At 43.0% G+C, this 144,179-nt stretch overlaps 5 protein-coding genes across 8 annotated transcripts; 3 read left to right on the top strand and 2 right to left on the bottom strand.

Annotated features, from left to right (window-relative positions):
* Positions 1–63,430: 63,430 nt before the first annotated feature.
* On the bottom strand, positions 63,431–64,695 carry marveld1 (MARVEL domain containing 1). Its single transcript, XM_038990617.1, has one exon. It carries the CDS (start codon positions 64,447–64,449, stop codon positions 63,961–63,963), a length of 489 nt encoding a protein of 162 aa, XP_038846545.1. The 5' UTR covers positions 64,450–64,695; the 3' UTR covers positions 63,431–63,960.
* Positions 64,696–75,613: 10,918 nt separating this feature from the next.
* Positions 75,614–81,947, top strand: LOC120045678 (arginine vasopressin-induced protein 1-like). The gene is made up of 4 exons (XM_038990616.1): positions 75,614–75,777; positions 79,075–79,246; positions 79,430–79,638; positions 80,028–81,947. Exons 2-4 carry the CDS (start codon positions 79,130–79,132, stop codon positions 80,287–80,289), a joined length of 588 nt encoding a protein of 195 aa, XP_038846544.1. The 5' UTR covers positions 75,614–75,777; positions 79,075–79,129; the 3' UTR covers positions 80,290–81,947.
* An 8,335-nt stretch (positions 81,948–90,282) lies between these two features.
* Positions 90,283–100,980, bottom strand: LOC120045677 (phosphatidylinositol 4-kinase type 2-alpha-like). 2 transcript variants are annotated; one of them, XM_038990614.1, is made up of 9 exons: positions 100,540–100,980; positions 92,894–93,094; positions 92,331–92,462; positions 91,681–91,834; positions 91,449–91,510; positions 91,220–91,319; positions 90,993–91,126; positions 90,730–90,789; positions 90,283–90,534 (listed from the first exon to the last, which is right to left on the bottom strand). In XM_038990614.1, the coding sequence occupies exons 1-9, from the start codon at positions 100,861–100,863 to the stop codon at positions 90,373–90,375; spliced, it is 1,329 nt and encodes a 442-aa protein (XP_038846542.1). In that variant the 5' UTR covers positions 100,864–100,980; the 3' UTR covers positions 90,283–90,372. The 2 variants fall into 2 exon arrangements, with proteins under 2 accessions (XP_038846542.1, XP_038846543.1); XM_038990615.1 differs by having other exon boundaries at positions 92,894–93,091.
* A 9,541-nt stretch (positions 100,981–110,521) lies between these two features.
* Positions 110,522–117,609, top strand: LOC120046699 (phosphoglycerate mutase 1-like). The gene is made up of 4 exons (XM_038992122.1): positions 110,522–110,788; positions 112,227–112,501; positions 115,469–115,649; positions 116,055–117,609. The coding sequence occupies exons 1-4, from the start codon at positions 110,650–110,652 to the stop codon at positions 116,222–116,224; spliced, it is 765 nt and encodes a 254-aa protein (XP_038848050.1). The 5' UTR covers positions 110,522–110,649; the 3' UTR covers positions 116,225–117,609.
* Positions 117,610–120,437: 2,828 nt separating this feature from the next.
* Positions 120,438–138,438, top strand: LOC120046698 (SMC5-SMC6 complex localization factor protein 2-like). Of its 3 annotated transcripts, none has more exons than XM_038992121.1 (16): positions 120,438–120,596; positions 121,845–121,882; positions 124,236–124,537; positions 125,940–125,997; positions 126,505–126,667; positions 129,638–130,382; positions 130,768–130,847; positions 131,122–131,244; positions 131,427–131,594; positions 131,714–131,816; positions 132,028–132,257; positions 132,340–132,604; positions 134,010–134,333; positions 134,572–134,736; positions 134,926–134,994; positions 136,631–138,438. In XM_038992121.1, the coding sequence occupies exons 1-16, from the start codon at positions 120,544–120,546 to the stop codon at positions 137,261–137,263; spliced, it is 3,519 nt and encodes a 1,172-aa protein (XP_038848049.1). In that variant the 5' UTR covers positions 120,438–120,543; the 3' UTR covers positions 137,264–138,438. The 3 variants fall into 3 exon arrangements, with proteins under 3 accessions (XP_038848049.1, XP_038848047.1, XP_038848048.1); XM_038992119.1 differs by having other exon boundaries at positions 128,780–130,382; XM_038992120.1 differs by lacking the exons at positions 120,438–120,596; positions 121,845–121,882; positions 124,236–124,537 and adding an exon at positions 124,562–124,786 and having other exon boundaries at positions 128,780–130,382.
* Positions 138,439–144,179: the final 5,741 nt, after the last annotated feature.

The raw sequence follows: 144,179 nt of genomic DNA, 5'->3' as shown, positions 1-144,179 counted from the left end.
AACAATGATACTATATCAGAGCCAGCCTCCAAGTATGTTGTTTTCTACATTAAGCCATTTGTGTCCAAACTTCCCTCTTTCCTTCAAAACACCACTCACAGTCTTAACAAGCTACCTGAGCTTAAAGATTGTGGATCTTCCTATTTGGTAAGAATAGATGTTGAATCTCTTTACAACGATATTGTACACAATGAAGGTCTGGAGGCTTTAAAGCATTATCTTCAATTTAGGCCAGAGGAAAGTATGCCCCTGCTGACTTTCTCCTTCATTAAACAAAAATGTTTTCCTTTTCCAGGATAAGCTTTTCAGACAACAGAAGGGGACTGCTAAGGGGGCTTGCTTTGCTCCAAACTACGCAAACTTATTTTGGGGATTTTGGGAAGAGAACTTAATTCTCTGTTCTGCTAACCCTTTTTTTGCTAAAATTGTGTGGTTTGGCAGATACATTGATGACATTATTTTAGTGTTCTCCGGATGAGAAAATGAACTGTTAGAATTCAACAACTATGTGAATTCTCTCAATGAGAATTTTATACTGAGTTTAGAATACAGTCAAACAGAAATGTATTTTCTTAACTCAGGATGGTTCACTCCACACCTCCATTTACAGGAAAAGCACGGACCGCAATACTATCCTCAGGGCGGACAGTTGTTACCCCGCTAATTTGATTCCCTTTGGACAATTTCAAAGGCTGCGCTGTATTTGTGACAGGGTGGATGATTTTGAGGAAAAAGATGTCAAAATGCATTCTAGGTTTCAGCAACTAGGATACAAACCGAGCTAAACCTCTGAAAAGAGAAAGTCTTCTCAAACACACCCACAAGCCTCAATAACCCAAACCAATCTACTTTCTGACCCGACATAGCCAGGAGATAGCCAGGGTTAAGGACATCATTAAATGCAACTGGAGCCAAATTGAAAGGTTGGCCATGGCAGCCCAAACTCTCTGAAAGCCATGGCCATTGAAGTGGTTCCCAGTTCTCGCACGGGGGCAATCATCTCAAACGCCTCCTACAACGTGAAACATTCTGGATCTTTTAAAACTAAGTGCCACTGTATTGCCAGGCCTAAATAAGATTAATAACCTGGACAATAACCTAAAACATGAGGGCAAATTGCTTACCAAGAAGACAGTGCATGTTCCTGAGTGGCCGAGTTACAGCTTTGACTTAAATCTACTTGAAAATATATTCTGAATACCTGAAAATGGTTGTCTAGCAATGATCAACAACCAATTTGACAGAGCTTGAAGAATTTTGAAAAGCATAATGAGAAAATATTGCACAATCCAGGTGTGGAAAGCTCTTAGAGAGTTACCCAGAAAATCTCACAGTTGTAATCACTGCCAAAGTTGCTTCTACAAAGTATTGACTCAGGGGTGTGAATACTTACGTAAAGGAGATATTTCTGTATTTAATTTTCAACAAATTAGCAAAAATGTCTAAAAACATGTTTTCACTTTGTCATTATGAGGTGTTGTGTGTAGGTGGGTGAGAATAAATATCAATTTAATCAATTTTAATTCAGTCTGTAACACAACAATTACAGATGCCCAATAGCTCCACGTTGACACGAAAATGATTCTCAGTGTCAGATGTGACCAGTTCACAAGAAAGCAAGAACAGCTTTGACCCATGTCTTCTATTTCAAAACAAGCTCCATGAACCAACTATTTCATTCCCTACACACGAAGAGAGACTGGAGTCACTTGTATCTTCAGAGCTGAGGATTCGTCTTGACCCAGTGACAGACGGCAGTTGCCAGTTTGCTGCCATGGCTGACCAGCTGGCCACAATTGGAATTTTCAGTTCTGTGATACAGTTTTGCAGCTCTAACATCTCAACAATACACAACAGATGGGATGCCACTGTCGAGGTTTGTGGGAGAGACATGGAGTACATACCCACAAAGTATGGCATAACATGGGACCTATGGAGATCATATGACTCTTCAGAGAGCCTCACAAATGTATAATGTGCAGATCCTCGTTGTGTCGACTCTAGGGATTAACCTCTGTCATCACACCCTCGACCGGTTTATGTGACAGCTTTGAGAGGCTTTGCTGGTTTGAGGTCCAGGCAGTTAAATGGCAGCGCCCTCCAATAAGGTGACTGTAGTAAAATATTTATTGTTTATGTAAATGCAGTGGTTAACTGTTGTTTGTCACAGTTTTTGGTCATCTTGTGAACTTGGTCAACTGAATCTCTAAAAGCACTGTTGTATTTCAGAAAGCTCCCTTGTGGAAGTGACAATTCATATCAGATGAAATTGTATTTGTCACATACACGTGTTTAGAAGATGTTATTGCGGGTGTAGCGAAATGCTTCTGTTCCTAGCTCCAACAGTGCAGTAATATCTAACAAGTAATATCTAACAATTTCACAACAATACCCACAATACACACAAATCTAAAGTAAAGAAATGGAATTAAGAATATATAAATATTTGGATGAGCAATGTCAGAGCGGCATAGACTAAGATACATTAGAATAGGATAGAATACAGTATATACATATGAGATGAGTAATGCAAAGTATGTAAACATTATTAAAGTGACTAGTGTTCCATTATTAAAGTGGCCAGTGATTTCAAGTCTATGTACTTATATAGGGCAGCAGCCACTAATGTGCAAGTGATGGCTATTTAACAGTCTGATGGCCTTGCGATAGAAGCTGTTTTTCGGTCTCAGCTTTGATGCACCTGTAGTTTGCCTCCGGTGATGCGTTGGGCAGACTGCACCACTCTCTGGAGAGCCCTGCGGTTGTGGGCGGAGCAGTTGCCGTACCAGGTGGTGATACAGCCCGTCAGGATGCTCTCAATTGTGCATCTGTAAAAGTTTGTGAGGGTTTTAGGTGCCAAGCTAAGTTTCTTCATCCTCCTGAGGTTGAAGAGGCGCGGTTGCGCCTTCTTTACCACACTGTCTGTATGGGTGGACCATTTCAGTTTGTCAGTGATGTGTAAGCCGAGGAACTTGAAGCTTTCCACCTTCTCCACTGGGGTCCCATCGATTTGGATAGGGGGGTGCAAACTCTGCTGTTTTCTGAAGTCCACGATCAGTTTCTTTGTTTTGTTGACAGATCTAAGAAGTATTTTTGGTGTACTCTTGTTAATGTGTGTTATTTATCTGTGTGGAACATGCAAACCTAATCTTCTAAGCTTTAATAAACTTTGCGGGTTCTTTATATCTGCCTCTGTACTGTTTCCCTTTAAAACCTGTTTGGGCTGCAGCCCGACACCGGTACACTTATGACAACATCCAGCTCAAGTGCAGGGCGCGAAATTCAAAATATATATTTTTTAAATATTTAACTTTCACACATTAACAAGTCCAAGACACCAGATGAAAGGTACACATCTTGTGAATCAAGCCAACATGTCCGATTTTTAAAATGTTTTACAGGGAAGACACAATATGTAAATCTATTAGCTAACCACGTTAGCAAAAGACACCACTATTCTTACTCCATCAGTTTATTACTCCATCAGTAGCTATCACAAATTCGACCAAATTCGACCAGCCACTAACCAAGAAACAACTTCATCAGATGACAGTCTGATAACATATTTATTGTATAGCATATGTTTTGTTCGAAAAATTTGCATATTTCAGGTATAAATCATAGTTTACATTTCAGCTACAATCAGAAATTGCACCGAAAGCAGCCATAATATTTACAGACACCAACGTCAAATACCTAATTACTCATCATAAAACATTTCTGAAAAATACATAGTGTACAGCAATTGAAAGACAGGCATCTTGTGATTCCAGACAATATTTCCGATTTATTAAATGTTTTACAGCGAAAACAAAATGTAGCGCTATATTAGCGTAGCCACAATAGCCAGAAACACTTGGGCGCCCACGACCAGTTCACATGCACGACAGATATTAGAAATAGCATCATAAAATGTTTCTTACTTTTGGTGATCTTCCGTCAGAATGTTGGACAAGGTGTCCTTTGTCCAGAACAGTCGTTGTTTTGATCTGGAACGGCAAATATCCCTCTTCATTTAGCATGGGCACTTGCCAAGTGGTACGGATCTCTCCAACGTAAACAAAGTCAGAGAACGGAACACGGCAAAACTCCCGAAAAAATTTCAATAATCTGATTAAACTATATTGAAAAAACATACGTTACTATGATATGGTCACATGTATCAAATAAAATCTAAGACGGAGATGTTAGTCGTTCATAACGACAGCTAAACAGAAGGCAATCCCACTGTCCAAGTCGCGCGCTTCAGAGTACCGGAAGTGGACGGTCACGTCAAAGAAATAGCTTTTATTCCACCTCAGACCAAGATAAACACAAAATTTCTTCTCTCACAGCCTCTTGACACCCAGAGGAAGGCGTATGAAGTGTACGTAGACTCTTACGTATCATGACCATGTATAGGCAGGAAGTTGAACAGAGCATATATTTCTGACATTCCACTTCCTGGTCAGGAAAAGTGCTGCAGAATGAGTTCTGTTTCACTCAGAGAAATAATTCAAACGGTTTTAGAAACTAGAGAGTGTTTTCTATCCAATAGTAATAATAATATGCATATTGTACGAGCAAGAATTGAGTACGAGGCCGTTTGAAATGGGCATCTTTTATCTGGCTACTCAATACTTTCCCTTGCAGCCATAACAGGTTTTAATGGGCCTAGAATCTTTGTCTAATGTTTAGATGTTACAATTGTAATAAACTTTATATTTTTGCTAAGGTGTTGTCTGGTCCATTGCATTGCTCAGAGCTGTTGACCCATCTCAATAGGTGGCCTGTCACAAGTCTGTCTTATGTTATGGTGTTCCCCTCATTAAACAGTAACTGGCATAGCCATTTTAGCTAACCCAAGTTGACAGGTGTTACTACACTATAAAATACAGTCATGTCTGCAAAAACATTATAGTAAATACTCCAGAATACTAGTCATGTCTGAAGAAACACTACAGATATTTATTTATTTTATTTAACCTTAATTTAACTCGGCAAGTCAGTTAATAACAAATTCTTACAATGATGGCCTACCCCGGCCAAACCCTCCGCTAACCTTTTATTTTATTTTTTATTTCACCTTTATTTGACCAGGTAGGCTAGTTGAGAACAAGTTCTCATTTACAACTGCGACCTGGCCAAGATAAAGCAAAGCAGTGCGACACAAACAACAACACAGAGTTACACATGTAATAAACAAGCGTACAGTAAATAACACAATAGAAAAAAAGAAAGTCTATATACAGTGTGTGCAAATGGCGTGAGGAAGTAAGGCAATAAATAGGCCATAGTAGCGAAGTAATTCAAATTTAGCAAATTAACACTAGAGTGATAGATGTCCAGATGAGGATGTGCAAGCAGAAATACTGGTGGGCAAAAGAGCAGAAAAGTAAATAAAAACAATATGGGGATGAGGGTGGTAGATTGGATGGGCTATTTACAGACGGGCTATGTACAGCTGCAGCGATCGGTTAGCTGCTCAGATAGCTGATGTGTAAGTTAGCGAGGGAAATATAAGTCTCCAGCTTCAGCAATTTTTGCAATTCCTTCCAGTCACTGGCAGCAAAGAACTGGAAGGAAAGGTGGCCAAAGGAGGTGTTGGCTTTGGGGATAACCAGTGAGATATACCTGCTGGAGCGCGTGCTGCGGGTGGGTGTTGTTATCGTGACCAGTGAGCTGAGATAAGGCGGAGCTTTACCTAGCATAGACTTATAGATGACCTGGAGCCAGTGGGTCTGGCGACGAATAGGTAGCGAGAGCCAGCCGACTAGAGCATACAGGTCGTACTGGGGGGTGGTATATGGGGCTTTGGTGACAAAACGGATGGCACTGTGATAGACTGCATCCAGTTTGCTGAGTAGAGTGTTGGAGGCTATTTTGTAAATGACATTGCTGAAGTCGAGGATCGGTAGGATAGTCAGTTTTACGAGGGTATGTTTAGCGGCGTGAGTAAAGGAGGCTTTGTTGCGAAATAGGAAGCTGATTCTAGATTACATTGTGGATTGGAGATGTTTAATATGAGTCTGGAAGGAGAGTTTACAGTCTACCCAGACACCTAGATATTTGTAGTTGTCCACATATTCTAGGTCAGAACCGTCCAGAGTAGTGATGCTAGTCGGGCGGGCAGGTGCGGGCAGCGAACGGTTGAAAAGCATGCATTTAGTTTTACTAGCGTTTAAAAGCAGTTGGAGGCCACGGAAGGAGTGTTGTATGGCATTGAAGCTCATTTGGAGGTTTGTTAACACAGTGTCCAAAGAAGGGCCAGAAGTATACAGAATGGTGTCGTCTGCGTAGAGGTGGAACAGGGAATCACCCGCAGCAAGAGTGAAATCGTTGATATATACAGAGAAAAGAGTCGGCGCGAGAATTGAACCCTGTGGTACCCCCATAGAGACTGCCAGAGGTCCGGACAACAGGCCCTCTGATTTGACACACTGAACTCTGTCTGAGAAGTAGTTGGTGAACCAGGTGAGGCAGTCATTTGAGAAACCAAGGCTGTTGAGTCTGCCGTTAAGAATACAATGATTGACAGAGTCTAAAGCCTTTTTCCAGGTCGATGACGACAGCTGCACAGTACTGTCTTTTATCGATGGCGGTTATGATATCGTTTAGCACATTGATCGTGGCTGAGGTGCACCCGTGACCAGCTCGGAAACAGGATTGCACAGCGGAGAACGTACGATGGGATTCAAAATAGTCAGTGATCTGTTTATTAACTTGGCTTTCGAAGACTTTAGAAAGGCAGGGCAGGATGGATATAGGTCTATAACAGTTTGGGTCTAGAGTGTCACCCCCTTTTGAAGAGGGGGATGACCGCGGCAGCTTTCCAATCTTTAGGGATCTCAGACGATACGAAAGAGAGGTAAACAAGACTGGTAATAGAGGTTGCAACAATGGCGGCGGATCATTATATAAAAGAGAGGGTCCAGGTTGTCTAGCCCAGCTGATGTGTACGGGTCCAGGTTTTGCAGCTCTTTCAGAACATCTGCTATCTGGATTTGGGTGAAGGAGAAGCTGGGGAGGCTTGGGCAAGTAGCTGCGGGGGGTACGGAGCTGTTGCCCGGGGTTGGTGTAGCCAGGAGGAAAGCATGTCCAGCCGTAGAAAAATGCTTATTGAAATTCTCGCGTATCGTGGATTTATCGGTGGTGACAGTGTTACCTAGCCTCAGTGCAGTGGGCAGCTCGGAGGAGGTACTCTTATTCTCCATGGACTTTACAGTGTCCCAAAACTTTTTGGAGTTAGAGCTACAGGATGCAAATTTCTGTTTGAAAAAGCTAGCCTTTGCTTTCCTGACTGACTGTGTGTATTGGTTCCTGACTTCCCTGACAAGTTGCATTTCGCGGGGACTATTCGATGCTAGTGCAGTCCGCCACAGGATGATTTTGTGCTGGTCGAGGGCCATCAGGTCTGGAGTGAACCAAGGGCTATATCTGTTCTTAGTTCTACATTATTTGAAAGGGGCATGCTTATTTTAGATGGTGAGGAAATTACTTTTAAAGAACAACCAGGCATCCTCGACTGACGGGATGAGGTCAATATCCTTCCAGGATACCCGGGCCAGGTCGATTAGAAAGGTCTGCTCACAGAAGTGTTTTAGGGAGCGTTTGACAGTGATGAGGGGTGGTCGTTTGACTGCGGACCCATAGCGGATGCAGGCAATGAGGCAGTGATTGCTGAGATCCTGATTGAAAACAGCAGAGGTGTATTTGGAGGGCAAGTTGGTCAGGATAATATTTTTAAAATTAGAAGCTCGAACTGTTTAGGCATAGATCTGGAAAGTATGACAAAACTTTGCAGGCTATCTCTGCAGTAGATTGCAACCCCTCCCCCTTTGGCAGTTCTATCTTGACGGAAAATGTTGTAGTTGGGGATGGAAATCTCAGAATTTTTGGTGACCTTCCTAAACCAGGATGCAGACACGGCAAGGACATCAGGGTTGGCGGAGTGTACTAAAGCAGTGAGTAAAACAAACTTAGGGAGGAGGCTTCTGATGTAAACATGCATGAAACCAAGGCTTTTTTGGTTACAGAAGTCAACAAATGAGAGTACCTGGGGACATGCAGGGCCTGGGTTAACCTCCACATCACCCGAGGAACAGAGGAGGACTAGGATGAGGGTACGGCTAAAGGCTATCAAAACTGGTCGTCTAGTGCATTGGGGACAGAGAGTAAAAGGAGCAGATTTCTGGGCGTGGTAGAATAGATTCAGGGCATAATGTACAGACAGGGGTATGGTGGGGTGCAGGTACAGTGGAGGTAAACCCAGGCATTGAGTGATGATAAGAGAGGTTGAATCTCTGGACGCACTAGTCGTGCTGGCTGAGGTCACCGCATGTGTAGGAGGTGGGACAAAGGAGGTATCGGAGGCATGTTGAGTGGTACAAGGGGCTCCGCAGTAAACTAAAACAATGATAACTATCCTAAACAACAGTATACAAGGCATATTGACATTTGAGAGGGACATAAAGCGAGGCATAAAGCAATCACAGGTGTTGATTGGGAAAGCTAGCTAAGACAACAATGGGTAAAACAACAAAAGCTAATCAGCTAGACAACAACAACAGGTAAAATGGTGATGAATGGGCAGAGAGGGTCATTTAACTACACACAGGGCCTGAGTTCGAGTCTGGGGCTGACAGATAAAAAATATTTTAAAAAATGGACGCTTGGCCAATTGTGTGCCGCCCTATGGGACTCTCGGTCACGTCCGATTGTGACACAGCCTGGGAACGAGCCATGGTCTCTAGTGACGCCTCTAGCACTGCAATGCAGTGCCTTAGACCGCTGCGCCACACGGGAGGCAAAAACACTAGAATGAATACTATAGTACACTACAGTCATGTCCTCAAAAACACTACAGTGAATACTACAGTAAAGTTAGCAAAAACACTACAGTATACTAGTCATGCCCCCAAAAACACTACAGTGAATACTACAGTATGCTACAGTCATGTCCGCAAAAATACTACAGTGAATACTACAGCAAAGTCAGCAAAAACACTACAGTGAACACTATAGTATATAAATATAGTAATACCATAGTATTTAGACCATAGTATACTATAGTATGTTTTCATGTGGGTTAGCTGTAAATGTTTAACATGTTTGATGTTTAAACTAGGAGCCCAATGGAAATACACTGCTCAAAAAAATAAAGGGAACACTTAAACAACACAATGTAACTCCAAGTCAATCACACTTCTGTGAAATCAAACTGTCCACTTAGGAAGCAACACTGATTGACAATAAATTTCACATACTGTTGTGCAAATGGAATAGACAAAAGGTGGAAATTATAGGCAATTAGCAAGACACCCCCAAAAAAGGAGTGATTCTGCAGGTGGTGACCACAGACCAATTCTCAGTTCCTATGCTTCCTGGCTGATGTTTTGGTCACTTTTGAATGCTGGCGGTGCTCTCACTCTAGTGGTAGCATGAGACGGAGTCTACAACCCACACAAGTGGCTCAGGTAGTGCAGTTCATCCAGGATGGCACATCAATGCGAGCTGTGGCAAAAAGGTTTGCTGTGTCTGTCAGCGTAGTGTCCAGAGCATGGAGGCGCTACCAGGAGACAGGCCAGTACATCAGGAGACGTGGAGGAGGCCGTAGGAGGGCAACAACCCAGCAGCAGGACCGCTACCTCCGCCTTTGTGCAAGGAGGTGCACTGCCAGCGCCCTGCAAAATGACCTCCAGCAGCATTTGTGGCCTGCTGGAGGTCATTTTGCAGGGCTCTGGCAGTGCACCTCCTTGCACAAAGGCGGAGGTAGCGGTCCTGCTGCTGGGTTGTTGCCCTCCTACGGCCTCCTCCACGTCTCCTGATGTACTGGCCTGTCTCCTGGTAGCGCCTCCATGCTCTGGACACTACGCTGACAGACACAGCAAACCTTTTTGCCACAGCTCGCATTGATGTGCCATCCTGGATGAACTGCACTACCTGAGCCACTTGTGTGGGTTGTAGACTCCGTCTCATGCTACCACTAGAGTGAGAGCACCGCCAGCATTCAAAAGTGACCAAAACATCAGCCAGGAAGCATAGGAACTGAGAAGTGGTCTGTGGTCACCACCTGCAGAATCACTCCTTTTTTGGGGGTGTCTTGCTAATTGCCTATAATTTCCACCTTTTGTCTATTCCATTTGCACAACAGCATGTGAAATTTATTGTCAATCAGTGTTACTTCCTAAGTGGACAGTTTGATTTCACAGAAGTGTGATTGACTTGGACTTACATTGTGTTGTTTAAGTGTTCCCTTTATTTTTTTGAGCAGTGTATATTTCCAACTTTTTTGTATTATTCTCAACATTTGTGTTTGTATTGTGTTTTTAAATAGTGAAATAAAATAAATCAATCAATCACGGGGTACTACACTGTGGAGTATAGTATTCTACAGTATACCACAAACTTCTATAGTAAGCACTACACGATCGAGGGGGAACCTCAGAGCAAATCCCTGGCATGAGCATGAGCTCCCCAAGGACAGCACGTTCAAATCAAAACAGCATCGACAAAACTAGCAGTAATGCTAGCTAGCAGACCAATCGATGCAAAAATTCAAAAGTAACATTACGTGATCAAGGGATACTACATACAGTGCGTAGTATAGTATTCTACACAGTATACTACAGCATTCTAAAGTAAGCACTGCATGATCAAGGGATACTACAGTGTGTAGTATAGTATTTCACAGTATACTGCAACATTTTATAGTAAGCACTACATGTTCGAGGAGATACCACAGTGTGCAGTATAGTATTCTCCGGTATTCTACAAAATTCTATATGAAGCGCAACACGATTGAAGGATAGTACAGTGTGGAGTATAGGACTCTATACTACAGTTCAGTATAGAATTCTATAGAGTTTTATAGTAAGTACTATTGTATTCTATGGTAAACTGTAGTATTTTTTTATTGTGGGCTAGTAAAACACGTAGTTAGATATAACTGTGCATGTAAGTTTATCGGGATTGACAGGGCATTGACATGTTCCCACTTCGGATTTCCCACATCAAGCCCAAATATATCTTACTTTGACTAAAACGATGACTTATTGACTTAAATCGTTGTACAACATCATGGGTAAACTCTGGACATCATCTTCCAGCTGGAAAAAATGGATTTGTGTGACTGTGTGCCTTTAAGAGTGAAAGTGGTTAATAGAGAATGAAAGACAGTTTAATATTATGAAGTAGAAGGAGGTGATTATATGCTCCATATCAGTAGACAGTTCTGTGTGTGTGTGTGGGGAGGGGGGGGGGGGGGGGGGTGATGGCAGAATTATCCGGTTTGAAAGGTAATCTGAATAGAAAGTGATGGAGAGAGAAAACGTTTTAGGTTAGGCTTTTATCTATGGCACACGTTCTGGAGGAGAGGAACACTAGCAAAAACATAAACACAGGGGCCTGTTGTATCTGAGTTTAGCAAATCTAGGAGAGGAAAATCCACACATAATAAAAAGAAAGAGAATACATCTTCACAATATTTAATTGGACATCTCATATCGCAAATGACAGAAAAATGAATTTTCATAATCTCGCTCCCCTGCCTAGCTTGTTGTGAAGAAATAAAGTTTTTCCCAGCTAACTTTCAATCAAATCAAATCAAATCAAGTTTATTTTATATAGCCCTTCGTACATCAGCTAATATCTCGAAGTGCTGTACAGAAACCCAGCCTAAAACCCCAAACAGCAAGCAATGCAGGTGTAGAAGCACGGCGGCTAGGAAAAACTCCCTAGAAAGGCCAAAACCTAGGAAGAAACCTAGAGAGGAACCAGGCTATGAGGGGTGGCCAGTCCTCTTCTGACTGTGCCGGTTGGAGATTATAACAGAACATGGCCAAGATGTTCAAATGTTCATAAATGACCAGCATGGTCAAATAATAATCAGGAGTAAATGTCAGTTGGCTTTTCATAGCCGATCATTAAGAGTATCTCTACCGCTCCTGCGGTCTCTAGAGAGTTGAAAACAGCAGGTCTGGGACAGGTAGCACGTCCGGTGGACAGGTCAGGGTTCCATAGCCGCAGGCAGAATAGTTGAAACTGGAACAGCAGCAAGGCCAGGTGGACTGGGGACTGCAAGGAATCATCATGCCCGGTAGTCCTGAGGCATGGTCCTAGGGCTCAGGTCCTCCGAGAGAGAGAAAGAAAGAGAGAAGGAGAGAATTAGAGAGAGCATACTTAAATTCACACAGGACACCGGATAAGACAGGAGAAGTACTCCAGATATAACCAACTGACCCTCCTAGCCCCCCGACACATAAACTACTGCAGTATAAATACTGGAGGCTGAGACAGGAGGGGTCAGGAGACACTGTGGCCCCATCCGATGATACCCCCGGACAGGGCCAAACAGGAAGGATATAACCCCACCCACTTCGCCAAAGCACAGCCCCCACACCACTAGAGGGATATCTTCAACCACCAACTTACCATCCTGAGACAAGGCCGAGTATAGCCCACAAGGATCTCCACCACAGCACAAACCAAGGGGGGGCGCCAACCCAGACAGGAAGATCACGTCAGTAACTCAACCCACTCAAGTGACGCACCCCTCCTAGGCACGGCATGAAAGAGCACCAGTAAGTCAGTGACTCAGCCCCTGTAATAGGGTTAGAGGCAGAGAATCCCAGTGGAGAGAGGGGAACCGGCCAGGCAGAGACAGCAAGGGCGGTTCGTTGCTCCAGAGCCTTTCCGTTCACCTTCACACTCCTGGGCCAGACTACACTCAATCATATGACCTACTGAAGAGATAAGTCTTCAGTAAATACTTAAAGGTTGAGACCGAGTCTACGTCTCTCACATGGGTAGGCAGACTATTCCATAAAAATGGAGATCTATAGGAGAAAGCCCTGCCTCCAGCTGTTTGCTTAGAAATTCTAGGGACAATTAGGAGGCCTGCGTCTTGTGACTGTAGTGTACGTGTAGGTATGTAAGGCAGGACCAACTCGGAAAAATAGGTAGGAGCAAGCCCATGTAACGCTTTATAGGTTAACAGTAAAACTTTGAAATCAGCCCTTGCCTTAACAGGAAGCCAGTGTAGGGAGACTAGCACTGGAGTAATATGATCAAATTTCTTGGTTCTAGTCAGGATTCTAGCAGCCGTATTTAGCACTAACTGAAGTTTATTTAGTGCTTTATCCGGGTAGCCGGAAAATAGAGCATTGCAGTAGTCTAACCTAGAAGTAACAAAAGCATGGATTAATTTTTCTGCATCATTTTTGGACAGAAAGTTTCTGATTTTTGCAATGTTACGTAGATGGAAAAAAGCTGTCCTTGAAACAGTCTTGATATGTTCGTCAAAAGAGAGATCAGGGTCCAGAGTAACGCCGAGGTCCTTCACAGTTTTATTTGAGATGACTTTACAACCATCAAGATTAATTGTCAGATTTAACAGAATATCTCTTTGTTTCTTGGGACCTAGAACAAGCATCTCTGTTTTGTCCGAGTTTAAAAGTAGAAAGTTTTCAGCCATCCACTTCCTTATGTCTGAAACACAGGCTTCTAGCGAGGGCAATTTTGGGGCTTCACCATGTTTCATTGAAATGTACAGCTGTGTGTCATCCGCATAGCAGTGAAAGTTAACATTATGTTTTCGAATGACATCCCCAAGAGGTAAAATATATAGTGAAAACAATAGTGGTCCTAAAACGGAACCTTGAGGAACACCGAAATGTACAGTTGATTTGTCAGAGGACAAACCATTCACAGAGACAAACGGATATCTTTCCGACAGATAAGATCTAAACCAGGCCAGAACTTGTCCGTGTAGACCAATTTGGGTTTCCAGTCTCTCCAAAAGAATGTGGTGATCGATGATATCAAAGGCAGCACTAAGGTCTAGTAGCACGAGGACAGATGCAGAGCCTCGGTCTGACGCCATTAAAAGGTCATTTACCACCTTCACAAGTGCAGTCTCAGTGCTATGATGGAGTCTAAAACCAGACTGAAGCATTTCATATACATTGTTTGTCTTCAGGAAGGCAATGAGTTGCTGCGCAACAGCTTTTTCTAAAATATTTGAGAGGAATGGAAGATTCGATATAGGCCGATAGTTTTTTATATTTTGGCTTTTTCAAGAGAGGCTTTATTACTGCCACTTTTAGTGAGTTTGGTACACATCCGGTGGATAGAGAGCCGTTTATTATGTTCAACATAGGAGGGCCAAGCACATGAAGCAGCTCTTTCAGTAGTTTAGTTGGGATAGGATCCAGTATGCAGCTTGAAGGTTTAGAGGCCATGATTATTTTCATCATTGTGTCAAGAGATATAGTACTAAAACACTTAAGTGTCTCTCTTGATCCTAGGTCCTGGCAGAGTTGTGCAGACTCAGGACAGCTAAGCTTTGGAGGAATACGCAGATTTAAAGAGGAGTCCGTAATTTGCTTTCTAATGATCATGATCTTTTCCTCAAAGAAGTTCATGAATTTATTACTGCTGAAGTGAAAGCCATCCTCACTTGGGGAATGCTGCTTTTTAGTTAGCTTTGCAACAGTATCAAAAAGAAATTTTGGATTGTTCTTATTTTCCTCAATTAAGTTGGAAAAGTAGGATGATCGAGCAGCAGTGAGGGCTCTTCGATACTGCACGGTACTGTCTTTCCAAGCTAGTCGGAAGACTTCCAGTTTGGTGTGGCGCCATTTCCGTTCCAATTTTCTGGAAGCTTGCTTCAGAGCTCGGGTATTTTCTGTATACCAGGGAGCTAGTTAGGTGGTTAACCAATTTTTGTCCTCTGACGTCCTTGGGTAGGCAAAAGGAGTCTGGAAGGGCATCAAGAAATCTTTGTGTTGTCTGAGAATTTATAGCACGACTTTTGATACTCCTTGGTTGGGGTCTGAGCAGATTATTTGTTACGATTGCAAACGTAATAAAATGCTGGTCCGATAGTCCAGGATTATGAGGAAAAACAGTAAGATCCACAACATTTATTCCATGGGACAAAACTAGGTCCAGAGTATGACTGTGGCAGTGAGTAGGTCCAGAGACATGTTGGACAAAACCCACTGAGTCGATGATGGCTCCGAAAGCCTTTTGGAGTGGGTCACCAAAAATCACCAAAAATTAGAATATTATCTGCTATGACTACAAGGTCCGATAGGAATTCAGGGAACTCAGTGAGGAACGCTGTATATGGCCCAGGAGGCCTGTAAACAGTAGCTAAAAAAAGTGATTGAGTAGGCTGCATAGATTTCATGACTAGAAGCTCAAAAGACGAAAACGTCATTTTTTTTTTTGTAAATTGAAATTTGTTATCGTAAATGTTAGCAACACCTCCGCCTTTGCGGGATGCATGGGGGATATGGTCACTAGTGTAACCAGGAGGTGAGGCCTCATTTAACACAGTAAATTCATCAGGCTTAAGCCATGTTTCAGTCAGGCCAATCACATCAAGATTATGATCAGTGATTAGTTCATTGACTATAACTGCCTTTGAAGTGAGGGATCTAACATTAAGTAGCCCTATTTTGAGATGTGAGGTATCACGATCTCTTTCAATAATGGCAGGAATGGAGAAGGTCTTTATCCTAGTGAGATTGCTAAGGCGAACACCGCCATGTTTAGTTTTGCCCAACCTAGGTCGAGGCACAGACACAGTCTCAATGGGGATAGCTGAGCTGACTACACTGACTATGCTAGTGGCAAACTCCACTAAACTGGCAGGTTGGCTAACAGCCTGCTGCCTGGCCTGCACCCTACTTCATTGTGGAGCTAGAGGAGTTAGAGCCCTTTCTATGTTGGTAGATAAGATGAGAGCATCCCTCCAGCTAGGATGGAGTCCGTCACTCCTCAGCAGGCCAGGCTTGGTCCTGTTTGTGGGTGAGTCCCAGAAAGAGGGCCAATTATCTAAAAATTCTATCTTTTGGGAGGGGCAGAAAACAGTTTTCAACCAGCGATTGAGTTGTGAGACTCTGCTGTAGAGCTCATCACTCCCCCTAACTGGGAGGGGGCCAGAGACAATTACTCGATGCCGACACATCTTTCTAGCTGATTTACACGCTGAAGCTATGTTGCGCTTGGTGACCTCTGACTGTTTCATCCTAACATCGTTGGTGCCGACGTGGATAACAATATCTCTATACTCTCTACACTCGCCAGTTTTAGCTTTAGCCAGCACCATCTTCAGATTAGCCTTAACGTCGGTAGCCCTGCCCCCTGGTAAACAGTGTATGATCGCTGGGTGATTCGTTTTAAGTCTAATACTGCGGGTAATGGAGTCGCCAATGACTAGGGTTTTCAATTCCAGAGAAGGCTCAGCCTCTGACTCCGACTCGCTACTTAATGGGGAAACCGGTTGAACATTTCTGTCGGCTGAATGAGCGACACCAGTTGAGCATTCCTACAGCATTTCCCTCCAGAAACCATGAGAAAGTTGTCCAGCTGCGGGGACTGTGCGGGGGGATTTATACTACTATCTGTACTTACTGGTGGCACAGACGCTGTTTCATCCTTTCCTACACTGAAATTACCCTTGCCTAACGATTGCGTCTGAAGCTGGGCTTGCAGCACAGCTATCCTCGCCGTAAGGCGATCGTTCTCCTGTATATTATAAGTACAGCGACTTCAATTAGAAGGCATCATGTTAATGTTACTACTTAGCTTCGGCTGTTGAAGGTGCTGACGAACCATGTCCAGATAAAGCGTCCGGAGTGAAAAAGTTGAATGAGGGAAAAAAGTTGTGAGGGAAAAACGAAAAATATAAACGGTAATTAAAAAGTAAAAAGTAAAAACCGTAAAGTTGTCAGCTAGCAAAGTAAGGTTGGCAACAAAACGCACAGCAACACGTCTGCAAGTTCACGAGGAAGTGACGTAGCAGACTCAGGAAGCAATCAGCAATCATCAGTATGATTACATTGCAGTAATATACGAGGACATTGAGAAACTACAACTAATCCTATTTGGGGGAGAAGGTCAGTAGGGGGAAATTGGAACTAAGTGATTCAGGAACTAAGAAAGAGGTGGAGAGCAAACTTGGGACATCACATGATTGCAAAATGTGACACGTTCCCTATAAAACAGGTATTCCCAAACTGGGGTACTCACAATGCCGCCGGTGGTATGCCAAATCAAAATGTGATTTACATATTTATTTTTTTATAATACAATAATATAATTTTTTGTAATAGTTTTTTTTTTATTTTTTTTTATTCACATTTTCAAACAGTCCATTTATATTTTCCAACGGGGCTATACGTTTGGGTGTTTTTTTTTCTTGCATGAGTAGCCTCGTTTCACAGCCCAAAATAAAATTAAACCATCTAGTGTTCAGCGAAATAACAACACAATGCCAAATACAGGTAGCCCAGTTAAATAATTAACATCCAATCATATTAACCGTTACTCTCTCGTGGGATTTCCACTAATGGTCCGTATGTAGCCAAACGTAGCTGTTGCTCTTGTTGGTATCTGTACTGATAGTGCAAACGCCATGACAGGGAGACATAGTGGAGTGGTAACGCCCGTGCAAGCAGTTGCTCCCGACGTCACTTGGGTACACCGCAGAATCAACTGAGAGGCTCTTGCTGCCAAGGGAATGAATGACAGCTTGAAAGACGTTTTGGACACTACAGTGAAAATGGTTAACTTTGTTAAAGCAAGGCCTGAGAACTCTTGTGTATTTTCTGCATTATGCAATGATATCGGCAGCGACCATGTAACGCTTTTACAACATAAAGAAGTGTGCTAGTTATCAAGGGGCAAAGTATTGACACAGTTTTTTGAATTGAGAGACGAGCTTAAAGTTTTCTTTACTGACCATAATTTTCACTTGTTTGACAACACACAGGTCTTTCCATAATATTTAAATGTTTTGTGTGCAAATGAACTCAAGCTTACGGACAACGTCAAATGTGATATAGCAAAGCACCTGAGTGAGCTGGGTGTGCAATTACGCAGTTACTTTCCAGAAACGGATGACACAAACAACTGGATTCGCTATCCCTTTCCTTCTCTGCCTACAGTCCACTATCTGAACAAGAGAGCCTCATCGAAATTGCAACAAGCGGTTCTGTGAAAATTGAATTTAATCAGAAGCAATTGCCAGATTTCTGGATTGGGCTGCGCTCAGAGTATCCTGCCTTGGCAAATTGCGCTGATAAGACACTGATGCCCTTTGCAACCACGTACCTATGTGAGAGTGGATTCTCGGCCCTCACTAGTATGAAAACTAAATACAGGCACAGATTGTGTGGGAAATGATTTAAGACTGAGACTCTCTCCAATACAACCCAACATTGCAGAGTTATACGCATCCTTTTAAGCACATCCTTCTCATTAACCTGTGGTGAGTTATTCACAATCTTCGATGAACAAATAAGGTTTTATATGTAAGATGGTTAAATAAAGAGCAAAATTATTGATTATTATTATTTGTGCCCTGGTCCTATAAGAGCTTATTGTCACTTCCCATGAGCCGGGTTGTGACAACTCATACTCATTCTTATGTTTAATAAATGTATCGTATAGTGTATGTGTGGCAGGCTTACAATGACGGCAAAAAACAACATTTGAGAGTGCGCTGACCCTGGTGCTAGAGGGGGTACGCATCTGGAGGTTGAATGTTTGAAGGGGTACAGGACTATAAAACGTTTGGGAACCACTGCTATAAAACATATGAGATTATGAAAATATTTTCTTAAACAATAAACTTTGCCGGTATCTGGCGTAGTGGTTAGCCCTCCCAACTCCGGACCACATATACAGTGTCTTCAGAAAGTATTCAGACCCTTGACTTTTTCCACATTTTATTATATTACAAACTTATTCTAAAATGGATCAAATAAAATAAAATCCTCAGCAATCTACACACAATACCCCAAAATGACAAAGCGAAAACAGTTTTTTATAAATTTTGACAGTGCATTTTTAATTTTTAATAAATGTGCAAAGATTTCTAACAACCTGTTTTTGCTTTGTCATTAAGGGGTTATGTGTGTAGATTGATGAGGGAAAAAAATATTTAATCGATTTGAGAATAAGGCTGTAACCTAACAACATGTGGAAAAAGACAAGGGGTCTGAATACTTTCCGAAGTCACTGTACTCTACCCATGGCGACAAAATGTCTGAGCCAGTGTCCTCAAATTGTCACTTTTTTCAGGTGAATACACAGTGAGAAAAGAAGAAGATGTGATCGACTTGGTTGGGACCCAGGGCTCCTGCATGCCACAAGACCATGTTAGGTCATTGAGCTAAAACCTAGGCATTACGTCAGGGAGTTAACACAAGTCTTGGAGTCTGATGCAAGGTCACACACGTGCACACACACACACATACACACGCACACTTGGGAGGCTCCAGGGTTCCTTTCTATTGTCTGCTGTGGCTAACTTCAAAGGTGCTGCTGGTAATGGTATTAACAGGGTTCTGTGCATGGTGCAAGCATCCTGTCTGTCAAACACACACACACACACACACACACACACACACACACACACACACACACACACACACACACACACACACACACACACACACACACACACACACACACACACACACACACACACACAAACACGCACACACAGACACGGAGAGTTTGGCTTATGAAGCAGGCATGCAGCTATAATGTGCCTTAGCTGATTAATTCTCTCCACCTTCCATGATCTCCCTTTCATCTGAGCCTGTTTCCCTATGGTGTGAAATACACTGGCCAGCCACAAACAGGCCTGAAACACACAATCACACACACACACACACACACACACACACACACACACACACACACACACACACACACACACACACACACACACACACACACACACACACACACACACACACACACACACACACACACACAATCTTCACATATACACATACATGTGATATAGCATTGCTCTGACACTGTCAGGCCAAACCTTTCTAATACAGGCATTCCTCATACTTAGCAGTGTGAAGAAGGGTGCGTGCTTGGCCCTACGCTGTTTGGTATAATTTTCTCACTCCTTTCTCACAAATATTCTGCACCCCAAATGGCACCCAAACATACTCAATGGGTGAGATGACTGGTGAGTGTGCAGGCCATGAAAGAACTGGGACATTTTCCCAGTTGGCGTATAGTAGAGAAATGGACATTCAATTCTCTGGCAACAGCTCTGGAAAACATTGTTTATTTATACAACTTAGTTTTTTATCACTGTGGTTCATCTAATAGCAAAACCAAATGACCTGGAATGCAGTTGAGAATTAATTAAAAGTACATAGTACATGTGATCAATGCTGTTCAAGATTCTGCACAGATTATCATAGCAATGGTGAAGATTTCCAGAGATGTGCAACTTTTGCATGCTATCTTGAACATGCCCTCTTTCTAAGATTACATAAGAAAGAATTTATTACGGTAGGCTACCCTCAAAATGTGTCAATGGATGTATTACTCATTTTAAGGTTGAATAAATGCTCTTACATGAAATTGTAGTATAGCCTTAACTTTAGGCTATTTACTGTATTACAAAATTATTATTGAATTGTGTTTGGTTGACAACGCAACTAAACATCAACATTTTAAGAAGATGTACTGTATCTTTTGTGCCACTGACTTAGTCTGGCATTAATTCCAGTTTGTCTATAAATTAAATATTGATATGTTGGATTCATGTCTCCATCTCAACCAAGAATCAAAGTTAAAGAATATGACTAAATCAAGTCAAATTTGATTTAAAGTGCATTTAAAGTCTAATTTGATTTAATCCTATTCCTTAACTTAGATTTTTGGTGAATCCAACATATCAATTATTAATTTGTAGAGAAATTTTAAATCAACCAAAGCTTGAAACCCTAGGCCTATATGTGTCTTTTTTTGTTGAATCATGGGTTGAATTGAAACAATAGCTGTTGATGACTTTGCAAATATTATAAAGGCCTAAATAATACAAGTCAGTATTCGATGACCATCCATGTCTGAGGACATCTGGAAATAATGTGGAAACTGGCCACTGGGGCAACAGTGAGAGCCTTTACCTTCAATTAGGTTTCGGTTTTGCTAGGGCGTTATGGACGGGGATGGTGAATGGGCGTAAGCATCTACCTTTGATTCCAAAGGTTGCAATTTGGAATCCAGTTGTCAGGTATGCTCCCGCTCACCCTAGCGCTTGAGGGCTGCCCTGCATCACGCACTCCTATCATCCATTACGCACACCTACCTTCCCTCGTCATGCGCATCAGCGATGTTGGACTCACCTGGACTCACTCATCACCTGTTATTACCGCCCCTATATTTGTCAGTTCCCCAGCTCTGCTCCCCGCTTCTGCATTAATTGTTTTTTGGTTTGTGTTACCTGTTTGCTGACAAATCAAATTGTATTTGTCACATACACATGGTTAGCAAATGTTAATGCGAGTGTAGCGATGTCCATTATATGTCCATTATATATTAAATGTTTTACTCCCCGTACCTGCTTCGTCTCTCCAGCGTCAATTCCATGTGACACCAGTGATAGAAAGTTGTTTTTGATATTTTTGTTTAAAGCCTATCCCAAACATTAACCCTTAACCATTCGGAGTTAATGCCTAACCTTATTCATTTGGAGTTAATGCCTGAACTTAACCCTAACATAAAAATGTGGAGTTAATGGCTAAAAACTTAACCTTAAACACTTTTACATTTGATGTTTGGAACCAAATAGAAATTTGACGTTTGAGAAGAGAGTCTTATTTTGACGTGAGACTGTGAGAACTGGTAGAGGAATCTCCCTCCCAACATTGGAAATCCTGGATCTCAGCTACAATAGTATCAATAATCTAGACTGCTCAGATTTGGCCAATACATGTACATATTACCTCAATTACCTCGACTAACCGGTTCCCCCGCACATTGACTCTGTACCGGTACCCTGTCTATATAGCCTCGCTATTGATATTTTACTGCTAATCTTTAACGATTTTTACTTTTATTTTTTATTTATCTATACTCAATACTTAACACTTATTTTTCTTAAAAATGCATTGTTGGTTACGGGCTTGTAAGTAAGCATTTCACCTGTTGTATTCGGCGCATGTGACAAATAATTTGATTTGATTAAATATCCTAAAACTGTGAGGAAATGGCATCCTGATTAAAGATATCCTTTTAAATTTGAATGGTGCTTTCAAAAACTCCTTTGGGAAAGAACTTTAAAAGATAAGTCACTATTTGGATTTAGTTGACAATCAAATGACCAGTATGGAAGATGGGGCCATTGAGGGATTGGTCAACCTTACAAGCATCACTCTGGCTGAAAGAAAATCCCTTCAGGAGCAAACTTAAGTGTTCAGAGGGCTAACAAACTTAAGAACCCTAGACATTTTTTCCAACCGTCTGTATCACATATCAAAATGATATTAAACCAAACCCTTTACCCTTCATTTAATTGTCATCTCTCGAATATCTGAACATTTACAGCCAGCGTCCAGATGGAATCTATGCTGAACAAAAACATAAAAGCAACATGTGAAGTGTTGGTCCCATGTTTCATGAGCTGAAATAAAAGATCCCTGAAATTTTCCGTACGCACAAAAACCTTGGTTCGCTCAAATTTTGTGCACAAATGTGTTTACATCCCTGTTAGTGAGCATTTCTCCTTTGCCAAGATAATCCATCCACCTGACAGGTGTGGCATATCAAGAAGCTGATTAAACAGCATGATCATTACACAGGTGTACTTTGTGCTGGGGACAATAAAAGCCCACTCTAAAATGTGCAGTTTTGTCACACAACACAATGCCACAGATGTCTCAAGTTTTGAGGGAGCGTGCAATTGGCATGCTGACTGCAGGAATGTCCACCAGAGCTGTTATCAGTGAATTTAATGTTCATTTCTCTACCATAAGCTGCCTCCAACGTCATTTTAGAGAATTTGGCAGTACGTCCAATCGATCTCACAACCGCAGACCACGTGTAACCACACCAGCCCAGGACCTCCACATCTGGCTTCTTCACCTGCGGGATTGTCTGAGACACACATACACTATAATCTACACACACACACACAAACAAATGTGTGCATTCAATAAATTAGGTTTCTACTGTCTGTAAAATATGTATAATTACCTAAGGGAAGGTGTGTGTGCTTGTTTTTGTAGCAGATGGGGATCTGTGAAACTCAAGCCTCCCCCTTAAAGTGTCACTCTAGTCTCCTTTTCACTTCATTTAACAACTGATTTACAAAAGGCACATCTCAATAAGTGGTGCAGGTAAGTCATGACATAGCACAAGTGTGTGGGGGGGGGCTTTCCTCTTTTGTTCTCTATTGTCACGAATACTACCTCTCCAGCCTCTAGGTCATCATGCTGCTGATTATCCTGCACCCCTGTCACCATCGTCTCGCGCACCTGCGCCTCATGACACTAACCTGGACTCCATCACCTCCTTGATTATCTTCCCTATATCTGTCACTCCCCTTGGTTCTTTCCTCTGGTGTTATTGACTCTGTTTTCATGTTGGTGCGTTGTTGGTGTTTCGTGTTCATTGTTTATTTATTAAAACCCTCCCTGAACTTGCTTCCTGACTCTCAGCGCACTCGTTACATCTATTGCTTCTGTATTGTTCCTCAGGGGGGAGGCCGGTGACATCACAGATTTCCATCAGACCAACTCCTTGAATGCACTACTCCTTGAAGTTTGCATTTGTGTCTAAAAAACACTATATTGCTCAAAACCAATTTGTTTACCCTTTAGTGCACGTGTCAAACTCATTCCACAGAGGGCCGAGTGTCTGTGGGTCTCCGTTCCTACCTTGGACTTCGTTGATCAAATCAAATCAAACTTTATTTGCCAGAGCGCCGAATAGAACAAGTGTAGACTTTACTGTAAAATGCTTACTTACAAACCCTTAACCAACAGTGCAATTCAAGAAGAAGAAAATATTTACCAAGTAGGCTAAAATAAAAAGTAATAATAAAAAGTAACACAATAAGAATAACAATAACAAGGCTATATACAGGGGGCACCGGTACCGAGTCAGTGTGCAGGGGTACAGGCTAGTTGAGGTAATCTGTACATGTAGGTGGGGCGAAGTAACTATGCATAGGTAACAAACAAACAGCGAGTAGCAGCAGTGTACAAGAGGGGAGGGGTTGTCAATGTAAATTGCCCGGTGGCGATTTTTATGAATTGTTCAGCAGTCTACCATTATAATCCACACACAATCCACACAGCTTGGGGGTAGAAGCTGTTGAGGAGCATTTTGGTCCTAGACTTGGCGCTCCGGTACCGCTTGCCGTGCGGTAGCAGAGAAAACAGTCTATAACTTGGGTGACTGGAGTATCTGACAATTTTATGGGCTTTCCTCTGACACCGCCTATTATATAGGTCCTGGGTGGCAGGAAGCTTGGCCCCAGTAATATACTGGGCCGTTCGCACTATCCTCTGTAGTGCCTTACGGTCAGATGCTGAGCAGTTGCCATACCAGGTGGTGATGCAACCGGTCAGGATGCTCTCGATGGTGCAGCTGTAGAACCTTTTGAGGATCTGGGGGCCCATGCCAAATCTTTTCAGTCTCCTGAGGGGGAAAAGGTTTTGTTGTGCCCTCTTCATGACTGTCTTGGTGTGTTTGGACCATGATAGATCGTTGGTGATGTGGAACCCAAGGAACTTGAAACTCTCGACCTGGTCCGTTACAGCCCCATCAATGTTAATGGGGGCCTGTTCGGCCCGCCTTTTCCTGTAGTCTACGATCAGCTCCTTTGTCTTGCTCATATTGAGGGAGAGGTTGTTGATGAATTAAGGTCAGTGATTAGTAAGGAACTCCCCTCACCTAGTTTTCTAGGTCTTAATTGAAAGGAAAAACAACAACCAGCAGACACTAGGCCCTCCGTTGAATAAATCAAATCAAATCAAATCAAATGTATTTATATAGCCCTTCGTACATCAGCTGATATCTCAAAGTGCTGTACAGAAACCCAGCCTAAAACCCCAAACAGCAAGCAATGCAGGTGTAGAAGCACGGTGGCTAGGAAAAACTCCCTAGAAAGGCCAAAACCTAGAGAGGAACCAGGCTATGAGGGGTGGCCAGTCCTCTTCTGGCTGTGCCGGGTGGAGATTATAACAGAACATGGCCAAGATGTTCAAATGTTCATAAATGACCAGCATGGTCAAATAATAATAATGACAGTAGTTGTCGAGGGTGCAGCAAGTCAGCACCTCAGCATGTCAGTTGGATTTTCATAGCCGATCATTAAGAGTATCTCAACAGCTCCTGCGGTCTCTAGAGAGTTGAAAACAGCAGGTCTGGGACAGGTAGCACGTCCGGTGAACAGGTCAGGGTTCCATAGCAGAAGGCAGAACAGTTGAAACTGGAGCAGCAGCACGGCCAGGTGGACTGGGGACAGCAAGGAGTCATCATGCCAGGTAATACTGATGCCAGGTAGTCCTCATAAATACTGGAGGCTGAGACAGGAGGGGTCAGGAGACACTGTGGCCCCATCCGATGATACCCCCGGACAGGGCCAAACAGGAAGGATATAACCCCACCCACTTTGCCAAAGCACAGCCCCCACACCACTAGAGGGAAATCTTCAACCACCAACTTACCATCCTGAGACAAGGCCGAGTATAGCCCACAAAGATCTCCGCCACGGCACAACCCAAGGGGGGGCGCCAACCCAGACAGGAAGATCACGTCAGTGACTCAACCCACTCAAGTGACGCACCCCTCCTAGGGATGGCATGGAAGAGCACCAGTACGCCAGTGTCTCAGCCCCTGTAATAGGGTTAGAGGCAGAGAATCCCAGTGGAGAGAGGGGGGAACCGGCCAGGCAGAGACAGCAAGGGCGGTTCGTTTCTCCAGAGCCTTTCCGTTCACCTTCACACTCCTGGGCCAGACTACACTCAATCATATGACCCACTGAAGAGATGAGTCTTCAGTAAAGACTTAAAAGTTGAGACCGAGTCTGCGTCTCTCACATGGGTAGGCAGACCATTCCATAAAAATGGAGCTCTATAGGAGAAAACCCTGCCTCCAGCTGTTTGCTTAGAAATTCTTGGGACAATTAGGAGGCCTGCGTCTTGTGACCGTAGCGTACGTGTAGGTATGTACGGCAGGACCAAATCGGAAAAGATAGGTAGGAGCAAGCCCATGTAATGCTTTGTAGGTTAGCAGTAAAACCTTGAAATCAGCCCTTGCCTTAACAGGAAGCCAGTGTAGGGAGACTAGCACTGGAGTAATATGATCCAATTTTTTGGTTCTAGTCAGGATTCTAGCAGCCGTATTTAGCACTAACTGAAGTTTATTTAGTGCTTTATCCGGGTAACCGGAAAGTAGAGAAATGCAGTAGTCTAACCTAGAAGTAACAAAAGCATGGACACATTTTTCTGCATCATTTTTGGACAGAAAGTTTCTGATTTTTGCAATGTTACGTAGATGGAAAAAAGCTGTCCTTGAAACAGTCTTGATATGTTCGTCAAAAGAGAGATCAGGGTCCAGAGTAACGCCGAGGTCCTTCACAGTTTTATTTGAGACGACTTTACAACCATCAAGATTAATTGTCAGATTCAACAGAAGATCTCTTTGTTTCTTGGGACCTAGAACAAGCAGCTCTGTTTTGTCCGAGTTTAACTTCTTATGGCTGCAGCCCGACACCGGTACACTTATGACAACAGCCAGCTCAAAGTGCAGGGCGCGAAATTCAAAAGATATTTTTTTTTAATATTTAACTTTCACACATTAACAAGTCCAATACAGCATATGAAAGGTACACATCTTGTGAATCCAGCCAACATGTCCGATTTTTAAAATGTTTTACAGGGAAGACACAATATGTAAATCTATTAGCTAACCACGTTAGCAAAAGACACCACTTTTTTTTACTCCACCAGTTTTTTACTCCATCAGTAGCTATCACAAATTCGTCCAAATAAAGATATAAATAGCCACTAACCAAGAAACAACTTCATCAGATGACAGTCTGATAACATATTTATTGTATAGCATATGTTTTGTTAGAAAAATGTGCATATTTCAGGTATAAATCATAGTTTACATTGCAGCTACAATCAGAAATTGCACCGAAAGCAGACAGAATAATTACAGACACCAACGCCAAATAACTAAATACTCATCATAAAACATTTCTGAAAAATACATAGTGTACAGCAATTGAAAGACAGGCATCTTGTGATTCCAGACAATATTTCCGATTTATCAAGTGTTTTACAGCGAAAACACAATAGAGCGTTATATTAGCTTACCACAATAGCCAAAAACACAAGCAATTTCCCAGTAGCAAAAGTTAGCGATCGTAACAAACAAGCAAAATATATATAATTTTTGACTAACCTTGATTTTCTTCATCAGATGACAGTCCTATAACATCAGGTTATACATACACTTATGTTTTGTTCGAAAATGTGCATATTTAGAGCTGAAATCAGTGGTTACACATTGTGCTAACGTAGCATCTTTTTCCCACAACGTCTAAACAGCAACGATATTTTTCTGACACGTTTTCTGACACACATATTCTGACCAAATAGCTATTCATAAACATAAGTAAAAAATACATGTTGTATAGGAAATGATAGATCCATTAGTTCTTAATGAAATCGCAGTGTTAGAATTCTAAAAAATAACTTCATTACGACATCCAGCTTCGGTATAGCTGAGTACCCCAAAGTTGGGCGCCCACGACTAATTCACATGCACGACAGATATATGAATTAGCATCATAAAATGTTTCTTACTTTTGGTGATCTTCCATCAGAATGTTGTAGAAGGTGTCCTTTGTCAAGAACAGTCATTGTTTGGATTTAGAACGTTCATTTTCCCTCTCGATTTAGCACGCGCACTTGCCAAGTGGCACAAAGCTCTCCAAGTCAACAAACGGAAGAGAACGGAACACGGCAAAACTCCCGAAAAATGTTCAATAATCTGATGAAACTATATTGAAAAAACATACTTTACGATGATATGGTCACATGTATCAAATAAAATCATAGCCGGAGATATTAGTCGTCCATAACGACAGCTAAACAGAAGGCAAATCCATGTCCCCTTTCGCGCGCTCCAGAAAACAGAAAATGGACGGTCACGTCATACAAAGAGCTTTTATTCCACCTCAGACCAAGATAAACACGAAATTTCTTCTCTCACCGCCTCTTGACATCCAGGGGAAGGTGTATGAAGTGCACGTAGACTCTTACGTATCATGCCCATGTATAGGCAGGAGGTAGAACAGAGCATCGATTTCAGTCTTTCCACTTCCTGGTCAGGAAATGTGCTGCAGAATGAGTTCTGTTTCACTCAGAGAAATAATTCAAACGGTTTTAGAAACTAGATAGTGTTTTCTATCCAATAGTAATAATAATATGCATATTGTACGAGCAAGAATTGAGTACGAGGCCGTTTGAAATGGGCACCTTTTATCTGGCTACTCAATACTCCCCCTGCAGCCCAAACAGGTTAAAAGTAGAAAGTTTTCAGCCATCCACTTCCTTATGTCTGAAACACAGGCTTCTAGCGAGGGCAATTTTGGGGCTTCACCATGTTTCATTGAAATGTACAGCTGTGTGTCATCCGCATAGCAGTGAAAGTTAACATTATGTTTTCGAATGACATGCCCAAGAGGTAAAATATATAGTGAAAACAATAGAGGTCCTAAAACGGAACCTTGAGGAACACCGAAATGTACAGTTGATTTGTCAGAGGACAAACCATTCACAGAGACAAACTGATATCTTTCCAACAGATAAGATCTAAACCAGGCCAGAACTTGTCCGTGTAGACCAATTTGGGTTTCCAATCTCTCCAAAAGAATGTGGTGATCGATGGTATCAAAGGCAGCACGAAGGTCTAGGAGCACGAGGACAGATGCAGAGCCTCGGTCTGACGCCATTAAAAGGTAATTTACCACCTTCACAAGTGCAGTCTCAGTGCTATGATGGGGTCTTAAACCAGACTGAAGCATTTCCTATGCATTGATTGTCTTCAGGAAGGCAGTGAGTTGCTGCGCAACAGCTTTTTCAAAAAAAATTGAGAGGAATGGAAGATTCGATATAGGCCAATAGTTTTTTATATTTTCTGGGTCAAGGTTTGGCTTTTTCAAGAGAGGCTTTATTACTGCCACTTTTTGTGAGTTTGGTACACATCCGGTGGATAGAGAGCCGTTTATTATGTTCAACATAAGAGGGCCAAGCACAGGAAGCAGCTCTTTCAGTAGTTTAGTTGGAATAGGGTCCAGTATGCAGCTTGAAGGTTTAGAGGCCATGATTATTTTCATCATTGTGTCAAGAGATATAGTACTAAAACACTTGAGTGTCTCCCTTGATCCTAGGTCCTGGCAGAGTTGTACAGACTCAGGACAGCTGAGCTTTGGCGGAATACGCAGATTTAAAGAGGAGTCCGTAATTTGCTTTCTAATGATCATGATATTTTCCTCAAAGAAGTTTATGACTTTATTACTGCTGAAGTGAAAGCCATCCTCACTTGGGGAATGCTGATTTTAAGTTAGCTTTGTGACAGTATCAAAAATAAATTTCGGATTGTTCTTATTTTCCTCAATTAAGTTGGAAAAATAGGATGATCGAGCAGCAGTGAGGGCTCTTCGATACTGCACGGTACTGTCTTTCCAAGCTAGTCGGAAGACTTCCAGTTTGGTGTGGCGCCATTTCCGTTCCAATTTTCTGGAAACTTGCTTCAGAGCTCGGGTATTTTCTGTATACCAGGGAGCTAGTTTCTTATGACAAATGTTTTTAGTTTTTAGGGGTGCAACTGCATCTAGGGTATTGCGCAAGGTTAACCTGTTTGGGGTGCAGCCCGACACCGGTACACTTATGACAACATCCAGCTCAAGTGCAGGGCGCGAAATTCAAAATATATATTTTTTTAAATATTTAACTTTCACACATTAACAAGTCCAAGACACCAGATGAAAGGTACACATCTTGTGAATCAAGCCAACATGTCCGATTTTTAAAATGTTTTACAGGGAAGACACAATATGTAAATCTATTAGCTAACCACGTTAGCAAAAGACACCACTATTCTTACTCCATCAGTTTTTTACTCCATCAGTAGCTATCACAAATTCGACCAAATAAAGATATAAATAGCCACTAACCAAGAAACAACTTCATCAGATGACAGTCTGATAACATATTTATTGTATAGCATATGTTTTGTTCGAAAAATTTGCATATTTCAGGTATAAATCATAGTTTACATTTCAGCTACAATCAGAAATTGCACCGAAAGCAGCCATAATATTTACAGACACCAACGTCAAATACCTAATTACTCATCATAAAACATTTCTGAAAAATACATAGTGTACAGCAATTGAAAGACAGGCATCTTGTGATTCCAGACAATATTTCCGATTTATTAAATGTTTTACAGCGAAAACAAAATGTAGCGTTATATTAGCGTAGCCACAATAGCCAGAAACACTTGGGCGCCCACGACCAGTTCACATGCACGACAGATATTAGAAATAGCATCATAAAATGTTTCTTACTTTTGGTGATCTTCCGTCAGAATGTTGGACAAGGTGTCCTTTGTCCAGAACAGTCGTTGTTTTGATCTGGAACGGCAAATATCCCTCTTCCTTTAGCATGGGCACTTGCCAAGTGGCACGGATCACTCCAACGTCAACAAAGTCAGAGAACGGAACACGGCAAAACTCCCGAAAAAATTTCAATAATCTGATTAAACTATATTGAAAAAACATACGTTACGATGATATGGTCACATGTATCAAATAAAATCTAAGACGGAGATGTTAGTCGTCCATAACGAGAGCAAAACAGAAGGCAAATCCGTGTCCTCTTTCGCGCGCTCCAGAAACAGGAAATGGACGGTCACGTCATACAAAGAGCTTTAATTCCACCTCAGACCAAGATAAACACGAAATTTTTTCTCTCACCGCCTCTTGACAACCAGGGGAAGGTGTATGAAGTGTATGTAGACTCTTACGTATCACGCCCATGTATAGGCATGAAGTTGAACAGAGCATTGATTTCTGACATTCCACTTCCTGGTCAGGAAGTGTGCTGCAGAATGACTTCTGTTTCACTCAGAGAAATAATTCAAACTGTTTTAGAAACTAGAGAGTGTTTTCTATCCAATAGTAATAATAATATGCATATTGTACGAGCAAGAATTGAGTACGAGGCCGTTTGAAATGGGCACGATTTAACTGGCTACTCAATACTGCCCCTTGCAGCCATAAGAAGTTAAACTATATTGAAAAAACATACTTTACGATGATATGGTCACATGTATCAAATAAAATCTAAACCGGAGATGTTAGTCGTCCATAACGACAGCTAAACAGAAGGCAAATCCATGTCCCTTTTCGCGCGCTTCAGAAACAGGAAATGGACGGTCACGTCATACAAAGAGCTTTAATTCCACCTCAGACCAAGATAAACACGAAATTTCTTCTCTCACCGCCTCTTGACAACCAGGGGAAGGTGTATGAAGTGTACGTAGACTCTTACGTGTCATGCCCATGTATAGGCAGGAAGTTGAACAGAGCATCGATTTCTGACATTCCACTTCCTGGTCAGGAAATGTGCTGCAGAATGAGTTCTGTTTCACTCAGAGAAATAATTCAAACGGTTTTAGAAACTAGAGAGTGTTTTCTATCCAATAGTAATAATAATATGCATATTGTACGAGCAAGAATTGAGTACGAGGCCGTTTATAATGGGCACGATTTAACTGGCTACTCAATACTGCCCCTTGCAGCCATAAGAAGTTAAATTGAGTTCCTCGGTTATGTGGTTAACTGATTTTTGTCCTCTGATGTCCTTGGGTAGGCAGAGGGAGTCTGGAAGGGCATCAAGGAATCTTTGTGTTGTCTGAGAATTTATAGCACGACTTTTGATGCTCCTTGGTTGGGGTCTGAGCAGATTATTTGTTGCGATTGCAAACGTAATAAAATGCTGGTCCGATAGTCCAGGATTATGAGGAAAAACATTAAGATCTACAACATTTATTCCATGTGACAAAACTAGGTCCAGAGTATGACTGTGGCAGTGAGTAGGTCCAGAGACATGTTGGACAAAACCCACTGAGTCGATGATGTCTCCAAAAGCCTTTTGGAGTGGGTCTGTGGACTTTCCATGTGAATATTAAAATCACCAAAAATTAGAATATTATCTGCTATGACTACAAGGTCCGATAGGAATTCAGGGAACTCGGTGAGGAACGCTGTATATGGCCCAGGAGGCCTGTAAACAGTAGCTATAAAAAGTGATTGAGTAGGTTGCATAGATTTCATGACTAGAAGCTCAAAAGACGAAAACGTCATTTTTGGGGGGGTAAATTGAAATTTGCTATCGTAAATGTTAGCAACACCTCCGCCTTTGCGGGATGCACGGGGGATATGGTCACTAGTGTAACCAGGAGGTGAGGCCTCATTTAACACAGTAAATTCATCAGGCTAGATGGTAGCGGGGTGAACAGGCCGTGGCTCGGGTGGCTGAGGTCCTTGATGATCTTCTTGGCCTTCCTGTGACACCGGGTGCTGTAGATGTCCTGGAGGGCAGGCAGTGTGCCCCCGGAGATCCGTTGGGCTGGCCGCACCACCATCTGGAGAACCTTGCCGTACCAGTTGGTGATACAGCCCGACAAGATGCTCTCAATGATGCATCTGTAGAAGTTCAAGACGGTCTTAGGGGCAAAGCCGAATTTCTTCAGCCTCCTGAGGTTGAAGAGGTGATGTTGCATGGATGGACAATTTCAGGTTGTCAGTGATGTGTACACTGAGGAACTTGAAGCTTTTCACCCTCTCCACTGCACCCCGTCAATGTGGATGGGGGCATGCTCTCCATGCTCTCTTTGTTCACCTCCTCCCTGGTGGTAATCAGGCCTACCACTGTTGTGTCATCTGCAAACTTGATGATTAAGTTGGAGACATGCGTGGCCATGCATATATGGGTGAACAAGAAGTACAGGTGGGGGCTCACCACGCACCCTTGTGGGGCCCTCGTGTTGAGCAAGATTTTATCTCATCTTGCTCTGACTATCATTAGTTGTTGATCTTGTTGTTGTTGATGTGCATATAGGGAAATATAGCCTACCTGTTTATGGTTGTTTGATCAATAGGATTGTAAAATTCGCAAATGTTAGAGGACTCCCGTGCTATTTAGATACGTATTTGCAGAAATCCATTCAAGTGTATTTTGTGGCTTTTGCCGAATGTGTTCTAATGATCTAAAGTCGCGCTGTTGCAGCTGCCTGTAAACACACAGTCCAGTTCAAAGTGAATGATGGCAGACCCTTGTGGCAAATGGCTTGTTTGCATATAGGTACCTCTGATTGGCTATGGCTCACCGGTCTGCGTAGACTCAGGTCCTGGACGAGACAGAGGTTTTTATTCGGTTTTATTTACTGCAGTGTCTATTAATTGTCCAAATGCACAGCGCTTTCCCACTCTATATTGCTTAGTATACGTAATTCCAAAACATTCCAAGAATTTATGAAAATGTGAAAATGATCATATCTAAGTGCTCTCTTCTCAGAAAATGTTTTTAAAAAGCTTAATTTTCTTCCCGTTGGTGTATATGAACACATTTTTATTAGATTTCATGTTGCTAAAATGCTGTTAGTTCCACTTTAACTAGCCTCTCAAAGCACTTCATGATGACACAAGTACGTGGTACTAGTCAATTAGTTCAGTTACCTTCGCTTTCTTGGTTACAGGAACAATGGTGAACATCTTGAAGCAAGTGGGGAAAACAGACTGAGATAGGGAGAGATTAAATATGTCCGTAAACACTTTATATTGTATTTATACTTGGGATATCACAATTTCAACAGTGAAAGAATGCTGTTTGTGAGGCACAGGGGAAAGTGGTCTTCGCTTAACAGGCAGTGTGACATCCTTTACAATGATGATGCTGGACTCTGCAGTTATGGCTGCAGTTATGTCTACTCAGATCTGCAGTTGCGTTAGCTATGGAGTGAGTTTGGGGGGTGAATGTAGCAGATGGGGATTTGTGAAACTCACTCCTCAGCCTTAAGAGTTGCTCCTTGTGCAACTGAAAAAAGGCCTTTTTCAATAGCGGGATCGGTTGGAACAATTCAGGAGGGCAGTCACGTGTATTTGCTAGGCAGAGGTCCTGAGTTCAAAACTCGATATGAGCTGGGAGGGTGCAGTGCGTCCTATGCCTGCGCTCCGCTCGTGCCGGGCGAATGTGGGCATTGAGCCTATGGGAGAGGTGCGAGTGGTATGCACCAGATCTCCAGTGCTCACTCACAGCCCGGTTCAACCTGTGCCTGCACTCTGGAGGGTCCGGGCTAAAATGGACATCCAGCCTGGAGGGGTGGTGCCAAGGCTGCGCACTAGAGCTCCAGTGCTCCCCCACAGTCCGGTCCATCCGGTGCCTCCTCTAAGCACCAGGCCTCCTGTAGGTCTCCCCAGCCTGGTGGGTCCTGTGGCAGCCCCACGCACCAGGCTGTCTCTCCGTCTCCTCCCTCCAGGTTCTCTCTCCAGGCCAGAGCCGCCTGTCTGTCCTGAGCTGCCAGAGCCCCCCGTCTGTCCTGAGCTGCCAGAGCCGCCCGTTTGTCCTGAGCTGCCAGAGCCGCCCGTCTGTCCTGAGCTGCCAGAGCCGCCCGTCTGTCCTGAACTGCCAGAGCCGCCCGTCAGTCAGGAGCTGCCAGAGTCGCCCTCCTGTCCGGAGCAGCCAGAGTCTCCCTCCTGTCCGGAGCAGCCAGAGTCTCCCTCCTGTCCGGAGCAGCCAGAGTCTCCCTCCTGTCCGGAGCAGCCAGAGTCTCCCTCCTGTCCGGAGCAGCCAGAGTCTCCCTCCTGTCCGGAGCAGCCAGTCTCCCTCCTGTCCGGAGCAGCCAGAGTCTCCCTCCTGCCCGCTGCGAGGGTCCCCGGTCCGGGGTCGGCGGTAAGGATCCCCGCTCCAGAGGCGCCACCTAAGTGGGCCAAGACTAAGGTGGAGCGGGGTCCACGTCCCGTACCAGAGCCACCACCGCGGTGAAATGCCCACCCAGACCCTCCCCTATTGGTTCAGGTTTTGCGGCCAGAGTCCGCACCTTTGGGGGGGGGGGTACTGTCACGCCCTGACCGTAGATTTCTTTGTATGTTTCCTGTTTAGTGTTTTGTTTCACCTTTCAGGACTGTTCATTTGTCGTTTTTGTTGTTTGTCAAGTGTTTTCGTATTTTATTAAACAATATGACCACTTACCACGCTGCACCTTGGTCCTCCTCTCCTTCCACCAACGAAAGCCGTTACACTGGTCACACGCCTCTAACAAACAGGACACTTTAAGTGACCCTCGTTCAAGATAGCCGTACTTCTTCATTACACAAAGGAAAAAAACTCAACCGATTTCTAAAGACTGTTGACATCCAGTGGAAGCGGTAGGAACTGCAAGAAGGTCAATTAGAAATCTGTATTCCCAATGAAAATCCATTGAAAAGAGAGTGACCTCAACAAAAAAGAAATCTGAATGGTTTGTCTTCGGGGTTTCGCCTGCTAAATAAGTTCTGTTATACTCACAGACATGATTCAAACAGTTTTAGAAACTTCAGAGTGTTTTCTATCCAAGTCTACTAATGATATGCATATCTTATCTTCTGGGGATGAGTAGCTGGCAGTTGAATTTGAGTATGCTTTTCATCCAAACGTGAAAATGCTGCCCCCTATCCTAGAGAAGTTAACCATCAGTTATTCACATTACTTTACTTGAATAAAATATTACAGTTGTTCTATATATTACATTTGTTTTATTTGAATTCATTATTTTATTCCAAGTCATAATCTCATCTCTATAGAGCTGCAGCTCATGCTGTCTGACCAAATCACTATTAAAGTCATTCTTCAAAGTAAATAACACATACTTTTACGACCGCTGAACAGCTCACGAAGCAACAGCTCTCCATGTATCCTCTCCTGATTGTGCATTCTTTGTATCTTATGTAGTAGGCGTAAAAGAAACACAGGCGAGACAATTAGCCGCGCAATGGATTATGATCATTGTAGTTAATTATTATGTTTTCTGCAATAAACTATGTAGAACATTGACCTGTTAGAAACTCCCTAATACATTGCACAGTTTGGGCACGATCTGATTTAGAGAAACTGCAGCGGAATGAAATGTACGCATTGAGCTCACAGAAAAAACCCAGAAAGAAATTGAATTCAAATAATTGAACCGACATTGGCGAATTAGTTTAAAGAAAAACTAAAATGATTAATTGCACAGCACTATCTCTAAGCAAACAGTGTGATGTCCTTTACATTTGCATCACAGGAGGTTGGTGGCACCTTAATTGGGGAGGACGGCTCATGGTAATGGCTGGAGCGAAATAGTGGTATGGTGTTAAATACATCAAACACACGGTTTGATGCCATTCCATTCGCTCCGTTCCAGCCATTATTATGAGCCGTCCTCGACTCAGAAGTTTCCACTGATTTGCATGCATTGCATTGCATTCCTGAGTGAGTGTGTGCGTGTGCATGCCTGTGTGCGTTCATATATCATGCCTGTGTGCGTTCATATGTCCGTGTCTGTATTTGCCTGCATGTGTTTTCATATCTGTCTGTTCATTGGCCATGATTCCAGCTGTCTGTGGTATACAGTAGTTTGGCCTGGTTAGGTGGTCTGTGTTCTAGTTTAATTAGATATGGCGTTCCCTGTTAGCTACGGCTCACTGCCAAACATTACACAGGAATCAGACCCAGTTTACTCATCTGATCATTGCATGCTGGTATTACTCTGAGTTTACCACACACACACATTTCTATTAACATACATACAGAAGTATGGCACACACACACACTCACACCGTATAAATCATCATGTTATTACTGTTTGTATGAATGGACGTGACAGGGTGCCGTGTTTGTTGCTCATGTTTTTTTCAGTTTTAATTGCATTAACAATTTGTTTTAGATGGTTGAGCAAATCGTAAGTAGTACATACAGTACCAAACTGTTTAGTTCACAACCTCAGCCAGGTTCAGCAACCCATTCTTACCACAAATGTTCCTGGTGGCACCTGCACACCTGCAAATACAATCAACGAGTGACTTGTCACTGTTTGATGATTCCCATATACCTCGGAGTAGAAACACACACGCACGCACACACACACACACACACGCACGCACGCACGCACGCACGCACGCACACACACACACACACACACACACACACACACACATACAGATAGAGACACACACACACACAGACACACAGACACACAATACACAGACACACACACACACACAGAGGGGCTGAACCGTACAGCAGTCAGTGAACATAAGAACAAAGGCATACAATGACACAGAGGAAAGAATAACAATGAGGAATCTGCCGCAGTGTTGTGTTTTCACTACCTCTGAAGACCTTGAGTAAAGCTCAGAGATGGAGTGTGTGTGTGTGTGATTATTATAAGCACTAATTACAGAGCTCTGCTGTAATTACAATGCAATAGGGACACACTCCTTTCAGATCACAGATTAAGCCTTCACCCAGCTTCTAATGTCAATCATACAACACACACAGATAACTTTACTCATATACTCTCCTCCCTCTCTCCTTTCCCTCCCCCCTCTCCTCTCTCTGCTCCTCTCTTTTTCTCTGTTCTTTGTCTGTCTCTCCTCTCTTCTCTCTCCTCTCCTCTCTGTGTTGGTATCTCCTATTATCCATATCTCTTATCTGCTCTCCCATCTCTCTTGTCTCCCTTCTTCTCTCCACAGTCCATGTTTCTCCTCTTCTCTCCTCCCCTTCCCTCCTTCCCTCCCCTCACCATCTCTTCACCACCTATTATTTTCTCTCCTCTCCTCTCTTCTCTCCTCCTTTCTCCACAATAACAAAACCCTCTTTGATGTAGTAACATACTGTTTAAGTTATTTGCCAGTAAAAAGATGCACTATTCAGAAATCGCTCTGCCATTTCGTAGTTGCTAAAATTCTAATAGTTTGCTTAATTTCAGTTTATGTGACAAAATAAGCAAGTATTGTGTAGAGAGTCATTTTACCATCTAAACCACTGTGGAATATATTTTCCATAAAACAAAAATATTGTATTTTCAGCTGTTTGGAGGTGATCGAAAGTAAAAGATACACCCAAAAAGTTACATATTGCAGCTTTAAGACATGAAAAAACCTTAATCAAATAATTTGAAGAATTATCGACTAGCTATAAGCCAAAGCACATGGCTGTCCCTATAGCTCTACAGCTTTCAAAAAGAACAATTCTGACTATTCTTACGGTTTCAGAGGAAGTTGTTAAACGAGCACCAAAAAACATATTTGCCGTCAAAGTAGCAAATAAACAGTTGATCTACGAGGAGACAAACCTCTAATAAAACAAATGTACGATCTCAGTTAAAATTCTAATTTAAAACCCATCATTTATGGCCCTGAGCAGCTTATTTTTTAAGGAGAAAAAGGTAAACTGAGTAGACATAACTGCTGCTATAATTCTGGGGCGAATAAGGTCCATTGTGACGTTAAAGATGGCTGAGCGGAGGAGACTGATAGTCTGACAGTTTATGGGTGAGAGTGGTATTTTACCTCATTAGAGAGAGAGAGAGAGAGAGAGAGAGAGAGAGAGAGAGAGAGAGAGAGAGAGAGAGAGAGAGAGAGAGAGAGAGAGAGAGAGAGAGAGAGAGAGAGAGAGAGAGAGAGAGAGAGAGAGAGAGAGAGAGAGAGAGAGAGAGAGAGAGAGAGAGAGAGAGAGAGAGAGAGAGAGAGAGAGAGACTAGGGACATCTTGATACTTTAACGTAGTCCACATCATTAAATACAGTATTTGCCTCAGGATTGTGGGTACATAACTGACTGGTAACAAACCCCTATCTTCAGCCGTCCACACTCCAAAGTCAACCATAGGTAGACATAGAAAAACCAAGGTAGTCTTTATAATTGAATGAACTAATCAGACCTTGGACTAGTCATTTAGGACATTATACTGAAGCTTTAATACACTACTTTATCCACTGGCTGTGAGCCGTAACTTTCTCTCACCTTCCAACCTTGGTTTAAACGACAACAGAAGGCCAAGTTCAACACATACAAGGAAACATGTACAAGTGGATTAAACTGATTAATCAATACAATTTGTTTCCTCCCAGCACAACCTTGCCGTTGCCATTCAACTCTGACAGTTGTGATGATGTGTAGGTTATCTTGTCTCTCAAGTGCTCTATCCCCCTTCACAGCGCAGCTGTCCTTAGAATAAATCAATGTAGGCCTATAAGAGATTTACCATCTTGAAAGCTCTGATGCCATCTTATGGACATCTAGTGGATTTGCATTTGAATCTTGAGATGCGGTTGCTTACTGTGGATGCATTTCATTTACCTCTCCTTTCTTCTGATGTGCATTTGCACTTGTTCACTTTCTTTCATGGTTTTGAAGGGAAATTATTGGTATATGGAAACTCCCTTTAGCCCATGCTAACACCAATCCAATACCCAAAGACCTAGTCAGTCAATTACTAATATACTAATTATCTTAGTAAAAGTATTTATCTTCAACTCGCAATCTGTGGATTCTATTCGATTACATAGATTCAAATTGTATGTTAAACATCACAGCATAGTTGAAAGATATATGGTGCGTAGAAATCTGAAGAGGATGGCCAGCAGAGAAAGGTGGGATGGGCAGAGGGAAGCTGGGGGTTGGGATGTGCAAGTGGAGACAAGTGGGAATGGAGTTTGTGAGACGATGAGGGCAGCGTTGTTGCATCTGGTGCCTGTCTGCCTGGGGCTGATGCCGTGCAGGTGTTTCTGTGTATGTGCACATGCATGTACACACACTCGCATTCAGATGCGAGCACGGACACACACACACATGAACACATGCACTCAAGCGTATTCAGTTGACCTTGCTGTTGTGATTTTTGTTGTCCTTGATGTCTTTAGTTTTTTGCATTGTTGTTTTCTGCTGTTTTCATTTGCTTTTCTCTTTTTTCTTTTTTCTTCATTTTGTTGGTTGTTGTTGCATTGGGGGATGATGGCTTTGGGTGGGGAATGGAATTATTTTATTTTATTGTGTGGGGGGGTTCTCCGGGGGGGGGGGGACTGTGGGGGGGGGGGGGGGGGGCCTCGGATGGTTGAGGGGCGGCTCTCGGGGGGCTGTGGAGGGGATCTTGGGGGGCTGGTGGCCTAGTGGTTGGGAGCTTGGGCCGGTAACTTGTGGGTTGCTGGTTCGGGTCCCCATTTTTGGCCTTGTGGAGGATCAGTTGATGTGCCCTTGAGCGGGGCGTTGACCCTGGTTGCTTCTGTGGGTCGCTCTGGATGGGACTCTGTTGGATGACTGGATGTGATGTGGATGTTAAGCGGCTTCACTGCAAGTAGATTGTATGTTTTGATGTTCAATAAATAAATGCAACATTGAAACACCAATCCAATACTTCTACATTTGTGAGGAGTACTGAACAAGTGAATACTTTGTGTCACTTTTCAATGGCTGCCTCTAGGTGGCAGTACAGCTTCTTTAGAAAGACCATTTCGCAACCAAAGCTGCCAGGGCAAGAGAGGACTGCATGTACTCAATGCAGTGTCTCTTACTGCTAGGACATGATGTTCAATAATGACTTAAATTTGCCATTAGGCACATATCTAGAATCAGCTTCCCCTCTTTGAATACTAACCTTAACAAGTGGAGGGGAAAACAAAACTGACAGTAGATCAGTGTCTGGGAGCAACTTCATCCAAATAGCTTTGACTATTGGAATCATTAATTAGTGAATGTGCATGATTTAGTCCTAACCCCCTAGGGATGAGAGAGAGCGAGAGCGAGAGAGAGAGAGAGAGAGAGAGAGAGAGAGAGAGAGAGAGAGAGAGAGAGAGAGAGAGAGAGAGCGAGAGAGCGAGAGAGAGAGAGAGAGAGAGAGAGAGAGAGAGAGAGAGGAAGTTAATGTACATGCAGTGGTATAAAGTATTTTTTCTTAAGTAAAAATAATTTAAGGTACTACTTAAGTAGTTTTTTGTATTTTACTTTACTATTGATATTTTTTGACTACTTTTACTTTTACTTCACTACATTCCCAAAATAAAATAATGTACTTTTTATTCCATACATTTTCCCTGACACCCAAAAGTAGTCATTACATTTCGAATGCTTAGCAGGACAGGAAAATTGTCCAATTCATGCACTTATCAAGAGAACATCCCTGGTCACACCTACAGCCTCTGATCTGGTGGACTCAACTAACACACATGCTTTGTTTGTAAATTATGTCTCAGTGTTGGAGTGTGCCCCTGCCTATCCGTAAATAAAATAAAACAAGAAAATTGTTCCATCTGGTTTGCTTAAATAAGGAATTTGAAATTAATGATACTTTTACTTAGACTTTTGATACTTAAGTGTATTTTAGCAATTACATTTACTTTTGATACTTAAGTACATTTAAAACCAAATACTTTTAGACTTTTACTCAAGTAGTATTTTACTGGGTGATTTTCACTTTTACTTGAGTCATTTTCTATTTAGGTATCTTTACTTTTACTCAAATATGACAATTGGGTACTTTTTCCACCACGGTGGACATGTGTATGATAGACAGACTGTGAGAGGTAGAAAGAGAGAGAATGGAGAAGTAGAGTAGAAAAGAGAGTAATAGAAAAGAGACTGGGTTGTGGGTTCCTCTGAAAAGATAAGCCTGTGGATCCACAGTCTAATCCAACGTGTACCAGTTAGTCAAAGTATGACCTCATATTACTATTTTTGACAATTGCTTACGCATGATTTCTGAAACTATGGCTCCTTTTCTCTAGACTCTACACACAAAACCCCAAAACACACACAACATGCAAAACGTCACACATCTCTTGCAAAACCAAACACTTAATTCAAAACTATTTTAACTCTACTCAAAATTGTGTTTTTGCATCAAAACTCTACACACAAAACATCAAATGTTTAGCTCTTATACACGCCAACTACACACGGATGTGACAAATGTAAAACACTACTATCTTGTGTCTTTTAAATGTTCAGTGTGCAGTGGAGTCCATGGCAGTTTGTCATAGCACTCACACGTATATGTATATGCAAAAATATATACAGTATGTATGCATATTCAGTATATATTTACACTATAAACAGAAATGCAAGCGGGAAAAATGTAATGTATTTCTTTCTCAAAACATAGTATTTTGTATTTTCATCCAGATTTCGGGATGAACAGTAACAGATTAAACAAATAGTTCCATAACTATAACTCTCTGAAACAGACAAGACAAAACATTATTGTGTGACAGTATGAATAGACAGAGCAGTCAATATGTAGCACAATACACTGGAATACAGTACCAATGACAGGATAGTATAGCTTACTTGTACCTATGCATAGCGCAGTTGTTTCACTGTCAGAATTTCGCTCAAATGGTATTCTGTAGAGCTGCTTCATACGAATCTGATGGCGTTTCAGGAGACGGCCAAGCGCAATAAACTCACCCTATTTATGTTACAGAATGTTGTGTTGTCAGTGATGATGTGGTGTTGCAGTTGTCATAAACGTATGCTGTTGTTTGAAATGACCGTATTCACTATGTGTTGTTCCTGCTCTGCTGTGAACAGTCGGTTTCTTCCTCCATTGAAGGGTCGTCTAGCAATTCTGCAAAAACATGATGTGAATGGTTAGGGTGCAAGATTTCTTTCAGTATGAAATTACATTTTACTGTTGTGCTGTAAGTGCTGCAGTGCTGTAAGTACAGTAACATGGTAGGTGTAGGTTTACTTACCTGTTCTCATTTCGAAACGTCCAGATGACACTTTCTGCAGTGTACCGGCTCAAGTTAGGCTGGACCCGCTGCCCAGCCTCCCTGAAACTCAAACCATGGTTGACCACATGGCCCGGATCTCATCTGTGATTGTTCTCCTTCCTCCTCTTCCTTGTTCCACTCCTCGTCCTCATCCTCTTCCCCCTCCTCCTCCTCCTCCTCCTCCTCCTCGTCCTCGTCCTTGTACTCCTCCTTGTCCTTGTCCTCTTCATCCTCCTCCTTGTCCTCGTCTCCCTCTTACTTTCACTCCTCTTCCTCTAACTCTCTCTCCAAAATTGGCCTCCATTGTTGTCCAAAACAAGAAAGCCAACCTGAAGCCTATTTATAGTACTCTATCTCTGATTTCTAAGTGAAGAAATTAGCTATGTGTTTTCACACGTGAAGAGCACTGGTTGTAGGTAATCGGTAAATGAGTGTGGCATTTTGAATGGCAGTGTTATCCAAACGAAACACAAGACCTGTTAGTTTTGAATGATGTGTCTAATGTAGAGAACTGTGTTTAGTGTTTTGCAAAAAGTGTGTTTTATGATTGCAAACTGAGTGTAAAGCAGATAATGTGCTTGCAGTTTTGCAGACTTGGTCTGAAGATTAGGTACATGAGTTAATGGTTTCACTGAGTGTGCCTCAAGTACCACTTTTAGTGTGTAAGCAGATTGTAAAAAACTGTAAACCTTAGTCAGGTCCAATGGGAAATGACATCACAAGTGACATCATCACATCCTGTCTTGTCGAGCTGAATGGATGGGGGATTGGGGAAGTTTAAGTTGCCTCTAGACGCTGATCAGAAACTGATCCTAGATCTCTGTCTTGGGGCATCTGAATAGTTCCATTGTGTGGAGTGATCGAGGTTAGTGACTGACCGGCCGACTGACCGGCCGACTGACCGACTGAGACTGACTGATTGAATGACTAACTGACTGTGGCATATGAGCTATTTATAGAAAGCGTGGAAATACCACTGCTTCCTCCTCCTCCTCCCTGCCTGCCTGCCAGCCAGCCAGTTCCAACAGATGGTAGGAATGTGTTAGAGACTGGAGGAGAGACACTGCCAAATTCAATCTGGTTAACAGAGAGAGAGAGAGAGAGAGAGAGAGAGAGAGAGAGAGAGAGAGAGAGAGAGAGAGAGAGAGAGAGAGAGAGAGAGAGAGAGATTTAGGAAAAAGGGAGAGAGAGAGAGATTTAGGAAAAAGGGAGAGAGAGAGAGATTATGAAAAAGGGAGAGAGAGAGAGATTTATGAAAAAGGGAGAGAGAGGGGAGGGTGTGAAACAAAGTGATGGAAAGGGGTAGTTATGGCAGGGGATCTGGCAAAAAATACTTGAATCAGTTATAGAACCACTCCGCATGCAGAATTCTCCAAAAATATCCTCTGTGTACAACGTAAAACACCAAATAATGCATGCAGAGCTGAATTAGGCGGATACCCGCAAATTATCAAAATCCAGAAAAGAGACGTTAAATTCTACAACCACCTAAAAGGAAGTGATTCCCAAACCGTCCATAACAAAGCCATCACCTACAGAGAGATAAACCTGGAGAAGAGCCCCCCCTAAGCAATCTGGTCCTGGGGCTCTGTTCACAAACACAAACAGACCCCACAGAGCCCCAGGATAGCAAAACAATTAGTCCCAGCCAAATCATGAGAAAAGAAAAAGATAATTACTTGGCATATTGGAAAGAAATAACCAAAAAACTGGGCAAACTAGAATGCTATTTTGCCCTAAACAGAGAGTACACAATGGCAGAATACCTGACCACTGTGACTGACCCAAACTTAAGGAAAGCTTTGACTATGTACAGACTCAGTGAGCATAGCCTTGCTGTTGAGAAAGGCAGCCGTAGAAAGACCTGACTCTCAAGAGAAGACAGGCTATGTGCACACTGCCCACAAAATGAGGTGGAAACTGAGCTGCACTTCCTAACCTCCTGCCAAATGTATGACCATATTAGAGACACATATTTCCTTCAGATTACAAAGATCCACAAAGAATTTGAAAACAAACCCGATTTTGATAAACTCCCAAATCTACTGGGTGAAACACCACAGTGTGCCATCACAGCAGCAAGATGTGTGACCTGTTGCCACAGGAAGACCTGTTGCCACCAGTGAAGAACAAACACCATTGTAAATACAACCCATATTTATGTTGATTTATTTTCCCTATTGTCATTTAACCATTTGCACATCGTTACAAAACTGTATATATACTTAATATGACATTTGTAATGTCTTTATTCTTTGGAACTTCTGTGAGTGTAATATTTACTGTTCATTTTATTGTTTATTTCACATTTGTATATTATCTACTTCACTTGCTTTGGCAATGTTAACATATGTTTCCCATGCCAATAAAGCCTATTGAATTGAATTGAATTGAGAGAGAGAGAGAGAGAGAGAGAGAGAGAGAGAGAGAGAGAGAGAGAGAGAGAGAGAGAGAGAGAGAGAGAGAGAGAGAGAGAGAGAGAGAGAGAGAGAGAGAGCGAGAGAGAGAGAGAGAGAGAGAGCACGAGAGGGGGAGGAGAGAAAGCTATCAAGAGAAAGTGAGAGAGGGAAAGGTGGGCATAGAGAAAGAGAGATTGAGAAAGAGAAAGAGACAGCCAAACTCTCTTTTGAAGCTAACGTTGACATGGTTTTTCACACTTTCCTCTGCTCTGGTCGTTGTTTACCCTGGGTGGGTAACACTTAACAATAATGCTCAGTAATAAACCATTTAAAAGGTATTTACAAACATGTATTAAACATTAATCGTACATTGTAAACGTTAGTAAGCTTGTTATTCACACATTTATAAACAACTTTAAATTATGTATTAATGATTCATAAGATAATTCATTAGATGTTTAATATAGGTCCTTATGTCACATCGGTTGCACTTATACACCATTTACTAATCATTAGTAAAGTGCATTTGCAGTCCCCAATCTAAAATGAGGGCTATTTATACTTTACAAATACTTTATCAATGTTTGATCATTTCTCACAAAAATATCAACATACCAAGGGTAGACATCTCAGCAGTATGCTACCTGATGCTCCTAGAACATATCACTGGTAAAATACTAAGCACTCAACACAGGATGTTTAAAGAAATATATTGAACATTTGATAAAACAACTGTAAAACAACTGTTGCATGAACGTGAGTATTTGTATTTGTATTTATTATGGATCCCCATTATGGATCCCCATACTCTTCCTGGGGTCCAGCAAAATTAAGGTAGTTTATACAATTTTTAAAACATTACAATATGTTCACAGATTTCACAACACACTGTGTTCCCTCAGGCCCCTACTCCACCACTACCACACATCTACAGTACTAAATCCATGTGTATGTGTGTGTATAGTGCGTATGTTATCGTGTGTGTGTGTATGCATGTGTCTGTGCCTATGTTTGTGTTGCTTCACAGTCCCCGCTGTTCCATAAGGTGTTTTTTATGTTTTTTTTCAAACTAATTTTACTGCTTGCATCAGTTACTTGATGTGGAATAAAGTTCCATGTAGTCATGGCTCTATGTAGTACTGTACGCCTCCCATAGTCTGTTCTTGTAATGGCTTTCGTCGGTAGAAGGAGAGGAGGACCAAAGCGCAGCGTGGTGCGTATCCATAATTTATTAGAATACTTCTCAATATGAACAAAAACAATAAACAGACGAAAAACCAACGAAGCTACAGTCCTGAACTAGTGAACACAGAAAAACCAGGAACACACGAACAGGAACAATCACCCACAAACCAACAGTGAAAACAGGCTACCTTAATATGGTTCCCAATCAGAGACAATGCAAAACACCTGCCTCTGATTGAGAACCATATCAGGCCAAATGACAAACCTCAACATAGAAACACATAACATAGACTGCCCACCCCAACTCACGCCCTGACCATACTAACTAAAGACAAAAACAAAGGAAAATAAAGGTCAGAACGTGACAGTTCTGGACTTGGGGACCGTGAAGAGACCTTTTGTGACATGTCTTGTGGGGTATGCATGGATGTACGAGCTGTGTGCCAGTAGTTCAAACAGACAGCTCGGTGCATTCAACATGTCAATACCTCTCATAAGTAGTGATGAAGTCAATAGCTGTGTTCGAATACCCATACTAACCGCACTAACCGCACTATTTGTGACTTAATTTGAGTATGTAGTACGCTTATTGGTCATAGTATGGATAGAGTTAGTATGCCAAAAGTTCCCGGATGTCGTACTTCATTCGACAAAATACAACGTATACAAGCAGTGGACACTATTTCCGTGCTTTTAGGGCCCATAATGCAATTCTTCAGAAAATGGGCGTGGCTTCACAACTTTTTCAGATCTGTAGAAAATGGCAGAAAATAGGCAGTCAAAGTCCCACGAGAAGGGATAGAAATTCATTGCTTTAACTAATTGTGACAAATATTAAGAAAATGTTGAGCAATGTAATAAAGTAATGACTTTTCAAGTAAGTTACGCTACATGTTATGTTGGCTGACAATTTGTTGGCTACGCTATCTTTACAAACCGCATAGCATATCATTACAGCAGTAGGTACTTGTATGTTAGCTAGCTACGTAACGTTAGTTGGCTACTAATACACCAGTATATTAACTATATGCTATCTAACTATCCAACGTTTATTGACTTGATTATTCACGTCATTCTTAGCTAAGTGCTATAGTCGTTGTGCGTTCTCAATGGACATAAATTCACTCTTAGCTATCTACTCCGATTTCAGAACACTCTGTTCTGAGTGTGCCAGAGCCCAGAATAACTGATGAATTTACGAACGCTCAACACCTGTTGAATATGGCCGGTGTCAGTAAATGTCAGCAAAAAAGCATAATTCAATTGTTGCCAGCAGCACAGTTAGTCACCAACGCTCTGGATAACATGAAAACAGCCTAACCAGCTCTGCTAAGGCGAGTAAAATGGTCAGAGTGAGGTGTTCTCTCATTTGTGTCTGAAAGTAGCTAGCCAGTTACCTTGTGTACTTGACTGCCGTTGTGATGGTCAGAATGCTCAGATCAACACTACTCCTCGGCCAGAGCATCCAGTGTGCACTCTGAACGCTTTACGAACGGACAATCTGACAACGCTCTGAATTTATGAATGACCAGAGCGCACTCTGGCACTCCAAATTAAATTGATTTGTCTAGCTAGTAATTTGTTACGCTAACAAGCTAGCGAGAGGTTGCATAGCAACAGCATCAACTTCCGGTAGACAGGCGTAGCACTAGTATGCTCAACTGAAAGGATACCGTTCGTTTACAGTATACTCAAATGAACTAATAGTATATAGTATGTAGTATATACTGATTAAGTATGTAGCATACAGTATGTTAGTATGGGTATTCGAACAATCTCTCCTCCACTTTGAGCCAGAAGAGATTGACATGCATATTATTAATATTAGCTTTCTGTGTACATCCAAAAGCCAGCTGTACTGCCCTGTTCTGAATCAATTGCAATTTTCCTCGTCATTTTTTGTGGCACCTGACCACACAACTGAACAGTAGTCAAGGTGTGACAAAACTAGGGCCTGTAGGACCTGCCTTGTTGATAGTGCTGTTAAGAAGGCAGAGCAACACTTCATTATGTACCTGTTCCCATCTTAGCTACAGTTGTATCAATATGTTTTGACCATGACAGTTTACAATCCAGGGTTACTCCATGCAGTTTAGTCATCTCAAGTTGCTCAAGTTCCACATTATTTATTACAAGATTTAGTTGAGGTTTAGGGTTTAGTGAATGATTTGTCCCAAATACAATGCTTTTAGTTTTAGAAATATTTAGGGCTAACTTATTACTTGGCGCCCACTCTGAAACTAACTGAAACTCTTTGTTAAGCATTGCAGTCATTTCAGTCGCTGTAATAGCTGACGTTTATAGTGTTGAGTTATCCGCATACATAGACACTATGGCTTTACTCAAAGTCAGTGACATGTCGTTAGAAAAGATTGAAAAGAGCAAGGGGCCTAAACAGCTACCCCGGGGGAATTCCTGATTCTACCTGGATTATGTTTGAGAGTTTTCAATTAACGAACACCCTCTGTGTTCTGTTAGACAAGTAACTCTTTATCCACATTACAGCAGGGTGTGTAAAGCCATAACACATACGTTTTTCCAGCAGCAGACTATAATCGATAATGTCAAAAGCTGCACTGAAGTCTAACAAGACAGCCCCCACAATCATTTTTTCATCAATTTCTCTCAGCCAATCATCAGTCATTTGTGATGTGCTGTGCTTGTTGAGTTTCCTTCCCTATAAGCTTGCTGAAAGTCTGTTGTCAATTTGTTTACTGTGAAATAGCATTGTATCTGTTCAAACACATTTTTCCAGAAGTTTACTAAGGTTTGGTAACAGGCTGATTGGTCGGCTATTTGAACCAGTAAAGGGGGGTTTACTATTCTTGGGTAGCGGAATGACTTTAGCTTCCCTCCTGGCGTCAGGGAACACACTTTGTAGTAGGCTTAAATTGAAGATGTGGCAAATAGGAGTGGCAATATCGTCTGCTATTATCCTCAGTAATTTTCCATCCAGATTGTCAGACCCCGGTGGTTTGTCATTGTTGATAGACAACAATATTTCTTTCACCTCTTCCACACTGACTTTACGGAATTCAAAAGTACAATTCTTGTCTTCCATAATTTGGTCCGATATACTTGGATGTGTAGTGTCAGCATTTGTTGCTGGCATGTCATCCCTAAGTTTGCTTATCTTGCCAATGAAAAAGTAATTAAAATAGTTGGCAATATCAGTGGGCTTTGTGATGAATGAGCCATCTGATTCAATGAATGATGGAGCCGAGTTGGCTTTTTTCCCCCAAATTTCATTTAAGGTGCCCCAAAGCTTTTTACTATCATTCTTTATATCATTTATCTGTGTTTCATAGTATAGTTTCATATTATTTTATTTAGTTTAGTCACATGATTTCTTAATTTACATAAGTATTCATACCCTTTGCTATGAGACTCCAAATTGAGCTCACATGCATCCTGTTTCCATTGATCATCCTTGAGATGTATCTACAACTTGATTGGAGTCAATTGATTGAACATTATTTGGAAAGCCACACACCTGTCTATATAAGGTCCCACAGTTGACAATGCCTGTCAGAGCAAAAACCAAGCCATGAGGTCGAAGGAATTGTCTGTAGAGCTCTGAGATAGGATTTTGTCGAGGCACAGATCTAGGGAAGGGTACCAAAACATTTCTGCAGCATTGAAGGTCCCCAAGAACACGGCGGCCTCCATCATTCTTAAATGGAAGAATTTTGGAACCACCAAGAGTCTTCCTAGTGCCACCGCCGTGGAACCATTGTAATCCAACTTTTCCCGAAGCTCACTGTCCACCTCTGGTAGTGCGATGCCATCTTTGAAGACGAGATTGTCTCGCGCGGCCATTAGTACATAGTATGGGGACTGGGACGTGAACTTTGGGTAACCTAACATAGAAGGCATAAAAGAAATGCCTGAAACTAGATCCCCTACATTCTGGTCTTGACAAGAAAAAAATTACTGTTAGGGGAGGTTCTCTTCTGCGCTGTTCAACCAATCCAGTAAATGTGGAGGAGGAGTTAAGATGAAGTGTTGTCTTGTTAACGTCCAAAAGCGAAAATCGCATCACAGGCTCTCCTTCCATTTCCCCTGAAAACCGGAACCTCTGGTTGTTGGGGCTCGGCAGAGGCTAGCTTTGGGAAACACAAAATCATACAATCATAAAATGAGACTGAAAATGTGTAAGACATCAAAATGTGTAAGACATCACTAAAACACTTACTCCCTGAACTTGCTTCCCGACTCTCAGCACACATCGTTACAACCAGATTTACTAAGCATTGCGTTTGCACCAGTTTTTCTCATCAGGTCTACCGCCTGTAGTAGGGAGCTTTGTTGTTTGGGGTTGGCTAGTAGCAGGTTCCATTGCATGAGGAGAAGGTGTACAGCCCTGAAAATTACAATTGAAACAGGTGCAACCGATGGTTTAAATTGCCAAAAGAGAACTTCCTGATTTATTTACAATTTATATTAAATTAATTCTACCAAATAAACATGTATTATTTACAAAAAGTTGGAAATGGAATGCATTAGAATTTTGTTATTCCTTTACGGACTTGATAGCAGAATGATCAGGAACACTGTTTTTTTTCAATGGCTGCACACTATGTACAGTAACGGGGAAACAATGTATAAAACGCAAAGCTGCTATACTGCTATACTGTTATTATATTTGGGTTGTTAAGTATTTTATAAATAAACGCAACAAAAAACATGAACAACTCACAGACTTAACACTGGAACAGAAACAATAACTCCTACGAAGGAACCAAAGGGAGTGACATATAAAGGGAAGGTAATCAGGGAGGTGATGGAGTCCAAGTGAGTTTGATGACACACAGGTACGCTTAATGATGGTGACAGGTGTGCGCCATAACGAGCAGCCTGGTGACCTAGAGGCCGGAGAGGGAGCACATGTGACAGTACCCCCTCCCCGACACGCGGCTCCAGCTGCAGGACGCCGGCCAAAAAGATGATCCCGGGTATCAGGAGCGGACCGGTCACCTCTGCTGAGGCGCAGGAAACCTGTCAATCCGGCTGAGATGCAGGAGCATGGCGACCTAGAGCACCGGAGAGAAAGCATAACTGACGGTACCCCCTCTCCGGCTCGTTCGGCTCCAGCCCAAGGGACGATCCCGGGGATCAGGAGCAGACCGGTCAACCCTGCTGATGCGTGGGAACCTGTCGCACGCTGAGACACAGGAACCTGACAGACCGGCTGAGGCAGGGGAGCCTGGCGATCCGACGAAGGCATGAAAGCCCGACGAGCCTGCTGAGGCAGAGGAGCCTGGCGATCTGACTGAGGCATGAAAGCCTGTAGCGGCTCTCGGACCCGACGTCATTCCACCTGACATTAAAAAAAACTAAAATGATGCTTCCCTTAAGTGAGGCATTATTCTGTAACGATATGCGCTGAGAGTCAGGAAGCAAGTTCAGGGATTGAGTGTTTTAATAAATAAACGCAACAAGAAACACGCAACCAAGAACAACGCACAGACTTAACACTGGAACAGAAACAATAACGCCTAGGGAAGGAACCAAGGGGAGTGACATACAGTTGAAGTCAGAAGTTTACATACACTTAGGTTGGAGTCATTAAAACTCATTTTTCAACCACTCCACAAATTTCTTGTTAACAAACTATAGTTTTGGCAAGTCGGTTAGGACATCTACTTTGTGCATGACACAAGTAATTTTTACAACAATTGTTTACAGACAGATTATTTCACTTATAATTCACTGTATCACAATTCCAGTGGGTCAGAAGTTAACATACACTAAGTTGACTGTGCCTTTAAACAGCTTGGAAAATTCCAGAAAAGGATGTCATGGCTTTACAAGCTTCTGATAGGCTAATTGACATCATTTGAGTCAATTTGAGGTGTACCTGTGGATGTATTTCAAGGCCTACCTTGAAATCAAAAGAAATCAGCCAAGACCTCAGAAAAAAAATGGTAGACCTTCACAAGTCTGGTTCATCCCTGGGAGCAATTTCCAACTGCCTGAAAGTACCATGTTCATCTGTACAAACAATAGTACGCAAGTTTAAACACCATGGGACCACGCAGCCATCATACTGCTCAGGAAGGAGACACGCTCTGTCTCCTAGAGATGAACGTACTTTGGTGCGAAAAGTGCAAATCAATCCCAGAACAACAGCAAAGGACCTTGTGAAGATGCTGGCGGAAACAGGAACAAAAGTATCTATATCCACAGTAAAACGAGTCCTATATCGACATAACCTGAAAGGCCGCTCAGCAAGGAAGAAGCCACTGCTCCAAAACCGCCATAAAAAAGCCAGACTACGGATTGCAACTGCACATGGGGACAAAGATGGTACTTTTTGGAGAAATGTCCTCTGGTCTGATGAAACAAAAATAGAACTGTTTGGCCATAATGACCATCGTTATGTTTGGAGGAAAAAGGGGGAGGCTTGCAAGCCGAAGAACACCATCTCAACCGTGAAGCACGGGGGTGGCAGCATCTTGCTGTGGGGGTGCTTTGCTGCAGGAGGGACTGGTGCATTTCACAAAATAGATGGCATCAGGAGGCAGGAAAATTATGTGGATATATTGAAGCAAAATTTCAAGACATCAGTCAGGAAGTTAAAGCTTGGTCGCAAATGGGTCTTCCAAATGAACAATGACCCCAAGAATACTTCCAAAGTTGTGGCAAAATGGCTTATAGACAAAAAAGTCAAGGTATTGGAGTTTCCATCACAAAGCCCTGACCTCGATCCTATAGAAAATTTGTGGGCAGAACTGAGAAAGCGTGTGCGAGCAAGGAGGCCTACAAACCTGACTCAGCTACACCAGCTCTGTCAGGAGGAATGGGCCAAAATTCACCCAACTTATTGTGGGAAGCTTGTGGAAGGCTACCCGAAGCGTTTGACCCAAGTTAAACAATTTAAAGGCAATGCTACCAAATACTAATTGAGTGTATGTAAACTTCTAATACAATGGGAATGTGATGAAATAAATACAAGCGGAAATGAATCATTCTCTCTACTATTATTCTGACATTTCATATTCTTAAAATAAAGTGGTGATCCTAACTGACCTAAGACAGGGAATTTTTACTAGGATTAAATGTCAGGAATTGTGAAAAACTGAGTTTAAATTATATTTGGCTAAGGTGTATATAAATGTCCGACTTCAACGGTATATTGGGAAGGTAATCAGTGAGGTGATGGAGTCCAGGTGAGTCTGATGTGCGCGTAACGATGGTGACAGGTGTGAGCCATAATGAGCAGGCTTGGTGACCTAGAGACCGGAGAGGGACCACACGTGACACTGGTCTGTGAATCTGTCTCATGTTAAACTGCCCCAGCAGATCTCTACTCTCTGACAAGGATAGCATCCTCTCATGTCCTCCTTTTAGTGAATGTTGGCAGAGCGAGTGTGGTCTGCAATTAGACCAGCATGACAGTGGCTGTGGAGAAGACCTCCTTTGTGGGTCTCCGTGAGGACCAGTCCTGCAGCCTGAACTCCAACAGCAACCACGTCTTCAGGACCCTGGCCCTTAACCCTGTGGCACCCTGCTGGAGGTCAGGATTTGTATTCACAAAGAGGAGTGCCTATCCTCAATCAGGTTCCCCTGTCCCTATAGTAATATTAATTAGGATCTCAAATGGAAATCTGATCCTATATCAGCACAGAATTACATACTTTTTTTTGTTTACATACAACCAGATCTTTGCCCTTGATGTCACTCTAACACTGATCATCAACAGTTATTTTCACTGCTGAATTAAAGCAAAATGTGTTGTTTTTCCAGAGGAAGGGAACAACCTGATCTTCAGAAATGAGATCTTCAGAAAAGAGGGACAAGATGGAGATCAAGTTCTGCTGTGTCTACCCCAAGAAGGGTAACGTGAGCCTAGAATTCCTGGCCCACAAGATTCCGTACATTTTCCGAGAGGAAAGCTTCGGGAAGTTCACCTATCAGTTTAAGTTCTTCCACAACAGTCGTTTCAACAGAATGGTGGATCCAGACAGTTACCCAGTGGAGGTGTGCATGTAGCAGAGGTAGTTCAGTGAACTATGCTTGCTTAATGTGCTACCTGGCTTGAAACCTTAAGTTCAGAACATCCAGACTAATTAAGTTTTAGCTCAGTGGGCTAAGACAATCTTGATTCATGCAGACAACCCAGCTTCATTGAACAAGACATTGTATCTTCTCTACTGTTGTACTTGCACTGTGTAAATATAGCTATATTGACTTAACCAATGAATACTGCCCAATTTTCCTAAAGAGGATATAGCCAATGTACAGACTAATTGGTTACTGAATGTCACAGATCTAGGATCAGCTTACCTTCCCCAAATCCTAACCTTGACCTTTAGGGGTGGGGAAGTAAAACCATGAATGGTCCAGTACAGTCAAAAACAGCGTAATTTATATGTTTCCACACTGTGACATTTTGAAAATTATGACAATGCCCTGTTAGTGTAAAAGCTGTTTGAAAAAAACACCAGAAATGTTTGCCTGTTTTGGTGGGATAGACTTTTGGGCTTTCACGGTGACATCACCATGCTGTAAATTAGTTAATAGCCCAATAAGACAGAGAGTTCCAAACCTCTCTGCCAATAACAACTAATTTTCAGTTTTCCTCTCCCCACTCAGACTACTCCCAGACAGTCCTAGCAAAATTCTTGCTTGAGAAATTGCTCTTTGCTAAGAAGCTATTTTTGTTTCTTTTTGAGCATTTTAATTGAAAATTATCACAGTTAGGTACTTTTTGTTACCCAGAAATGATTTAATATTGAAAGTTAAAAAAACAGCTGCTTTGGACCTTTAAACTGACCTCATTCAGCATTTATGGACAACATTTTCCCTCTCTGTAGTAAGTTCCAGGTGGATCTGAAGGAGATGGTCTACATGGAGATCACGTCCACATCCTCGGTCCCCAACACTGAGATGTTTGTGGAGTCCGGCATGTAAACTTCCGATTTCAACTGTACATAGTTTATTGCAGTGTTCTCTTTAGGTGAAATATTGCATTTTTGGAAGGACCACCGACAGCAAAGGCAGTCCTGAAAACCTGGTCAACTGAATGATTTGATCAGATTTAGATATATGGTCATGGCCCCAATACTTAAAATTAAGAGGGATAAATATTTAGTCAATAACTGTAGATATTGTGTTATTTGCATATCTCATGTCAATCTCTTTTGCATTGAAGAAGTACTAATATTAGAGAAGGCAAACACCCTTTAAATCAATTCCTTTTCCCTTTCCAGCTGCTGATGTGGCTTTGAACCTGAACTTGAAGTTGATCGCTGACTGTCTCCTGGCAGCAGTCACCCTAATGAAGGCATCAAAACTATGAAATAACACATATGGAATAAAAAACTGTTAAACAAATCAAAATATATTTGAGATTCTTCAAATAGCCACCCTTTGCCTTGATGACAGCTTTGCACACTATTGGAATTCTCTCAACCAGCTTTACCTGGAATGATTTTCCAACAGTCTTGAAGGAGTTCCCACATATGCTGAGCACTTGTTGGCTGCTTTTTCTACACACTGCGGTCCGACTCATCCCAAACCATCTCAATTTGGTTGAGGTCGGGGGATTGTGGAGGCCAGGTAATCTGATGCAGCACACCATCACTCTCCTTCTTGGTAAAATAGCCCTGTCATGTTGAAAAACAAATGATAGTCCCACTAAGCCCAAGCCAGATGGGATGGCGTATCGCTGCAGAATGCTGTGGTAGCCATGCTGGTTAAGTGTGCTTTGAATTCTAAATAAATCACAGACATGTCACCAGCAAAGCACCCCCACACCATAACACCTGCTCCTCCATGTTCTATGGTGGGAAATACACATGCGGAGATCATCCGTTCACCCACACCGCATCTCACAAAGACACGGCGGTTGGAACCAAAAATCTCAAATTTGAACTCCAGACCAAAGGACAAACTTCCACCGGTCTAATGTCCATTGCTTGTGTTTCTTGGCCCAAGCAAGTCTCTTCTTCTTATTGGTGTCCTTTAGTAGTGGTTTCTTTGAAGCAATTCGACCATGAAGGCCTGATTCACAGTCTCCTCTGAACAGTTGATGTCGAGATGTGTCTGTTACTTGAACTCAGAAGCATTTATTTGGGCTGCAATTTCTGAGGCTGGTAACTCTAATGAACTTATCCTCTGCAGCAGAGGTCCTTCTTTCCTGTGGCGGCCCTCATGAGAGCCAGTTTCATCATAGCGCTTGATGGTTTCTGTGACTGTAACGCTCGTCGTTAGGTGGAAGAGAGGAGGACCAAATCGCAGCGTGGTACGTTTCCATATTTATTGGAACACTTCATAAACACGAACAAAACAATAAACAGAATGAAACCAATGACGCTACAGACCTGAACATGTGAACCTAGTGAAAACAAAGAACGCAATGAACATGAACAATCACCCACAAACAAACAGTGAACACAGCCTACCTAAATATGGTTCCCAATCAGAGACAACGTAAAACACCTGCCTCTGATTGAGAACCATATCAGGCCAATCAGACACACCTAAACCAATGAGACACAAAACATAGAATATACCCACCCGGCTCACGTCCTGGCCAACTAAACAAAGACTAAACAAAGGAAATAAGGTCAGGAACGTGACAGTCCCCCCCCCCCCCCCAAGGTGCGGACTCCGGCCGCAAAACCTGAACCTATAGGGGAGGGTCTGGGTGGGCACCTGTCCACGGTGGCGGCTCTGGCGCTGGACGTGGCCCCCACCCCACCATAGTTAATCCCCGCTTCCGTGGCCTCCTCCTATTGACGTCCCACCAAAATAACCCCACTGTACTGATGGGCGCCTCTGGACAGAGGGGCAGCTCCGGACTGAGGGGCAGCTCCGGACTGAGGGGCAGCTCCGGACTGAGGGGCAGCTCCGGACTGAGGGGCAGCTCCGGACTGAGGAGCAATTCCGGCATCACCGGCGTGACAGGCAGCTCTGGCAGCTCCTGGCTGACTGAAGACTCTGGCAGGTACTGGCTGGCTGATGGCAGCTCCTGGCTGGCTGATGGCTCTGGCAGCTCCTGGCTGGCTGACGGCTCTGGCAGCTCCTGTCTGGCGGGCAGCTCTGGCAGCTCCTGTCTGGCGGGCGGCTCTGGCAGCTCCTGACTGGCGGGCGGCTCTGGCAGCTCCTGACTGGCGGGCGGCTCTCGCGGCTCCTGACTGGCGGGCGGCTCTCGCGGCTCCTGACTGACGGACGGCTCTGGAGGCTCCTGACTGACGGACGGCTCTAGCGGCTCCTGACTGACGGACGGCTCTGAAGGCTCAGGACAGACGGGCGGCTTTGAAGGCTCAGGACAGACGGGCGGCTTTGAAGGCTCAGGACAGACGGGCAGCTCAGATGGCGCTGGGCAGACGGGCAGCGCAGGCGGCGCTGGGCAGACGGACAGCTCAGACGGCGCTGGGCAGACGGGCAGTGCAGGCGGCGTTGGGCAGACGGACAGCGCAGGCGGCTCTGGGCAGACGGACAGCGCAGGCGGCTCTGGACAGACGGGTAGCTCAGACGGCGCTGGGCAGACGGATAGCGCAGACGGCGCTGGGCAGACGGCAGACTCTGGCCGGCTGAGGCGCCCAGTAGGCCTGGTGCATGGTGCCAGAACTGGTGGTACCGGGCTAAGGACACGCACCTCAAGGCTAGTGCGGGGAGCAGCAACTGGGCGCACAGGGCTCTGGAGACGCACAGGAGGCTTGGTGGTGGCACCGGGCTGGAGACACGCACCACAGGGCGAGTGCGTGGAGGAGGAACAGGGCTCTGGAGACGCACTGGAAGCCTGGTGCGTGGTGTAGGCACTGGTGGTACTGGGCTGGGGCGAGGAGGTGGCGCCGGATATACCGAACCGTGAAGGCGTACCGGAGCTCTTAAGCACCGAGCCTGCCCAACCTTACCTGGTTTAATGCTCCCCATAGCCAGGCCAGTGCGGCGAGGTGGAATAGCCCGCACTGGGCTGTGCTGGCGAACCGGGGACACCATGCGTAAGGCTGGTGCCATGTACACCGGCCCGAGGAGACGTACTGGAGACCAGATACGTTGAGCCGGCTTCATGGCACCTGGCTCGATGCCCACTCTAGCCCGGCCGATACGTGGAGCTGGAATGTACCGCACCGGGCTAAGCACACGTACAGGAGACACCGTGCGCTTTTCCGCATAACACGGTGTCTGCCCGTACTCTCGCTCTCCACGGTAAGCACGAGGAGTTGGCGCAGGTCTCCTACCTGACTTCGCCACACTCCCCTTTAGCCCCCCCCAAGAAATTTTTGGGGCTGCTTCTCAGGCTTCCGTGCTAGCCGCGTACCTTGATAACGTATCCGTTCCGCCATTCTCCTGTATCCCTCCTCGCACTGTTCCATTGAATCCCAGGCGGGCTCCGGCACTCTCTCTGGATCGATCGACCAGTGCTCTATTTCCTCCCAGGTTGTATAGCCCAGATCCTTCTCCCAAGTCCATGAGTCCTGCGTAATGGGCCGCTGCTGCTGCTGTCGCCCGTTACCACGCTGCTTGGTCCGAGTATGGTGGGTGATTCTGTAACGCTCGTCGTTAGGTGGAAGAGAGGAGGACCAAATCGCAGCGTGGTACGTTTCCATATTTATTGGAACACTTCATAAACACGAACAAAACAATAAACAGAATGAAACCAATGACGCTACAGACCTGAACATGTGAACCTAGTGAAAACAAAGAACGCAATGAACAGGAACAATCACCCACAAACAAACAGTGAACACAGCCTACCTAAATATGGTTCCCAATCAGAGACAACGTAAAACACCTGCCTCTGATTGAGAACCATATCAGGCCAATCAGACACACCTAAACCAATGAGACACAAAACATAGAATATGCCCACCCAGCTCACGTCCTGACCAACTAAACAAAGACTAAACAAAGGAAATAAGGTCAGGAACGTGACAGTGACTGCACTTGAAGAAACTTTCAAAAGTTCTTGACATTTTCCGGATTGACTGACCTTCATGTCTTAAAGTAATGATGGACTGTCATTTCTCTTTGCTTGTTTGAGCTGTTCTTGCCATAATATGGATTTGGTCTTTTACCAAGAAATTCCACAAATGAACTTTTAAGAAGGCACACCTGTTAATTGAAATGCATTCCAGGTGACTACCTCATGAAGCTGGTTGAGAGAATGCCAAGAGTGTGCAAAGCTGTCATCAAGGCAAAGGGTGGCTATTTTAAGAATCTCAAATATAAAATATATTTTGATTTGTTTAACACTTTTTTGGTTACTACATGATTCCATATGTGTTATTTCATCATTTTGATGTCTTCACTATTATTCTACAATGTAGAAAATAGTAAAAATAAAGAAAAACCCTTGAATGAGTAGGTGTTCTTTTGACCGGTAGTGTATATCTGTAATTTCTTGTCATATTTAGTGAAGTGGGAAAAAAGAAAGATTTTTAAATGACGGGATACACTTTAAATGAATGACTAAATACACTCTGTTGCTCTTTTAATTTATGAGAATTATGGTCAAATCGAATAAGAAATGTGATAATGAGATTATTAAACATGTGGTACAGTATGTTTCACATATTGTCTGCAGCTTACCTGTGACCACGTAAAATATTTAATCAAAACTGTATCAGGCCGCAGACACAAATCCAGTCCCTTATAAGTGACTCACTGACAGAGGGAGGGAGCCGCAAAATATCATAAGCTGATCACTCCAGATTGTTCACTTTGGCTGCTTTATGTAGAGGCCGATGTTAAAGACACTCAGACATGGAAATGAGGGAAATAGCCTGAATGCATGTCAGGTTCAGCTTAAGACAGCTCTATAGCCCTCTATTAAAAAATACAATGACAGAAAAGTGGGCCAAAGCAGAAACACTAGCATCCAGGCTAGAGAAATGCTAACTTTTAGAAGAAAAAGACTGGCATCCAGGCTAGGGAAATTCTAACTTTTAGCAGAATCCGACTGGCATCAAGGCTAGAGAAATGATAACTATTATCAAAAACAGAATGGCTCCATGCTAGGTAAATGCTAACTATTAGCAGAAACAGACTGGCATTCAGGCTAATGAAATGCTATCTATTCGCAAAAACAGAATTGCATCCAGGCTAGGGATATGCTAACTATTAGCAGAAACAGACTGGCATCTAGGCTAGGGATATGCTAACTATTAGGAGAATCAGACTGAAATCCAGGCTAGGGAAGTGCTAACTATTAGCAGAAACAGACTGGCATACAGGCTACAGATGTGCTAACAATTAGCAGAAGCAAACTGGTAAACTGGCACTCATCACAGCCTGTTTGACGCTCTAGTGGTTTTTACTTTTAGTGGAATCATTTTTTGGTCAAAACATTAGAGAAAGAGAGTCCTGAATAGACCACGTTGATTCAAGCAGTGAAAAGAATGCCTGCTGTTCCAACAAGGGGGAAATTAAATATGGGCTTAAGGCCTATGTCTGTGTAATAACCACATCTGTTAAATAGCATAGATGTAGGTTATGATGGCTGCGAGATGAACAAGGTTTTGGGAACACAGAACCAGGGCCCATATTCAGAAAGTGTCTCAGAGTAGTAGTGCTGATCTAGGATCAGGGCCCGTATTTATATTTCCTACTCTGGGTATGCTTTGTGAATACGGGGCCAGAAATTCCCAAATTGAGAGAGACAGATAGCACTTTGTTCATGTTCTTGAAGAAAGCCTGCCAGTGATGTAGTTATAGCTGTGAATCATAGTTGAGAGAGAGAGAAAAAGAGAGGCCATTGAAGTAGTAGCTGGTCTCTCCCAGTCTAGTCCAGTCCAGTTTGAGTCCATGCAGGAAATGTCTCTCTGGTTGAGTAGCCAGAGTAAATATCACTGGGCTGGCACTTTAACATCCGCCTGGCTTTATATGTGTTGAAGTGTCCTTTTCCCAGGGTTTCTCTCTGTCACACACTCTCTCGCTTGGTCATGCTCTCTCTCTATTTTTATTTCCCTCACACTCTTGTCTCTCTTGCGTCCCCCCTCTTTCTCCCTTTCTTCCTGGCTTAGCTAACAAGGAAAACACCATCTCAGGAAAACACCATCTCACATCTGTCCAATGCCATTCTCTCTCTCTCTCTCTCTCTCTCTCTCTCTCTCTCTCTCTCTCTCTCTCTCTCTCTCTCTCACTCATGTTCTTAGAGGGAAAATACACTTAAAAACTATATTTTGGTATTTTTTTCATTAGTCCACTGGCGGCAGGTAGCCTAGTGGTTAGAGCGTTGGATTAGTAACCGAAAGGTTGCAAGATTGAATCCCCAAGCTGACAAGGTAAAAATCTGTTGTTCTGCCCCTGAACAAGGCAGTTACCCCACTGTTCCTAGGTCGTCATTGAAAATAAGAATTTGTTCTTAACTGACTTACCTAGTAAAATAAAGGTAAAATTTAAAATGTAAAAATACAGTCCCAAGATGTTTTGCATGTCAGCAATCAAGTTTTCAAGATATTGGACATTCAAGAAGCAAAGTGTCAATGGCCACATCAGCAGCAGCACCGACACACATTACATTTACTTCATTAGCAGACGCTCTTAGGAACTGCGTCTTGCACTTGCAGTCAGTCCATACATGGCTGAGTCAAAATATCTAGTTCTGACGAGAGAGAAAATTAGAACATTTGAGAAAAAACGACAACGCCTTAATGTAACCCAAGCAAAGTAGTCAGTTTCCCCACAAACAAATCAACTGTAAATAACTTTCATTTTGGGAACTCATTGTGAATGATCATAAAAAAGTATCTGTCACTAATTGAAGTTGTGAGTTAGGGAGGCCTAGAGTTAGCAGGTCTTATTGAGAAGGAGGGTTCTTGTTTGTTTCTATCTGAGCTGTTTGCTTGGACTGTGCTGCAGATCCATCACTTATGACTCACACACACTGTGGTAGATTTACAGTCTATCCCTGCAGTGCATCTGTTCAACATTAGCCTCACCATTCCATCTTGTGTTTTGTGTCCTCCAGTCTACTCAGGGCTCAGCACAGAACATAGGTCCTGTCCCAACATTTTCACATCTCTTCCTTCATTTTCACATCGCTAGGTTTAGCCTGTGTCATACACTCTGTGGCTGGATTTATTTCTGCTTATTCCAACTCTGTTGTCGTTGTCATGCCACAGATGCTTTTCTTTTTGCTTTCTAAGTTAGCAGGAAATGTGTGTTTGCCTGGAATAGACCACTACTCATCTACTCTCCCTGCAGACCACTTCTCACCCCCTCTCTCCACACACACACCCTCAACCCCCCACCATTAATTATTGTAAGAACTTCCCCTTCCCAGTCAGTATCATCTCTCTCTCTCACACACACACACAGACACACACACACACTCAGATATACGTACCCAGACACACACACTCAGATATACGTACCCAGACACACACACAGACACACACACTCAGATATACGTACCCAGACACACACACAGACACTCAGATATACGTACCCAGCCACACACACACACACTCAGATATACGTACCCAGACACACACACACACACACTCAGATATACGTACCCAGACACACACACTCAGATATACGTACCCAGAAACACACACTCAGATATACGTACCCAGACACACACACAGACACTCAGATATACGTACCCAGCCACACACACACACACTCAGATAAACGTACCCAGACACACACACACTCAGATATACGTACCCAGACACACACACTCAGATATACGTACCCAGAAACACACACTCAGATATACGTACCCAGACACACACACACACACACTCAGATATACGTACCCAGACACACACACACTCAGATATACGTACCCAGACACACACACACTCAGATATACGTACCCAGACACACACAGTTCCAGTCACAGAGATTTCAGAGTAAAAGCACACACTCTTCCATGTCTTTCATGTGGCATCCCAGAGACCCCTGCTGATTGGTTAAGCATGTTTGTCTCAGACAGGAAGTAGCTGAGAACTCCCAGCCCCAAACTGGCTCTCATTTTGGAAAGCCACCGACACCATAATCATTCACAAACAGGTGCAAACACACAGAGTCTGCAGATGTATACTTTTCAGATTTGAAATAACTCTGGAAATAGCTATTAATGAAACAAACTGGTGTAGACCTATTACTGCAAAATAATGATAATAATAGTGGTAGCAATAGGCTACTTCTCTGTAAATTATATCTGCCCCTAAATGCAGAAGGTGTTATTACCAAATAAGAGAACCTTGTCTCTGGTGTTCAATGACATTGGTTTTAATTAATCAACATTTGGTTTAATTAATCAACATTTGGTTTTAACATGAAGGACACTTCAGGAATAATTAGGAACATACTTGGTTTTGTTTTTGATATAGACATGTGTTATTTCTGGCTAAAAGGATACAAAAAAAAACATTGGCAACAAATATGGTGTAGTTATCTTCATATCAAAGGCATGTCATATCATGTCCCTGGTATTACAGCTTGTTGTAGGCTGCAAAGCATAAGAGGTATGCTTTTCAAAGGAATTGGTAAAAGGTCCGGTGGACTGCTCAGTTTCGGAATGTTGTTGTCAGTCAACGCAAAAACACTGTACCAAAAAAGTATTGTACTGTAGCCTACGTTGATAAGCTACTGTATGCTGACATTAAATTACGGAATAAAATATGGACAAACCTATAGGAGTTTGAGCCAAGACAAGAGGACACTCTGCTTTGTGGGACAGAAAATACCCCCTCTCCTCTCCCCTATCCAGGGAGAGCTCTTGCCTCCCTCCCCCAGTCCTCCAACATATCCCTTACTCCTTTGTCCCCCTCTGTCCTCTCTCAAACCACCGTCTGCTCACCCCGGCACTTCCTACAGCCAACATACACTGACGAGACAAGATACACAACAGCGCCCAGACATGCGAACACGGCAGCAGCCAGATAGACTTTATACAGGCAGTGGTGTTTATATTGCTCCAGGTTGCAGTACTCGTACCGACTTGTCTTGTAGATCATGACGCCGATCGCCGGTAGATACAACACCGCAGCAGCGATGTCATGAACCAGGTTGCTAAGCAACCACCGGTCCCCTCCCAAGACGGGGACAAGGTCCTGCTTGTCCAGGAGAGTGATAAAAAACGCGGTGAGGGTGAGAAGCCAGAAGAGCACGGCCACGAACAGGACGAAGTGGATGGCGCCTTCGTATTTGTTGGCGGCGATTGTGACCCATAGTCCTGCTCCGAAAAGGATTTGGAGGATTCGGATGATGCCGAGAAAACTCTTTAGGAAGTCCCAGAAATGTTTGTTCACCTCCGGCTGGGGGGGCATCTCTGCTCCAGCGAACACTGGGTACTTTAACTGAGCAGGGCGCGGGCTTTCAATCTGCCACAAAATAAAAATAAAAACAGCAACAAAAAAAATACAAATAAAAAGGGAGGGTGGAGTGCTAAATAGGTGGTTAGAAGTAAAGTTTGTCAAATAGTTGTCTTTTCTTCTTCACAGCCCCGGGGTTTTAAAATGAGGATTGTGTGAGTTTCGTCTCTTCCGTTTCCTTTGGAGGGCTACAGCACTCCCCTCTCACCCATGGGTTGGGGGAAAGAGACAGGGGACGGACTGGAATTCAAAGGCTGCTCCTCCTCCTACTGGGGGGAGTGCTTACTCTGTTAATTTTTCTCTTTCATGAGACAATCATTTCTTGTTTTGTCACTTTTTTTTGCTTTAAAAAATAAAATTGGTCTATCTTTATTATTTAAACTGGAATAATATCATACATCGTAAATTACAACAAATTTACATTATATACAATACCAGTCAAAAGTTAGGACACACCTACTCATTAAAGGGTTTTTCTTTATTTTTTACTATTTTCTACATTGTAGAATTATAGTGAAGACATCAAAACTCTGAAATAACACATATGGAATCATGTAGTAACCAAAAAAGTGTTAAACAAATCAAAATATATTTTATATTTTAGATTCTTCAAAGTAGCCACCCTTTGCCTTCATGACAGCTTTGCACACATTTGGGTATAAAAAATAGACATCTTGTCATGTCTGCTCCTGCTCCCCCTCTCCGGTGCTCGATGTCACCAGTTCACCCATCATTATGCGCACCTGCGCTTAATTATGGTACTCACCTGGACTCCATCACGTCATTGGAGTCCAGGTGATTCTTAGATTCTTCAAAGTAGCCACCCTTTGCCTTGATGACAGCTTTGCACACGTTGGAGTATAAAAAATAGACATCTTGTCACGTCTGCTCCCGCTCCCCCTCTCAGGTGCTCGAGGTCACCAGTTCACTCATCATTACGCACACCTGCCACCTTCGTTACGCGCACCTGCGCTTAATTATGGGACTCACCTGGACTCCATCATTGTACATTTTGCAATACAGTAATTTACCTCCCCTTTATCTGTCACTTCCTCAGTTTCATTCCCGAGTCAGCATTGATGTTGTTATGTTTCTCCTGTCCAGATGCTGTTCTTGTTTTGTTTCATGTCTATTTATTATTAAATCCACACCCTGTGCTTGCTTCTTGTCTCCCAGCGTCTGTCGTTACAGAACCGTTACACATCTGGATAGAAAGACTGTGTTTCAATGTAATAAAATATACATATACCTAAGCATTCAAAATACAGAGCAGCCATATAATCTACAAAAAAGGTCTGAATGAGAAATTATAATTTAGACCTCAAGGATGCATGATATACACTGCTCAAAAAAATAAAGGGAACACTTAAACAACACAATGTAACTCCAAGTCAATCACACTTCTGTGAAATCAAACTGTCCACTTAGGAAGCAACACTGATTGACAATAAATTTCACATGCTGTTGTGCAAATGGAATAGACAACAGGTGGAAATTATAGGCAATTAGCAAGACACCACCAATAAAGGAGTGGTTCTGCAGGTGGTGACCACAGACCACTTCTCAGTTCCTATGCTTCCTGGCTGATGTTTTGGTCACTTTTGAATGCTGGCGGTGCTTTCACTCTAGTGGTAGCATGAGACGGAGTCTTCAACCCACACAAGTGGCTCAGGTAGTGCAGCTCATCCAGGATGGCACATCAATGCGAGCTGTGGCAAGTCAGCGTAGTGTCCAGAGCATGGAGGCGCTACCAGGAGACAGGCCAGTACATCAGGAGACGTGGAGGAGGCCGTAGGAGGGCAACAACCCAGCAGCAGGACCGCTACCTCCGCCTTTGTGCAAGGAGGAGCAGGAGGAGCACTGCCAGAGCCCTGCAAAATGACCTCCAGCAGGCCACAAATGTGCATGTGTCTGCTCAAACGGTCAGAAACAGACTCCATGAGGGTGGTATAAGGGCCCGATGCCCACAGGTGGGGGTTGTGCTTACAGCCCAACACCGTGCAGGACGTTTGGCATTTGCCAGAGAACACCAAGATTGGCAAATTCGCCACTGGCGCCCTGTGCTCTTCACAGATGAACGCAGGTTCACACTGAGCACGTGACAGACGTGACAGAGTCTGGAGACGCCGTGGAGAACGTTCTGCTGCCTGCAACATCCTCCAGCATGACCGGTTTGGCGGTGGGTCAGTCATGGTGTGGGGTGGCATTTCTTTGGGGGGCCGCACAGCCCTCCATGTGCTCGCCAGAGGTAGCCTGACTGCCATTAGGTACCGAGATGAGATCCTCAGACCCCTTGTGAGACCATATGCTGGTGCGGTTGGCCCTGGGTTCCTCCTAATGCAAGACAATGCTAGCCCTCATGTGGCTGGAGTGTGTCAGCAGTTCCTGCAAGAGGAAGGCATTGATGCTATGGACTGGCCCGCCCGTTCCCCAGACCTGAATCCAATTGAGCACATCTGGGACATCATGTCTCGCTCCATCCACCAACGCCACGTTGCACCACAGACTGTCCAGGAGTTGGCGGATGCTTTAGTCCAGGTCTGGGAGGAGATCCCTCAGGAGACCATCCACCACCTCATCAGGAGCATACCCAGGCGTTGTAGGGAGGTCATACAGGCACGTGGAAGCCACACACACTACTGAGCCTCATTTTGACTTGTTTTAAGGACATTACATCAAAGTTGGATCAGCCTGTAGTGTGGTTTTCCACTTTAATTTTGAGTGTGACTCCAAATCCAGACCTCCATGGGTTGATAAATTTGATTTCCATTGATAATTTTTGTGTGATTTTGTTGTCAGCACATTCAACTATGTAAAGAAAAAGGTATTTAATAAGAATATTTCATTCATTCAGATCTAGGATGTGTTATTTTAGTGTTCCCTTTATTTTTTTGAGCAGTGTATTTAATCTATCAATCCAAAACACCTCTCAAATCTATAAATCCAAAACACATCTCATTGTGAGATAATTGTAGGGTGGTTACCACCTCTAATAGGTGTGACCTGTTCCAGGCCCACAAAGCGCGAAGAGGACGATGGGCCGTGTTTGGCTTCTAAGTACTGTTTTGCCATAGCATATTCAATATTGCCAGTGCGGATAGCTGTTTTATGTTCAGATATTCTTATTTTATTTTTGTTTGGCCCACATAGGCTTACCACACAGGCAAGTAAACATATACACAACGTTGGTACAAGGTAAGCATTTACAAATAAAAAGTATTGACCTTGGGTGAAATGAAGCCTCTTCACAGCTCGACTCCGTTGGTGGAGTTCATCATAAACGTAATTCACGATAGAGTTGAGTTACAGTGCCTTGCAAAAGTATTCACCCCCCTTGGCATTTTTCCAATTTTGTTGCATTACAACCTGTAATTTAAATGGATTTTTATTAGAATTTCATGTAATGGACATACACAAAATTAAAAACTGAAAAGTGGTGCGTGAATATGTATTCACCCCCTTTGCTATGAAGCCCCTAAATAAGATCTGGTGCAACCAATAACCAATCCAAAATTAAATATAGAATCAGCTTCCTGTTTCGCAACAAAGCCTCCTTCACTCATGCTGCCAAACATACCCTCCTAAAACTGACAGATCCTTGACTTCGGCGATGTCATTTACAAAATAGCCTCCAACACTCTACTCAGAAAATTGGATGCAGTCTATCACAGTGCCATCCGTTTTGTCACCAAAGCCCCATATACTACCCACCATTGCGACCTGTATGCTCTCGTTGGCTGGCCCTCGCTTCATATTCGTCGCCAGACCCACTGGCTCCAGGTCATCTATAAGTCTATGCTAGGTAAAGCTCCGCCTTATCTCAGCTCACTGGTCACGATAACAACACCCACCCGTAGCACGCGCTCCAGTAGGCATATTTCACTGGTCAACCACAAAGCCAACTCCCCTTTGGTCGCCTTTTCTTCCAGTTCTTTCCAGTTCTCTGCTGCCAATGACTGGAACGAATTGCAAAAATCACTGAAGCTGGAGACTTACAGTGGGGCAAAAAAGTATTTAGTCAGCCACCAATTGTGCAAGTTCTCCCACTTAAAAAGATGAGAGAGGCCTGTAATTTTCATCATAGGTACACTTCAACTATGACAGACAAGATGAGAAAAAAAATCCAGAAAATCACATTGTAGGATTTTTAATGAATTTATTTGCAAATTATGGTGGAAAATAAGTATTTGGTCAATAACAAAAGTTTATCTCAATACTTTGTTATATACCCTTTGTTGGCAATGACAGAGGTCAAACGTTTTCTGTAAGTCTTCACAAGGTTTTCACACACTGTTGCTGGTATTTTGGCCCATTCCTCCATGCAGATCTCCTCTAGAGCAGTGATGTTTTGGGGCTGTTGCTGGGCAACACGGACTTTCAACTCCCTCCAAAGATTTTCTATGGGGTTGAGATCTGGAGACTGGCTAGGCCACTCCAGGAAATTTGATTGTGTGATTGATGAAGAAAGAAATACATTTAATCAATTTTAGAATAAGGCTGTAACGTAACAAACTGTGGAAAAAGGGAAGGAGTCTGAATACTTTCCGAATGCAAAGTACATCTTGAGCTGTCTGTATCCTCCTGACTGGTGGTTATGTTCTTAAAGAAACATTGAATATGCTTTTCTGCATCTCTGTTAAAATCTGGGTAAAAGATTATAAGGAATGTTAGTCTTATTCAGTACATTTAGTAATTGCTTGCTTTTCTAAAGTCTACCAAACTTGTCAGCAGGCATGCCAACTAAGATAGTTAGACAAGCTAGCTACTCTAACTTGATTGATAGCCTGAAATGGCTTCTTGGTAGCTAGGTGTAAGGTTGGGAGATTGAGCGATTGGGAACCTATCTGGGCTAGCTAAAGACAATTTTATAAAATTGCTAAGTGGCTAGTGGTATTACAGAGAGGGAAAAAATAAATTTTATTAAATAATAAAGAGTTTTAATAGGAGAAATCTCAGGGGGGACGTGCTATGGGCATGATGCCTCGGGCCATACATACACATGTTTCACGTTATAAATAAAATTGTGCTCGCGGGAACAAGCAATAAAAGTGGAAATTGTCCTCCATTCTCCTTTTATGGTGACAATAACGCCCTTTATTTGCTGTATAATTTGTAACTATTGGTATTTGGCCACGAGATGCAAAAGACACATTTTTAGTTTATCAATAGATTATTGGGTTTCTACATCCTGCCTTGGTATAGGCAATGATGTTGGGCTCCTATCGCACAGCAATACTGTAGCCTATCCATACTGTCAAATATTTTACATAAGCTACCAGTCTATTTACTGTGTTGGCAGTAAGGTTATTATAGTAAAGAAAAACTGAAACTAAAAAGAAAAACTAAAATTGGAAAAACAATTAAGTAAAAAATATATATATGAAACTATTAGCTTTGACTCCAAAACTAACTAAAATCAAATAAAAACCATGATAAACTATGTTCAGTTGAAATATTTTTCTTCTAAGCTTTGAGCAAAATTGAAATGGGGTTTTCAAGCTTTTTTTCGAATGGGGTTTTTGAGCTTCTGAATCTGCCAATAGACGCTGATGTTTCAAATAGGCCTAACTTGTGCATCACCATAACTAGCTATCACGAGCTAATAGGGAAGAAATTTGAGTGCGAGCACAGAGCGTGACTGGTCCAAGCTAGAACAGCTTGTGAAGTTGCTGGAGCCATTCGCAATCCGCACTGACCAACTCTGATGTGGTGCCGTGCCCTCTCAACATTGAGGCACACTTGCAGACACTATTGTTGCAAAACAGTTGGCACAGGTCCTCCTGAACTTACTGTGCTTTGCATGCATACTGAATCCACTGGCAGCCAACTTTGATCCAATTCCTGCAGTAGCTTGCCTGATGGACCCAAGTGTGTCTCTATCACTTTTCTCAACAGAGAGCAGCAGGACCCCAGGAAGATGTCAGCACGGTGAACCCAGCAAGCATCTCAACTACATACAGTGCTTCAGAAATATAGCCTCCTCAAAACAAAGATTGTTTCTGAGGTCACTGTCCAGCCGGGGGTCGACCTGGCTGGGCCTTAAGTGGCCCCGTGTAAGCTGCGGAAATACCTGGAAGAGGTAAAGGGGGAGCATGTTTACAGAGTCACCTCTCCAGTTCTGGAAGGCAAGGATGGCTGTTCTCATTTACAACTGCGACCTGGCCAAGATAAAGCACAGCAGTTCGACACATACAACAACACAGAGTTACACATGGAATAAATAAACATATAATCAATAATACAGTAGAAAAAAGATAAATCTATATACAGTGAGTGCAAATGAGGTAAGATAAGGGAGGTAAGGCAATAAATAGGCCATGGTGGCGAAGTAATTAAGGTATAGCAATTAAACACTGGAATGGTAGATGTGCAGAAGATTAATGTGCAAGTAGAGATACTGGGGTGCAAAGGAGCAAGATAAATAAATAAATACAGTATGGGGATGAGGTAGTTGGATTGGTTGTTTACAGATGGGCTGTGTACAGGTGTAGCGATCTGTGAGCTGCTCTGACAGCTGGTGCTTAAAGCTAGTGAGGAAGATATTAGACTCCAGCTTCAGTGATTTTTGCAGTTTGTTCCAGTCATTGGCAGCAGAGAACTGGAAGGGAAGGCGGCCAAAGAGGAATTGGCTTTGGGGGTGACCAGTGAGATATACCTACTGGAGCGCGGGCTACGAGTGGGTGCTGCTATGGTGACCAGTGAGCTGAGATAAGGCGGGGCTTTAGCTAGCAGAGACTTGTAGATGGCCTGGAGCCAGTGGGTTTGGCGACGAGTATGAAGCGATGGCCAGCCAACGAGAGCATACAGGTCGCAGTGGTGGGTAATATATGGGGCTTTGGTGACAAAACGGATAGTACTGTGATAAACTGCATCCAATTTGTTGAGTAGAGTGTTGGAGGCTATTTTATAGATGACATCGCCGAAGTCGAGGATCGGTAGAATGGTCAGTTTTACGAGGGTATGTTTGGCAGCATGAGTGAAGGATGCTTTGTTGGGAAATAGGAAGCCGACTCTAGATTTAGCAGGTGCGGGCAGTGATCGGTTGAAGAGCATGCACTTAGTTTTACTTGCATTTAAGAACAGTTGGAGGCCACGGAAGGAGAGTTGTATGGCATTGAAGCTCGTCTGGAGGTTAGTTAACACAGTGTCCAAAGAAGGGCCAGAAGTATACAGAATGGTGTCGTCTTGGTAGAGGTGGATCAGAGAATCACCAGCAGCGAGAGCGACATCATTGATGTATACAGAGAAGAGAGTCGGCCCGAAAATTGAACCCTGTGGCACCCCCATAGAGACTGCAAGAGGTCCGGACAACAGGCCCTCCGATTTGACACACTGAACTCTATCAGAGAAGTAGTTGGTGAACCAGGCGAGGCAATCATTTGAGAAACCAAGGCTGTTGAGTTTGCCAATAAGAATGTGGTGATTGACAGAGTCGAAAGCCTTGGCCAGGTCGATGAATACGGCTGCACAGTAATGTCTCTTATCGATGGCGGTTATGATATTGTTTAGGACCTTGAGCGTGGCACCCATGACCAGCTCAGAAACCAGATTGCATAGCGGAGAAGGTACGGTGGGATTCGAAATGGTCGGTAATCTGTTTGTTGACTTGGCTTTCGAAGACCTTAGAAAGGATAGATATAGGTCTGTAGCACTTTGGGTCTAGAGTGTCTCCCCCTTTGAAGAGGGGGATGACCGCGGCAGCTTTCCAATCTTTGGGAAACTCAGACGATACAAAAGAGAGGTTGAACAGGCTAGTAATAGGGGTTGCAACAATTTCGGCAGATCATTTTAAAAAGAAAGGGTCCAGATTGTCTAGCCCGGTTGATTTGTAGGGTCCAGGTTTTGCAGTTCTTTAAGAACATCAGCTGTCTGGATTTGGGTGAAGGAGAAATGGGGGAGGCTTGGGCGAGTTGCTGTGGGGAGTGCAGGGCTGTTGACCGGGGTAGGGGTAGCCAGGTGGAAAGCTTGGCCAGCCGTAGAAAAATGCTTATTAAAATTCTCAATTATAGTGGATTTATCGGTGGTGACAGTGTTTCCTAGCCTCAGTGCAGTGGGCAGCTGGGAGGAGGTGCTCTTATTCTCCATGGACTTTACAGTGTCCCAGAACTTTTTTCAGTTTGTGCTACAGGATGCAAATTTCTGCTTGAAAAAGCTAGCCTTAGCTTTCCTAACTGCCTGTGTATATTTGTTCCTGACTTCCCTGAAAAGTTGCATATCACGGGGGCTATTCGATGCTAATGCAGAACGCCACAGGATGTTTTTGTGCTGGTCAAGGGCAGTCAGGTCTGGAGAGAACCAAGGGCTATATCTGTTCCTGTTTTTTTTTAAAGGGGCATGCTTATTTAAGATGGTAAGGAAGTCCCTTTTAAAGAATGACCAGGCATCCTCTACTGACGGGATGAGGTCAATATCCTTCCAGGATACCCGGGCCAGGTCGATTAGGAAGGCCTGCTTGCTAAAGTGTTTTAGGGAGCATTTGATAGTGATGAGGGTGGTCGTTTGACCGCAGACCCGTTACGGATGCAGGCAATGAGGCAGTGATCCCTGAGATCTTGGTTGAAAACAGCAGAGGTTTATTTGAAGGGAAAGTTAGTTAGGATGATATCTATAAGGGTGCCCGTGTTTACGGATTTGGGGTTGTACCTGGTGGGTTCATTGATAATTTGTGAGAGATTGAGGGCCTCAAGCTTAGATTGTAGGATGGCCGGGGTGTTAAGCATGTCCCAGTTTAGGTCACCTAGCAGTACTAGCTCTGAAGATAGATGGGGGGCAATCAGTTCATATATGGTGTCCAGGGCACAGCTGGGGGCAGAGGGTGGTCTATAGCAAGCAGCAACGGTGAGAGACTTGTTTCTGGAAAGGTGGATTTTTAAAAGTAGAAGCTCGAATTGTTTGGGTTAGTAAACCCTCTACAGTTTAGCAGTTACACCGGTGTGCCCCGGTGGCAATAAATGAATAAAACCAAAAGCTTACCTTGACTTGGAAGAGTTCCAGTGTTGGATAGGCATAGCCAGCTAGCTAACATACAGTAGCATCCCTCTCTGTTTGAACCAGGTGTGTGAGTAAGCTAAACTAGCTGCATTCACTAGCTAAGTGAAAGTGAAAGAAATACAACGAAATATAGCTAGCTCGCTCTCTCTCTCTCTCTCTCTCTCTCTCACTTCTCCTTAATTCTTAAAGAAATTAATTTGTTCAAAATTGTTAAACTATTGGCTTTCTCTCTCTTTGAGTCAACTACTCACCACATTTTATGCACTACAGTGTTATCTAGCTGTAGCTTATGCTTTCAGTACTAGATTAATTCTCTGATCCTTTGATTGGTGCATAACATGCTGCAAGAGCTCTGATAGGTTGGAGGATGTCTTCCGGAAGTTGTCATAATTACTGGGGAAGTCTATGGAAGGGGGTGAGAACCATGATCCTCCTAGTTTTGTATTGAAGTCAATATACCCATAGGAGGATGGAAACTAGCTGTCCTCAGGCAACACCATGGTGTTACCCTACAGAGTGCTGTTGAGGCTACCTTCATTGCAAAACAGTGTATTTTAATCAATTATTTGGTGACATGCATATATTTAGTATAGTTTTATCTACAAAGGGTAACTTTTTTAATGTTACAATATTAGATTTTTGGTGAAATTCACTGAGGATAATTCTCCCCTTCCTCCTCTGAGGAGGCTCCACTGATATAGAGATGTTATGTCTATCCAAGTCTATGGTCCTTGCCCATCACCTTATGTATTACTGCCCCCCAGTGACAAGAAGTGACATCCGCAAAAAAAGAACTATAGGCCTACAACACAAATGACTCCTAGCCTCCCATGGAAAGGCTACTTTCTGTCCCTAAAACTAAAACTGATACTAAATTATATAAAATGAGATACAAATGCTTTAATCAACCTGAAACTAAAAGGAAACTAGTAAATCAAGTCTGAAAACGAACTGAAACTAAACTCAATTTCAAATAAAAATCTAAAAACTAATAGAAAGAAACAATAATAATCTTGGTTGGCAGGATGTTTTAATCTTTAGCAGTAATTTATTATTTATCTGGAAAAGGACTGTCAGTTTCTGAAAGAGAAAACAATGGTAAACTGTGGACCTGTCAGCAGTGAATTTAACAATGTTTTGCATCAACTTTCCACCAATCTAAATAAGATGGACTGCCTGCGAATTCTGGAATAATTGTCTAAGGCAGACGGGAAAAAATGCAATTGCAGTACTTACAGTAGCTTGCTAAGGCCTACTTCAATGTAAAATATTGTTAAATTCGACTGAATACCGGTATTATAAACCGCACTGCCTATGATTTAAAAAAACTTGAAATAAATATAGCCTATCTTTTTACTAGGCTACAAGATCCAAAAAAATGAGAGATGAGCATGACAATTTGTTGTATGGCTACTTTGGGACATTTCTTCTGCAATTGTTATGAAAATAAAATACATAGGAAAAAGATTTCTGACTAATGAATAATGGCAACCTAGGTTCATGTGGGTCTTGTTACCAATAAGATCAGCTCTGAAAAAGAGCTGATGTGAAAAGATCTGATGTGATTGGTCAAAAGACGAATTAGTGGAAAAAAATATCAGAATTGGGCTGCCTGTGTAAACCTAGCCTTTATTGTTAGCATGATGTCAAGTCCCATGATGCACAGTTATACCTAAATGTCATGAGTAGATTCAACTCTTGCAACCCCCTGTGACTTGTGAAGTTAGTGTGCACATGGAGATGTTGTATATACGCACACACACACACACACACACACACACACACACACACACACACACACACACACACACACACACACACACACACACACACACACACACACACACACACACACACACACACACACACACACACACACACACAGAGTCTGGGAGAGACTTTTTGTCGCTCCTATAATCATGAATCGTCTCACAACCGATACCTCAGTGTTTCACACACAGCCTCGTGCCAGGAGCATTGACGTCAATGGATTAACTACGCAGCCAAGGGGCAGGGCTTCACACCTCGACCCGCCCACAAACCTTCTGATTGCTCGAGAAAACATTCCAGTGGCATTATAAAGTGGGATTAATTACCATATCCGCTCTCATTGGTGTGTAGACCCCAAACTACTACTCCACATCAACGACGAGTGGACAGAGCAATATATAAATCAAAGGTATTATATTAGCCATATTGACGAAATAAGCCGTAGCATAGCACAAAAGGATTTAGAGAAATTTCTCTTGGGAAAAGCATAAGAACGAAAGTCGCTATCATTTTGGCCGCCGGGTAAGAACATGTTTAGGCTTTTATTCGGCTTTCATGCATGAGACTTGACCTATATTGTGTACTAATTGAGTACTAATGTTCTAAGTAATTTGTTTGGATCTGAAATGCACCGTAGCTCTGGCCTTGTACCTTTACAGAAAATAAATCCAAATATGTTTTTTTTGACGCAGACTAACAAAATAAAAATAGTTATTGTCAGATCTTATTGCATCACTGGATAGGCTAATTGGCTTTGAATGTCATCTCTGCATGCCAACGAAACGAAACGTGTTTGCGTCTGCTTTGCCTAAACAGACAGTTCCATTGGGGTAAACATGGTAACAAACGTTAACTGACACATTTAAAATGTATGGGGTTATCTCGACATGTAATACCCCCAGTCTTAGGTTTATGTACTCTTGTTTGTATATTTCTGTTTTTGTATTTGCTTTTTTGTTCATTGAAGGTTTACCCCATGGATATTCAATCTGAAAGACGTCTGCCTAAAAAAAAAGGCTATACAAGCCAGAATGTTGAATTAAATTATATTTACACTATCTACAGGTTGTTTGTCCTTCTGATGGTAGGAGGTGGAGATAAGTGTTGTTTACCTGACTCTTTGCAGCGCCAGTAGGTTCAGTCCCGTTTATTTTCAATCTCCTAACACATTGTAGTGGACTGAAGTATGTTCCCTCATAATCAACTGGAAGTGTTTGTGAAATTTGCCAGCTGATTTGAGTGGGACAACATTCTGTCTGGTTCGGTCAGGCTCGCCCATATTGTGCAAGTGTTTGTCATGTGTTAAAAGGTCGGGTTGATAAAGCTTCCCTGTGCATATTTTGTCACAGATTACCTCCAACAAAGTGGCAAATCGTCTGAGAACTTTACATAAATTGAAATTGAGTTTGTTCAACATTCTGACTTGTAATGGGACTGTTCAGGAATACTGAGCCTACATGTTAGAGACCAGAGTAAGTACACTGCTCAAAAAAATAAAGGGAACACTTAAACAACACAATGTAACTCCAAGTCAATCACACTTCTGTGAAATCAAACTGTCCACTTAGGAAGCAACACTGATTGACAATAAATTTCACATGCTGTTGTGCAAATGGAATAGACAAAAGGTGGAAATTATAGGCAATTAGCAAGACGCCCCCAATAAAGGAGTGATTCTGCAGGTGGTGACCACAGACCACTTCTCAGTTCCTATGCTTCCTGGCTGATGTTTTGGTCACTTTTGAATGCTGGCGGTGCTCTCACTCTAGTGGTAGCATGAGACGGAGTCTTCAACCCACACAAGTGGCTCAGGTAGTGCAGCTCATCCAGGATGGCACATCAATGCGAGCTGTGGCAAGAAGGTTTGCTGTGTCTGTCAGCGTAGTGTCCAGAGCATGGAGGCGCTACCAGGAGACAGGCCAGTACATCAAGAGACGTGGAGGAGGCCGTGGGATGGCAACAACCCAGCAGCAGGACCGCTACCTCCGCCTTTGAGCAGGAGGAGCACTGCCAGAGCCCTGCAAAATGACCTCCAGCAGGCCACAAATGTGCATGTGTCAGCATATGGTCTCACAAGGGCTCTGAGGATCTCATCTCGGTACCTAATGGCAGTCAGGCTACCTCTGGCGAGCACATGGAGGGCTGTGCGGCCCCACAAAGAAATGCCACCCCACACCATGACTGACCCACCGCCAAACCGGTCATGCTGGAGGATGTTGCAGGCAGCAGAACGTTCTCCACGGCGTCTCCAGACTCTGTCACGTCTGTCACGTGCTCAGTGTGAACCTGCTTTCATCTGTGAAGAGCACAGGGCGCCAGTGGCGAATTTGCCAATATTGGTGTTCTCTGGCAAATGCCAAACGTCCTGCACGGTGTTGGGCTGTAAGCACAACCCCCACCTGTGGACGTCGGGCCCTCATACCACCCTCATGGAGTCTGTTTCTGACCGTTTGAGCAGACACATGCACATTTGTGGCCTGCTGGAGGTCATTTTGCAGGGCTCTGGCAGTGCTCCTCCTGCTCAAAGGCGGAGGTAGCGGTCCTGCTGCTGGGTTGTTGCCCTCCTACGGCCTCCTCCACGTCTCCTGATGTACTGGCCTGTCTCCTGGTAGCGCCTCCATGCTCTGGACACTACGCTGACAGACACAGCAAACCTTCTTGCCACAGCTCGCATTGATGTGCCATCCTGGATGAGCTGCACTACCTGAGCCACTTGTGTGGGTTGTAGACTCCGTCTCATGCTACCACTAGAGTGAGAGCACCGCCAGCATTCAAAAGTGACCAAAACATCAGCCAGGAAGCATAGGAACTGAGAAGTGGTCTGTGGTCACCACCTGCAGAATCACTCCTTTATTGGGGGTGTCTTGCTAATTGCCTATAATTTCCACCTTTTGTCTATTCCATTTGCACAACAGCATGTGAAATTTATTGTCAATCAGTGTTGCTTCCTAAGTGGACAGTTTGATTTCACAGAAGTGTGATTGACTTGGAGTTACATTGTGTTGTTTTAAGTGTTCCCTTTATTTTTTTGAGCAGTGTATTTCACTCTCGGATTTTAAGAGGCTAGCGTCCACCCACCTGCTGTGATGCAAATGGGGTTGAATGATGTGCATGGCCTATGTGCATTTGCTACGTTCTTTATCTCCATTTTTAATGCAATTATTTAAGTTAAAGGCATTTCAATTACATGATTGATATGAGTCATCTTCGGTGCATAATATTTTAGTGGCTTTCTGAGTGAGAACTTAAAATTGGGAAATGTATTGTGCATGCATTCCAAGTGGAATTCTAGTGTGACTATTGGAGCAGAGCCCTTATTTCCTCCAGTACAGTTGATCTAGTGGCACAGCCAGGTAACTACTAAATGCTAATACCATTACAGTTCCTCATGTGACCAAGCAGACTTAGTTACTAGGTGGACTGGTTCTTACCAGAGTTACTGTATAGCTAGATTGATTCTTACCATCTGCAGTGTAATGGGCTTTCAAGCAGGACAGATTAAGTTCCTCTCTCTGCTCCTTCAAGCAGGATTAAATAATCAAGGAACGGTAGAGACTGGCAGGAGCTTGCCTTGCATCCTACAGTGTGCCCTCACACAAGGCCAGGAGTTTTTCCTAAACCATAACCTGGCCAGGAAAAAATAAGAACCTGGAGTTTCCCTTGGCCAGGACATGCTTCAGTCACACCATCCCAAGTCTGTAACTAGCACAATCATTCCTCTGAGTAAGATCAAGTTGCCCATAGAAACCGACTGACATGAAATACAATTGCAACAAGTGAGTTCTAGCACTTATCCCTAACCTTTCCTATCCTCCACAGGAAGGCCCATCTCGCGCCATCGCCTACCGCTCTTGTAGCCTCTCGCTTGGGGAGGATGGATGCGGAGGCAGCCTCTCCGTCTCTCTCCTCCACGGTGGCAGGGCCCTCCACACTGTGGCGTCTCGCTGAGCGGAGGAGTAGGAAGGATGGCTCAGGGAACATCTTTGGCGGGGTGAGTTTGCTATTATTTAGGAAGTGAATATTCAGTCAGCAGATTCAGAGGTATAGGTTAGGCATAGTGATTAACAAATGTCAAGGGTTTGGATTAATGGGGTTAGGGTAAGGAACAACGATTAGGAATCATTCAAAATCTGCTGGCTGTATAAAGGTCGTTAATGTACCCCCCCCCCCCAAGGTGAACCTACGTCAGCTGCAGAGGCTGTTCACGGTAGCTGGGGACCAGGATGCAGAGCAGAGGGCCGAGCTGGTGTGGGGCCACGGGGACGAGGCTGAGCTGGCCCAGGCCCTGATAGGACTGAGGGCGAGGGGCCGACGGAGAGGACTCAGGGTGGCGGGGCGAGACACACTGGGGTCGCGCTGGCTCCGGGCGTTTAATCAACTGAGGTGGGTTGGCATTATGTAATATGCCGTTATGATTTACAAAAATAATAATTTGATATAAATATATAATAATCATGAATATTTACACACACACACTGGAAAGTTGAGGGGAGAGACACTAGGACCATGCTGGTTATGGGCGTTCAATCATCTGATCTGCGGTGGGTGACTGTCTCTCACACACACACACACACGCACCGAATGCTCTCAATCCATTCCCATTCTCCACATACAATCGCACGCACACACACCATGCAATCACAATCAAGAGATAAAAATGTCTGATTTGAAGCCTTCATAACATTAAACTTTTTCCAAGTCCTCAAAGAGCACAATAACTCCCTGAACTTTGTGGCTTTAAAAAAATTGACAAAGATGGCTTGTTTCTACAGGATTGGTAAGAGTTCAGAGAGTAGCCAACAGAGCAAAGAGCAGTCATCAGACAGCAAGACGGAGGCAAGAGCAAAACACAGCAGCCCAGACACACAGCCACTGACTCCTAAGGGCCCCAGAGGCGCTACAGGAGTCAGAGACGACCTAACTGAGGGCCAAGGGCCTGCAGGGGCCTCTGAGAGACCAGCCAGACCAGGAGCTCTACTGAAGAAAGGAGGGGAGAGCGACCCGGAGAGGTACCTCCACCGCATCCTCCACTGACGGACACACAGAGGACTACGATGACTTTGTTGCCCCTAGATGCTGATCTTGGATCAGTTTTTTCCCTTCCCTGCTAATCATTGTGTGTATTAGGTGATGGTAAATTGATTCTAAATCTGTGGATGGGGACAACTTCTATGTGGAGTACTGACCAACCCTAGTTCAGAGAGGGACAGAGTCAAAGATACTATATTTTTATCTCTGTCCAACCAAGATCAGATGAATGAAGAACAAACTGGATCTACAAGATGGGGAACACTTTGATATGATATTCTAACATTTCATTCTCTCTCAGGAACTGGCTTATCTGTTCTTCTGTTTGTCTCTGATGAGCATCACGTATTAAACCTTGGATTCATACAAAGGATTAAGGAAAGAGGTTTTGACTGTGTGGGGATATAGCAGAGCACTTCAGGAGAGCTCAATTCCACCTGGACTTGTTTTTGAATGAAGTATTTGTCATTTTATTCTCCAAATTAGACAAATGTGCCAAGGTGCATCCACAAAAAGAAAGTAACGGGAAATGAGTTGACGTCAACTGGAAAGGAGATATTTTGAAGAAGTCAACATTTCGACCAGGGGTGTGAAACTCATTTCATACAGGGCCAAGTGTCTGCTGGTATCGTTATTTCCTTTTCAATGTGTAAGAACAGAAACAGCAGGGGTTTAAACTTTAGAACCCAGTTCCTACATTTGAATATAGAAATAGTTTTGTTTAATAAAATCAATGCTACATTTTATCTCTGGGACCCTCAGGATGATAAACCAGAGCAAGATTACTGAATGTAAATACATTCAACTCTGAAGGTAATCATGTATCAAACCAAGTGCTGTGATGAAAGTTGGATGTTACTTACATCATTCTAGTCACATTAGCAACAACCGTCCCGGCATAGGGACACCGATCCCATAGAGGTTTTAAAGAGCCAGATGCACAATTAAAGGGGAATTACACTCAAATCAATTTGTTTCCTTCCAGACCAAAAATTAATGGTATTCTGATGTGATTTAAGCACTGACATGGACTCAGAACATCCAATTTTGTTGTTTCTCTAAAACAATTTGTAATTGTGAGTGAAATTCAAAACAGGAAAAATAAAACTCAACAATTTTTGGGGGGAAAATCTATGTTATAGGACCCCCACCCCTTAGTTGTTTTATTAACCATTCTTTTACCAGGTATATTGACAGAACACTGCACTACTTTCTCTTGTACACTAAGGACCCGAGGAAGAGTTTCAGGGGAGAGGAGAAGAATGTTCCTATTCGAAAGCTAGATAAAAATTAGTAGCTCGTAACTTTAAATAAAATAAAAAAATTGTTCTCATGCTAGAAAAGGTTGGCTATAACTAGGGTAAAATTCTGGGCCCTAGATGTAGCCTGTAACTAGGACACATTTTCTTGGTCAGGTGACAGGAAAAACTCATGAACCAACTCATACCTCGTCAATGTACAAGGAAAGAGAAACCTGGGAAAAAATGTATCACTTCAATATGTTAATGTTGCCTAAACTTTAATTTGACACTACAGTATATGGTCTTACACACATACGGTAACGGAACTTAAATTCATTGAATAAATAAAAAATAAAAATATATATATCTACAGTTGAAGTTTACATACACCTTAGCCAAATGCATTTTAACTCAGTTTTTCACAATTCCTGACATTTAATCCTAGTAAACATTCCCTGTCTTAGGTCAGTTAGGATCACCACTTTATTTTAAGAATGTGAAATGTCAGAAAAATAGTATAGAGTGATTTCTTTCATCTTTTATTTCTTTCATCACGTTCCCAGTGGGTCAGAAGTTTACATACACTCAATTAGTATTTGGTAGCATTGCCTTTAAATTGTTTTACGTGGGTCAAATGTTTCAGGTAGGCTTCCACAAGCTTCCCACAATAAGTTGGGGGAATTTTGGCCCATTCCTCCTGACAGAGCTGGTGTAGCTGAGTCAGGTTGGTAGGCCTCCTTGTTTGCACACACCTTTTTCAGTTCTACCCACAAGTGTTCTATAGGATTGAGGCCAGAGCTTTGTGATGGCCACTCTAATACCTTGACTTTGTTGTCCTTAAGCCATTTTGCCACATCTTTGGAAGTATGCTTGGGGTGATTTGTCCATTTGGAAGACCCATTTGCGACCAAGCTTTAACTTCCTGACTGATGTCTTGAGATGTTGCTTCAATATATTCACAATTCTCCTGCCTCATGATGCCATCTATTTTGTGAAGTGCACCAGGCCCTCCTGCAGCAAAGCACCCCCACAACATGATGCTGCCCCCACATGCTTCATGGTTGGGATGGTGTTCTTTGGCTTGCAAGCCTCCACCCTTTTTCCTCCAAACATAACTATATGGCCAAACAATTCTATTTTTGTTTCATCAGACCAGAGGACATTTCTCCAAAAAGTACGATTTTGGTCCACATGTGCAGTTGCAAACCGTAGTCTGGCTTTTTTATGGCAGTTTTGGAGCAGTGGCTTCTTCCTCGCTGAGCAGCCTTTCAGGTTATGTCGATTATAGGACTCGTTTTGTTGTGGATATAGATACTTTTGTACCTGTTTCCTCCAGCATCTTCACAAGGTCCTTTGCTGTTCTGGGATTGATTTGCACTTTTCGCACCAATATATGTTAATCTCTAGGAGACAGAGCGCGTCTCCTTCCTGAGCGGTATGAAGGCTGCGTGGTCCCATGGTGTTTATACTTGCGTACTATTGTTTGTACAGATGAACGTGGTACCTTCAGGCGTTTGGAAATTGCTCCCAAGGATGAACCAGACTTGTGGAGGTCCACAATTGTTTTTGAGGTCTTGGCTGATTTATTTTGATTTTCCCATGATGTCAAGCAAAGAGGCACTGAGTTTTGAAAGTAGGCCTTGAAATACATCCACAGGTACACCTCCCAATTGACTCAAATGATGTCAATTAGCCAGTCAATAATTTGTCAATTATCAGAAGCTTCTAAAGCCATTACATAATTTTCTGGAATTTTCCAAGCTGTTTAAAGGCACAGTCAATTTAGAATATGTAAACTTTCTGACCCACTGGAATTGTGATTAAGTGAAATAATCTGTCTTTAAACAATTGTTGGAAAAATTACTTATGTCAGGCACAAAGTAATGTCCTAACCAACTTGCCAAAACTATAGTTTGTTAACAAGAAATTTGTGGAGTGGTTGAAAAATGAGTTTTAATGTCTCCAACCTAAGTGGATGTAAACTTCTGACTTCAACTGTGTGTGTGTATTATATATATATATATATATCATCAAAGGTTTGATTGTAGAATGTTTCTATTTTTAAGACGTTAATGTGATTGCATAGTTTGATTAAAGGTTTTGATTAATATTGTGTTGTCTTTACGGATTGTTTATGAATCTATAGAACAGAGAGTATGTATGTTCAAACTAAGTGTTGATGTTGGAATTTTATGTGATGCTGTATTTGGGTAGTGTTCTGAATTTGTCTCAGACCTTTACTAGCAAACCATGTGAGATAAGAGAGATTATGTAAAGGAAGGATAAAGGGATTGAGAGAGGGATAGAGGAAAAAAAATAGCCAGAGGGTTACCAGGTCATCATACTTATCTTTTGACATGTGAACGGGAGGTACTGCAGACCAATGAGAGAAATCGCAACACCCTTGTCACATGACTGCAGTGATCCTTTGCTGACCTCTGACACAGTTGAGCAAATCATCACCAACAGCAACCCTTGATCACCTGACTGCATCTCCCAACATGCATGGTATAACCATACAAGAGACTACCCATCTGTTCCAATTCGCTCCCTAACTCTTCAACGTTTCCATTTCTGTAGAGTGTAGACAATTTGATGTAAGTTCAACTACTACACTCCTTATACATATCCAGACCCTTCAGATCTGAAATCATTGGGCTCAGCAGAGAGGCTTCGTCCAGAAACAACCAGGCTATCCTGAATTCTACATCTATCCGTAGCACCCCCAGGCCTACTCACTCCTGTAGATCTTAGTCTAGGATAGGTGGAGGCAATATGCCATTCTCCTGGAGAGCTACTATGACTATACAAGCTTTTGCTCCAGCCCTGCTCTAACAGAACGGATTAATCTAATTAGCTTCTCACTGGGATTTTGATTAGCTGAATCATTGGCTGATATCCAGTGGCTCTTCAGGAGGAAGGTGGGTGGGGCTTGTTTAAAATGACTAAAATGTAGGATATAACAGAACTTTCTGACAAATGTATAATATACAGATATGATTGTCTGTCAAATAGGCTGTGTTTAGAGATGCACCCTAATTCTGATGTTTTTTCCACTAATTTCTCTTTTGACCAATCACATCAGATCTCAAGTTGTCATGTGCACAAGTACAGTGAAAATCCTTACTTGCTTGCTCTTTCCCAACAATTCAGTAATCAAAATAAGTAGTACTATTAATATACTGTATATACAGATTTTTAAATCAAGTAAAACAAAAACACACATAGAATTAAGAACATGATAAAGTGTAAGATATCAGGGAAGTGCATGTGTGGACGCATGGAGTGTGAGTCCCTCAGTTTTGTATTGACAATACTGTGGTTATATGTAAAAACCAGACAAAGTTTAAATCAAGCCTCTAAAATCGATACATCAACATATACCCACGCAACTGGAAGAGTGTGAGCAATCAGTTGGTAAAGCGGCGGCAGCGACACTAATCCAACAAGCCATAGCTTCCCCCAGAGGAAACTTCCAAGCAACCCATCTCCACGTCTTGTACCAACACACCGTAACAGTTGTTGAAGTGTCAGACAAAGGCAAAACACCCTCCAAAATGAAAGACTGGGCTGCCCCAGTGACTCGCAGCATCTTCACTGGCTGCTTAACACCATCGCTACTCCGCAGAGACACGAACCCATCTGAAACAAAGGGTTCATTCACATCTGATTCCAAATCTTGTTTACGAGATACACCAGTCCCATTCAAACACATAATAGGCTGGAGTGTGCTCAAGCTGTAATTTCTGTTGCTTCAACTTTGCCTTTAGTTCTAACTCTCACAATTACACATCTGCAGGACTCACCCTACGACCCGTAGGACCCTTTTCATCAACCTCCCTCTCCGGAAGGATTTGCACCTCCACCAAAGCAGTACCGATCAACTCTTTGACTACTGCTTTTGGATCGCCAGATGCCACCTTGATGTCATAATGCCTTGAAATGATGAGCAGATTTGCCTTTCTACATTTATCTAGTATCTCCCATGTAAGGTTTTCCACAAATGCTTCCAACTTAATTTTTGTTTAAAAAAATATCCCCAATTTCGTGGTATCCAATTGGAAGTTAGTCTTGTCTCATCGCTGCAACTCCCGTAAGGACTCAGGAGAGGCGAAAGTCGAGAGCCGTGCGTCCTCCAAAACACAACCCAACCAAGCCGCACTGCTTCTTGACACAATACCCACTTAACCCGGAAGCCAGCCGCAGCAATGTGTCGGAGGAAACACCGTACACCTGGCGACCGTGTCAGCGTGCACTGCGCCCGGCCTGCCACAAAAGTCGCTAGTGCGCAATGGGACAAAAACATCCCTGCCGCCCAAGCCCTCCCCTAACCCTGATGACACTGGGCCAATTGTGCGCCGCCCCATGGGTCTCCCGATCACGGCCGGCTGCGACAGGCTCTGGACTCGAACACAGAATCTCTAGTGGCACAGCTAGCACTGCGATGCAGTGCCTTAGACCACTGCGCCACTCAGGAGCACCCCCAACTTAAAGTTACATAAAAGCCTGTGCGATTATGCAACTTTCAAAATGATTCAAACTCATCAGGGTCGATATTAGTGACAGAAACTATCACAAAAGTGTATTTAGAACACTCAAATATCTGGCCGCTTCAGAGTAAGTGACTAGAAAGACTACCATACTCATGGGAAACAAGATCCCGGACGAGCCCCCATTTTGTTATGTTCCCAAGCCAGAAAAACAAAAATGTCACTCAAACAGAAGAGGGAACTAACAAAGAGTTACTGATAAGAAATAAATTAAATGTCACATTTACATAACTATTCAGATCCTTTACTCAATAATTTGTTGATGCACCTTTGGCAGCAATTGCAGTATCGAGTCTTCTTGGGTATGACTCTACAAGCTTGGCACGTCTGTATATGGGGAGTTTCTTTCATTCTTCTCTGCAGATCCTCAAGCTCTGTCAGGTTGTATGGGGAGCATTGCTGCACAGCCATTTACAGGTCTCTCCAGAGATGTTCGATTGGGTTCAAGTCCGGGCTCTGCCTGGGCCACTTAAGGACATTCAGAAACTTGTCCCGAAGCCACTCCTGCATTGTCTTGGCTGTCTGCTTATGGTCGTTGTCCTGTTGGAAGGTGAACCTTTGCTCTAGTCTGAGGTCCTGAGCGGTCTGGAGCAGGTTTTCATCAAGGATCTCTCTGTACTTTGCCTCGATCCTGACTAGTCTCCCAGTCCCTGCCGCTGAAAAACATACCCACAGCATGATGATGCAACAAACCATGCTTCACCGTAGGGATGGTGCCAGGTTTCCTCCAAGAGTGACGCTTGGCATTCAGGCCAAAGAGTTCAATCTTAGTTTCATAAAACCAGAGAATTTTGTTTCTCAAAGTCTGAGAGTCTTTAGATGCATTTTGGCAAACTCCAAGCAGGCTGTCATGTGCCTTTTACTGAGGAGTGGCTTCCGTCTGGCCACTACACCATAAAGGCCTGATTGGTGGAGTGCTGTAGAGATGGTTGTCCTTCTGGAAGGTTCTCCCATCTCCACAGAGGAACTCTAGAGCGCTGTCAGAGTGACCATCGGGTTCTTGGTCTCCTCCCTGACCAAGGCCCTTCTCCACCCATTGCTCAGTTTTGCCAGGCAGCCAGCTCTAGGAAGAGTCTTGGTGGTTCCAAACTTCTTCCATTTAAGAATGATGGAAGCCACTGTGTTCTTGGGGACCTTCAATGCTGCACAAATGTTTTGGTACCCTTCCCCAGGTCTGCGCCTCGACACAATGCTGTCTCGGAGCTCTACAGACAATTTCTTTGACCCCACGGCTTGGTTTTTCCTCTGACATGCACTGTCAACTGTGGGACCTTATATAGACAGGTGTGCCTTTCCAAACCATGTCCAATCAATTGAATTTACCACAGGTGGACTCCAAGTTGTAGAAACATCTCAAGGATGATCAATGGAAACAGGATGCACCTGAGCTCAATTTCGAGTCTCATAGCAAAGGGTCTGAATATTTATGTAAAGGTATGTTTTTTTATAAATTTGCTAAAATTTCTACAAACCTATTTTCACTTTGTCATATGGTATTGTGTAGAATGAGGGGAAAAAAATATTTAATCAGATTTAGAATAAGGCTGTAACATAACAAAATGTGGAAAATGGGAAGGGGTCTGAATACTTTCTGAATGCACTGTAGATGATTATTAGAGTGTGTGTAGTCAGTATGAGCAAATTGAGTGAGTGTGCATACAGACAGAGCAAAAATAAACAATACAATAGAAGGGTCAATGCAGATAGCTAACAAAATGGCTACATGGACTATTTACCAGTCATAGCTTGGGGGATAGAAGCTTTTCAGGAGGTTGTTGGTGTCAGACTTGATGCTCCGGTACTGCTTGCCGTGCAGAAGCAGAGAGAACAGTCTATGGCTCAGGTGGCTGTAGTATAACAATGTTCCGTCCTTTCACACACCCCAGTGAGGTACTGGGCTGTCCGCACCTCCCTCTCCACATCAGATCTTTTTCAGAGCTGATCTGATTGGTCAAAAGACCAATTAGTGAATATATTTTTGTTGTTGCTGCCTGTCTAGACGCAGCGATAAAATAGGAAATTGTGACAGCCCTGTTCCTTCTGTTTCACACCACTGAATACAGTTGTACAGTAAAGCCTCGCTGACACAGGAGGCTGCAGAGTGGAGGACAGCTCATAATAATGGCTGGAATGAAGTGAATGAATTGGTTGGAATGAAGTGAATGAAATTGTATCAAACACTTGCTTTCCATGAGTTTGATACCATTCCATTAATTCCGTTCCAGCCATTACTATGAGCCCGTCCTCCCCAATTAAGGTGCCACCAACCTCCTGTGCTCTGAACTGACTCATGATAAATGGTTTCTTCTCTGAACATTCTCTCTGGTGGACAATGAAAAAAATTTGCAGAACATTTTAACGATCGACATTCCTTTCAAGTTTTAATAAAAAACTAAACCAAGTCTGTCCTCCAATTCTCTGCCCTCTTTGGATTTAAAAGTATATGATTGGTGTGGCTTGAGTTTCCACCATTGTTAAATCCATGTGATGAAGTGTGCAAGTGCATACTACTTGCACAATTTGGGAGAAAGGTAGAAAATCAGGATGCAGCCCACGAGACAAGAAAAGTACAAGAGACCCTGATAATGCAATAGTACAATTCTTTATGTATTTCATTCTGTAATACATTACATACAATTTGTACAGTGCATTGTTAATACAATACATTAGTAGAACAGTTTGGTTGCTACAGCAGGAAATATCAATTAAAAAACAAATACAAAAAATGTCAACATAACAAAGACAAAATGAGATGTAGGGAAACAAGCATGACAGGCAATGTGCGTGTTTGAGACCGACTACATCGCAGTCCTCCCCTAGGTGGTGCCACAGGGCTGCCATCACATGCCAATAACACAAGCGGTACTGTTGCCTGGGTTATGTTCAGTAGGCATGAAATGGAAGAAAAGTGCCAGAAAAGGAGTGAAATTAGAAGGATCTGGCTTATTTTTATTTTTTCTGTTGCAAAACTTTCTGCTACAGTATACCCTAATGAACATGGCTCATTTCAGTCTGCAGTTCAAACCTAATCGACTACAATGCGAGTACCACCTATAACCTGGCCCTAAAGTCAACCTGGTTAACCCAGACTTAACACTGAAGTGTTCAGTCTGGTCCAACCAGGCTACTGCAGTCAGGTTCTTCTGTATCAAAGAAAGAGACTCATTAAAATAAGGCCACAAACGCTGAATGTCTGACCACAGCATTCATACACCACTGGGTTGCAAAATTATTGTAACTTTAGGTTTTTCAAGTTGAAGGATTCCCAGAATCAGATAGACATAAACAGGGAATCTGTAATTCTCCAACCAGGATTTCTGGAAAACCTAGGAATTTGGGAAAGTTACCGGAATTTTGCAAACCAAATGTCAGGACTCTTATCTGCTTGCTAGCTACAAGCCATGGTAATGCCGTGCTTCCATAAGAGATACTACTAAATCTGTAACTTGGTAAGGAAAATGAAGAGTTGGGGCTGAAATGTTTAGCCTTAGGTAAAAACTTTTTCTGTGCACTTGGATGGATTTGATTGGACATTCGGTCACTGAAGGAGAATGCTACCATAGAACCATCAATTGGGAACCTCTACTATAGTTGGAGCCTTTCACAGTTTTTGGTCTCTATAATCATATTTCAGCCAGCTACCAGTGTAGGGCTACCCAACTGTCTTAATATACCATACTTATTTTCTTTCTCTTTTTTCCCCCCCATTCTGAATATTGACACTAGACAAACTCATTATCTCTTTACTCAATGTAACTCCTCCATCTCTCTCTTTCTCCACCCTCCCATCTTACTGGTGAATGTCTGTAGTTAAAGCACAACTGTGAATGTGATGGATTCCAGGGAAAGTATAAACATACCTGGCTTCCTATTGACTATGGAGCGGGAGAGGGGAAGAGCTTTACTGGCTGATGAAACAGGACTAAGGCAGAGGTTTTTGGAGGTTTTTGGATGAAGCTCTTCTCCTCCTCTTTCTCTCCTTTTATACTATTCTACTTGGCCTTTGTCTCTCTACTCTTCAGTCTCTCAATCTGGTTCATTCCTCCCTTTCTCACCCCCCCCCCCTCCTCTTTCTGATCCTACCATTTCCATTCTTCCTCCCTCCTCAGTCTCCTTCACTCCCCCTCTTGCCTCCTTCACTCCCCCTCTTGCCTCCTCTTCTACTTGGCCTCCTCTTCTACTTGGCCTCCTCTTCTACTTGGCCTCCTCTTCTACTTGGCCTCCTCTTCTACTTGGCCTCCTCTTCTACTTGGCCTCCTCTTCTACTTGGCCTCCTCTTCTACTTGGCCTCCTCTCCTCTACCACCAGGTAAAGAAGGGTTTCCTGCTCTGGAAGCTCTGTGTGTAGGACTCACTGTTGGCTCTCTGTGGTGCTCTGGCTGTCTCCACTATGACTGGGGGCATCTGAACCAGGTGTAGCGGGGTCTTACTCTCCTTCAAGGCCTGGCTCAGGTTCAGGATCTGGTGGTAGAGACATACAGAGTTTCAGCATAGGTTTACACAGACAGACTTACATAATCAAGATCTGGTGACAGAAACATACAGAGCTTCAGCACAACTTAGCATACCCACACGTACAATTTCACACTCAGGGTAACAGTCTGACAATATAAAGACAAATACTGACACTGTCCAGGTATTCCTCCAACAACTCACCTGTCCCCTCATCACAGCTATCTGTTTGTGAAACTGCCCTCTGTCAAAACCTGGATCCTTCTGTAGGATACACACAACAACTTCAATAACGCTGGCATGATTCATTCAGTGCTGTGAGGATGACAGAATAGAGTAGAATATAACTTTGTTGTGACGTTAAAAGGCCACAAAAAAAAACCTTGGTCCCAGATATGTGCTGTCCATAGGAATTGGTAGAACTGCACAAACAGATCTGTGACCAGGCAAATTAAACCCCTGCTAACCTTAAAGAGTTCGTAGAGGTCTTCCTCCAGGTCTTTGATGAAGTTGGGGTCAGCCAGTTTGGGCAGAACCAAGTCCCTAATCTCCTGAGAGAAAGGAACCTTAGCCTGGGACAGCCACACCCAGTAGAATGGATCTACACAGAGGAGGAATAAAGTAGTTTGTGTGTGTTTCTCTCTGTGTGTGTGTGTGTGTGTGTGTGTGTGTGTGTGTGGTTTGTGTGACTCACAGGCTCTCCAGGAGTCAGGGTGTTTGATTGGGAAGGCCAAGCCGTTGTCTATGGCTGCCAGTCTGATGATAGGCTCCTTTACCACCACCCAGTCTGTGTCCTACACAAACAGACAGAAGGATATGAATGTGACATTCTAGTTTACCATTTTTTTTATAGAAGTTCCTATAAAACAAATGCGGCAGATTGAAATCTCTAGGTTTAAATAATATTTTATACGTCTACTCACCCGTTTCCCTTCCGTGTCCATTGAACAGTCATATTTTAACAGCCAGTTGTCGTTCCCCCGATCTGCAAGCATCAACAGCATCATCATTAAGCAACAATAAATCAAATTCAGTCATACATCCTCCCCACCACACACACACACACACACCACACACACACACCTTTGTTCCTGATGATGAAATACAGAACCACCAGTTTCTCTGTGCACGCACACGCGAATCACACACACACACCTGTGTTCCTGATTATGTAATCAAGGACCACCAGTCTCTCGAACTGAAGCTGCAGCTGCCGATTGGTGTTCTCTGGAAGAGGCTCCACCTCAAACCGTCTCAGCCAATAGTCTGCGTCTTTGTAGCCCTCCACAAACAACTGGAATGATCCCACCTGAGTCGTGTGAAATGTATTATGTATAAGCATTATTCTAAGACATTATAAAGGACCATACATACTTATATGAAGTTTTAAATTATTATACCTGCAGGGTTTAAGTGTAACAATAGTATTTACTTTCAGGGCAGTGTTCTTCAACTCTGGTCCTGGGGACCCATGGAGGGTGCAGGATTTCTTTTTATATAGTCCAGCACTAACACACCTGATTCAATTAGCCGTTGAGCCGTTGAATTAGTCAACAACACTACATGTGGCATGAAGTGCTGTCTAAACTAAAGCAGAGACAGAAATCCCCCTATCAACAGGGTCGTGTTCATTAAAACACTGTAGCAAAATGTTTCTAAACATTGTACAATGGAAAACTAAATGAGTGTTTCTTATTGGACAAGTTCAGGTAGTACTTACTGTTTCGGACTGCTTTCTCCAGTTTCATGCCTAATGAACAGGACCGAGTTGTAGGTTCTGAACCCTAGGCAGAAGTCGTACCTACCTTAGGAGGGAGGCCTATTCTGTGGAAGCGTTGTCCCACTTTGGGAACTTTCTCCAGAGCTAGCCTCTTTCCCCGAGACTTGACTCTGTCTATAGCATTGTAGTTAAACGTATCACTGGCCAGGTACACCACCTAGAAAAGAGAGAGAGAAAGAGATGGTGGTGAGAGGGTGGTAGAGAAGATAAGAGAGAGAGAGAGATCAGTCAATTATCAGTGCATACCCTTGTGTGTGTGTGTGTGCTAGAACTGGGCGATATGGGCAAAAACCCATATCACAATAAATTGCCTGAATTATCAAGATAACGATACATTGAACGATACTTATGAAATTAATAAGCACCAGTTACTTGTTTATATTACCCTTAAAACTACTCCGAATGGTATTATTGTCCTGTGAGCAACAACCCATATGAGCAAACTTAGGCCTACTTCATTTCAAACTTTACATTCCTCTAGTCAAGGCTACTTGACTACGTTATTATTGATAAATTGTTGGTTTGTTCGGTGTCGATAATTGTCGGTTTATTATCCCAGCTCTAATGTCTGCCTGTAACCCCTCTTACCTTGGTCCGGGGCACGATATTGAGCTCTAGTTTTTGGTCGACCAGACTGGCCCCGGCCTCAGACAGATAGCCCTGGTTCAGGACCAGACAGTCCCGTCCGAAGCAACAGGGACAACACAACTTCTGGAGACACTTGGTCCACTTTGGGTTCAGCTGACCGTACGGCTCCTCAGTCTTAGGCTTGAACACACCAATGACCTTCTACAGACAGACAGATTATTATTATGGTTACACGCAATTCATATTCTTTATTTGTAGCGAGAGAGAGAGAGAGAGAGAGAGAGAGTGTGTAAAACGCACCTAACAGTATCCTATAGCTATGAAAAATTAGATTTTTTTGCACAATAAAATACAATCTCATCTGAAACCACACTGCAGTTTTACAACAGTACAAAGTTCGACAGAGCACAGTGGCTCACTCATCTACTATTTTTAGATTAACCCAAATCTTCACGACACTAATGTTGTTTCAGTCAGACTGTTACTGTGTACAAAGACTGCTCAGGAGGATCATATGATAAACAAAGCATTTGCTTGATAGAAACCTAGGTATCAAAATACTGCCTGTGCTTCACTGATTACCTGAGGCCTGCTGATGACACAGTACCAACCAGACAGTGATCTAAGATTTTTTTTTGCATTTTCCCTGTAAATGGTTAAGTTTACGGTGAAGGAATGAAAATCTGACCCTTGATCTGTGCCTACAGGCAACGTCTACCCTGTCCTTCTAACCATGACTCAGCCCCCTCAGTCCTTAATACATAAAATGTGAGTGGTGATGTCAGAGGAAGTGACATCACACAACATCTGCCATCAGAGGGTGATTCATGGTGCAACAGAACCTGCAGGCTGGGGCTAACGAGCTGGAATGGGAATGGTTTCGCAACCATTAAAGTCAATCAGATTAACTTAAGTTTCCTCACATGATTGACTGTGGAAGGAGAAGCAAAGGAGGCTAAGTACAGAGACTGTGGCTAGCTTTTTATTCTATGGGCACATTCCAGGTAGTCTTAAATGTAGTCTCGCTGGCTGTGTCAGATGATCAGATCTCACAACACCTGGATAAGTGTTAAGGCATTGTGGTTCCAGAGATGCTAAACTATTAGACAAAGAGTAAATTCCCTCTTGAGCCGAGGGTGACACTGATTTGTGTAGCAGCAGGTAGAGCTACCTCAACACAAAAAAGTGTCAGTCCGTCTCGCCTCCACTTCATATGGGTGATTCCTCATGAACAAGATTTAATCCATAGAATGGTCCTTCGGAGGAAGGATTGTTGACATATGTATCTTAAAGCATAACTGAGAATTAAATAATTGAAGTTTTGGCAGATTGGGAAATCAGACACAAAACCACAGTTGAGTCACCTGCTACAGTCCTCCCTTCCACAGTCCTCCCTTCCACAAGCATATTGTTATGTTCCGCTCAGAACGTTTTTTTTTCTATTTCTGTTGTCTGGTGGTCAAAGCAAGACTGAAAACAGTCTGGACAACCCTTCCCTCTCACTCTTTCCAGTTAATGGCACTTCTCCCGGCTCATACTGGCACCTACCACCTACCCTCTTTCCATTTACTATACTGAACAAAAATATAAATGCAACAATTTCAAAGTTCTACTGAATTACAGTTCATATAAGTAAATCAGTCTAGGCAAATTGATTCCTTGTACATATATTTGTATGGTTTGTTAAACTTGGGAATCAATGTTTATTGTTTGGCATACATTTTTAAGTAACAAATCTGAGTTAAAGCGCAAATCCGTTAACGTTCCATGACCATTTAAGTTGACATTCGACAGAGGGTGGACTGGCGGTCATCTTTGTGGTAGTAATTAGAAGTAAACATGTTTAATTCAATTTTAAAAAATGTCAATGGTGTACTAGCTAAATTTGTCTTCTGAAGGGGTAGGTCCATTCTATGAAATCTATATTTCTATGATTGAATACAGGGTTGGTGTCATTTCAATAGCATGCTGTGTCTCAACCGATGGCGGGCACAACACAAAAACCTCAGATGATGTGAAATAGGGTCTGAGCTACAACATATGCGAATATGGAAGAAACTTTATGCGTTTTTAGATCATTGAAGGTTTAAAAATGACATTGTGATTTGAAACTTTTTTTCAAGAAATAACATTTTTGACAACACTGTTGTATATGGACACATGTATGTGGACACCTGCTCGTCGAACATCTCATCCTAAAATCATGGGCATTAATATGGAGTTGGTCTCCCCTTTGCTGCGATAAGTCTCCACCCTTCTGGAAAGGCTTTCCACTGGATGTTGGAACATTGCTACGGGGACTTGCATCCATTCAGCCACAAGAGCTTCAGGTAGGTTGGGCGCTGTTGTTGGGCAATTAGGCCTGGCTCGCAGTCGGCATTCCAATTCATCCCAAAGGTGTTCGATGGGGTTGAGGTCAAGGCTCTGTGCAGGCCAGTCAATTTCTTCCACAACAATATCGACAAATCATTTCTCTATGGATCTCTCTTTGTGCACGGGGGCATTGTCATGCTGAAACAGGAAAGGGCCTTCCCCAAACTGTTGCCACAAAGTTGGAAGCACGGAATTGTCTAGAATGTCAATGTATGCTGTAGCGTTAATATTTCCCTTCACTGAAATTAAGGGGCCTAGCCCGAACCATGAAAAACAGCCCCAGACCATTATTCCTCCTCCACCAAACTTTACAGTTGGCACTATGCAGTCGGGCAGGTAGCATTCTCCTGGCATCCGCCAAACCCAGATTCCTCCGTCTGACTGCCAGATGGTGAAGCGTGATTCATCACTCCAGAGAACACGTTTCCACTGCTCCAGAGTACAATGGCGACGAGCTTTACACATTTGATGAACTAACTTGTTGGAAAGGTTGCATCCTTTGACGGTGCCACGTTGAAAATCACTGAGCTCTTCAGTAAGGCCATTCTACTGCCAATGTTTGTCTATGGAGATTGCATGGCTGTGTGTTCAATTTTATACACCTGTCAGCAACGGGTGTGGCTGAAATAGCCGAATCCACTCATTTGAAGGGGTGTCCACATACGCTACATGGCCAAAAGTATGTCTCATGGTATGGTGGGGTATGGAAAATGGGTCAACTTTAATGTTTTGGCATTCAGGCCCAAACAGTAACTTTCTAACCACTTCTTCCATGGGCAAACATGTATGGAAAGTTGTCTAAATCAAAAGAGATGCTGTCAAAAAGTTATTGAATTCCAATGGATTTACCCAGAGGAAACATTATGTTAAAGGACGCCTGGATAAAGGCCAAAATGTCACAAATATTCCAAATGAATTATTTCTCAATTATACTGTAAAATACAAAATGTCAATAATCCTTCCTCGGATTACATTTTGTGAAAATCCCCAAACAAAATCATGGTATTGTTTTGTCCCATGACTGCAGTAAAGACACCCTGGAACGCAGCCTATGTCACCTTGGCTGAGACAGTGTCTGGATATAAGGTTATATCTGTTGCCTTTAATAGTTCACTGGTCCATAGGAGAGTAACAGAACTGTGTTAATTGAGCATGTGGAATTGAGAGAGAGGAGAGAGAGAGAGAGGCTAGGGAATGGAAATGAAGTGGCCATCTTCAGAGAGTGTAAATGCGTATTACTAGGCATGCCTCTGGAGAGAAAATGGAGACTTCTACCTTTAGCCATTCAGATTGCTAATACATGACCTCTCCTGAGTTACGACATCTTCACACAGATAGTAGCCTACATGGTACACAAACACACAGAGTAAACTAAATAGATTTTCTCTGGGTTCAGAAAAAGACTGGCAGGTCTAGGGTCGATCTTACTTACATGTGAACAATGCATAGAATGTCTGTACAATTCTCTCCCAGCCTGCTTCATTTCAAAAGGAACTAAGGAGCTGTATGACAGGATCTCAACCTTTTCTATACAGGAATGGCAGCAAATTACAATTAGTTTAGGCCTGAGAACTGATAGACAGCTAATCTCTGAGAGATTGGGCCTGTGTGCACTTTGCACCACACTTGTGTTAGAAGATGCCCAAAGGCACATCTAGGATCTTACAATGTCTCTATCCTTAGACCAGTGTCTGGGGGCAACTTCTTTCTATTCTATGCATTACGCAGGGCTGGCAGCCCACAGATTTGTTTTTCCTAGCCTGACTGCCAATGACCCTGGGCTTTGAGATGCCGCCAGGTCACACCCCCAGCCTAGCATGGTTGAACTATACTGAACAAAAATATAAAATGCAACATGAAACAATTTCTATGATTTTACAGTTCCAGTTCATATGAAGAAATCAGTCAATTGAAATAAATTCATCAGGCCCTAATCTATGGATTTCACATGACTGGGAATACAGATATGCGTTGGTTGGTCACAGATACCTTAAAAAAAGATAGGGGTGTGGATTAGAAAACCAGTCCGTATCTGGTGACCACCATTTGCAGCGTGACACATCTCCTTCGCGTAGAGTTGATCAGGCTGTTGATTGTGGCCTGTGGAATGTTGTCCTACTCCTTTTCAGTGGCTGTGTGAAGTTGCTGGATATTGGCAGGAAACGGAACACACGTTGATCCAGAGCATCCCAAACATGCTCTACGGGTAACATGTTTAGTGAGTATGCAGGCCATTAAAGAACTGGTACTTTTTCAGCATCCAGCAATTGTGTACAGATCCTTGCGACATGGTCATGCTGAAACATGAGGTGATGAATGGCACGACAATGGGCCTCAGAATCTCATCACGGTATCTCTGTGCATTCAAATTACCATCAATAAAATGCAATCATGTTCGTTGTCTGTAGCTTATTCCTGCTCATACCATAACCCCACCACCACGGGGCACACTGTTCACAACGTTGACATCAGGAAACCACTCGCCCACACAACGTCATACACGCTGTCTGCATCTGCCCAGTACAGTTGAAACCAGGATTTATCGGTGAAGATCACACTTCTCAAGCTCGCCAGTGGCCATCGAAGGTGAGCATTTGCCCACTGAAATCAGTTTCGATGTTGAACTGCAGTCAGGTCAAGACCCTGGTGAGGACGACGAGCACACGGATGATCTTCCCCGAGACTGTTTCTGACAGTTTGTGCAGAAACTCTGATTGTGCAAAGCCACATTTCCATCAGCTGTCCGGGTGGCTGGTCTCAGACGATCCTGCAGGTAAAGATGCCGGATGTGGAGGTCCTGGGATGGCGTGGTTACACGTGGTCTGCGTTTGTGGGGCCAGATGGACGTACTGCCAAAATCTCTAAAACGACACATTGGAGGCAGCTTACGGTAGAGAAATTAACATTAAATTCTGGCAACAGCTCTGGTGGACATAACTGCAGTCAGCATGCCAATTGCACACTCCCTCAAAACTTGAGACATCTGTGGCATTGTGTTGTGTGACAAAACTGCAGTTTAGAGTGGCCTTTTATTGTCCCCAGCACAAAGTGTACCGGTGTAATGATCATGCTGTTGAATCAGCTTCTTGATATGCCACACCTGTCAGGTGGATGGATTATCATGGCAAAGGAGAAATGCTCACTAACAGGAATGTAAACATATTTGTGCACAACATTTGAGAAAATTTTACATTTGTGATCTTTTTCAGCTCATGAAACATGGGAACACTTTACATCGCGTTTATATATATATATATATACACTGCTCAAAAAAATAAAGGGAACACTAAAATAACACATCCTAGATCTGAATGAATGAAATATTCTTATTAAATACTTTTTTCTTTACATAGTTGAATGTGCTGACAACAAAATCACACAAAAATTATCAATGGAAATCAAATTTATCAACCCATGGAGGTCTGGATTTGGAGTCACACTCAAAATTAAAGTGGAAAACCACACTACAGGCTGATCCAACTTTGATGTAATGTCCTTAGAACAAGTCAAAATGAGGCTCAGTAGTGTGTGTGGCCTCCACGTGCCTGTATGACCTCCCTACAACGCCTGGGCATGCTCCTGATGAGGTGGCGGATGGTCTCCTGAGGGATCTCCTCCCAGACCTGGACTAAAGCATCCGCCAACTCCTGGACAGTCTGTGGTGCAACGTGGCGTTGGTGGATGGAGCGAGACATGATGTCCCAGATGTGCTCAATTGGATTCAGGTCTGGGGAACGGTCGGGCCAGTCCATAGCATCAATGCCTTCCTCTTGCAGGAACTGCTGACACACTCCAGCCACATGAGGTCTAGCATTGTCTTGCATTAGGAGGAACCCAGGGCCAACCGCACCAGCATATGGTCTCACAAGGGGTCTGAGGATCTCCTCTCGGTACCTAATGGCAGTCAGGCTACCTCTGGCGAGCACATGGAGGGCTGTGCGGCCCCCAAAAGAAATGCCACCCCACACCATGACTGACCCACCGCCAAATCGGTCATGCTGGAGGATGTTGCAGGCAGCAGAACGTTCTCCACGGCGTCTCCAGACTCTGTCACGTGCTCAGTGTGAACCTGCTTTCATCTGTGAAGAGCACAGGGCGCCAGTGGCGAATTTGCCAATCTTGGCATTCTCTGGCAAATGCCAAACGTCTTGCACGGTGTTGGGCTGTAAGCACAAACCCCACCTGTGGACATCGGGCCCTCATACCACCCTCATGGAGTCTGTTTCTGACCGTTTGAGCAGACACATGCACATTTGTGGCCTGCTGGAGGTCATTTTGCAGGGCTCTGGCAGTGCTCCTCCTTGCACAAAGGCGGAGGTAGCGGTCCTGCTGCTGGGTTGTTGCCCTCCTACGGCCTCCTCCACGTCTCTTGATGTACTGGCCTGTCTCCTGGTAGTGCCTCCATGTTCTGGACACTACGCTGACAGACACAGCAAACCTTCTTGCCACAACTCGCATTGATGTGCCATCCTGGATGAGCTGCACTACCTGAGCCACTTGTGTGGGTTGTAGACTCTGTCTCATGCTACCACTAGAGTGAAAGCACCGCCAGCATTCAAAGGTGACCAAAACATCAGCCAGGAAGCATTGGAACTGAGAAGTGGTCTGTGGTCACCACCTGCAGAACCACTCCTTTATTGGGGGTGTCTTGCTAATTGCCTATAATTTCCACCTGTTGTCTATTCCATTTGCACAACAGCATGTGAAATTTATTGTCAATCAGTGTTGCTTCCTAAGTGGACAGTTTGATTTCACAGAAGTGTGATTGACTTGGAGTTACATTGTGTTGTTTAAGTGTTCCCTTTATTTTTTTGAGCAGTATATATATATATATATATATATATATATATATATATATATATATATATCTGTTCAGTATATATACCGATCTACTATACGGCAAGGTCTACTACCATGGCTAGAAACAAGCCACCATGTGTAAAATGCTCACCTCAACCCAAAAATCAACACTGCAGATACATGCTGGAACTCAATACAGAACATGATGACATCACTGCACAGTCAGAGCTAGAATCAGCAACAGCAGGTTGCCAGAGCAGACAGACAGTAAGCAAAATCATGTGATGTTGTTGCTGCATGAAACTGAATTATGATTTACTTGAAAACAAAGGACATTTTCAAACATGAGAGATGGCATCCTCTCCCTATTCGTCTCCCTCCCTGTTTATCTGTCTGTATTTTTTACATCTCTCGCTCTCCCTCTGCCCCTCTAGAAAGAAAGACCATAGTAGCTAGAAGCTTGTCTGTCTCACCCCTTGAGAGTCTTTGACGAAGTAGCTACCACTGGATCCTTGGCAGATCCTCTCTGGAAATATTTCTTCTTCTATGGCTTGTTCTGCTTTCCTCACGATCTCCCTAAACTCCGGGTCGTCCGGAAACTCATTCCTGTGTGGATCCCGCGGAGAATTCCCTCTGTCCCGGTCCAGAAGCGGCTGTCTCTCACGGCTGCGTCCCGGGCTCCCAGCCGACACTCGCACAACAGAACCCGGCGTTCTCGGACTGGTGGCTTCGCTCTGGCAGTAGTTGTAATCTATGGAGTCCTGGAGAGGGGAGACGAGGGGGCTCGTTTCGTCCATCCCAAAGTGGGATGTGGGGTATTACAAGCGTCGGCGAATGGACAGATAAGAGCCAGGATGAGGGACTCAGACGAGTTGTTTCTACGCTGTTGTCTCAACGCTGCTGATTCTGGCCTACCGCAAGCTTTCAAACAAAACAGTGTCGTCTTCCGCGTAAAGACACGCCCACTTGGAATAGAGACTCGCGATTGGCGCTTTCCCTGCCCAACCTCCTAGATGTCTAATGCTGCATTTGTAACCAAGTGAGAAGGTGGCAATTACCAGTTGTGAAGGCTTAAATACCAGTTGGATGCATTCACTTGTTTTCAATTCGTTGTGAAACGCTGCGTCAACCATAAACTACAAGTGCAGCTTTCATGCTCGTAAACAAAGCGTTCAAAAACCATAATAATATATTTTTATAAATAATGTTTTGTAGTTGCATTTAACTGCCGAAAATGCTGTTATCGAGGTAATTTCCTTAGTAGTTGACCTCAGAGGTCAGCATGTGGGAGAAGTCAGAGCTCAGGCTTGACCCCTCCAATAGTAATTGCCAGTTGGAGGGGAGTTCAAATGGATTTATCCCAGTTGTATGTATGTGGTTATGAACCAACTATGTTGAAGTGTGGTTTGGAGGGGGGAATCTGGTAATACTGAACTTTTACATCCTGTGAAAGCTGATCAGAGTTGTGGTAAAAATACTATCTCGCTGTAGCTGTTGGTTTGAGTTAAGGCTATTGTGGTGGCGTGTCCATTCAAACACAGATGGTGGTTAGCAGTTCAAAAGGCAATTATCCGGTTTATTATTTCAGTTGAATTGTTGAAGATAATGATGACAAGGTTGAAGATGTAAGGATGGGATGGTTAACTAGGAAACAAAAACATACATGTTAGTGATTTCATATAAATCAAGTGTAGATCCACAAATATACTCATGAATCTCAATAATATTACATTGAAAAAAACTTAGGCTACAGGTTTAAACATGAGTAAAAGAAAAGCATGAAGTAAATGTTCTTCAATTGGTAATATAAAAGAAGAAATAAAAACAAACTTGGAGAAAAGAAAAAGTGTCTTGTAACAAACCACTTGCAAACTGAAACAGTGATGTCTGGAACACTGATTAGTGACAGGTGGGGGTATTTAAAGGTGGTGAAGTAGCTTGAGTCCCACCTCTGCTGGAGGGGGATTGGACAGGCGATAGTGGTTGGTGATAGGGTGAGGGGACTGTCGGTCAGGGTAGGGGCAATTCGATGACACAACTTCTGTAAGAGAGTTGATGGACCTTGGGAGTATAGAAAGTAAAAATAGGAGACGGGTGATGTGGTGTGGAGATTTCAATGCCCACTGTATTTGCGTTTGTATTTATTATTGATCCCTATTAGCTGCTGCTAAAACATTACAATACATTAACAACAGATTTCACAACGTATTAAGTGTGTACCCTCAGGCCCCTACACTACTACCACATTTCTACAACACAAAATCCATGTGTACGTGTGTGCATAGTGCGTATGTTATTGTGTGTTTGTATGCATGTATCGTGCCCTCTTCACGACTGTGTATGCATTTACATAAGATGGCGCCGAAGAGCATGGCTAACGTTTTACATGCTCCTGACCAATTGTGCTATTTTGTTAGTTTTTTTTGCGTTGTTTGTAACTTCTTTTTTTACTTATTCTGTACATAATGTTGCTGCTACCATCTCTTATGATCGAAAGTAACTTCTTGACATCAGAACAGCGATTACTCACAACGAACTGGAAGATGCATTTTCCTTTAACGAGTCCGACGAGAAGGATATACTGTACTGCTCTCCCGGGAACAGGCCCAAATCCCCGTAATTTGCATGAAGAAAAGACAAAGGAAAAGAGGACGCAGATCAGGCTGCCTTCTGGGAATCCGTAGGTGTGCGAGTAAACTCCCACTGCCTTCCATTCTACTTGCTAACATGCAATCATTGGAAAATAAAATTGATGACATACGATTACAATTATCCTACTAATGGGACATTAAGAACTGTAATATCTTATGTTTCACCGATGCTGGCAGTAAGACCGCACTCAACAAACTCTATAAGGCCATAAGCAAACAAGAAAATGCTCATCCAGAAGAGGCGCGCCTAGTGGCCGGAGACTTTAATGCAGGCAAACTTAAATCAGTTTTACCAAATTTTTACCAGCATGACACATGTGCAACCAGAGGAAAAAAACCTCTAGACCACCTTTACTCCACACACAGAGATGCATACAAAGCTCTCCCCCACCCTCCATTTGGCAAATCTGACCATAATTATATCCTCCTGATTGCTGCTTACCAGCAAAAACTAAAGCAGGAAGTACCAGTGACTCGCTCAATATGGAAGTGGTCAGTTGACGCAGATGCTACGCTACAAGACTGTTTTGCTAGCACAGACTGGAATATTTTTTCCCAGGATTCATCCAATGGCATTGAGGAGTATACAGTCATCGGCTTCATCAATAAGTGCATCGACAACGTCGTCCCCACAGTGACCGTACGTACTGTCATGACGTGCACTGGGGGGAGGATCATAGCCCCTCCCCCCATCTCTCTCCACAGTTTTATGACTTTATGACAGGTCATAAATACCTGGTAGAAACTGCCGTGCAGTATTGCCAGAGTCTAAGAGAACACATAACCTCTCTTGGCCAAACTCCTAATCCCCAAAATGGGAGAATTAAACAATATTTCTACTTTTGAGAATGTGGGAATGGTCCGTGGACACTTAGAGGACAGTTATGACGAGTGTGTTTCATTTGGTGATCTCATGAAGGACAGGAAACACACATAACTGTATCTCTTAATGTGTACATTTCCCAGCTATCAGGTTTACATCTAAATATTGTGAAACGTATGTGATTAAACATGAAACTATTTGTGAAAAGATGTAATGTGATGTTAACCTTCTAAATGAGAGTATGGATTTTTTAAATAAAGTTAACCAAATCAATGGCCACGCCCACATGAGCATATACATTACGTCGGTGTCATGGGAGCGCCCTTTTCTCTGAAGTGTATAAAACCCACTCGTGACTCAATTCACACCAGACTAAGCAAACCACGGTGTAAACTAAGGTTGCAAATGGTTGAATTTCTAAGACTAGAAAACATGCAGCTGAAGCTACGTGTGAAATGGTTTAAAACTACAAGACCAGAAGACAATCCCCACGTGGAATTGAGACTATTGATCACTACAGAATAAGTGAGAAATTCTAGACGACGAATTACTAGTCTGCAGCTAGAAATTACATAAACCTAGAACAAGAATACCGACAACTGCCGAAAACACCTATTCTAAGAACATTCCTGAATGGTACTCTGAAGTATCCATTCTAACCACCTACAACTTTGATCTTCGAGGGAAACGCAATCAGAGACTTTTCTGTCGACTCTCTCCAGCAGATGGACCGGTGACCACAGAGAGAGACAGCAAGACATACACTCGTAAATATGTAAATTACAATTATTTTTGAATGAGCGATCGTTCATGTGAAGTATTAGCAATTTCTATGAGTGTAGTTATCCATTCTGTTCTCCCGCTCTTTCTCAGTCCCCACCCCTTTCCTTTGTCTACCAAGCCGTCATATCGGCTTAGCCCACTAGGGACTTTTCTATCATGTTATCAATGCATTGTGTTAGTAAACAATATCTACTATTTGTTTGTTATGTATTTCTGTGATTGACTAAGTTAGTTAGTAAATAAATAATTAAGACGATTTGTATTGTTCAATTTGTATTGTTCACGGTAAGGTCTACACTTGTTGTTTTTGGGGCATGTGACAAATAAAGTTTGATTTAATGTGTGTGTGGCTATGTTTGTATTGCTTCACAGTCCCCGCTGTTCCATAAGGTGTGTTTTTATAATTTTCAAAAAATCTAATTTTACTGCTTGCATGAGTTACATGATGTGGAATAGAGTTCCATGTAGTCATGGCCCTATGTAGTACTGTGCGCCTCCCATTGTCTGTTCTGGAGGACTGATGAGACCTCTGGTGGCATGTCTTGTGGATATGCATCGGTGTCCGAGCTGTGTACCAGTAGTTCAAACAAACAGCTCGGTGCATTCAACATGTCAATACCTCTCACAAATACAAGTAATGATGAAGTCAATCTCTCCTCCACTTTGAGCCAGGAGAGATTGGCATGCATTTTATTAATGTTAGCTCTCTGTGTACATCCAAGGGCCAGCCGTGCTGCCCTGTTCTGAGTGTTGTGCTGTGGTGCTGTGGTTGTTGAATGCCCTTCCCTATAAGCGTGCTGAAAGTCTGTTGTCAATTTGTTTACAGTAAAATAGCATTGTATCTGGTCAAACACATTTTTTTCAAAAGTTTACAAAGGGTCAGTAACAGGCTGATTGGTTGGCTATTTGAGTCAGTAAAGGGGGCTTTACTATCCTTAGGTAGGGGAATAACTTTTGCTTCCTAACAGGCCTGAGGGCACACACTTTCTAGTGGACTTAAATTGAAGATGTGGCAAATAGGAATGGCAATATCGTCCGCTATTATCCTCAGTAATTTTCCATCCAAGTTGTCAGACCCAGGTGGCTTGTCATTGTTGATAGACAACAATATTTTTTCACCTCTTCCACACTTACTTTATGGAATTCAAAATTACAATGCTTGTCTTTCATAATTTGGTCAGATATACTTAGATGTGTAGTGTCAGCATTTGTTGCTAAGTTTCCTAATCTTGCCAATGAAAAAATAATGAAAGTAGTTGGCAGTATCAGTGGGTTTTATGATGAATGAGCCATCTTATTCAATGAATGATGGAGCGGAGTTTGCCTTTTTGCCCAAAAGTTCATTTAAGGTGCTCCAAAGCTTTTTACTGTCATTCTTTATGTCAATTGTCTTTGTTTCATAGTGTATTTTCTTCTTTTTATTCAGTTTAGTCACATGATTTCTCAATTTGCAGTACATTTGCCAATCGGTTGTACAGCCAGACCTATTTGCCATTTATTTATCCTCATCACCCTCTACAACCATACCATTTTTAAATTCCTCATCAATCCATAGGGATTTAACAGTTTTACAGTCATTTTCTTAATGGGTGCATGCTTATTAGTAATTGGGATAAACAATTTCATAAATGTGTCAAGTGCAGTGTCCAGTTGCTCCTCATTACAGACCACGGACCAACAAATATTCTTTACATCAACATAGGAATTGCTGCAAAACTTATTGTATGACCTCTTATACACTATATTATGCCCAGCCTTAGAAACTTGGTTTTCCTAGATATGGCTACTATATTGTGATCACTACATCCAATGGATTTCGATACTGCTTTCAAACAAATTTCTGCAGCATTAGTAAAGATGTGATCAATACATGTTGATGATTTCATTCCTGTGCTCTTTGTAACTACCCTGGTAGGTTGATTGATAACCTGAACCATTTTGCAGGCAGTAGTTACAGCTTGAAGCTTTATCTTGAGTGGGAAGCCTGATGAAAATCAGTCAATATTTAAATCGCCCAGAAAATATACCTCTCTATTGATATCACATACATTATCAAGCATTTCACACATATTATCCTGATACTGACAGTTAGCACTTGGTGGTATAGCAGCTTCCTACCCGAATGGGCTTTAGGTGAGGCAGATGAACCTGAAGCCATATTACTTCAACAGTATTTAACATGAGATCCCCTATAAGCTTTACAGGAATGTGGTTCTGAATATAAACAGCCATACCTCCACCTGGCATTTCTGTCTTTTCTGTAGATATTATAACCATGTATTGCTGCCACTGTATCATCAAACGTATTATCTAAGTGAGTTTCAGAGATTGTCAGAATATGAATGTTACTAGCAAATTATTGATTTCATGAACCTTGTTTCTTAAGCTACATATGTTAACATGGGCAATTTTTTAACACTTTTCTGGGATGCTTGATTGTTTTTCTTGCTTTACTGGGAAGCTTGGCAGAGGTAGACATGCTCAGGTTATTTATGTTAGTGCAGAGTGGACTTCTTGCTAGGGCACAACACCTCAGTGCTAACAGTATAACTCTGGTTCATAGGCATATGATTACTGCATGCAATAGCTGTAGGATCCACAGAGGCATTCAGGACTGGGGCTGTAAGAGGGATATAAATGAGGTTACTTACATTGTGTCTTCCAACACCCCTGGAATAATGTACATTTGCTGAAGCATTATGACAACTCAGTACACTCTGGGGAGGGTCACAGACTGATGTAAATGGATAAGTGTTGGAGGAACTCCTAGATGAGAAAGGGCTTGTGTGCCTTAATGACGGCCGAGGAAACGAGGATTGACCCAGTAAATGGGAATGAATCTGCTCTGGCTCTTACTCTGATCTCGAGTTCATTGGCAGGCAGATGTAATTGGGAGGTTTAGGAGGAATCTACAGGGGTTAGTGATCCCTACCCAATCATGTGTTCTGTAGGAATGAGGGTGGAAGATACAGCAGATTGCGTTGTCTATGGATCTGTTGGGGCGGTATGCAAATTGGAGTGGGTCTAGGGTGTCTGGGATGGTGGAGTTGATGTGTGCCATTACCAACCTTTCAAAGCACTTCATAATTACATATCAAATCAAATTTTATTGGTCACATACACTTATTTAGCAGATGTTATTGCGGGTGTAGCGAAATGCTTGTGTTCTTAGCTCCAACAGTGCAGTAGTATCACAACAATACACACAAATCTAAAAGTAAAAAAATGGAATTAAGAAATATATAAATATTAGATTGAGCAATGTTAGAGTGTTAGAGTGACTAAAATACAGTAGAATAGAATACAGTATATACATATGAGATGAGTAAAGTAGTATGTGAGTGCTACAGGGCGGTAGTAATTGTGGCATGAAGCCTTAGAGTTCTTGGGAACAGGAATGATGGTAGTTATTTTAAGACGTGGGGATTATAGGCTGGGACAAGGAGAGGTTGAAAATTACATTGAATATGCCTGCCAGTTGACCTGTGCATGCTCTGAGAATCCGTCCTGGAATATCGTCCGGTCCTGCGGCCTTGCGAATGTTGACTTGATTAAAGACCTTACTCACGTCAGCCTCGGAGAGCGCGATCACCCAGTCCTCTGGGTGGCTGGGGGCCCTCACGCACGTTGTTATTGCCGAAACATACATAAAATGCATTGAGTTCATCTGGAAGAGAGGTATCGTTGAGCAGATCACGGCTGGGTATTTCTTTATAATCCGTAATGGACTATAGCCCGTGCCACAAGCGGCGGGAGTCAGAGCCCACCTTATTCCTATATTGTCCTTTTGCTCATTTGATGACTCTGCGGAGGTCGTAACAGGACATCTTGTGGTTTTCCTTTCTTCAGCCGTAGCCTCAGGGTTGTCTGCGATAGCCCTGCATGTGGTAGCACTGTCCTTTATTTTAGCACTAGCCTCTGTGTTAATCCAGGGCTTTTGATTGGGAAAGCAGCTAACCTTCACTGTGGGGACAACGTCGCAGATGCATTTCCTTATGAAGCCGATGATGGAGGATGTTAGCTCGTCGATGTTATCGGCAGAGTCTCTGAACACTTTTCAATCAGTGTTAGCAAAGCAGATCTGTTGCATAATCTCTGATTCTGATTACCATTTCTCAATGGAGTTAGAAACCCGTACAGTGCATTCAAAAAGTTTTTAGACCCCTTGACTTTTTTCACATTTTGTTACGTTACAGCCTTATTTTAAAATGGATTACATTGTTTTTCCCCCTCATCAATCTACACACAATACCCCATAATAACAAAGCAAAAACAGAGTCTTTGAAATTTTAGCATAAAAGATCCCCCAAATTTTCCATACGCACAAAAAGCTTATTTTTTGCAACTTTTGTGAACAAATTTGTTTACTTCCTTGTTAGTGAACATTTCTCCTTTGCCAAGATAATCCATCCACCTGACAGGTGTGACATATCAAGAAGCTGATTAAACAGCATGATCATTACACAGGTGCACCTTGTGCTGGGGACAATTAAAGGCCACTCTAAAATGTGCAGTTTTGTCACACAACCAAATGCTACAGATGTCTCAAGTTTTGATGTAGTGTGCAATTGTCATTCTGATTGCAGGAATGTCCACCAGAGCTGTTGCCAGATAATGTAATGTTCCTTTCTTTACCATAAGGCGCCTCCAACGTTGTTTTAGAATTTGGCAGTATGTCCAACTGGCCTCACAACCGCAGATCACGTGTAACCACGCCAGGACCTCCACATCCGGCTTCTTCATCTGCTGGATCGTTTGAGAACAGCTACCCATACAGTTGAGGAAACTGTTGGTTTGCACAACCCAAGAATTTCTGCACAAACTGTCAGAAACCGTCTCAGGGAAACTAATCTTGGTGCTAGTAGTCCTCGCCAGGGTCTTGACCTGACTCCAGTTCGACGTCATAACCGACTTCAGTGGGAAATTGCTCACCTTCGATGGCCACTGGCATGCTGGAGAAGTGGGCTCTTCACGGATTAATTCCGGTTTCAACTGTACAGGGCAGATGGCAGACAGTGTGTATGGCGATGTGTGGGTGCGCGGTTTGCTGATGTAAACGTTGTGAACAGTGTGCCCCAAGGTGGAGGTTGGGTTATGGTATGGGCAGGCATAAGCAACAGACAATGAACACAATTGCATTTTATCAATGGCAATTTGAATGCAAAGAGATACTGTGATGAGATCCTTAGGCACATTGTTGTACCATTCATCCGCCACCATCATCTTATGTTTCAGCATGATAATGCATGGTCCCATCTTGCAAGGACCTGTACACAATTCCTGGAAGCTGAAAATGTACCAGTTCTTCCATGGCTTACATACTCACCAGACATGTCACCCATTAAGCACGTTTGGGATGCTCTGGATTGACGTCTACGACAACATGTTCCAGTTCCCGCCAATATCCAGCAACTTCGCACAGCCTTTGAAAATGAGTGGGACAAACATTCTACAAGCCACAATCAACAGCCTGATCAAATCTATGGGAAGGAGATATATGTCGCGCTGCATGAGGCAAATGGTGGTCACACCAGTTACTGACTGGTTTTCTGATCCACATCCCTACCTTTTTTTAAAGGTATCTGTGATCAACAGATGCATATTGGTAATCCCAGTCATGTGAAATCCATAGATTAGGGCCTAATTTGTTTATTTCAATTGACTGTTCTCCTTGTATGAACTCAGTAAAGTCTTTGAAATTGTTGCATGTTGCGTTTATAATTTTGTTCAGTGTAAAACGGAATTATAAATGAAAAAAATGTATCAACCTATTTGACATCAAAGATGGTTGACAATGCAGTGATGATTACTAAAACTGTCGCGATGACTGAATTATTCTGAATGATCCATATTCTGAATGATCCACCCAACTGATCAAAGGAATGTGATAAATCAGGCGAGATTGAGGCGCTGGTAGTTAAGTATTCTTTCATAACATTTACAATCCTTCATAATTTTCAGTCCAAATTCAGTGGTTGCTTTTGATGCCACTGAAATGTGGTAGTAGTCACATTGTAGGTATCAAACTACAAAACATTATAATACAGCTATAAAATACGTGTTCCCTATGAAGGTCATGGGACCATGTGCCCGCCTACCTTTATTTCATTGGTCGAGAAATATTCAGGAAGTAGGTCTACTGCAGCGGGATCCCATTGGATTGGTGTGAAACACAGAGTGAGAAAACAACCAATCGCATCACTCATATCCTCTAGCTTCAAAAGTAGCTAGCTGGGTCCAACCATTCTGTTGCTTCTTTTCAACTTGAACAGCGGCGTTTCCTCCTTATATACGGAGCTTGTTCAAATTAAAATACTTCTAACACTATGGCCGCCTACAAGCTGGTGTTGATCCGCCACGGAGAGAGCAACTGGAACCAGGAGAACCGATTTTGTGGCTGGTTCGACGCCGACCTGAGCGAGACTGGAGAACGGGAGGCTAAGAGAGGAGGACAGGCCCTGAAAGGTGGATTCTAGTTCTATTTTATTTGACCAGCTAGTTACTTACATTGTTTGGATACTATACCAGACACAACACATCAAATGTGTCCTCACTAATGCAACTGACTGATTGTACATTTCCATTCTCTGTTTATCGAAAGTCCTGTGGCAGCAGCGACTACAGCAATTTCAAAGGCTGAGTGCCTGCACATTTGGCATGTTTTGCTGCTTGAAGGGATCTCAACTATTATTGATGATTTACAATAAAAAATGTAGATATGAAACCACTTGTTACCAATACCAGTAACGTTACGTGATTACTCCATCGATTTGACATAGGATGGAGGTGTGTTTTGGTGGTCTCCCCGTTGTCAATCACGCCCTCATTTCCACTTTGACCGTGCCCCGTTCTAATAAGGAGTTCGATTAAGTGCACCGGGCTATGGACTATTACGTGAATGGTCAAAAGCGGTGAGGAAGGAGCGTCTTTCTCAAATCAAACAGTAATCTTCGGCTCTCGTTCATGTTGTCAACAAGGCAGCATGATTCACTGGGAAGGCAGATAAGCTTTTGTATCAAATGCAATCACTTCTGTATGTGAAAACACAGAATCCTACTCATTACTCAACGTGCTGGTGGCCAAAACGGGGTTACCTGGTTCACGCCCGGGACGCAGCCTGTTCCAAATTGAATGCAATCAACGCTACCCGGTTTGCTCGGGACATTAATAGAATGCCCTCTTGTGGCCTATTAGTTCAGCCCCCTTTCCCTGTGGACAAATGAGCAACGGAGATCCCGACTCCACCGCTTTTGACGTCACAGCTTTTCCGAAGGATGTGAACCTGCAGTTCTAGACGTGCTGCTTCGTACAAGTAATACAATCAAGCCTTATTGTATTGGTTAGGGAAATATGTGGTGTTTCTGACTAAATAGTCATATTTGGCCCAAAACGAAGACTTAGTAACTTTTATTTTTTTTCACCTTTATTTCACCAGGTAGGCTAGTTGAGAACAAGTTCTCATTTACAACTGCGACCTGGCCAAGAAAGCAAAGCAGTGCAACACAAACAACAACAGTTACACATGGAATAAACAAGTGTACTGTCAATAACACAATAGAAAAAAAGAAAGTCTATATACAGTGTGCAAATGGCGTGAGGAGGTAAGGCAATAAGTAGGCCATAGAAGCGAAGTAATTACAATTTAGAAAATGAACACTGGTGATAGATGAGTAGATGATGATGTTGCTTGCTTGAATTATGTAAAAAGTCTACAGCAGTGTCCAGGTGTTGTACTCTCAAACGAATCCACTCCTAGTCCAGTAGACCTAGCATAAGCTTTTGTCCCAACCCAGAACTTGACCATTGGTTGATTTCCTAGTCTTACTCTGTTGATCCATCTGTCCATCCACCCACCCACAAATCATCATGAATCAAACCCGATCACAACCTTTCTCTTCCTCAGATGCTGGCTATGAGTTTGACGTATGCTACACCTCAGTTCTGAAGAGGGCCATCCGCACTCTTTGGCTGTGCCTGGACAGCATTGACCAGATGTGGCTTCCCGTCAACCGGACCTGGCGCCTCAACGAACGCCACTACGGTGGCCTGACGGGGTTAAACAAGTCAGAGACTGCTGCCAAGCATGGCGAAGCTCAGGTGAAGATCTGGAGGCGGAGCTTCGATATCCCTCCTCCCACCATGGACCCAGACCATGACTTCTACACTATCATCAGCAAGGTGAGGGACCCACAGAGACACACATTCACATACACTCACTAGTATGGATAAGAATTTGCCTGATATGACATCGGACAACAACAGAATATAGATATTTCTTTAGGCCAGCTCACTCACATTGGGAAGAGCCTATAGTGGAAGTCTTGACAGATTTAAATGTTGTTGACGATTGGGTTTCTTCCTGTGCTAGTATGTTTCTGAGGGCTACAGTAAAGCATGTCTCAAAGTATCACCATGTGTTTTCCCCAGTTTATTGATGCACCGGCCCCTTAACAGGAGACATGATCAGAGTATGGGCTGTCTGATTACGTAGATGCCAAAGCCTCCGTCATGGCAACCCAGTGTTCCGTGAGAGTGGTAGTACCAGAGACTATTATGGATTGTGTGTTCTGCTGAGGAGAGCGCTTTAGGTGCTTTTTGGCAAACTCCAAGCGCTCTGTCATGTGCTTTTACTGGCGCCGACAGAGATGGCCGCTTCGCTTCGCGTTCTTAGGAAACTATTGAGTATTTAGTTTTTTTTTAATGTATTATTTCTTATGCTGTTACCCCAGGAAATCTTAAATCTTATTACATACAGCCTGGAGGAACTATTGGATATAAGAGCAATGTCAACTTACCAACATTACGACCAGGAATATGACTTTCCCGAAGCGGATCCTCTGTTTGGTCCACCACCCAGGACAATGGATCAGATCCCAGCAGGCAACCCAAAACAACGGCGCCGCAGAAGGGGCAGACGGAGCGGTCTTCAGGCCAGGCTCCGTAGATGGGCACATCGCCCACCGGTACCGAGTATACTACTTGGCAATGTCCAGTCTCTTGACAACAAGGTAGATGAAATCCGAGCAAGGGTTCCCTTCCAGAGAGACATCAGAGATTGTAACATTCTTTGTTTCACGGAAATATGGCTCACTCGCGATACGTTAGTCGGTACAGCCACCTGGTTTCTTCACGCATTGCACTGACAAACAAACATCTCTCTGATAAGAAGAAGGGCGGGGGTGTATGCCTTATGATTAGAGTCGTGGTGTGATCATAACAACATACAGGAACTCAAGTCCTTTTGTTCACCTGACCTAGAATTCCTTATAATCAAATGCCGACCGCATTATCTACCAAGAGAATTCTCTTCAATTATAATTAGTCGAGTACAACATTTTTCCACTCCTCAATTGTCCAGTGTTGGTGATCGCGTACCCACTGGAGCCGCTTCTTGTTTTTAGCTGATCGGAGTGGAACCCGGTGTGGTTGTCTGCTGCAATAGCCCATCCGTGACAAGGATGACGAGTTAGGCGGTCCAAGATGCCGTTTTGAACACCACTGTTGTACAGAGCCATTATTTGCTTGTTTGTGGCCTCCTGTTAGCTTGCACAATTCTTGCCATTCTCCTTCGACCTCTCAACAGCTCGTTGATTTCACCCACAGGACTGCTGCTGACTTTTGTTTTTGATTGTCGCACCATTCTCGGTATCCCTAGACACTGTTGTGCGTGGAAAAACCCAGGAGGCCGGCCTTTTCTGAGATACTGGAACCGGCACGACTGGCACCGACAATGATACCATGCGCAAGGTCATTCGTTTTGCCCATTCTAACCTTAAATCGAACACTAACTGACTGCTTCAATGCCTTCATATAGCAAGCGATGGCCATGTGACTCGCTGTCTATAGGAGCAAACCATTTTTGTGAACTGGGCAATAAACTGGCCACAGTGTATATAAAACACATGAAAATCATGTTTGACTGCGCTGGGCCTTTAAAAAAAATATATATTTGTATTCATGGTCCTCTTGTATATCACAAGGTCTTTTGGTGTTTCAACTCTGAGTTAATGTATTGCAGAGGAGTGTGATATAGAAGGGCAAAGTTCAGCTGAGATCAGAATCGATTGGTGAAAGCGTCATTTGCACTGTCGGGTCATGTTTTAAAAATCACCAAGTAGGACTAGCAAAGAGGCATGGGCCTACTGGTCTTTAGGCTAAACATATGGAAATATGCAATGAATTTGTCTTTCAATGTAGAACCAAAAGCACTGGACAGTTGAAGGTGTCTTCCTTCCCCCAAATTGTTACATTTGTTTAATTCTTTATTTTTATTGTACCAGGTAAGTAGTATGAGAACACATTCTCATTTACAGCAATGACCTGGGGAATAATTACAGGGAAGAGGAGGGGGGACGAATGAGCCACTTGGAAGCTGGGGATGATACTACCAGCCACCTAGCAATTTTATAACTAACTACCAAGAAGCCATTTCAGGCTGTCAATCAACTTAAGAGTAGCTAGCTTGTCTAACTATCTTAGCTGGCATGCCTGCTGGCAAGGTTGTCCAGCTCAGTTGGTAGAGCATGGCACTTGCAATGTGACGGGTGTGGGTTTGATTTCCCACAGGGGACCAGTATGAAACTGTATACACTCACTACTGTAAGTCGCTCTGGATAAGAGCGTCTGCTAAATTACTAAAATGTAAAGTGTTGGTAGACTTCAGAAAAGCAAGAAATTACTAAATGTACTGAAAACTCTCCTTCCTTTCAATCTCTTAACCAGATTTGAACAGAAGCATATTTAGTAAAAAAAATACAAATAAAACACCATTCAGTAGAATACAGACAGCTCAAGAGGATATGCAGAAAAATTAACAAATTTAAGCATAATGGTTATGACTCCAACTTCCACCCCCAGCCATCGTCAAGTTATTTGTACCCCCTGAGAGTTGGGCTGCAATTCTGCTATGTTTTACTAATTTGTTTTTTTGACCCATCAGTTCTTTTGCCAATAATTGGGCAAAATATCAGAATTGGGCTGCCTGTGTAAACACAGCCTATAGTGACAACTGCTGATGTAAAAAGGACTTTATAAATGCAATTGATTGACTGAAAGCAATATGGTGGTATGAGGGTTTAGGCCCAGGTTGCTGTTAAGCATTTGTCTGTTTGTTGACATACTAAATATCTCTCATCTTTTATTTAGGACCGTCGTTATGGCGACCTGTCGGAAGAGCAGCTTCCATCCTGTGAGAGCCTGAAGGACACCATCGCCCGGGCACTGCCCTACTGGAACGACGAGATTGTGCCCCAGATCAAACGGGGCAAGAGGGTTCTCATCGCTGCCCATGGCAATAGCCTCAGGGGCATTGTCAAGCATCTCGAGGGTAAGTAGTAAGAACTGCCGAGAACTGTGATCTCTGGAGAGCCACAGGATGTGCAGGCTTTTGTTACAGCCTTTCACTAATACACCTGTTTTGAAATCATCAACTGTTCATGAACAGAATTAGTCGGATCAGGTGTGCTTGTGCTGGGCTGAAACAAAAGCCCGCACACCGTTTCTCCCCAGGACTGGAATTTGAGTTTATTCTGCTTAGTTTCTAGGAAGTACTGGTCTGTGGTAGTATCGTTTTACTTGCTACACATTCTAATCTGCACATATGAAATGTGAGTGTCCATCTGTGTGTATTTTTTTTTTTTTGTATACACTTTCTTTGTTGTGATTGTTTAATTTACATGATTTATGTTGTCGTCACTGATTAACCATAACCCCTATGTGCTGCCCCCTGCAGGTATGTCTGAGGAAGCCATCATGGAGCTGAACCTGCCCACAGGCATCCCCATCCTGTATGAGCTGGACAAGAACCTGAAGCCTGTCAAGCCCATGCAGTTCCTGGGGGATGAGGAAACCGTCAGGAAGGCTATGGAGGCCGTGGCAGCCCAGGGCAAAGCCAAAAAATAGAGGGGGCACTTTGTGCATCATGGAGTAGGACGTTGTGCTTATTTAAAGATCTAGGATCAGATTTTATATTAGCCTCCCATCAATTCCTAACCTTCCGGAGGAAGCATGTAAAACTGACCTTAGATCAGTGTTTCTGGGAAGCTTCATTCTACTCCATGTGGCACAGAGTAGGGGTAAAGGGATATGGGTTGGAGGAGGTTAGTAATACTACAGCTCTCAAAGGAGCTCACACACACACACACTGTACTTGCAGTCCAAGAAACATAGGCACTAAGAATGTGTGTTCGTATTCAACCCTACTGTGCATAGAAAGTCTAACAAATGTGGATTATAAAGTAACTAATAAATTAGTTTAGATTAATATTGACCAAGCCACTTCTATGGGGACAACTGACTACACTATCAAATCAGTCATCATTCCACTGGCTTATTGTGTCTATGTTTCCCTGTTTAACAATGGATCATTGAGATTACGAATGTGATGAAGCCTAATTTATTTGAAAATATTTAGTCCTGCGTTACCATACTTCCTAGTCTCGCTAGAAAATAGTATATATTTAGATGTTATAGAAGAATATTTGCACTTTTAAAACGTAAACAGTTATATACACTAAACACGTAAGGTTGTACTGGTTCTGTTATTTTCCAATGTGCTCTGTCTCTGGTCGTACAGTTCTGTAGAACCACTGAATCAGTAGTTGGAAGACTATTTCCATCTCCTGCGAGAGCCATGGCAGAGACTAAAAACATCTTTCTCCTCTGCCTCCTAGCCTTGGATGCTACTTCTGTGTGTCGTTTACATGTCTAGTACTACTGTGTGTGACATGTCTTTCCATCCCATTTCCTGGTGAGTATTGTGGCACATGGCTACTGTTTTGTCAGTGGGATCAAATGTTTGGTACCTGCAATGTCGGTCTGTTTCTGCTTCAGCCAGCATCAGTGGCATTCAGGGCTAAACATTCATATTTCACAGATGAAATAGATTGCACACGACAGACCAACCCTCCTCTTCTATGTCCAAGCGAGCTGATTCTAAACATTACATTTTTATCTGCAACTTTGAGCATTCCACAACCTATGAATAGGCTTCATGGTGGAACATGCATTTTACTATAAGTTTACTTTTGCTACCCTGTGTGCTGCTGGACCCCTCTAAATGGGGAAACTGCAGTGTAGGTACCTGCTTACCTGCTCCTGTAGGATAAGCTGCTTATATCCTTCCCCACCCATTCCCAAGGCTTTCTCTTTTGAAATGGTTGGCAATCTTATGACTGAAAATAAGATCATTTGGAATGATGTTATTAGGGTTCATTGCAATGCACTTTTTAGATGTACAGCACTGAAACCTGTGCTGAACCAATAAATGTGTGTGGGAAGAAACATGATTTGGTCAGTTTGTACTTTTTTTTTCCTTAACATTTTTTTTTAATCGAAATCGAATGATTGTTTTAGTATGAATTTCACTGCAGGGGTTTATTCATTACTCTGATCCTGTTGCAAACAAAAACAAGAGTTTCTATTGGACAAATTCAGGTGGGTCCCTGCCCGTTTTCGCTCTGTTTGGTTCCTAAACACTCAACGGTTTCCGTTGCAAGAGTTAATGAATACATCCCACGGCCGTGTTCAGCATTTTTTGTAATGTTCAGATAACGATGTTATGTAGAAGAAAAAAGCCTCCGATATGTAGAACAAGGAGTCATGTATAGGCTCTATTTGACAACGTTTGGCTACTGAACATGCACATTTAAGTGATAATGCCAGAGAAGCCGGTGTTTGGAGGATATATTTGGCACGGGTGTTGTCGAGGGCTGGCAAACCATGCCAATATATCTTCCAAACACCGGTTTCGAGGGCATTATCACTTTTATACGGGTTACCAACATATTCAAATAATGATTTACATATTTTCATGAACTTTATTTTGATTCATTTATTCATACACATGAACAAAAATAGTGGTGTAAAAATACTTAAGTAGTTTTAGTTTTTTTTTTTTTTTTAACTGCACTGTTGGTTAGGGGCTCGTAAGCATTTCACTAAGGTGCATGTGACTAATAATTTGATTATCTGTACTTTACTATTTATATTTTTTACTACTTTTACTTTGCTACATTCCTTAAGAAAATATTGTACTTTTTACTCAATACATTTTTCTTGACACCCAAAAGTACTCATTACATTTTAAATGCTTAGCAAGATAGGAAAATAGTCAAATTCACGCACTTATCAACCGAACATCCCTACTGCCCCTGATCTGGTGGACTCACTAAACACACATGCTTTGTTTGTAAATTGTGTTAGTGTGCCCCTGGCTTTCTGTAAATTAAAAAAACAAAATTGTGCCATCTGGTTTGCTTTAATATAAGGAATTTGAAATGATTTATACTTTTACTCAAGCAGAATTTTACTGGGTGACATTTACTGGAGTCATTTTCTATTAAGATATATTTACTTTTACTCAAGTATGACATTGGGTACTTTTCCCACCACTGCAGAAATATATAAACGCAATGTGCTGGTGCCATGTTTCATGAGCTGAATTAAAAAATCCCAGACATTTTCTATACACCCAAAAAGCTTATTTCTCTCATTTTGTGCACAAATTTGTTTACATCCCTGTTAGTGAGCGTTTTACCCTTTGTCAAAATAATCCATCCACGTGATAGGTGTGGCATATCAAGAAGCATCATTATTACACAGGTGCACCTTGTACTGGGGACAATAAAAGGCCACTAAAATGTGCAGGTTTTTCATGCTACATATTTCTTACATTTTGAGGGAGCTTACAATTGGCATGCTGAATGCAGTTATGTCCACCAGAGCTGTTTCCAGATAATTACATGTTCATTTCGCTACCATAAGCCGCCTCCAATGTCATTTTAGAGAATTAGACAGTACGTCCAACCGGCATCACAACCACAGACTGTGTAACCACGCCAGCCAGAATCTAGAATAGTGATTTCTGGAGAGCCACAGGGTGTGCAGGCTTTTGTTACAGCCTTTCACTAATACACCTGTTTTGAAATCATCAACTGTTCATGAACAGAATTGGTCAGATCAGGTGTGCTAGTGCTGGGCTGAAACAAAAGCCTGCACACAGTTTCCGGCTTCTTCACCTGTGGGATCATCAGAGGGGGAGGGTGGGGTACTGAACAGTATTTCTGTCTGCAATACAGCCCCTTTGTCAGGGAAAAACTAATTCTGATTGGCTGGGCCTGGCTCCCAGTCATGTGAAATCCATAGAATAGGGCCTACATATTTATTTCAATTGACTGAATTCCTTATATGAACTGTAACACAGCTAAATCTATGAAATTGTTGCATTTATATTTTTGTTCGGTGAATTGCATCCTTCCACAATATATAATCCCGACAGAAATCTAGAGTTGCTACCCAAACCACCTGGTCGTTCGTTTTATCGGTTCGGTTGCCAGAGACGCGACCCAGTCGTCAAGTCGTTTTGCTCTGTATCTATGGACAAGACCCAGTTGTTCGTTCTAAATGTTCCATTGCCATACTGGCTGGCAACGATCTTATCCCTTGCTTGCTAGCTAGCCAACTACAGCTAATTTACAGTCACGTCAAACAGTGCAGCCAGAATAACAACAGTAGCTGCATTTGTTTAAACTGTTTCCTAGTGACATTTATTTGGAAACACCCATAACAATCCGCGATTTCACCTGACATATAACATGTGCTCTCTCATTAGGACACTGTTGGTTAGAGGAGCTGGCCAACAACACAGCTAACACAATCACTTCAAACTGAAGCTGGAAAGACTGCAAACAAGCTGCACTTCGTTCGATTTGTTTTCTATTGATATTTCATTGTATATATCCATAAAAATGTGTCTGATTCATGATTTCGACTGCCAGACACATGCATTACTATGCAACAGCTGGAGATCGAATTTGAATATCGAAACAATGTAGCAAATGTCAAGAGACAGACAGCAAGTTTTATACAAATCTCCGCGGTTGAAAACGAAATGTGAGAATGTCTAGATGCTTTTTACATTTGAGATCAAGTTTATAAATGGCCTGGATGGGATGATGAGACAGTGGATTTCGCAGTCAGATGGAACAGCGTAAATAGGCATTTTAATGTAATAGATTTAGCCGGTGGTAATTTGTGGAATAGACACTGGTTTAAATGCGGTTTTAACCAATCAGCATTCATGTTTAGACCCACCCGTTGTGTAAATTAACAAAAATGGCGGGTATCATAATAACTTTACTGCAGGCGGGAGAGTGAAAGCAAGGAAAATATCATTATTGATAGTCTGATACGGAAACAAATACACAGCGAAGTCAATTTAAATGTTAACTTGTTCTGTCATAATGAGAAAAATACAATCTGAAGGAAATGGGAGGTAAGAAACTAACTGCGTTCCAGAAGCTATAGCTAGCTAGCTACATAATGCTAGCTAACGCTACCTAAGATTGTTTATAACTAACAAAAGATATACCACTACCTTGTCCTTTCCAATGGGAGTACATTAATGATAGTGGGCAGAACAAGCAAGGAGGTGGGCAGAGCTAAGCAAGAGCTAGCGAGATCCTATTGGGGCGTTCTAGCTGGCATATGCATATTTTCGTTAGGGAACGCCTACTCTGATGTGCGCGTGTGCAATAACCTAATTGGAACTTGCACTCCTAAACAACGCAATTTTTATACAATTTGGCAAAGGGTAAAGTCTACTAAACTTAGCCCATTGTGTTCGTAACAGGTAGTTTTGGCTAGAGAAAAACTGTATTGAGATCAAATGTTTCATCGATGATAAAATTTGTAGGACGGCCAAAATACATTTCTCCCATTTTCAGCCACTGGGCTTCCTCAGTGGAATCGTCAACCGGATGCTTCAGATTTATACATCCGGTCAAAGATCTGGCTCATTGTTTTATCTTTGACGGTTTTGTGCAACAAACTAGCCACCAAGCTAACCATTGTGAGCTTGTCAAATCTTTTGGACTTGTTAGTGGTAACTAGTAACTACTAGCTATCTAAGTTAGTCATATCACATACAGATGTGTAACCTAGCTAGCTAGATGTTCCTGGCGGAAGTTTAATTAACATTGGGAGCTATTTAACGTCACCTAGCTAGTGGAGTGCTAGCTAGCTAGCTCTATATTACAAGTCAACAGAATATTTGGTTGCTAGAGTAGCAAGCTAAAAACCCAAATGTGTTGCGTTGTAGACAATTTTTTTTTTTTAATGCTAAGCTAAGACTAAGGTAACGAGTGAGACAAATTGCTTTGTAGACTTAATGTGTTATTGTCAATTAGGCCTAACTAGCCAACTTACTATTAGTGTCCTAGTTAATGCACAAGTATGTGAGTGAGACAGGTTTGACTGGTTTCGATTACACATAACCAGTCTACATGATTGACAGGTGTAACCCATCTACTTCAGTGTAGGCCGTCATTGTAAATAAGAATTTGTTAACTGACTTGCCTAGTTAAATAAAAAATGAAATACTTTGCCACGGTCAGGTTGCTCTGTCCATTGTATGAATGACTTGTATGCCATTTTCAATGTTTAATTGACTAAAATACAGCATAATGTTGAACCAGACTTTTTGGGGAATAACTTCTTGACTGACTTTTGTCTGTTGTTACAGATCAATTGCAGACTACTTGTCTCCAAAAGGCAGTACTGGTGAGTTTCAGATCTTGACAACTGATGAAACAACACTGAACTTATGACTCAGGAAGCCTATCTATATACAAACACACATAATTTCACTACACACAGATAAGTGTGGTGCCTGCTGCTTTGTGTGACTGCCTCAGGCTAATGTAACGGAGTGAGATTGTACTTACAGTTGCAGTCGGAAGTTTACATAAACTTAGGTTGGAGTCATTAAAACTCGTTTCTCAACCACTCCAAAAATGTCTTGTTAACAAACTATAGTTTTGGCAAGTCAGTTAGGACATCTACTTTGTGCTTGACTCGAGTAATTTTTCCAACAATTGTTTACAGACAGATTATTTCACTTATAATTCACTGTATCACAATTCCAGTGGGTCAGAAGTTTACATACACTAAGTTGACTGTGCCTTTAAACAGCTTGGAATATTCCAGAAAATTATGTCATGGCTTTAGAAGCTTCTGATAGGCTAATTGACATAATTTGAGTCAATTGGAGATGTACCTGTGGATGTATTTCAAGGCCTACCTTCAAATTCAGTGCCTCTTCGCTTGAAATCATGGGAAAATCAAATGAAATCAGCCAAGACCTCACCTCAGAAAAAAAAAATGTACATCTCCACAAGTCTGGTTCTTCCTTGGGAGCAATTTCCAAACTCCTGAAGGTGCCACGTTCATCTGTACAAACAATAATACGCAAGTATAAACACCATGGGACCTCGCAGCCGTCATACCACTCAGGAAGGAGACGCGTTCTGTCTCCTAGAGATGAACGTACTTTGGTGCAAAAAGTGCAAATCAATCCCAGAACAACAGCAAAGGATCTTGTGAAGATGCTGGAGGAAACGGGTACAAAAGTATCTATATCCACAGTAAAACTAATCCTATATCGACATAACCTGAAAGGCTGCTCAGCAATGAAGAAGCCACTGCTCCAAAACCACCATTAAAAAAGCCAGACTACGGTTTGCAACCGCTAATGGGGACAAAGATCGTACTTTTTGGAGAAATGTCCTCTGGTCTGATGAAACAAAAATAGAACTGTTTGGCCATAATGACCATCGTTATGTTTGGAGGAAAAAGGGGGATGCTTGCAAGCCGAAGAACACCATCCCAACCGTGAAGCACGGGGGTGGCAGCATCATGTTGTGGGAGTGCTTTGCTGCAGGAGGGACTGGTGCACTTCACAAAATAGATGGCATCATGAGGATGGAAAATTATGTGGATATATTGAAGCAACATCTCAAGACATCAGTCAGGAAGTTAATGCTTGGTCGCAAATGGGTCTTCCAAATGGATGACCCCAAGCAATGACCCCAAGCATACTTCCAAAGTTGTGGCAAAATGGCTTAACAACAAAGTCAAGGTATTGGAGTGGCCATCACAAAGCCCTGACCTCAATCCTATAATAAATGTGTGGGCAGAACGGAAAATGTGTGTGCGAGCAAGGAGGCCTACAAAAAACCTGACTCAGTCACACCAGCTTTGTCAAGAGGAATGGGCCAAAATTCACCCAACTTATTGTGGGAAGCTTGTGGAAGGCTACCAAAAATGTTTGACCCAAGTTAAACAATTTAAAGACAATGCTACCAAATATTAATTGAGTGTACGTAAACTTCTGACCCACTGGGAATGTGATGAAAGAAATAAAAGCTGAAATAAATCATTCTCTCTACTATTATTCTGACTTTTCACATTCTTAAAATAAAGTGGGGATCCTAATTGACCTAAGACAGGGAATTTTTACTAGGATTAAATGTCAGGAATTGTGAAAAATTGAGTTTAAATGTATTTGACTAAGGTGCATGTAAACCTCTGACTTCAGCTGTATATAGAGTGATGAGTAGCCTTAGGAAATACTTAACAATGCGGGTGAGAAACAGAATTAATGAGTTTCTATTGGGTTGTGGCTTGGAGCAATAACAGGCTACAGCATAATGCTTCATTGTTGTCAGTTGGTGTTATGCTTACACTAACCCTTGAACTGCGTCAACTCTGGCTGCTTCTGCGTGGTGTGTCTGTTTCTTTGTCTCTCTGGCTGTGTGGATTTTGTTTGACACCTTGGCACAATAACCATAACGAACTATATAGCTTACATGATTATTCTGGGCTCAAACTCAAAACTATTACTTGCTCACTTGCCCTGTATTCTGAAAATACTTGATTTGAGTTATCATTAACCAATTTATGGTATCTTGTTGCCCTTCGTATAGTGATGGGCCAAGAAATGCTTTCGGGCTGTTAACCTGCATTAATACAGTGTGGTGCAATGCGAGGGGATGGTTCATCCATATGGTGCTGGGTTACATCTCTGCTGGTTTATTTGCTCACACCTGTATCGTTCTTCCTCCTGTGTTTGCAGTCAAAGACGTCATCCCTCTGGGGTTGCCTGGTCCCAAACCCTCCCAGGTCACCTCCCACCTCCAGGTGACCCCCATGAAACCCTCTCAGCCCCGTGGATGCCTGTCCAACCCGAACACGCACCCCCTGCCAAAACGAGTGCTACCCTTGACCAGCCCAGGACTGAACCCAGTGAGGGCCAAGCCCTCTCCTGGACCTCACCCTCCCCAACCGCCAGGGGTGCACCACCGAGCTTCCGGGGGTGGAGGTGGGGATGAAGCCAAGGATGGCAAGGCCAACTTAACAAACCCCCTCACCAGGAAGGTACAGCCTTCCCACAGACCCCAGCCCTCCCACAGCCCTGTGACCCCTAACCCCTCTAGGAGTATGACCTTTGACCCTAGGGTTGGTACAGGAACAGGCAACAGTGATGTTGGGAGCTCTGCTCTGTTTACTGCTGGCTTGCCCCTCCAGTCTACCCCCCAGTACACAGCAGGTGACAACAGGAAGGACACAATGAGGAATGGTTGTCCACTGTCACACACCATGTTTAGCCCTGTCAATCCACAGCAGGTAGATGGATAAAGATCTGTATTGATCCCGAAACTTGGTGTCAGCCGCAGATACAAACACACAGACTATAATCTAAACTCTCACCATACACAGTTCAATAATTACAATTCAATAATCAGGTTTCCATCCAACCTTTTTTATGTGGAATAAAAAAACATTCACGACAGACCTGATGGAAACAGCACATTTGTCGGTAAACTTTCCAAATGTTGATAAAACAAAATACGCTATACAAGGTGGGATCTTTTGGTGAAATGGAGGTGGAAACCCCTTTATGCACTAATATTGATGTAATAACTATCATATCGAAGTAAACTTGGAGTCGCGCAATGACATGTCTGGTCCTCCCACTACGACTTGGGAAAGCATGCAGTTTATTAGGTTACAGATCAAATAAGTTATGATTAACTTCACAGGGTGGTGAAAGTGCACAGTGATGAGCTTGATGCTCCTTGCCAATAAATATTAAGTCTTATTCTGGTGACATGATGATTGATGCTTGGCTGCCGTTTGACAAATAAAAATAATCTCATGTAGGTAACCTACCCGCACTGTATCTGCAAGCTGTTGGCTAGCGGTTCCCAAAATGTTTCACCCAGGTCCCCCTTCTAGCATTGGGGAACATCCAGCACCCCACATCTATTTCTATGGGCACAAGCACTGTTCATGACACACACTGTGCCCCTGCCCCACAGTCTGGGAACCACTGGGCTAGAGAGCACCTATCAAGACCAGAGTGGACACCTTTGCTATATAACTCAACATTTGTTATGACAAATGCGATGGAAACCCATTTAACTTATATATTTTATTTAACTGCAAAAGTTATTTTATGTGCGCTACGTCATCACGCACAGCCTTTTTATCGGCAACAAGTCAATTGGATGGAAACATCTCTGTTGGAAAAATGTGCATATTGTTTTAAATGCAGATTTGAGAATATTTGTATGAAATCTGTCACCATTTGGATGGAAACTCAGCTACTGATGTTGATATTGTCTCAGTTGGTAGAGCATGGTGCTTGCAACGCCAGGGTTGTGGGTTCGATACCCACAGGGGACCAGTACAAAAATGTATGCACTCACTCCTTCCTGTAAGTCGCTCTGTATAATATAAATGACTAATATGTTTGGTTCTGTTTGTTTTTCTGCAGAGTGGTGGTTCCGTGGACTACAGAGGAACCACTCAAACTAGCAAACTGTTCACTTCAGGTACAAATTATACCTAATTTATGTAAAATAACGAGCACATCCTAGACCTCTTAGTTTAGATTGCTGAATAGATTACTGAACCTGTGTAAATGTAGTCTATAAACAAATCAATAGGGTAACCATCTCCAAATTATGTTTCAATGTTGTTTTTATACAGTAACAATGCTGATGCAGACAAGTATAGTAGTTTCTGATGCCCCCTCTGTCATTTGACTAATGACTTGTTGAGAGTAGTAAACCATGTAAATTCTGGCCAACTTCGCATGAAGTGCAGCAGTTAGCTGATGGAAAAATAGAGTCTAGTGGGCCTCTGTTTTATTGTAATGTGTGTTAAAGGACTTTTTTCCCTCATTTTATGAAAACTGTAATTTTAACATTTTCACATCTATTGAAGGGCCTTGCTAGAACCCACTTACACTCATTCTATAGTATTTTACTTTTTGAACTATTCGAATCATTGTGAATGTAGTTGTTGTTGTTGATGATGCTGCTGCTTTCTCCCACCAGAAGGCACCAAATCCCTGTCGCAGAAGAGAGGTAGAAACCCAGACTTGGAGGAGAGAACGAGAGGGGAGGAAATGGCCAATAAGAAACTGCGTACGGAGGACTATAGGCCAGACTCAAGCCCAGCCCCTATCTGTACCAGTCACCCACCCTATGGAACAGCCAGGTGAGAGGGGTAGACATTCAACACAACGTGGACCCTCTCTTTCTAAAATTATCCGCTGAAATTGTTGCAACCCCCATTACTAGCCTATTCATATCGTCTGAGATCCCCACAGATTGGAAAGCTGCCACGCTCATCCCCCTCTTCAAAGGGGGAGACACTCTAGACCCAAACTGTTATAGACCTATATCCATCCTGCCCTGCCTTTCTAAAGTCTTCGAAAGCCAAGTTAATAAACAGATCACCGACCATTTCGAATCCCACCGTACCTTCTCCACTGTGCAATTTGGTTTCCGAGCTGGTCATGGGTGAACCTCAGCCGCGCTCAAGGTACTAAACGATATCATAACTGCCATCGATAAAAGACAGTACTGTGCAGCCGTCTTCATCGACCTGGCCAAGGCTTTCGACTCTAGTCAATCACCGCATTCTTATCGGCAGACTCAATAGCCTTGGCTTCTCAAATGACTGCCTCGCCTGGTTCACCAACTACTTCTCTGATAGAATTCAGTGTGTCAAATCGGAGGACCTGTTGTCGGGACCTCTGGCAGTCTCTATGGGGGTGCCACATGGTTCAATTCTCGGGCCGACTCCTTTTCTCTGTATATATCAATAATGTCGCTCTTGCTGCTGGTGATTCTCTGATCCACCTCTACGCAGACGACACCATTCTGTATACATCTGGCCCTTCATTGGACACTGTGCTAACAAATCTCCAAATGAGCTTTAACGCCATACAACACTCCTTCCGTGGCCTCCAACTGCTTTTAAATGCTAGTAAAACTATGTGCATGCTCTTCAACCGTTTGCTGCCCGCACCCTCCCGCCCGACTAGCATCACTACTCTGGACGGTTTTGACTTAGAATATGTGGACAACTACAAATACCTAGGTGTCTGGTTAGACTGTAAACTCTCCTTCCAGACTCACATTAAGCATCTTCAATCCAAAATTAAATCTAGAATCAGCTTCCTACATACCCTCGTAAAACTGACTATCCTACCGATCCTTGACTTCGGTGATGTCATTTACAAAATAGCCTCTACTCAGCAAACTGGATGCAGTCTATCACAGTGCCATCCATTTTATCACCAAAGCCCCATATACTACCCACCACTGCGACCTGTATGCTCTCATTGGCTGGCCCTCACTACATATCCATCGCCAAACCCACTGGCTCCAGGTCATCTATAAGTCTTTGCTAGGTAAATCCCCGCCTTCTCTCAGCTCACTGGTCACCATAGCAACACCCACCTGTAGGACGCGCTCTAGCAGGTATATTGCACTGGTCATCCCCAAAGCCAACACTTCCTTTGGCCGCCTTCCAGTTCTCTGCTGCCAATGACTGGAACGAATTGCAAAAATCTCTGAAGCTGGAGTCTTATATCTCCCTGACTAACTTCAAGCATCAGCTGTCAGAGCAGTTTACCGATCACTGTACCTGTACACAGCCAATCTGTAAATAGCACACCCGACTACCTCATCCCCATATTATTACTTACCCCTTTTGCACCCCAGGATCTCTACTTGCACATCATCATCTGCACATCTATCACTCCAGTATTAATTCTAAATTGGAATTATTTTCACCTCTATGGCCTATTTATTGCCTTACCTCTCTACTCTTCTACATTTGCACACACTACATAGATTTTTCTTTTCTTTTGTGTTATTGACTACGTTTGTTTGTGTAACTCTGTTGTTTTTGTCGCACTGCTTGGCTTTATCTTGGCCAGGTCGCAGTTGTAAATGAGAACTTGTTCTCAACTTGCCTACCTGGTTAAATAAAGGTGAAATAAAATTTTAAAAACTTGATTTGTCCCCATTGGGCAATTACTATTAGGGTTAACTTTGCATGAAGTGTACTTGGTGAAAATTACTACAGAAAGACAGACAATGGAGTAAGCCAACCTTATATTTTGGGTTATGATAAGTTAGATAATTGTACTATCTAGGCTCATAAGGCATTTCTAAGTAATTTTTTACAAGAATCAATGAATATATCATCAATTGAAATAACGATTGAAAATCTGTAAATCTTGCTGATTGTGATATTTTGTCTATTTAGTCTGGTTTGCGATGGCTAAATGCTCTGTTGTAAATACCACCCCCCCAGCCCATCCTACCTGAAGAAAGTCTTCATGAAAAACAGTCTGAACTCAGGTCCTATTCTGAGTTTGAAGGAGCGTCTCACCCCTAAGAAGACGGAGGGAGGGATGGTGAGAGGGATGGAGATTGTCCCTACTTCTCCACTCCCCACACCCAAGCCTGCGAGGCAGCTCTTTAACAACCGAGGACAACCACCATGCAGGAACAGTGTGAGGGAGAATAGCAATCCTCAGTGTAGATACGGTGGGATGAATCACCAATCTGGCAACCCTCAATCTGTTTATAGTGGTAGTAATCTCCAATCCGGTCACCCAGTGAACTTGCCTGTCAAAAGTGCTAGTAGAGGAGAATGCAGCAGAGGGAAAGAGGGCAGAGCAAGAGCGCCAGAGAGTAGAGGAAGAGAACCGACAGGTCGCACCGACAGAAGAACCCCCAAACCTGTCTCAAGGTCTCACAGCTCATACTCCAGCTGCTCTAGTTCTCTGCGCCATCTCGGATTGGCACAGAACCGAAACGTCACTCGCCCCCGGGGAATGTCGGCCTTGTCGGATGACCTGAATGATCTTTTCACTCCTGACCCCATAACCTCTAGCCTGTCTAGAGCAGCGATGACCTTTTCCCCCAGTCCCCAGAGAGGAGACGGGTCGCCCTCTGTGCACAAGGTTCTTGTGTCTGGTGTGTCGGCTACAGTCTGTGGTGCTTCTAAAAGACTGCGGCCCACCTCTGTAACAAGCCCCAGAGAAATCCCACAAATCTCCCCCTCGGAGCGAATCTCTGGCCCCAATATCTTTCCCTGTAAGGTAGCGGCAGTGGACCCCTCTAAACTACTCCTGGGCCCTAACATCTACTCTCCCTCTTTTTTAAGGCTGGAGTCGTGTGGGACTGACTTGACTAAATTAGAGACCGCCTCGTACAGGACCATCACCTGCACTTCCTCAGGGAAGCCCTCATCCCCTAAGGATGAGTCTGTTACGATGGAGGATGTCGCGTCCAAACTGAAAACGAGTCCTACTTTTCCCATTGTGAGACTGTTTGCGGATGAGTCTGTTAAGACAGAGGCAGGACCCAGATCTCCTGGTATTCCTTCAGCAGGCTTGGAGTCACCTATGGATGAGCATGCCAACCTCAAGAATGAGTCTTCCGCCCTGAAAACTATCCCCCTCTCAGCCTCCGCAAAGTCCTCATCCTTGTGTAAGGACGAGTCGCTTAACATGGGGACTGCAGACTTCAAAGCCAGCACCAGCTCTCCCTTCCTCCCTTCTCCCACCTCACGACTGGACCGAAAAGGAAAGGAGAGTGAAAAGAGGAAGGAAGGAGACCAGAAGAGTTTATCATTCCTTGAGGAAGGAGAAAAAAGAAGCAAGATAGACAATCCTCAGAAAAGTCTGATATTTCTGGAGGAGGACCCTCTGGATGTGGAGCTGGGCCTAGGCCTCAACCTGGGGCTAGAGTTGGAGCCATCTCAGGCCAGCAGCAGCAGCAGCAGTGAGGACGAGCTGCCATCCCTGCAGCAGATCCTGGACCGTACCGCCCGGCCCCCAGACACCCCAGAGAAAGGAACCTTCACTGCACCCAGCACCCCTGTTGGGCCCCGACACCACAGCCAGCTGGTAAAATGCTACTTTCTTAGGGCTGTGTTCCAAATGGTGTCCCTATGAACCCTGGTCAAAAGTAATGCTCTATGTGGGGAATGGGGTGCCATTTGGGACTCAAGATTATTGTTTAAATGTGTATTTACTCATTGTAATTTTCCATTTTTGAAGTAGGCTTAAATGTGCAGTATAGCAACAATGTAACAGCTACTTTCTAGCATGTCGCTTGGTTGTGTTTCGTTAACTTACAGTATAAGGTTAGAAAAATTCAAATTACTCATTTGAGGTGCAGAAAAATAGTGGACTACAAATCCCAAGTCGTCACTAACAATACTACAGTGTGTTACACTAGTATGAACTCAGTCTAAATGAGTTGATGACGTTTGTGTGTTCTCTCTGGCAGCCTGTGATGTCTAAAGCCAAACCCACGAGTTACAGGAACAACCTGGATGAGATGCTGAAGGAAAAGGAGAGCATTCAAAGGTATTGCTTTATCAACCTGACTATTATATGTGCTATTGTCTCTATGTGGGTCGAGGTGATGGCAAAATCACTGCATTGCTTTAAAATGACAACGTGCCATTGTGACATGACATTGTTCTGTCCTTGTTGTCTCCACCCCCCCTTGTTTAAGGAGATGTAGAGGTCTCTGCATTGCTTCAACAAGACTTCTATGTCATATTGTATGAGTACTATGTCATATCGTATGAGTACTATGTCATAACAATGTGTGCAATGTCATGGATATTCCCCCAAGGTCTAAGGAGATGGAGACCAAGCTGCGTATGTCCTGTGAGGAGAACCTGCTGAGACTGGCGGAGGAGGAGGAGGAGGATGAGAGCACAGAGAACTTGGAGGCGGCCATCTCCCACCAGCAGAGGTAACAGCACAAATGCTTAACACACACACACACACTTAAATGCAGAGTAGGAAAGCACCGAGAACATAGAAGAGGCCATCTCACACAAACTAAAGTAACAACAGAGGAGGCACGACAACAACAGTTCGGAGACCACTGGGGAAGGGTGAAATGACCACAATTCCACACTCTTCTCCGCCCAGGGAGTTCCTGCAGCGTTTCTCGGTGGTGTCCAGTGGCATCCGGGACCTGCACCCCGGCGAAGCGATGTTCAGTCTGGACAACTTTGGCCGTCTTTTCAGCCAACACACACTGCAGCTGAGACACTGTAACGTCTCCCCTCGAGACACCGCACAGAAAACACTACTCTGGTAAGACATTGTGTGAGAGTGAACAGGCTGAAAGAGAGGCAGTTCAATGTTTAGTTCTAACTTCTCTTGCTCCCATCACCCTCATTTTCTCTCTCTCCCTCCCCCTTGGTATCTCGCAGGTCCACTCCAGACCAGTTCAGGTCCCATGTCAGTTCCGAGCTGATCCAGAGAGCCTACCGCTCCTCCCCCTGCCCTCCCCAGGTTGCCCGTTGGCTCTTCCAGGTACTATTCCACACCCCCTTTTACAAATAGATTTGTTTGAATAATTGCTTGAATTAAATGTTGATCAATGGATGGATCTGTCTTTCTCCTTTTGTCTGTCTCTCTCTCTCTCGTGGTATGCAATGTGTTTTTAGGGGAGGGGGGTTAATCAAATGAGGATGGCTTATTAAAGAAAGATAGACTTTTGACTATCTTTCCCTCCCTCCTGTAGATGGTGTCAGTCCACTCAGACAAGCTGACCTGTCATCAGGTACTAAAGGCCCTCAAAGATATTGCCTGCTCCGCTGCTGAACACATGATGCTGAATAAGAATGAGCGCTTTGAGGTGTGGGTGCCCAGTGTTGGAGACGTGACCCTGGTCTTCATGAACATGGGGGTTCCCTTTGTCACCCTGTTCCCCCTGGAGAACCTACAACCCTCTTTCACCGAGGGAGACCTGCTGTAAGCATGTGTCAATAAAAACTTTGTTCATAAAAATGTGATGATAGACTGATAATAACTACCTGTGTGTTTGTCTGTGTAGAGAGGGCTTCCAGATCAGCACAGAGAGCCTGTCCAGTAAGAAGGAGCTCAGCACTTTCCCTGAACACAACTTTGATAGCGTCATCAAGTACCTGTCTCAGTGTACGTCGTTGTGCCCGCGGGCCTACAGTGACGGAGAACTGTTGTTACTACTGACGGTGGTGAGCAGAGTGGGCTTGGACACGCAGCTCACCCTCCAGCCCACTGAGCACCTCCGCTCCCTACTGCGCAACCTGATCAGCAGCATCAGGGACTGGGACATCATGGTCAGTCAACCTTTAATTTCTTTCTCCTGCGTGGTCCAGTAGAAATCAGTCATGTACAACCCCGATGGTTGTGGGTTCAGTCCCCGCCTCAGCCTTTCAAACTTAATCTCTGACTTACCTGTGTCCGCCGTCTAATTAAGCGTAACAATACTTAAAGGGCAATTCCACCACTTTTCAAACTCAAATTCATTATTTCCAGCACCATACATGTGAAAACATCACATCTGTTTTGTAAAGATAAAGATTTCTATTCAATCGGTATCGCTGAAGTTCAACGAAACAGCGCGATCGAAATATAAAGGTAATTTCCGATTTGAGCTGACATATGCATCGTTTACCGTGCCATCTCCGCTAACGTGGGGAACATTACCTTTTACATTTCTATCGAGCTGTAGTGCAGCTCTTCAGCGCTACGGATTGAATTGAGCCCAAAGTTAAAACGTTCAATATGATGTGGTCAAAGTAAAAACATTTTAAAAAACTTGTGGTTACATGGGGAGCAGGGAAATGCCCTCCCTCTGGCTAGAAAGCATTGCGGGTTTTGAAAATCACTGGCCATGTCTGAAGACTCATACTTGCGTTATAAATAGTAGGTATTTTGGGAATGCAAAAATGTAATGTTTTTATCGTATGTCAAATTTAGAAGTTTGAGTGCTTTAAATTCCAGGATGTCATACTCATTTCGGCTTTTCATCTAATAGAATTTGGAGCACAATATGGAGGAGTATAATTATTTCCAGACCCACATGTGATTGGGGCGGCAGGTAGTCTAGTGGTTTGAGCGTTGGGCCAGTAACTGAAAGGTTGCTAGATCGAATCCCTGAGCTGACAAGGTAAAAATCTGTCATTCTGCCCCTAAACAAGGCAGTTAACCCACTGTTCCTAGGCCGTCATTGTAAATAAGAATTTGTTCTTAATTGACTTGCTTAGTTAAATAAAGGTAAAATAAAAAAATTGACAACAGCTGATAATCACAGGGTGACGCGCTGTACCAAAATTAACGAATGGCGGGAATTGATGCAATTGCACATTTGACGCATTCTCAGAATGAATGAGCCTCGTATGTTGATATGTGTTGCTTACTGCTTTTTAACTCCACAGTACGATGTAAGTAGTAGCCTATGTTATATGATAAGTACACAGCATGTAGTTTCAGTAAGTAGTAGGCAAGACCGATTTCGGACGCTGACATTTAAAAAAAATCCTACTCTATGATCATGTCTTCGAGGACTTGTTTAGGACCTTATCTTTTTAGCTGCTGAATGTAGACATGCGCCATTTTCACAAATGTAGACAATGTCACGATTTGATTCTTCTTTCTCTAGGTTGACTTTCCTTTGCTAGGTAAACTCATGTCACTTGTGTTTTTTTCTGATGTTTATCTATCTCCTGTTCCATCCTGTAGCTGCCCAGGATCTGCATGTCGCTGATTGACCTGAGTGATGACCACCACAACCTGCGCTGGTTGGTCCAGCTACTGCCAGACAACATTCGCGGCAAGAAACTCAGGAGACACCTCAGTGTGTCGGCCATCTCCAAGCTGCTGAACATCAGATGCACTTACAGACCCTCCAACACAGAGTTCCAGCTGTCAGACCTGCGTCGGTACCTCCCCCGCATGCGCCCATCCTCACTCCTTCGGGGCCTGGCCACCTCCTTCAGGAGGAGTCAAAACCCACACAGAGAGAGGAAAGAGGAGGAAGAGGACTGTGCCTCTCTGGACCAGCAGGTCAGCAAAGGGTTATTTACCAGGGTATATAAAGGTTTGTTTGCTTCCGTCTGGTTCCTAATTAGTACACCCCTGTTGTTCATATAAATCAGGAGTACTAGGGTTGTGTTCATTAGGTCAGACAATGAACAGTGATTTCAACTAAAATATTTTTTTATTGGACCAATAATCCAAGTAATCCCTCCCTGGTTCAGTCAGTGTACTTCCGTTTGGTGCCTAATGAACATGTTGTTTTCAGGCTTACTACCTCTGCTACAGCCTCCTGGCCCTGGCTAACGAAGCCACCAACTTTGAGTTCTTCCCTCCGGAGCAGAAGAACCAGTTGTTGTTGCTATGTGCTGAGCTGGAGAAACACATCAAGTGTGACATCAGGGAGAGTGAGAAGATGCTGTACAGGAGCAAGGTATGTGGTCACTCCTTCCATATAGACATTTCAATGGATCTGTAACCCACAGAAATGCATTAATGATATGATCTCTCTGGTTAAACTGCTCTTAAACCCCCCCCCCCCCCCCCCCTTCGCTCACTTCCTCTCTCTCCGCCTCTCTCCGCCCTATCTTTCTCGTCTTCCTTTCTCCCTCCCCCTCTCCAGGTGAAAGACTTTGTAGCCAGGATCTACACCAAGTGGCAGGTGCTGGTCCAGAGAACCAGGCCTCTCCAGGTAGACAATGGCATAACTACAGTACATAAAGACATAGATAGAGGTGTTCTAAACTCAGCAAAAAAAGAAATGTCCCTTTTTCAGGACCCTGTCCTTCAAAGAAAATTTGTAAAAATCCAAATAACTTCACAGATCTTCATTGTAAAGGGTTTAAACACTGTTTCCCATGCTTGTTCAATGAACCATAAACAATTAATGAACACGCACCTGTGGAACGGTCGTTAAGACACTAACAGTTTACAGACGGTAGGCAATTAGGTCACAGTTATGGAAACTTAGGACACTAAAGAGGCCTTTCTACTGACTCTGAAAAACACCAAAAGAAAGATGCCCAGGGTCTCTGCTCATATGTGTGAACGTGCCTTAGGCATGCTGCAAGAAGGCATGAGGACTGCAGATGTGGCCAGGGCAATAAATTGCAATGTCCGTACTGTGTGACGCCTAAGACAGCGCTGCAGGGAGACAGGATGGACAGCTGATCGTCCTCGCAGTGGCAGACCACGTGTAACAACACATGCACAGGATCGCTACATCTGAAAATCACACCTGAGGGACAGGTACAGGATGGCAACAACAACTACCCGAGTTACACCAGGAACACACAATCCCTCCATCAGTGGTCAGACTGTCCGCAATAGGCTGAGAGAGGCTGGACTGAGGGCTTGTAGGCCTGTTGTAAGGCAGGTCCTCACCAGACATCACCGGCAACAACGTTGCCTATGGGCACAAACCCACCGTCGCTGGACCAGACAGGACAGGCAAAAAGTGCTCTTCACTGACGAGTCGCGATTCTTGTCTCACCGGAGGTGATGGTCGGATTCGCGTTTATCGTCCAATAATTTAGCGTCACACCGAGGTCTGTACTCAGGAGCGGAATCGATTTGGAGGTGGAGGGTCCGTCATGGGCTGGGGTGGTGTTTCACAGCATCATCGGACTGAGCTTGTTGTCATTGCAGGCAATCTCAACACTGTGCGTTACAGGGAAGACATCCTCCTCCCTCATGTGGTACCCTTCCTGTAGGCTCATCCTGACATCACCCTCCAGCATGACAATGCAACCAGCCATACTGCTCGTTCTGGGCTAGGGCCATTCCCCCCCAGAAATGTCCGGGAACTTGCAGGTGCCTTGGTGGAAGAGTGGGGTAACATTTCACAGCAAGAACTGGCAAATCTGGTGCAGTCCGTGAGGAGGAGATGCACTGCAGTACTTAATGCAGCTGGTGGCCACACAAGATACTGACTGTTACTTTTGAGTTTGACCCCCCCCCCCCCTTCGTTCAGGGACACATTATTACATTTCTGTTAGTCACATGTCTGTGGAACTTGTTCAGTTTGTCTGTTGTTGTATCTTATGTTCGTACAAATATTTACACATGTTAAGTTTGCTGAAAATAAACGCAGTTGTCAGTGAGAGGATGTTTCTTTTTTTGCTGAGTTTATATAGAGCTGGAAAGTACTGCCAGTGTAAACTATGGTATCGCAGAGCTGTGTTTGGTTTAATTCTGTGTATTTATCATTGCAGAGAGAAACTGTTGTAATAATGTATGTTTGTTCCCTCCAGGGTAAGCTGTAGTAATTCATGTTTGATAGCAGTGTGATGTGTTTTATAGTAATGTAATATGTCTGTTGCCTCCAGGGTAAACTGTATGACTACTGGCAGCCTCTGCCTGAGGATGCAGTGAGTAGCAGCCAGGAGAGCAAACACTCCCACAGGGAGAGAGAAGAGGAGAGAGGGGATGAGGAGACAGTCATGGAGTTGGAGGAAGAAGTGGTGGAAGGAAAAGGAGAAGACGAGGAGAGGATTGCAGAAAATGCTTTGTCCATGGAGGATGAAAGACAACAGACACCAGAAAAATACTTGGCCATGGAGGATGAAGAGGGGAAAGTGGTGGAAGGAGAAGAGGAGGATAAGGAGGAGACGATTGCAGAAAAGACTTTGGCCATGGAGGATGAACGAGGAGAGACGCCAGAAAAATACTTTGCCATGGAGAAGGAGATTCTAGGAGGGGAGGAGAAGTTGCTGAAGATGGATGAGTTGGAAGAGGAGGAAGAGGAGCGGATGGAACTTACGTTAGAGGAGTCAGGTGAGGAACAAAAGATGGAGGACATGGAGGAAAAACGGACAGAAGTCAAGGCGGAGGAGAGGGTCACAGAAAAAAGGGAGGCAGCAGCAGTGGAGGGGGGAAGGAAAGGACAGACTGAAGGAGAGACTGAGGAGAGAGGCAGTTTGGAGAAAGATTCAGAGATGGAGGAGAAATGTGATGAATGAAGGGAGACTGAGAGAAGCTGAGAGAAACCAGAGAAGACTGCAACGGAAGACAACCCGGCTGCATCCATATAGAATTGTACCGGTCTAGGCCAACTGTCATCTAGACTGTAGACTAAAGCTGAATCCAAAATGGCACCCTATTCCCTTTTGACCAGAGAATAGGGTGCCATTAACCCAACTGTCTGCATGTTTTTTCTCAGGTAAATCACTTCAAGTGAAGAAACGTTACATTATTTGTTTTTTTTTCATGCACTTTGTTGCACAATGCAAAAGACAAATCCTATCTACAGAAACTGAGGCAGTTCTATTAATTCATTTTACTATTTGCACTTGTTTTCTATTTTTGTTTGCACTCAATTGAAGTTATTTCTATTTTTGGAACCGTTCGCTGACTGTGACCCCTCTGGTTATTTTTGTCAGCCAACGTTAAACAGTTTGCATATATGACAATTGTTTTTGACGTTTTTGTTCATTTTGGTGTTCAGCAGCATTCGGCAGGTTTTTTTCCCGACTGTTCGACAAAATTTTTCTTGTGGCAAGCTGAAGTTTGCTAGCCGAAGTCTATGCCCCTTCGTCTGTGATTGGTCAACAGTAGGGAGTCTTCAATGAAGTGTGTTGTTATTCAATGACAGACTACTAGTTCATGCACATTTTTTCACTTGAGATATACTGTACCAATCATCTTGGATGAAAAGTTGCGCAACAAAGACTTCTGGAAACTCAAATGTGTAATTGATTTATCTTAGATTCATTCTGACTAATTTGAAGAGTGTACTGGCTATGGCGTCTTAAGAGGGACAAAGAGTAATATTGCTGCCTTATTCTCGTTTTTCAAATGAATGTATTCTAACGGAATATGCGAGCGCAGCTGTTCACTTCGCCTAGCCGAGTTCTGCTTGGAGCAAACCCAACCTATGTATGAGAACGCCTTAACTGGGCGCTGTTCCAATGAGTTAGCCAGCTAACTGCCCAAAATGTATAAGAAAATTCATTTTTGCTAAATGTAGACTTAAAATGGATACAGTATACTTGACTCGACAACTTATACTGAAGACAAAATTATAAATGCAATGTGTAAAGTGTTGGTCCCATGTTTCATGAGCTGAAATAAAAGATCCCAAAAATGTTCCATACGTACAAAAAGCTTATTTCTCAAATTTTGTGCACAAATGTTTACATCCCTGTTAGTGAGCATTTCTCCTTTGCCAAGATAATCCATCCACCTGACAGGTGTGTCATATCAAGAAGCTGAGTAAACAGCATGATCATTACACAGGTGTACTTTGTGTTGGGGACACTAAAAGGCTACTCTTAAAACATGCAGTTTTGTCACACAACACAATGCTACAGATGTCTCAAGTTTTGAGGGAGTGTGCAATTGGCATGCTGACTGCAGTTATGTCCACCAGAGTTGTTGTCAGAAAATGTTATGTTAATTTCAATTGACTGATTTCAAATTGTTGCATGTTGCGTTTATTTTTATTCAGTATATGATAATGGTGGTCCGCAAACAAACGTTAAAGGTGCATGCTGCCACCTACTTTGCTGGAGTGTGTGGTCGTTCACGGTTTACAACATTGGCTCCAAATTTCAAAATCCTCCTACCTAACTCAGTAGTTCTGAGAAAATAAAAAAGAGTCATACTAACGTCTAGTAGACCCTGGCCCCATCCCCAAAATCCCATCCAACCTCAATGACCCTACACTTCAATCTTTCCCTCTCTTCAACATACAACAGTATAACACATGTTATTTTTGCATGTTATTTTTGCATTAATGTGTCACATCAATTTGCAAACTATGTAAAAATATCAGAGTTAATAAAGCCACATACAAACATGGTCTCTTTTTGTTTTCTTGAGTAAGGCAGCTCCAAATGCAGGTGTTTCAGCCTAGCTCAGTGCTTTCTGTGATGGTGGGGCAAGCCAGCAGAAAATACGGAGCGTTGCGCCGTGGTTGGCTCAGTGTTCTGTCACTCATGGGGACTTTACGTCACTGCCAAGTGTAAGAGGAGACCTTGCAAATTCTCGCCCTTCGGGTGTTATATTAGAAGTGCCCATTCAAGAAGGCTCAAGATCATTGGCCACAGATAAAATTACTTTAGATCATGTTATATGTACAGCAGCTTTGAGTCGACTGATCATGTCAACATACTTTCACAATCTTAGCTAATAGTCATCATGAATCAAGTCGACAATCTACTGGCAAATCCTTTTTAATCCTTGTCATATGAAGAGAAGTTATAGATTAAACGTATCGGTGCTCATCGGCCATTGGACATAAACATTACACAAGTTGGAAATCGCAAATTCAACAAGTGGTTTGGAAGGAATCAGTGACAGTGGCTGTGTGGTCCCAAATCTGGGATTAAGGGGCTCTTTTCCAAATTTAAAATTCTAAACATTAGCCATGCTGATTTAACATTAGCCATGCTATCAATGAAGCAGGATTTGTGCCACGCTCAAAACAACTAACTCGGAACTGCGAAAACTTGACTTCACTTCAGTGAGTTCAAGACAACTGGGAATAAACAAGCTCCAACTGGGAAAATACGTTTTGAACGGTCATCCAACTTGGAATTGTAAATCCAGCCTCCAGTTGTTTTAAAAGCATCATAAATCCAGAGAATGCCAGACTTTGATAACATTTTCCCACCAAGGACTGCCGCGTCATCTTCCTGTTCAAGTGAGCACTGCACAACAAGGTGAGTCCAAAAATGTATTGTATGCTGCTGCATATATTATGTAATATGCCAGGGAGATATGTACACTGTAGATAAGAAAGTAATACTAAGTGTTGAGTTGAAGTCGGGAAGTTTACATACACTTTAGCTAAATACATTTAAACTCAGTTTTTCACAATTCCTGACATTTAATCCTAGTAACAATTCCCAGTTTTAGGTCAGTTAGGATCACCACTTTATTTTAAGAATGTGAAATGTCAGAATAATAGTAGAGAGAATGATTTATTTCAGCTTTTATTTATTTCATCACATTCCCAGTGGGTCAGAAGTTTACATACACTTAATTAGTATTTGGTAGCAATGCCTTTAAATTATTTAACTTGGGTCAAACGTTTTGGGTAGCCTTCCACAAGCTTCCCACAAAAAGTTGGGTGAATTTTGGCCCATTCCTCCTGACAGAGCTGGTTTAACTGAGTCAGGTTTGTAGGCCTCCTTGCTTGCACACACTTTTTCTGTTCTGCCCACAAATTTTCTAAAGAATTGAGGTCAGGGCTTTGTGTTGGCCACTCCAATACCTTGACTTTGTTGTCCTTAAGCCATATTGCCACAACTTTGGAAGTATGCTTGGGGTCATTGTCCATTTGGAAGACCCATTTGCGATCAAGCTTTAACTTCCTGACTGATGTCTTGAGATGTTGCTTCAATATATCCACATAATTTTCCTGCCTCATGACGCCATCTATTTTGTGAAGTGCACCAGTCCCTCCTGCAGCAAAGCACTCCCACAACATGATGCTGCCACCCCCGTGCTTCACGGTTGGGAAGGTGTTCTTTGGCTCCCCCTTTTTCCTCCAAACATAACGATGGTCATTATGGTCAAGCAGTTCTATTTTTGTTTCATCAGACCAGAGGACATTTCTCCAGAAAGTACAATCTTTGTCCCCATGTGCAGTTGCACCTCCATTTGACTCAAATGATGTCAATTAGCCTATAAGAAGCTTATAAAGCCATGATATAATTTTCTGGAATTTTCCAAGCTGTTTAAAGGCAGTCAATTTAGTGTATGTAAACTTCTGACCCACTGGAATTGTGATTATTTCACTTAATCTGTCTAAACAATTGTTGGAATAATTACTTGTGTCATGCACAAAGTAAATGTCCTAACCGACTTGCCAAAACTATAGTTTGTTAACAAGAAATGTTTGGAGTGGGTAAAAAACTAGTTTTAATGACTCCAACCTAAGTGTATGTAAACTTCCGACTTCAACTGTATGTTGTGTAGTAAGATGTTAGTAGCCCATGTGCCTCGCCCTAATAATTTGGTCTATTTACCCCTCTTCATTTTGCCTACCATTCTGAATGTTCTACTGTAGCCTATAACCTGTTTTAGAGAAATTAATATTGTAAGAGCTTTCATTTTCTGCTTATATGCCCCCTTTATTTATCCTACGGTTCTGACTTGGGGTACAGAGAGAACACTTAGAATGGCCCATGTTCTGAATCCTGTCGCTGTACATTTCAAAAATGCTAAACAAATAGTTATATTGACTAACGTTACTTCCGTCCTAGCACGCTCATTAATGTCTTAATTGAAATTAAGGATTGCCTCTTATCCGCTTATCGTCCCCTTATGCCATAGTTTGTACACCTCAATTGTCATTAGAAACCTCATTTGTTTAAGCAAGTCAGCCATATCAGCTATGTATTTTTAAAAGGCAGTAAATGAAACTGAATGAACTGTTTCGCTGCCAGACAAGGCTCCGCTGATAGCCAGGTGTAGCAGCGGCAAGATGTTGGGACTGCTGTTGGGACAGCTTTATGTAGGCCCTAACAGTTTGTGGGTACCGTTTGTCACCGTTAAAGTGCAATTAATGTATTGTTTAGTGTTGCGTTGTGTAGTGGCTTTTCTGGCATGCATCCCACTTCTTTTTTTTTTTTTTTTGCCCCACCAAGATTTACATGCTAAAATCGCCACTGGTAAGAATACATTAAGAAGTAGAGATGCTGTTCTCACGAGAAGGGATAACGTATTGGATCAATTTTGGACTGTGTACATTTACTCTTGCATGTGTGAACTAAAATATTGTTCTTTGATGGCTAAATAACAAATCATTCATTCTCTCTTCCTCCCCACCCTCATTGGTTGCACTGTTGCTATGTAGTGGAAATAGTTTTCATATCTTCACATCCCTATGTAAAGAAAAAGGAACTTGACCATGCCAGCTAGAGATGTGTGAAGAATACAGTAAAAAGTGCTGCCAACTAGAGATCGACCGATAATCGGTCGGGACGGTATTTTGGGGTGATATTAGCACTTTTCTATCGGCTATCGGTCCTTGACTATCTCTCCTGTACTCTGTGCTGCAACATCTTTCAGAATTCTATCATCCTGTTATGAAGCCATAACTTCTGGTGTGTGCGTGTCTTAGTTTTTTTTTTTTTTAAGCATTTTTTATCCTTGCTTGCCATTTCATACTTTTCCACATGGTGGTGCAGTTGTTACATAAAACCGACAATGTGTCCTCAACCGATATACAGACAGACCCCAATACAGAGGCATCTCGAGGGCTGCGTTTAGACAGGCAGCCCAATTCGGATATTTTTTTCTCAGTAATTGGTCTTTTGACCAATCAGCTCTGAAAAAGATCTGATTTGAAAAGATCTGATGTGATTGTTCAAAATATCAATTAGTGGGGAAAAATGATCAGAATTGGGCTGCCTGTCTAAACGCAGTCATAGACTCATAAGCAAATGGGCAAAGTCCACACATGGAACACTACTGCAGGTGGAATGAATGAAGGCCAAATTCACATTATTCACTGAACTTTATCACGGTGTGGTTTTGATTTTAGCAGTGTATAACACTGACTCAAATTCCTATAATTAATTTGGAATTAAATTTGGAATCAGCCAGTGACTAGACACACAATTAGACTGAGCAATATCAACTTTTAATACCAGTTAAAGACAGATGATTTCACAATGTTGAAAATAGGTATAAAATAAATACTGTGTATGGCATTGGTGGTGCAGCATGTTGATGCAGCAATGTTGAGGTGACATTTTTGTGATAACTGAAGCCCCATCTCCCTTCTAACCATTGCTATTACAATAGCATATTTAAAGCACATTCAACAACATTGGTCAAATCCAGGGGCACAAAGTTATATCCACAGAAACTTCCAGTCAGGCACACATACATTTTACATATGGGTGGTCCCAGGAATCAAACACACAATCCTGGCATTGCAAGCACCATGCTCTACCAATTGAGCCATACAGAACCACATATCATGACAGAGCCCAGACAGATAGTTTCAATAACAGCACTAAGGAAATCTTAAGTGAAGGGCCCAACTTGAGAGTCTCCTTAACAGAAGATGGTTTCTTAGTACTGCTATTGGCAGTGTCAGATTGGGCTCCATCAGCATCTTAAGTGGTCCAGCGCCTGTGTTTAATACAATAAGAGGCAATAGATCAGCTAGCAATGCAGCAGCCAGGGGAATACAGAGAGCCCACACGGAAGGGATCTGTTCTGTAACCCAAGGAAGAGCACTGAACGTGCAAAAACAACCAAACACAGCAGGACATAAACAGGTTATCATCTAATTTTCAGTCGGTATAATGTGAACTTTCTCTCTTGTTTTGCTTATGCTGTGTAAAAGAACTCCTGTCATCCCACAGGAGAGGGAATGAAGTAGTGTGTTATTAGTGATCTAGGATTTCTCTCCTTGTGCGTTTGTGTGTGTTCTGATGGTACTGTGTTATTAGTGATCTAAGGTTTCCCGCTAGCCTCCTGTAAAACATCTCTCCCAGGACATGTTAGAGTGTGTTAGAGAGACATTAGGGTCAAACAAGAAGGATGACCCTTCTCCTCCTCCTTGCTTGGCTTTCATTTAAGGAGTGCCTCTGGACAACACACAATCAACCCTAACCCGATCAGGACCAGGGCCTTTGCTCTTGTAAGCAGAAATTAACACTTCATTCACCTTGGTCGGCAGAAATTCAAAACGGCAATGCCTTGAAGATCCTCCCAGGGAGTAGAGGAGATAATAGTGTTAAAACAGCTCCAAACTGAAACACGATTAGCTTGTTTTCTGGACAGATTATCTAGTTGATGGCAGAGAGAAGTCTGGTGGATGAGATGATGTGTGGCCTGTAGCCATTGATCTAAGCGATCTCTGAGAGAGAAGCATTCCTAACTGTTGGGTCATCGGGATTCGTATAAGCAGGC

The sequence above is a fragment of the Salvelinus namaycush genome, chromosome 4, assembly GCF_016432855.1.
Source record: "Salvelinus namaycush isolate Seneca chromosome 4, SaNama_1.0, whole genome shotgun sequence".
Classification (NCBI taxonomy): domain Eukaryota; kingdom Metazoa; phylum Chordata; class Actinopteri; order Salmoniformes; family Salmonidae; genus Salvelinus; species Salvelinus namaycush.
The sequence above is the reverse complement of the archived record's forward strand: the minus strand, read 5'-3'. Positions and strand labels throughout refer to the sequence as shown.

Excerpts from the sequence above, each read along its gene's own strand:
- LOC120045678 (XM_038990616.1), top strand. The coding sequence starts at position 79,130 with ATGGATGCGGAGGCAGCCTCTCCGTCTCTCTCCTCCACGGTGGCAGGG. Across the intron at positions 79,247-79,429 it reads CAGGGAACATCTTTGGCGGG|GTGAACCTACGTCAGCTGCA; the intron begins GTGAGTTTGCTA and ends CCCCCCCCCAAG. Across the intron at positions 79,639-80,027 it reads CGGGCGTTTAATCAACTGAG|GATTGGTAAGAGTTCAGAGA; the intron begins GTGGGTTGGCAT and ends TTGTTTCTACAG.
- LOC120045677 (XM_038990614.1), bottom strand. The coding sequence starts at position 100,863 with ATGGACGAAACGAGCCCCCTCGTCTCCCCTCTCCAGGACTCCATAGAT. Across the intron at positions 93,095-100,539 it reads TCGTCAAAGACTCTCAAGGG|AAGGTCATTGGTGTGTTCAA; the intron begins GTGAGACAGACA and ends GTCTGTCTGTAG. Across the intron at positions 91,320-91,448 it reads TGGACACGGAAGGGAAACGG|GACACAGACTGGGTGGTGGT; the intron begins GTGAGTAGACGT and ends CTGTTTGTGTAG.
- marveld1 (XM_038990617.1), bottom strand. The coding sequence starts at position 64,449 with ATGCCCCCCCAGCCGGAGGTGAACAAACATTTCTGGGACTTCCTAAAG.
- LOC120046698 (XM_038992119.1), top strand. The coding sequence starts at position 120,544 with ATGTTAACTTGTTCTGTCATAATGAGAAAAATACAATCTGAAGGAAAT. Across the intron at positions 130,848-131,121 it reads GAAAAGGAGAGCATTCAAAG|GTCTAAGGAGATGGAGACCA; the intron begins GTATTGCTTTAT and ends TATTCCCCCAAG. Across the intron at positions 131,817-132,027 it reads TTGCCCGTTGGCTCTTCCAG|ATGGTGTCAGTCCACTCAGA; the intron begins GTACTATTCCAC and ends TCCCTCCTGTAG.
- LOC120046699 (XM_038992122.1), top strand. The coding sequence starts at position 110,650 with ATGGCCGCCTACAAGCTGGTGTTGATCCGCCACGGAGAGAGCAACTGG. Across the intron at positions 110,789-112,226 it reads AGGAGGACAGGCCCTGAAAG|ATGCTGGCTATGAGTTTGAC; the intron begins GTGGATTCTAGT and ends TCTCTTCCTCAG. Across the intron at positions 115,650-116,054 it reads CATTGTCAAGCATCTCGAGG|GTATGTCTGAGGAAGCCATC; the intron begins GTAAGTAGTAAG and ends TGCCCCCTGCAG.